At 36.7% G+C, this 144,179-nt stretch overlaps 5 protein-coding genes and 1 long non-coding RNA gene across 7 annotated transcripts; 4 read left to right on the plus strand and 2 right to left on the minus strand.

Annotated features, from left to right (window-relative positions):
- The first annotated feature begins 38,778 nt into the window (after positions 1 to 38,778).
- On the plus strand, positions 38,779 to 45,112 carry LOC145102834 (GPI-anchored adhesin-like protein). Its single transcript, XM_079040321.1, has 9 exons — positions 38,779 to 39,117; positions 39,439 to 39,526; positions 39,613 to 39,895; positions 40,007 to 40,044; positions 40,138 to 40,290; positions 42,147 to 43,563; positions 43,658 to 44,684; positions 44,763 to 44,846; positions 44,976 to 45,112. The coding sequence occupies exons 2-9, from the start codon at positions 39,468 to 39,470 to the stop codon at positions 45,038 to 45,040; spliced, it is 3,126 nt and encodes a 1,041-aa protein (XP_078896447.1). The 5' UTR covers positions 38,779 to 39,117; positions 39,439 to 39,467; the 3' UTR covers positions 45,041 to 45,112.
- Positions 45,113 to 48,833: 3,721 nt separating this feature from the next.
- LOC145102836 (ABC transporter B family member 19-like) lies at positions 48,834 to 54,933 on the plus strand. Its single transcript, XM_079040322.1, has 7 exons — positions 48,834 to 49,972; positions 50,067 to 50,121; positions 50,210 to 50,385; positions 50,526 to 50,690; positions 50,779 to 51,391; positions 52,216 to 54,335; positions 54,437 to 54,933. Exons 1-7 carry the CDS (start codon positions 49,019 to 49,021, stop codon positions 54,782 to 54,784), a joined length of 4,431 nt encoding a protein of 1,476 aa, XP_078896448.1. The 5' UTR covers positions 48,834 to 49,018; the 3' UTR covers positions 54,785 to 54,933.
- On the minus strand, positions 52,030 to 54,685 carry LOC145102837 (uncharacterized). The gene is made up of 2 exons (XR_013706281.1): positions 54,598 to 54,685; positions 52,030 to 52,779 (listed from the first exon to the last, which is right to left on the minus strand). It is a non-coding gene; the product is annotated as an uncharacterized LOC145102837 (long non-coding RNA).
- A 6,465-nt stretch (positions 54,934 to 61,398) lies between the features above and the next one.
- Positions 61,399 to 62,522, plus strand: LOC145098950 (zinc finger BED domain-containing protein RICESLEEPER 2-like). The gene is made up of 3 exons (XM_079036539.1): positions 61,399 to 61,420; positions 61,483 to 62,255; positions 62,502 to 62,522. Exons 1-3 carry the CDS (start codon positions 61,399 to 61,401, stop codon positions 62,520 to 62,522), a joined length of 816 nt encoding a protein of 271 aa, XP_078892665.1.
- Positions 62,523 to 68,916: 6,394 nt separating this feature from the next.
- LOC145102838 (3-oxoacyl-[acyl-carrier-protein] synthase II, chloroplastic-like) lies at positions 68,917 to 72,855 on the minus strand. 2 transcript variants are annotated; one of them, XM_079040324.1, is made up of 14 exons: positions 72,750 to 72,855; positions 71,908 to 72,345; positions 71,564 to 71,775; positions 71,264 to 71,467; positions 71,083 to 71,193; positions 70,902 to 70,997; positions 70,769 to 70,814; positions 70,584 to 70,663; positions 70,439 to 70,507; positions 70,283 to 70,367; positions 69,703 to 69,857; positions 69,556 to 69,636; positions 69,417 to 69,476; positions 68,917 to 69,325 (listed from the first exon to the last, which is right to left on the minus strand). In XM_079040324.1, exons 2-14 carry the CDS (start codon positions 72,308 to 72,310, stop codon positions 69,203 to 69,205), a joined length of 1,725 nt encoding a protein of 574 aa, XP_078896450.1. In that variant the 5' UTR covers positions 72,311 to 72,345; positions 72,750 to 72,855; the 3' UTR covers positions 68,917 to 69,202. The 2 variants fall into 2 exon arrangements, with proteins under 2 accessions (XP_078896450.1, XP_078896449.1); XM_079040323.1 differs by lacking the exon at positions 72,750 to 72,855 and having other exon boundaries at positions 71,908 to 72,728.
- Positions 72,856 to 132,086: 59,231 nt separating this feature from the next.
- LOC145102839 (zinc finger CCCH domain-containing protein 62-like) lies at positions 132,087 to 134,236 on the plus strand. Its single transcript, XM_079040326.1, has 8 exons — positions 132,087 to 132,380; positions 132,478 to 132,584; positions 132,681 to 132,795; positions 132,883 to 132,944; positions 133,022 to 133,073; positions 133,171 to 133,282; positions 133,357 to 133,455; positions 133,533 to 134,236. Exons 1-8 carry the CDS (start codon positions 132,232 to 132,234, stop codon positions 134,085 to 134,087), a joined length of 1,251 nt encoding a protein of 416 aa, XP_078896452.1. The 5' UTR covers positions 132,087 to 132,231; the 3' UTR covers positions 134,088 to 134,236.
- The last annotated feature ends 9,943 nt before the right edge of the window (positions 134,237 to 144,179 follow it).

Raw genomic sequence — 144,179 nt, forward strand, 5'->3', positions numbered from 1 at the left:
GTTGAAGTAGTGAGTCCTGGGTGGACTCGGTGAGTTGGTAGCCGAACTCACCCATGAAGGAACTCGATGAGTCAACGCCCTGACTCGGCGAGTTCAAGGCAATCTCCTTAGATCAAGAACAGACTCGGCGAGTTGTTCATATAACTCGGCGAGTCGCAGCATAAGTGTTCTTCGGATGAAGATGAACTCGGCGAGCTGTTCATACAACTCGGCGAGTCGCAGCATAAGTGTTCTTCGGATGAAGATGAACTCGGCGAGCTGTTCATACAACTCGGCGAGTCTGAGCATAAGTGTTCATCGGATGAAGATGAACTCGACGAGTTGTTCATACAACTCGGCGAGTAGGATGAAGGACTTGAATATCAGTTTAGAAGGAGAACTCGTCGAGTCATCGCCTAACTCGACGAGTAGGAACGGGATTCAGGACAATCGTTTGGGTAGGGACTCGGCGAGTTGGAGAGCCAACTCGGCGAGTCGGGTCAACTGAAAGTTGACTGTGACTTTGACTTAGGGCATGATCAGGGGTAAAATGGTCATTTTACCCAAAGGACAGTTAGCAGTGTTTGATTGAGTATGTTATGGGAATTACAGCCGGAGGATTTCCGGAGCAGCAGCAACCGCAGTAGACAGTCAGTTCCCGATCAGATCAGCAGCTACTTTGAGGTGAGTTACCTTCTAGTAGCGGTGGGTCTAAGGCCACAATGCCGGCCCACCAGTAGGAGACGTATGATAGATGACTGTCTCTGTGATATCATCTAGGTTTGCTACTACCTGATATGTTATATGCTATCATGATATGTTATATGTGATAGTAGTAGAGTTCGGTTGTTAGGACCGGAGGGCAGTCAGACACCCCAGATACGTCTGACAGTATGTGATGTTATGTTTATATGCTAGCATGATCTGTTATATGAGTTAGAGGTAGTAGGAGGGGAGCAGTCCCCGAGTTCGGTTGTTAGGACCGAAGGGTAGTTCAGACACCCCAGATATGTCTGATAATATGTTATGTTATGATATGTGATAGTAGTAGCAGTAGGGGGTGAAATAGTCTTCGAGGATCGGTTGTCAGGACCGGCGGGTAGTCAGCACCCCAGAATAGCTTGACACGGGTAGTCAGCACCCCAGAATGGTTTGACATGGGTAGTCAGCACCCCAGAATGGCTTGACACGGGTAGTCGGCACCCCAGAATGGTCGTACCGGGTAGTCAGGCACCCCAGAATAGCCTGGCAGTATGTATGATATGTGTTGTATGGTATGTGGTACGATGGGGGAACTCACTAAGCTTTGTGATTATGTTTCTCAGTTGTTGTTTCAGGTACCTCTTCAGCCAAGGGGAAGGAGCAGGCGCGGTAGCGGCTAATCACACACACTCCTTGATTCTGCACTTATGAGTTTACTCTGGGATTGATACTCTGATATTTCGATTGGTTGTATGATTTGGCTTTATACATGGTTTACGTTGTGATATGGTTGATCAAACAATGTTTTTAATTATTAATGTTTTCTAAAGTAATGTTTTAAAAACGAAATTTTTGGACGTGAAAATTGGGTCGTTACACCATTTTAAAGACAAGTTGTAAGTACTGATGATATAAAAGTGCTTCTCCTTTAGTGCTTAATTGTTTTAAGCACTTAAAGGCTTAATAAGTACTTTATACAAGATGAGAACTAGCATTCCAAGTGCTTTATTCTTGATGGTAGATGCATTGTAGAGAAACTCTATTCTTGAGTTTTTGCTATCTTCATCAATTCTCTAATTCCAAGTGATATCAAAGGCTTCAAAGGTTATATCTTTAACTTCCTATGGTTGTTATTATCTTTCTAGTTCATTATTTGAATCCTCTTGGTGGTTTTGTTAAAATGATCTAAAAATAAACTAGTTATTTTTAAAGTCTTACGTATCGCATTATTAAACTTGTTTTATATAAAAAAAAATCGTTTTTAGTTATCAAAACCAATTAGTGGTATCAGAGCCTCATATACATGTTTAGATTGATTTATTTAAGCGTTTGATAACCTTTGGTTTTAGAAAATATGTTTTCTATTTCTTTTGGCAAATAAATGACCAAATATATTTTCTATGACAACTTGTTTTTTATAATTGTTATTTTTATGCAACCGAGTTTTTCATGCATTTTGGTTGTTTAAAGTTCCCTTAAGAAGAAAAGAGTGTTTATTATTATATTTAATATGTTGTTGTGTATAAACAAGCCATTAGGACCTTTGTGTTGTGTTGGTTGATTATTTATTTATTCATAAGTTGTAACAGATAAATGTGTATTTTTCATTTCTTTATTTGTTGTAATAAAATAGTTGGACTAGTTGTATTAATTTTTTTTACCAAATGTAACAAGTTGAAGAAATGACCACTTTGAAGATGAATTAACCATTTGAGACTATAATCCTTACCTTGAGTTTCTACTTATGGTTTGAGGCTTAATTATACTCTTAATGGTTAAGTCCAACAACTTCTACAACACATGGAATAATGAAGTCCTTTTACAAGCACGAGTTCTTTTGGCAAGTAGGAGCTTGAAGAGTCTTTAGAAGTGTCCATTATGTCCCTTAGGAATGTCCAAATAATTCTTGTGTTGTTTCACAAAAATTATTTCTAGTTATGGTTTGGTTTTTTTACACATTTTAATGTATGTTTGTGATGTTTATTTTATATTGTTATATGTTATGTTTTATGTATGAAAAATATTTTTACATGTCAAGTAATATTTTATTATAGAATAATATCACTTGGATTTTGAGAAATAAATACTTAAAAGACAACATAAGATGTTTATAAATAACTATTTATTAAAACATTTTTAACCACTTAAAATCGAGTTTTTGTTAAAAATGGTTTTATTGTAAAACTTTGAAATAGACAACTTTAAAATACTTAAAATGGTTTAAAATGTATTTAAAATTTATCTAAACTCCATGTCTTTCATAATAAATAAGAGTTTTATTAAAAAGACTAAAAATCGGTTTATAGCGTTATAACGTCAAATTATAATACTAGTGATTATTTTTACTTTACTTAATATATGATATTAATTTTTTAAACTTAACACAACATGTTGATATTATGTTTTATGCATTCCAAATGAAATTTAAATCATAATTATCATCACCAAAGTTTTGGTTTATCAAAATATGACATTTTATCATAAAATGTATAAAATTAGTTTATTAAATAAAATGTATTCTACAAATTCATAAAGTCACAAGATTTTGATTATTAAAAGGAGATTTAAAATTTTGATTTTAAAACTCATCCAAAATTTCAAGTCTTAAGTATAAAATAAAATTTTATTAAAAGACTATAACCGGTTCTTAAAAGCGCTCTACTACTTAACTTTAAAATATCGGATTTTAGTTTATAATTGATCGCAACTAACGGTAAATAAAATGAAGTTTTATTTGGAATATAAAGAACCTTATAACAAGAGATATGATTTTTACAAAAGGGTACATGAATTATTTGATGCGTGTAATATTCATGAGACCATGCTTTTATAACTATATTTGTAAAACATATAAAAAAAACATTTTCTTAAAAATGCAAGTTATTGTTGTCCCTTTTGAAAAACACTTGCTCGTAATTTGTATCGTATTTGTGGGAGATGGGCCACCTAACCACTTGGATTTGAATTATAATGGTGATTTGTTTTTCGGATTTGTTAGTAGGTGATGGGTCACCTAACCACTAATAGAATGTCGATACCATAAGTTGTTTCATGAAGGATGACTTGATTGAGAATCTTGTGTGATAAAGGTCACCTAAACGTGAGAGACCTAATGCATAAATATGATCAAACATTACAAGTTAAAAAAAGTTTTTTAGGACCCCATTATCTTGGAGTTACATATTTTATGTTATTGGTAATGGCTACATACCGAGTTGGGTTAAGTGGATCAGATAAAGGTCACCTAACCATTTACTTGTTTCGTAACTTGAATCTTGGACTTTAATAAATTAATGTTTTAGAAACAATAAAATGTATTAATTTTTAAAGAATTAATACTGAAAATATTAAATGAAATTTTGTTAAATTTTGTAAGTAAGTATTAATATTTTACGCCTCTATAAAATCGCTCTCTCTCTCTCTCTCTTTCTCTCTCTCTCTCTCTCTCTCTCTCTCTCTCTCTTGTTAAGTTTCAAGAGATAATAACATCTGATGGTTATAATTTCTATAAATGGTATAATACCTTGAGGTTCTTCCTCAAGGATAAACATAAATTATATATACTGAAAAATCCAATTCTTGAACAACCTCTGCCAACTAGTAAGTCTTATTATGATGCTTTGATGGAAGCATTATTATGATAATGTTGATGTGTCTCACATCATACTGGAATGATTTCCGTGACCCGCATAAGGTCTTGGATAATTATGAAACATATCATATGCCTCATCAAGTAAAGCATATATTTAATCAGAATAGTAGAACGTTCTTTAAACTTGTTCAAACATTGAATAAAAGTAAGGTCTAAGAAATTGTGTACTCTAATAGACCTATAGTTCAGTTAAGGGGAATACAATATAAACCCAAGAAATAAAGAAAGGACCCAAATGACTAGTGTTGTTTCTATTGTGGAAGAAACTAGATACTAGAAGAGGAACTGCTCCTCTTATCTCACCAAGCTGAAGAAGTCTGACATGATCAACACTTCAAGTATCTATATAATAGAACTATTTATTTTTCCATCATTCTCTTAAGTATGTTATACTGCATGTGACACTAATAATTGATATTATGTGCTAATGTTTTGGAAGAAATAAACAACTGATTACATACAAATGGTATTCCATTTTGATGATATAACAAGTGTTATTATCAATACTGGTGGAACTTTAGATGACTAAATAGTTTGTATTTGAACAATAGATGTTTGTACCTATTCTTATAGGAACATGTAACAGTTGAAAATTTCTGAATAAATCTAGATTTACTTATCATTTTAATGGATGATCACATTCATGTTTAGAAACGCTATATTTTATGTTAAGAATATTTTCTAATAATGTTATTTATCAAGTAAATATATAAGTTTTTATTAAGTAGTTCTAAAGATAACACACATATAATAAAATGATATTTGATTCAAACTTATCTATTTAATTATCATCGTGACTATATAAATATGAAACATATATACCAACTTCAAAATGATGGAATTTTTAAGGCAAATGAGCTTGATTGAGTTGATATATGTGAATCCTATGTAAATGGGAAGATGATTCACAAGTGTCTTTCCCTATTAGTAGTGAAAAAAATAGGTTTGATAAATAAGGGAAAATGACACATACGTCCTCTAAACTTTCTAGGGTTTACCCTTTCAGTTTTAAGTGGCTTTATGAGGGAACAAATTTAGTTTTATCGTGTCGAATAGGTCATTTTTAACAAAACGAAGGGGTAACCCGGTTACCCCTATGCCAACTCATTCAATTGATGTAATTATTTATTTGTTTATTATAAAGGAAATTGACACCTCCCCCTCTCTCTCTCTCTCTCACACACACAAACATACAGTGATAAGAATCCTTTTTCTGGGTTGACTTCTCCTTATATCCCCAAATCAACATATGAAAATCGACTTATCCACTAATTCTATGATGAGAGCTTTGCATTTGTTTTCGTTCGTCCCAAATCACCACAAGAAAACCTATTGTAGAAGCAATTTGGTAAAGAGGTTAAACAACCTGTTCTCGCAAGCTATGATGCAAAACCGCCTCCTCCTTTGTGTGTTCATCCTCATCTCCAAGTTATGTGATCACCTTTCAATATCCAATTCAGAATTATCCCTGTTGTTTGCCTTGACCTCATTTCCATTTCCGATCACCTATTGTCGCAAGCTACGGTAAAATAGAATGAGAAAACCCCTTTGATGATGACCCAATAGTGGCATCCACCGTTGAATTAGGCTTTTCCTTCTTCCCTCTAAGCCAAATCTTTGGCACTGAAAAGCTTTCCCTATTCCTTCTTCCCAAAAAACCCTCATCCTCCCCCTACGCTGCTCCACAACCCAACGGTGGATACCCACAAGCACATGGTGGATACGAAAGCCCATTTGCAATCTTCTTCCATCAACATTTCCTCCGGGAATAGATCCGAACTTGGTGACGTGTTTCCAGGTCGCCGATTAGGATGAAAGTGCAGTAATTGATGATAATGAATTGTACAGGGCGTTGTCTTCATAAAATCAAAGTTTCAATATGTATATTGGTCACCTTCTTATGTATACCTTCACCAACACTAACGATAGAAAGATTAGTAAATCTCTCTCTCACTCTCTCTCTCACTCTCTCTAGAGTTTCACTATTATAGCATGATTAATGGAATTGGATAATGAATTTGATTCAATGAAGTTAAACAAGTTATTTTGAGTTGATTCTTATGTAGATTTTGTGATTTTTTTCTAGAAATTCGTAGGTTAAATTTTGATTAGCAACTCTAGTTGACATTTACTCATCGAAGTCAAACAAATTGCAGAGTTAACATTTTCTTCAGAAGTTCTTATCAGAAGTGTGCTTGATGAATTGTTTAGGGAATTTTTTTTACTTGTAAACCAATGAAAAAGAGGATATGGTGTGTGTGTGTGTTTATGTGTCTATTCAACAATTCTTCAACGTTGACTATGGTAGCTGACATTGTGAACTTTACAAGTCAGGTCATCATCAGTTGCTTATTTGGTAGATAGAACCGGTTATTTCAGGTTAAGGTGACCAAAAAGACAGGTCGCTTCACAATTTGTTCCCTCATAAAGCCACTTAAAAATTTAAGTGACTAAAAGGGTAAACTTTAGAAAGTTTATAGGACGTATGTGTCATTTTCCCAATAAATAATTACACAAATTGATGTATGTAATCATTTCAATCAGTGAATAGATTTGGTGATAGATACTTAGTTAATTTTGCTTACGAATTTTATTTGTTATTGTTGAAACTTTTGATTTTCTCAAATTGTTTCATAGTGAAGATTGAAATACAACTTAATGAGACAATCATTAGCTTTTTCGTTGTGATAAATAAAATGAGTTTTATAAACCAAGTCTTCCTGGGACATATTAAGAGTTATGGAATTAGTTCACAACTCATTCCGTTAAAAACACTCACTCGTCATTTGTATAGTTCTTGTGACACAAAATCACCTGGTCGCTTAGATTTGTCTTATGATGTTCAAGGTAGCTTTCATGTTCTCTAGTGGGATAGGGCCACCTGGCCACTGGCTGAATGTCTATAGTACAAGTTTTTGAAGAGGATAAATCAGACCTTACAGTCAGCTATATGATGTTTTATAGAACTATTTCCTTTATATATTTTTTATAGTTATGCTCACTACAACACACACACACACACACACACACACACATATATATATATATATATATATATATATATATATTTCCAACCAACCAAGTAGGTTAAATACTTTCATTTGACTCGGGATGAAATGTTCTATCCTTATCTAAAAGGTATAAAGTTATGGAGCTTATGTTAGACAATAAGCTTAAGTCACTCTAGCATCTCCTGATTGCATTTACGTAAACTATCCTAAATGATTGTTTAGAATGAAGTTTCTACAAGCAAGTTTGTCAAACCTACTTAACAAGGTGCCTTTATCAGCCAAATCATGAAAGTTATGTTGGTGCTACATGAGCTTGTTGTTATAAATGGATAAATTTGATTGAAATTTGGTGCTTGGATATTGGAATAGTATAAGTAACATATATTGTAATGATTTGATACATTGGATATAGTATTTTCATTAAATAATTGTGATGAGTTATTAATTAACTCTTTGATCGATTAGATCTTTGTAACAGGTATGCGATGAACGTAAAAACAGTGAACAAAACACAAGTATGAATCAAGATGTGTCGAATGATTAGATTACTCGATCCTCAGCAGAGCTCGACTAAGAACTTCCACTGTAGAGGATTATAAGGTTACAAAAACAAGAACGATAAATCTGCTGAACAATAATACTCTAATTGTTACTAATCGTCCTTTTTGTTCTAGGATACATGCAAGAATCTATATATACTAAACCCTACAAAACTCACGGATGGACAGGCCCATACCGGATATATATATATTGGACTAGCTAACGAGCCCAATAGACGCAACACAAAATACGACCCAACAATCTCCCCCTTTGCGTCAAATTGGAGCGAGACTACTTCTTCTTCTTGCTTGGGCCAGCAGCGGGAGCCTTCTTTACGGTATCAAACAGACGTGTGATAAGAGCAAGGATAGTCTGTCTGAACCGAATGTACCATTGAATAATATCATCAAAGTACTTGATATCATCCGCTGTGTTCTGCTTGCATCGATGGATGATCCCTAAAACGTGTTCCAAACATGCAGTGGTGTAGAGATGTTTGTCTGCCAAGGCGAAAAGGCATTTCTGTCCTTCGTTCCTGGTAAACATGACGGAGTTTCTCTTTGGGTCAATCTTCCCCATCTTCATCATGTTGAGATCACTAGCAGAGCCAACAGGAGATATGGTAGGCTTCTTCTTAAATACGCTCGCAATCTCCTGATCCATCAAAGCAACTTCCATGATATAGCATACAAGCATCCTCTTAAAATGGTCGATGATCGGACCATATTCAGCTTCGTTTGTAAGAAGGATGTTGTGCAAGATAATCCAATCATGGGGATTAAGGTTGGGAAGATCTGCAAGTGAGATGGCATGTTCGGCTTTGGCAGATCCCCTTAGTACCTTGAACCGAACGTTGGTGAAGTTGCCTTCCCTGTACGGCTTTAGGACCCGAACATTGACAATTTTTTCTGAGCGCTCCAAGTCTGGTATTGGGGTTGAGCGGCCTTCAGATAAAATTCGATTAAGTCCCGATCAACCTGTGGATGAGGATGAGGGAACTCTGCAATGTTGTCAAAGGCATGAAAAACAAACGCCTTTCGGGTCAGTGGCATGTCGAACTGTGAGTCGACAGTGTTAGAACGATCTAAAGAGATCACAGGTTCTAGCCACAAGATACTTGGTGTGTCAATGGCTTCTTTAATCAGCCTCTCAAGAGTCCACGGAGGAAAAAGATTTTTCCTGCTCTCAAGAAGGTCGTGGGCTTCATTCTGTCTTTTTTCGGCTTCTACAGCCTCTCTAGCCACACGAGCACTGATGTCAGCCTCTTTATCTCGACCTTGACACTTCAGAAAGTCGGCAATTATCTCTTTATCATCATCATCACTCTCCTCAGCAATATTTTTGCCTTTGTCTTTCACACCAGAACCGGAGGCTTGGCCTACTGGAGGAGGTTCGGTTGTGTGAGTTGCTGAAGTAGGAGGTGGTTGAGACACTTGTTCTTTTTCTCCCCCTTGTTTTGGAATGGACACGAAATCAAGGAGCCCCTCAATTTTGCTGAGTAGAGAAAGGGCGGGAGCGAGCTTCTCTGCAAGGGTACGACGTACTGAATAATTGATGATTGGGTCATGTGGTTCAAGGATGTTGGAGATAGCAGAGTGGACATCTGAAACACACGATTTAACCACCTCTCTTTCAGATCGAAGAGAGTCAATCTCCTGTTGACAGTTGGAGAGTTGAGTACCCTTGACCTTCAGAGCGGTAGTCTTCCTTGCGAGAGCATCCATGAGAGAGTTCTCGGCAGCTAAGTCTTCTTGAAGCTTGGAGAGACGCTCCTCAATGGTGGTTCTGAAAGTTGAGTTGTCGTCAGAGATGGTTTGACGAAGCGAAGCGAACGACTTCAGCTCAGAAGCGACTGATGTAGCCACTTGGTTGATAATGGGTTCCAGCGTAGTCTTGGTGGCTTCAACACTTTCCTGTAAAGATTTCAACAAGAAAGAAGCATCAGTGAATAGTTTATCGACTTCTCCGACCTCAATATCTCAAGGACCTCCCTCAAATGCTCCTCATGCTGCTCTCTAGATCTCGAATACACCAGAATGTCGTCGATAAATACAATCACTGACCGATCCAACATCGGCCTACATACCCTGTTCATGAGATCCATGAACACCGCCGGGGCATTGGTGAGCCCGAAAGGCATCACCACAAACTCATAATGCCCATATCGCGTCCTAAACGCTGTCTTCTGGACGTCCTCATCCCGCACTCTCACCTGATGGTACCCTGACCTCAGATCGATCTTGGAAAACCAAGATGCTCCCTGCAACTGATCGAATAAGTCATCGATCCTCGGTAACGGGTAACGGTTCTTGACCGTCAACTTGTTCAACTCCCGGTAATCAATGCACATCCGGTGTGAACCATCCTTCTTCTTGACGAACAGAATAGGTGCTCCCCACGGCGAGCTGCTCGGCCGAATGAATCCCTTCCCCAGCAACTCCTGGAGCTGCGAGGACAACTCTTGCATCTCTGGGGGTGCAAGACGATAAGGCACCTTAGCAATAGGCGCGGCCCCCGGAACCAGGTCGATACCAAACTCTACTTGCCTCACAGGAGGTACTCCCGGCAGCTCCTCGGGGAAAACATCTGGAAACTCATGCACCGCTGGGACCTCCTCAACTGACCTCGGTCTCTCGGAAACCTCCCGCGTATCCATCACATACGCCACAAAACCCTTACAGCCCTGCTGTAGACACTGCCTCGCCCTAGCGGCCGAACAAAAAGCTGATCCTGAACGGGTACCCTCGCCGTACACTGAAAGGACTCCCCCACTATGGTCTCGTATAGTCACCAGCTGACGCTCACAGTCGATGACAGCGCCGAATCGGCTCAACCAGTCCATGCCCACGATGACACAGACATCACCCATCGCAATAGGAATCAGTTCAATAGGGAAATCAACCCCGAAAATCTCTAGCACGCACCCCCGAAGAACCTCCGTGGCACAAATCACTCTCTCGTCAGCTATAGAAACTCTCAAAGGTCGACTCAACGACTCGCGACTAACGCTGATATGCTGACTAAAGGCTAAAGATACAAAGGACCTACTCGCACCTGAGTCAAATAACACTAGAGCAGGCACAGAGTTCACAAGGAAAGTACCTACGCATATAATAACATAAGCATAACATCTCGACATTAAAATAAATGCATGAATTACAACATACCTGCCACAACATCGGGCGCAGCGCGGACCTCCTCCGCAGTCAGCTGAAAGGCTCTCCCACGAGCCCTCGGGGCCTCGACCTTCACCGGTCGAGTCTCAGTAGTCCTGGCAGTAGGTGCAGATCCCTGACGAAGCTGAGGGCACTCGGCCTTCCGGTGGCCGGTCTGGTTGCAATGAAAGCAAACCATAAACCCCTTGGGACACTCCCTAGCAATGTGCCCCTCCTTGCCGCACTTGTAGCAAGCACCAGCTCGACACGCCCCATCGTGACCCTTGCCGCACTTTCCGCAAGTGCGGCCCTTCGGACCTCCCGTCCTCGAATCGGCGGACTTGGTCCGCTTGGCTGCCGGCTGAGACTGAGCCGGCCGCCGGTCCACCTGCTGAGACTCGGCCTCCTCCCTGGCCTGGGTCTCCAACTCGATCTCACGCTTCCTGGCATTCGCCTGAAGCTCAGTAAAAGTATGATAGGTGGAGTTCGACACAAACTCCCGGATATCCCTCCTCAAAACTCCCAAGTACCGGCTCATCCGAGCCTGCTCTGTGGACACCAGCTCGGGGCAGAACATCGCCCTCTCATGAAACTTCCGCGTGATTGCCGCAACCGAATCAGTACCCTGCTTGAGGGTTAAGAATTCCTGAACCAATCGTTCCCTCTCCACCGGGGGAACGTACTCATCCCTGAACATGGCAGTAAACCCCTCCCATGTCACTGCTGTAATCTCTGCCAAAGTGAAGTTCGCCGTCACGAACTTCCACCAGTCCTTCGCTCCCAGACGGAGCTGGTTCAAAGCGAACCGTACCCTCAGGTGCTCCGGGCATGAACAAGTGTAGAAGCACCCCTCTATATCCGCGATCCACCTCATCGCAGCAATCGGATCCTGCGTCCCATCGAACTCAGGTGGCTTCGTGTTGCTGAACTCCCGGAACAGCAACGAGTCACCCCCCTGTGGCCTGGCAGCGGCCACAGCTGCGGTAGCTGCAGCGGCTGCAGCTTCAGTCAATGCGGCGTACCGCTCCTCGAACGTCTCCATCAGGGTGGTCTTAATAGACCCAAACATCTCCGGGATCTCGGCCCGGATCGCCGCATCTACCTCCTCGTGAATCATCTGACGAATCTCCTCGTCACTCACACCGCTCGAACTCGCTCCGTGGCGTGGTCTAACCATGATGTCTCTAAAATACAACATAAAACTATCAGAGACCCCATCGAGTATAATCGCACTCGATAACGCAACCCTACTCAGTCTCCAATATCCAGGGATTCTTACTTGGGTCTCCCACTGACCCGGTGTCTTCGGTAGTACGGGCCCAATACTACCGACCACACCGCATCAGCATTCATCCCAAATCTTCCTCCCCAAACCCCGGATAGTGAGTACTCTACTTCTGTTATGCACTATCTACCCGCACACTAGCTAAGCATCTCATATCGGCAAACTCCCCTAGACTAAGGCATCACAAATCAGGCCACTCTAGTCCTATCATGAATACCTAGTCTTCTAACATGCATAACAATTCATATCATATAATATTGTAAGGTATTTTGGGGATCTTTACCGTTCGGGCGCTGACTGATCGTACACACTGCTTCTTTCTTGCTTACCACAAAACCATTTACAAAAGTTTATGCCTTTATTTAAAAAGTTTTCCTCAAATCCTTGGTTTGAGTTCAGTTACTCCCGAAGGTGCACCTGAATCCCTCAAACCAAGGCTCTGATACCAATTGTAACAACGCAAATTTTCAAACAAATTTTTCATTTTAAAAATGTAGTACTTTCATTCAAACAAGATGTAAATAATTTAAGTGTCATGTCAATTACAAATTGTCTAAATCCCAAGATCATAAAAACATCCTTCAGTGTGTACCGATCACGCCGGCGCCTTCCCACAGTCCTCGCTAGTACCTGAAACACATACATAACAACTGTAAGCATAAATGCTTAGTGAGTTCCCCAATATACAACTTACACACATACGCCTTTCCAGGCCCTGACCTTCCGGTCCACAACACAACGCCTTCCGGCCCATATCATAATCGCCTTCCGGCCCATCACATATTGCCTTCCGGCCCACATAACATACATAGCACATATAGCAAATAACTTACCACATATAGCATACATATCACATATCGTATCTGACCTTCCGGTCACACAGTCAGACCCTTCCGGGTACAGTATAGTGAGAAGACTCACCTCGTAAATGCTGAAAGCTAGCAATCCTGAAACCACTCGTGCACAATCCGTCGAGCTACAACCTCCCTATATCATCACATATTTCTCATTAACACTTATATCTTCTAAGTGTGACTATCCCTAAGAAGTCAGACTTAGATCAACTCTGGTCAACGGTCAACGGTCAACGGTCAACTCGACCGGACTCGGCGAGTGCCATGGCGACTCGGCGAGTCTAGACGTCCTCCAATTCTCTGAGATTCCCTTTCTACTCGTCGAGTATCCTCCTTGACCCGACGAGTTACTCCTGGAAGAATCGCGGGGCTACCCCGACTCAACTCGCCGAGTCTGAAGAACAACTCGACGAGTCCCAGTTAATCTTCAAGCTACTCGCCGAGTCTGTTCGTCGAACTCGGCGAGTCCATGCCATGCAACTGCTCAAACTGCATCCTAAGGTCAGAACCGCTCCGACCATTCCTAGGTCTGGCCTTCCTAGGCTGATCCACCACGTAAGGTCCTCATTTCAGTGCTCATGATACACCCTATGATTCATAATTCACATTTTGACCTAAGGCATAAGGATTCCAATCCAAAACCTTCATCAATTCCCGAAATGCATAGGCATGGGACATTCTGGACCTCCAAAGGTCCCAATACAGGGTTACAATCAATTAGGGGACTAGGGTAACATTCAATCTATTCACAAAAAGGGTTCCATAAACCCTAATTCCATAATCACATCAACATAGCAGAGTATACTCGAATTCTTACATGGATGATGTATTCTCTGTGTCCCCAATCCTCAAAATGTGACTCCCTTGCTGTCCCTCTAGCCAACCTCTTCTCTTCCTTGCACAACAACTCTTCTATAATCAACAGTGGCCTATAATCCTTGCTCCAGATGCACACAATCGATTTAGGGTTCTTCTCAGAAGGCTAAAATGAATAATGACGACCAATAAGTCCCTTTTATACGTCCCAAACCTGAACGGTTAGGGTTTTCGCTAAACAGCGTAGACTCGCCGAGTCCATATCTGGACTCGTCGAGTCCAGTCGCGAACCCGCGACCAAGTCTGCGATCCTACTCGGCGAGTCCAGGCTCCAACTCGCCGAGTCCCCTCTTAAATCACCCCAAAAACATAATTTAACAATACCTGAGATTCCCGGCTGTTACAGGTGGAGGTTATGGGGGGGAATAGAAATAGGAATTGTAACTGGTGGAGAAGAGATAGGAGAAGTAGAAATATGTATCTTTGGGGTAGGCGAACGTGGTGGAGTGTTGCCACGTTGAGATCCATCCGAATCAGAACCCTCGTCCTCAGATTCGCTTGAGGATGAAGCGATAATCAACTTTCGTCGCGGTTGGGTTTTTCTCCTCTTCTGCGGTGGAGACTGAGCAACCTTAGTGGGTTTCCTTTTCTTGGGAGATGGGCCTTTTGCTCCCTTTTCCACCTGTTTTCCCTTATCAGCTTTCTTGCCTCTAGGAGCAGGCTTGTCAGCGTCATGAATTGATTTCAGCATCTCTGGAGTAAGATCCCTCGGACCAGAACGTCTGAACTCCTTATACGTTTGAATGATCCGACTGTCAGCAGGAACGTCACCATACATCGTTTCCGGGATAGACCCGTTGAAGGGAAATTTTGAAGCATCCGACACAATGATCTTCGTGGTATGGAAAGTACCAATCGAAGATATTGGAGCACCAGCGACAATGGGAACGTGGTACTTGTCCATCACCCATTTCGTGACAATAGTCCAGAATCGGGCATAAGAAATCTCTGAGTGTCGAGAAGTCGAAGAGAGACTCTGAATGAGTTGTTGCCATAGGACCGACCCGTAGTCCATGTTGATGCCATTGTAGATCCCGTACATGATGGAGAGAAATAAACGACTTGCCCCATCGGATCCAGCACTTCGTTCAGATAAGCCCTTGAAGAGAACAGTGAACATTCCATTCCACTGAGGGGGCAGGCACGACTTCTTGAATTTCGTGACAGTAGTGAGCACCTCAGTGTACCCCATGTTGTAGAACATGTTAAACAGATGACCCATTGGAATGGTTTCCGGATTAACCCTCGAAGAATCAGGGGCAAACCCTAACATCGTACAGAACCTCTGTTTGGAAATCGACGCCTTGTCCTCAAAGTAATCGAAGAAAATCCTGTCGACGACCTTGTCGTAGTGAGCCGTGGCAAAGATTTGTGACAGGAACTCCATTGGAACAACTTCAGCCCTGGTAAGAGCAGGAGCGATTGGCGAGAACTTCAGGCATTCGATGATGGGAAACATGAAAGCGTCGTACGCCTGAGGAGTGAGATCAATGATCAAACTCTGCTGGGGATGAATAAGCAAGATGTGAGAGGTTGCGTGAACAGATGAAGAATCTGCCATTGTTGAGATGAAAGTGGGAGAGATGATGAACAGTAGAGGTTTAGAGGAATTTCTTGCTTTCTGAGAATTTAGGTGCAGTAAAGAGGTAAACGGTGGATCACATTACCTTTTATACTGTGGGTAAAGGAGAGAGAAAGATCTTTCCCAAATCTTCAATTGAAAAACGAAGGGTTTTTCGGAGGTGACTGACGCGTGACAGTTGGGTTTGACGATGATCACGCAGGAGAGAGAGTGTCAGTCCCTAATTACACGCCTTCCCATCAGGCGCCGTTTGGAGATGAAACGGTTCCTATTCGCACGCTTTTCCCTGTTGCGCCGTTTGAAATCAAATCGATTGGACTCCCGCCTGAGTCAACATTTCGTCATCTTATCCCTTTAGAGTGAAACGACATCTTTAAAATAAAATCGCCACGTGGATCAATATTAACCACAACTTTTGATAACAGCCAACCCAAGTAAAATTCCTTAGAATTAATGAAACCAGAATTTTGGAAAATCAAAAAGATTTTCGTGCTGAGTGTGTAAAAGAAAAAGAAATAAAGCAACACTTTTGAGGGATTATGTGATGTCAATAAAGACACGAAACAGTGGATCCCGGGCACGAATCTCTTCCTTCAAAGTCAAGAGAGACTTTAAAGTGTTTGTATGGTTTCCCGTTGAATAACGATCAAACACTTATTAAGAAGTGTTGAAAGGCTTCTTTTAATTAGGCTTATGAGGTGGCTTTCGCTTCGATTCATAATTCCTAATCTTGATATAAGATAGAAATCGAACGAAGTACTTGTGAGACCAGTGTAGTCTGTTTGAACAAGTAGGTTGGAGATAATTTAAGTGGCAAGGTAAACTAATGTATGTGAAATCTCAAAAAAAAATTAAAACTGGATCCCAAGGGAAGAAATGTTATTGGATTTAACAATTTCATAGGAATCACTCAAAAGAAAAATAGAGATTTCAGGTTGTACTCCCATGGATAAGTTCGTCAATTCATTAGTGAAAGCTAGAGCAAGTTAATTGTTCACCGTCAATGCATAGTAGGTATTGAATTGTGGGTTTCACTTAGCACGTAGTGACACGAAGCTAAGATCATGAACACAGAAATTGTGCAACCATAAACCTCAGTGGTAATGTCTGAGAGTCTCAAGGGTTACGTTTGTGAAACGAGTGAGATGGAGAAAAATGATGTAGATGGTGAAAAGAAACCCAATGTACCTCTGCTATGAAAAATAGGACTAAGCAGAAAACTCTTATCTCATGTGAGAAGAGAGTTAGGTAGCTCATGATGAGAATAAATATGAGAGCCTAATTGGGAAGACAGGGTTTGTTTGTACCAAGTCAGTAAGGCTTTTATTCAGAATCAGATGAGGCTTTGGTCACATACAGCAGCATGCTTCTAGGGACACTTAGCTAGTGAAATAAGTTAACCACAATGAAATAAATAAAATAAAATAATAATAAAATAAATAATAAAATAAAAAAAATATAAAAGTCAAAATAAAAAATATTTTTGGAGTTTTTGAATTTACGAATTTTTTTTTTTTTGGAATTTTTGATCGAAATAAATAAGACATAAAAAAAATTTATACAAAAAAACGTTGGAACTGAACCCGAGCGTTCGGTTTATTTCGGTTGAGAAAACTTTGGAACCGAACCCGAGTGTTCGGTCTATTTCGGGTGAGAAAATTTTTGTAACCGAACCCGAGCGTTTGGTCTATTTCGGTTGCCAAAGAGAAATAAGATTGAAAAAGAGAAGAACTTTGACAATAAGATAAATGAATTAAGAAAAATGATACAAAAGATTTACAACCATAGAAACTACCTTTGAGTGATAGGCGAAAAGCAGATGATACAACCGAACCCGAGCGCTCGGTCTATTTCGGCACACCAGATCAAGACCCGAACCCGAGCGCTCGGTCTATTTCGGCACACCAAATCAAGACCCGAACCCGAACGTTCGGTCTATTTCGCTTCTTACGTTTGATCTTGAGAAGTAATTTTTGGTACTGACTCCGATTCCATCAATCCAAGCCCTTGTAGAATTTTGTTGAAAGAAGCTTCAGGAAGAGTTTTGGTGAAGATGTCAGCCAGTTGATCAGTGGTTCGAACAAAATAAATTTCGACGTTCCCATCTTCCACATGATCCTTAATGAAGTGATACCTCAGTGTTATGTGCTTAGTCTTGGAGTGTTGCATTGGGTTATGACAGATCCTAATTGCACTTTCAGAGTCGCAATATAGTGGGATCTTTTTCATATTGAGTCCATAGTCCCGGAGTTGGCTTTGGATCCAAATCACTTGAGATGTATAGGAGGCAGCTGCGATGTATTCTGCTTCAGCTGTAGACAGAGATACACAAGTCTCTTTCTTTGATTGCCAGCTAACCAACTTCCCGTCAAGGAATTGGCAGCCTCCAGTAGTGCTTTTCCTATCTAGTCCACAACCTCCAAGGTCTGCATCTGAGTAGGCTTGAACGAAGAAACCTGAGTTTGATGGATACCATAAGCCGAGAGAGGTAGTTCGTTTCATATACCGGAGATTGTTCTTCACTGCAAGCATATGAGGTTCACGAGGATTCGCCTGAAATCTAGCACAGTAGCAAACAGAAAACATTATATCAGGCCTGCTAGCAGTAAGGTACATTAGAGAACCAATCATCTGGCGATATAGCGTAATATCGACTGCTGGCTTGTCCAAGGATGGAGTGAGCTTGGTGCCGAACGCCATTGGAACTTTAACCTTTGAGTCTCCCATCATGTCGAATTTAGCAAGGAGAGTCTTGGTGTAAGCTTCCTGGTTAATAAAGATGCCTTCGGGTCCCTGTCTAATATTTAAGCCAAGGAAAAAGTTAATAGGACCCATTGAGCTCATTTCAAATTCAGTCTCCATCAGCTTTCTGAATTCAGCCGTTAAGCTAGGATTCGTTGAGCCGAAGATGATATCATCGACATAAATTTGAACAATCATAAGGTGGTTACCTTCCTTCTAACGAAAAAAGGTTGGGTCAACCGAACCTTGTTTGAATTTGGACATCTTTAAAAACTTGGTTAGCGTTTCATACCAGGCTCTAGGTGCTTGTTTCAGTCCATATACCGCTTTGTCCAGAATATAGCAGTGATTGGGGTACTTTTCATTCACGAATCCCGGAGGTTGCTCCACGTACACCGTTTCTTCAAGTTCTCCATTTAGAAATGCGCACTTCACGTCCATTTAGTAGACCTCAAAGTTCTTGTGTGCAACATAGGCAAGAAATATTCGAACAGATTCCAGCCTAGCTACAGGAGAAAAAGTTTCCTCATAATCGATTCCTTCCTCCTGGCAGTATCCTTTCACAACCAAACGAGCTTTGTTTCTTATTACATTGCCTTCCTTGTCCATTTTATTCCTAAAGACCCATTTGAGACCAACAACCGAGGCATCTTGAGGAGTTGGAATGAGGCACCAAACTTTATTTCTTTCGAACTCATTAAGTTCGTCTTGCATAGCTTGAACCCAATCAGAGTGATCAAGAGCAGTATTTACTATCTTCGGTTCAACTTTTGAGACGAAAGAGTTAAACATGCAGAACTCTACTTTTGAGAATAGAGATGCTTGCTTTGCCTTCAGTTGAGATCGGGTCAGGACCTTTTCAGAGACATTTCCCACTACCTTTGAAACAGGATGATCTCTGGTCCATTTGACAAGAGGAGGGTAATTCGGATCATAGGATGGATCCAATTCATCATTTACCATCTCTTCTAATTCAGATTGACTGTCATCATCATAAAACATATCGGCATTCTCCCCCTCGACTGATGAGCTTTCAGGGGTATCTTGACTTTCTGGTGCTACAGGAGTTTCGGGAGCATTTGGGCTTTCGGTAGCAACAGTACCTTCGGGTGCAGTAGAGCTTTCGGGTGCATTTGAGCTTTCAGGAGCTACAGTACTTTCGGGTGCAGCTGGAGAAGAGTTCTCCCCCTCAACCTGTGAACTTGGCAGTTTTGATGAAGATGGATTCTCCCCCTCAACTGAAGCATCGTGCTGAGAAGATTCATTTAGAACTGATTCTCCTTCACCCAGTCGTTTGGCAGCGTCATCGACGATTTGCTTCAGATGGTCAACTTTGTTGTCTGCTGCATTGGCTTCTGAGAGAGTAGCCTTCTCCGGTTCATCGAATAACTCCACAAATTGCTCAAACAAATTTGCAATTGAGGCTGTGACTTGGCCTATTTGAGAAAAGATTTCTCCAACTGATTCTTCCGTGGCCTTCAGCTTCTTGACATAGCTGTCATCGAAAGTCACATAATATGTTTCTTCAATCTTCCTCGAACGCTTGTTTAAAACCCTGTATGCTTTCGAAGTAAGAGAGTATCCCAGAAAAATTCCTTCATTGGCTTTAACGTCGAACTTGTTACGATGATCTTTAGAATTGAAGATAAAGCATCGAGAGCCGAATACGTGGAAGAATTTGACGTTTGGCTTTCTGTTGTTGATGATCTCATAAGGAGTAAGAGTGAAACGCTTATTGAGATAGGACCTGTTCTGCGTAAAACATGCTGCAGCAATAGCATCAGCCCAGAAATATAGAGGTAAAGAAGCGAAACTTAGCATGGTTCGGGCCGCCTCACACAAAGATCGGTTTCGTCTTTCGACAATTCCGTTTTGTTGAGGGGTGTAGGGAGCTGAGAAGTTGTGACTGGTTCCTTTTCTGCTAAAAAGTCTTCAAATTCTTTATTCTTGAACTCCAGCCCATTGTCGCTTCTGATGTTGCAAACGACTTTCCTCAGCTGCACTTCAACCTGCTTGATAAACATCTTTAGCTTGAGAGTTGCCTCAGATTTGTGCTTCAGAAAGAACACCCATGTAAAGCATGAAAAGTCATCAACAATAACAAGAATATACTTGCTACCTCTAATGCTTTCGATAGAAGATGGTCTACATAAGTCAATGTGAATTAACTCAAGTGGTTCAACGACGTTAGTGTTGATTATGGATGGGTGACTTTGACGACTCTGCTTCCCCATTTCACATGCAGCACACAAATGTTCTCGATCGAACTTGAGCAATGGAAGACCCCGAACATGACCTCCCGTGACAAGTTTGTTGATATCCTTGAAATTGAGATAGGAGAGCCTTCGGTGCCACAGCCAACTTTCGTCAGAATGTGCTTTGGATAGTAGACAGATAGCTGGATTTCCTTTGATAGGTTTGAGATTGAGAGGAAACATTTCGCCTTTGCGCTCTGATTTGAGAATCACTCTTTTTGTTTTCTTCTCTATTATTTCTGAACCCTCATCATCAAATGAAACTTTAAGACCGGTACCTCCAACAAGCTGTAATACACTGATGAGGTTATGCTGTAGTCCTTCAACGTATGCAACTTTTCTAATCGTGAAGTCTCCATTTGTTATCATCCCATAACCTTTTATCGTGTCGTATGAGTTGTTCCCGAACTTGACATTCCCGCCGTTTGGAAGAGATCGGAATTCCCTCAGCTCTTCCTTCCTTCCGGTCATGTGACGTGAGCAGCCACTGTCAATATACCATTCTTCGTCGAACTGCTCGTCACTGATTACCTACAAAAATCAAGCAGATTTAGGAACCCAAAGTTTCTTGGGTCCACGTGAGCCTTTCACAGGAACAGGAATAGTAAGAAAAATGTCAACTAGATATGTTCTTTTTATTAAAGTTGTTTCATCTTTCTTCTTAATGGTGAAAACTTTAATTTTGTTGGGATTTGTTATAGTCGGTTTGGATTCAGGTTCAGGCGTTTGGGCCTTGGAATGCTTTTGATCATTCTTGACTAAGGAAACCTTCGATTTTCCTTTCAAATCTGTTGAAGATTTTGCATTTTGAGTTTGAATAGAATTAGATTTAGAATGGGGTTGAGAAGAATTAGAATGAGAGAATTTAGACTGAGAAGTTTTCTTGACTTGACGTTCTAGGTGGCCCTTTTGTTTTTGGTCATTAGTGGGACCGAACCTTGAACCTTGGCAGCTTTTGCTCTCGGAACCGAACCTATGCTTTCGGTAGCTGGTGTTCTCTGAACCGAACCTTTCCCTTCGGTTGTTATTCCTTTCTTGCGGTCTGTCTTCTCTTTTCTCTAAATTTCTGTCATGATCAGAAAAATGGGCGTTTTGAGATCGCCAGAACTGTTTCCGCTCTGAGAGATTCTTTTTGTATCTCAGATTCCTTTGCTTCTTTTGATCCTTCACTTGCTTCGGCTGTCTGTGGATGTTGGCTTTTTGCTTTTGCTTCCTGTCAGCCGGTTCACTTTGAACTGATGATGTTTCGCTTGAAGGAGTGACTTCTATAGGAACTTCTTTTGTACCACTGGTACTTGGCACATCGAAGTTGTCAGGCTTGTTTAGTGGCTCTGGCACATATCTGCCTTTGGTTTTCCAAAACGTTCGCTCTGACAGACCAACAGTTTCGTCAGCATTATCTATAGGAGTAGACCAGAAAAATTCATCACAGCCATCTGCATTATCTTCGTTTACAATGGCGGTGAGTTCGGCTGTCTGATGTTCGGTTACTCCTGTGACCTTATACACCTGATTTGGTGTTGTTCTCACCTTTTGGTACACAACTGCCTTTTCTTCTAGAATCAAGGACTTATTTTGGGACAAACGAGCAAACTCCATAGAATTTTCAGAAATAAGATTTTTGTGGTTTTCGGGTTCACTCTTGACAAACTCAGAACATTCGACTTCATCCTCTATAGAAATTTCACTCATATCATCATCCTCATTGAGCTCAGATGCGTTTTCAGCATCAATTTTATTTTCTGAGCTTAAGTTGGCATTCAATGAGTCAAACTTTTGTATGGTTTCGGTCTTTAGTTTCAGTTTATCGTTTTCATCCAAAAGGTTTTTCAACATGTCCTTATGGTCCTTGGACTTTATAAAAGATTCGATTTTGTCCAGACCATACATATACGTCGGATTCACATCATCAGACGAAACTACACTTTCACAATTATATGCTTCAGCGTCGATTTCATCTTCCTTAAATTCAAGGAAGGATAAAATCATGCGATGAATTTTCCGCCCTATTTCACAGTTCAAGTGAAGTTGAGTGATGTTAGCATAAAGACGTTTAGCAATTAAACAAAAGACATTTCTTTGTTTCAAAAGTTTTAAATTGTCTCTTTGCAAATAAATGTTTTCATCTTTGGTTTTAATCAGCTCCGACTCCTTCAGCTCTATCCACATCCTCCGTTCCTCACTCTTGGAAGACACCCTGCTTATTTGGTTAGTTAGGTTAGAATTGGTGACCCGTGTTTGAGTTAAACTGCTATCTAGATTTGAGATTCTTGAATTTAAGCTTTTTAATTCTTTTTCATATGAATTTTGTGGGACTTTAAATGAAACAAAAACGGATTGTACCTTCTTGATTAATTCATCAAGCTCATTGAACTGCACGCTGAGAGGTTTTGCTGTGAAGCATAGGTCCTCTCGCTCCTTGGTGTCCTCATTCCCACCATCCGTATTGTATCCCCTCATTTGAGATACATCTGTCACCATCAAGCACTTCCCGCCGCTTTCTTCACCTCTTGCAACGTATGCATTTCCATGAGATGGCTTCCTGACCTCATCATCCTCTGAGTCGGTTGACCAGACCTGCACGCCACCGAACTCATCATCCGCTGCCGAACCCTGCACAATTAAAGCATTCATTGAAGGGTTAGCAGTAGCTTTCTTTCTCTTGATCTCTTCCAGCTTTTTCATCAACAAGGCCTCTTCATCTTTTTCCTCATCCTTCTCTGCCATTTTCTTTAGAACGCAGTCTTTGGCATAGTGGTTCTTTCCTCCACAGTAGTAGCAATTCACACCTGAATCTCCTTCAACTTTCGCCTCTTTCTTTGGTTCTTCTGTCTTCGGTTCCTCCCTGACCTTTTCAGAACTGTAGCTTCCCTGCCAATTTCGGTTCTTATTGGTAAGGAACCTTTTCTTAATGAACCTCTTTGGATTCGATACCATCATTGCATAGTCTTCAGAAGTAAGATCATAGTCTTCTAAATTGAGATCTTCATCTTCTACCACACTTTTGCTTTTGGACAAGAGTGCCAAGGACCCTAAACTGGAAACAACATTTTTCTCTTGTAAAACAATCTTTTCTTGGGATTTCAAAATCCCCACCAGCTTTGCCAACGAATAGGATTTAAATTGCTCATGAGCTTTAACAGTGGACACAACCGCTCTCCACTCGGATCTAAGACCATTCAAAAAGGTTACTTTTTGTTCAATCAGCTTCCTTTCTATATCGTGTTTGATCATCTTGTTAAGAAGATGATTGAAGCGATCGAACGTCTGAGTAACAGTTTCATCTAAATTCTGCTTAAATTCACCAACCTCAAACAAAAGCAAGGTCTGAATAGAATGCTCCAAATCTTCATCTGTAGAATATAGCTCTCGCAGCCTATCCCATATTTCTTTAGCAGTGCTGCATGAACTCACTAGCTTGAATGTATCTGATTGCAGAGCGAATCGAATCAGTCTCAATGCTTTAATGTTGCATTGAAACTTTTCCTTTTCGTCTTGAGCAATATCCTTTACGTCCTTTAACAGATCATTGTACTCCTTCTGAGTTTTAATGATTTTTGACGTTCCAGAGTGAGCAAATGGTCCAGAAACGATTGCTTCCCAAATAAGGTATCCATTGTCTTCCGATCCGATGACATAATCTTCAAAGTGATGTGCCCAGACTTCGTAATCCTGGGTGTAAAGGATAGGAATCTTCGTCGTCGATCCAATGCTGTTAGAGATGTTGATGGGATTAGATTGTGACTCGTCCATGCTTGATCGTTTTTAACCTGTTTGAAAGATCAGACTTGTAATATTTAATATTAGGGCAAACAAATAAATGCTGAGTTACGTCAATAATGGAGTGACGGCTCAATAAATATTAGTTAATGCGGAATAACCCTAATCGCAAACTCTTTCACAGAAAAGATGTGTATGAATTACACAGCCTCCTGCTCTAATACCAATTGATGAGTTATTAATTAACTCTTTGATCGATTAGATCTTTGTAACAGGTATGCGATGAACGTAAAAACAGTGAACAAAACACAAGTATGAATCAAGATGTGTCGAATGATTAGATTACTCGATCCTCAGCAGAGCTCGACTAAGAACTTCCACTGTAGAGGATTCTAGGGTTACAAAAACAAGAACGATAAATCTGCTGAACAATAATACTCTAATCGTTACGAATCGTCCTTTCGTTCTGGGATACATGCAAGCATCTATATATACTAAACCCTACAAAACTCACGGATGGACAGGCCCATACCGGAGATATATATTGGACTAGCTAACGATCCCAATAGACGCAACACAAAATACGACCCAACAAATTGTCGTGTTCTATATTAACATGTTTAATCCTTGAATAATTTGGTTATTCTAATTATCCATAGTCGTTCATAGTTATGGGATCATCTATGAGGTAAGACTAATATGAATGGATTGGTTGGTTTTCACGGATATGAAAATAGCAAGAGCTGCTACCAACTTCATAGGTACTTGATTGGAGAACAAGTATTTGACACAACTTGCATCAAAATCACTTTATGGATCGTTGTCATAAGTGATGTTTTGGTCAATGTAGTATCTTTGTAATCTTTGACCTCAGATACATATTTGGGACTTGAGTGTAGGAATTGTTGAACTTTGACATGGTTTAATGTTGTTCCATAAAATTTAGTTATAAGGGCCACCGTTGGGTATAACTTTAACTACATGATGGTCATATGTAGTCAAGATGAGATTTGTTCGTCTTATTCATTGAGAGTTAGAAATCTAAGGCCTTACTAAAAGTTGAACAATACATGGGATTGATCGCGATCTGTATCCCATGTTCAACATGATGTCTGAGACAAAGGAATAATTGATACCATACATTTAGTAACAATTATAGTTTTGAGCTCTTGTAATTGGTTGTTTATAATATGAAACCCTTCATTTGTTTTTAGGGGCGGTAGCCTGTTGCTAGCATCATCTACTGTCTATGTCAATCTGTAATGAATCTTGTGAAAGTGGGAGATGTTTTTTTTATTATATGCTCAATAATCATTATTGAATGATATTGCTAATAACATATGATCTTATAGGGTCATACCTTTATCTAGTTGGAGAAACTAGATAAAGATTTTGTCCCTTTTCTTTCACCATGGCCGATTTTAAGAAGGCATGGGAGGTTGCTTATCAACCTCCCTCTTATGTTCCCCATGCTTTCTTTACTAGTTATTACTTTAGAGTATTATTATGTGTAGGATTTTCTTTTGCATATGAGTATTTAAAGGTGTATGATGCTTGCAAAATGATAACTTTTCTCTCTTGTTCTTCTCTTAAAACCATAACATCATCTTCTCCTCTTCTTTGCTCTCTTTTGAAGAAAAAGTTGCAAGTATTGGTGATGTAAAAGTGCTCCTTTAGTGCTTAATTGTGTTAAGCACTCAAAGGTTTAATAAGTACTTTATACAAGATGAGAACTAACATTCCAAGTGCCTTATTCTTAATGGTAGATACATTGTAGATAATACCTATTCTTGAGTTTTTTCTATTTTCATCAACTCCGCAATTCCAAGTGGGATCAAAGGCTTCAAATGTTATCTATTTAACTTCTTATGGTTGTTATTATATTTCTAGTTCATTTATTTGGATCCTCTTGGTGATTTTGTTAAAATTATCTAAAAATAAGTTGGTTATTTCTAAAGTCTTTTGTTTGTCGTTCTTAAATTTGTTTTATAAAAAAAGATTGTTTTTAATTATGAAAACTCATCACCAACTTTGTCCAATCTGGTTAATAGATGTATTGATAGTCCTTTTACCCTTTGTAAAGTGTGTGGGTTACTTGAAGAAGAAACAACCCATGTTTTTTTTTCAAATGTGAAGTTAACATATTCTATTGGATATATCGGCCAAATAAACTCTCAACTTTGTCCAATCTAGTTAACAGAGGTATTGATATTCCTTCTACTATTTGTGAAGTGTGTTGTTTACTTGAAGAAGACATGACATGTATTTTTGTCAAACGTGAAGTATCCATGATTTTTTTGGAGGTTTTTAATGAAGTTGTGTGATTTTGATAGGCCTACTTTTGTTGAGTTATTGGATGTCATACATTGGATCGACAATATCCAAGTTGCCAAAAGAAGTATCTATGAGGAGCTGATTATGTGACACAGAATAAAAGCAAAAGAATAAGAGAAATCAAAGTTATTTTTACTTCTGAAATTGAAGATGCCTCTAAAGGCTTGCAAATGACCCTTTATAAAGGGCGAGACTAAATTTGGCAGGTACAACCAAATTTGGAAAAATGAAATCAATAATAAATTCTACTAAATAATCTCCTAGATAAGAGAGAAAATTTCAAAAATGGATATTATATCATTAAAATAGTATAAAAACAAAATGGAAATTATTTCAAAATTAGGGAAAATGGGGATTTAGGGGCCTAAATAGTGAAACTTGATGGTCGACAGTTGGGCAGATCGACTTCACCTACCTATTAGTAGCCTTGGCCCATTGATATATCGCACACCTCCAAATTCCTTACGGCTCAAAAGTTATGTCTCTTTCAAGCGAAGCCTTTTTTTGGCCCAGTTTGTCTTTATCCCATCCCACTTGTCCATAAAAGCTTCTGATAGATCATCTATGTGCTTGCAACATTATGACAATGTGGTGGGTCATTTGTAAATTCAAAAATGATATTACTTTTGGTAACCACAATGTCACAAGGGATAATCTTGTTGATTTAATTGTTGATTATTCTTATTTTTGGTTTGTAAATAGGAACAAAAAGTTTAATGTTTCGTGGGTGGACTGGTTGAAAAATTCGATTATGGCCATGGGCGGTTTTTACTAGGTGCCTAGTGTGGAGTACTTACAAGTAATAAGTTGAGTTTTAGTCAGGTAACTTATTCTTTATTTTTTTGTTATTTCAATTTAATTTAAATAGCTTTATGTGTTTTATATATATATATATATATATATATATATATATATATATATATATATATATATATATAATTTTAATAGATAAGAGGGCTAGCAATATGTGAGGGGAATTCAATGTTTTGAAAACTTTGATATTACAAGAGAATACACAAAATTTTATGTACATTACTTTGCACACCAACTTCAATTAGTAGTTGTGGTTATAACAAAGAAGCATGATGGTTTTAGTGACTTTTTTGAAAAAAATTCGTTGGTGGTTAATATTGTTTGTGCCTCGTATAAAAGAAAAGACTTGCTACGGGAACAAGCAAGAGAAAGGGTTCAAAAAGGTTTGTGTAGTGGTGAACTTGAAACGAGAAAATGGTTAAATCAAGAGACTACACTAGTTCGAGCAGGAGATACAACATGAGGTTCACATTTCAACACATTTACAAGTTTGATGAAGTTGTTTGTGGATGTTCTTGTAGTTTTAGATTTTATGAAAGATGAGGGAGGGCCATTTGCAAACAGTCAACAAGCGTCCAAAATCTTATCATATTTTAAATCATATGAGTTTGTGTTTTACTTATATATGATGTATGAGATTTTACGCCTCACGGGTACATTGTCAAAGCAACTTCAAAGAAAAGATCTAGACATTCTAGAAGCGATTCCGATGGTTAGAGTGACAATGGAGGCATTGAAATCTTTAAGAAACACGGGGTTTGCTAGCATTTTACCAAAGGTATTCTCTTTTTTTGTCTAACACACAATATTGATACTTTGGATATGGAAGAGTTGTATGTTGATGCGAGACACCATAAGACCACAAAGACTAATAGATTTCATTTTGAGGTTGAAATCTTCAACACAATGGAGGATATGCAACTTACAGAATATCGGGATCGATTTAGTGAAACAACCACCCAACTACTAGAATACATGGGTGCTTTGATCCCTTGTGGTTCATTTTCACAATTTGACAAATCAAAGTTGTTAAAGTTGGGTAAGTTGTACAAGTATGACTTTGATGATTCAGATATAATAGACATTGAAAGACAACTTGAGATATTTTCTCACTCTTGCATCAAAGATAAGCGCTTCACTAGTTTGAAAGGAATTTCTGACCTTTCACGTTTAATGGTTAGTACGGGGAAACATCGGTCTTATCCTTTGGTTTTATAAGCTTTTAAAGTTGACTTTGATATTACCCGTAGCGACCACAAATGTATAAAGATGTTTTTTGAAGATGAAACTCTTGAAAACCGACTTGCACACCAAATTGGCGATGACTTTTTGAACGACGCGTCACTTTGCCATGTTGAGACCGAAGCACTTGTGAAAGTTGAAAATGAAAAAGTAGTTGACCGTTTTCAAAAGATGTCGGCACGAAGACAAATTTAAATTGCAATAGATCGTTGTTATATTTTTAACTTTTTATGTAATTGATCGTTATTTTTATTAGACATAATGAACTATTTTTCAGTTTTATATTATGTTAGGCAGGGAAAAAAAAACTTTGGCAATACTTGCTATCAATTCTTGCATCCGTCCCTGCTTATGGCTATTTCTTTGTAATTGTTTGTTAGATATATGCTAACCTTTTCCATATATAACCATTTGGCTATTAGAAACAATTAAATTAAAATAATAATTATTAATATGCAATTTTTATAAAATGAACCAATACGATAAAAGATATGTTGGCCATTTTACATGATTTAAATTCCGATTCACTTAATCTTTATTAAATTAGACATAAAATGTCAAATGGTTCTATTTAGTTTGATATCTACTAAGCGTGATAATTTTAGTTCCTTCAAATTCATTACATCTAAAAACATTGTGGGAACTAAACATCAATGTTATTGTCGTCCTAACATGGTATAAGTGATGCAAAGGGAGGTCCAAGCATAAATGTATTGAGTTAGCTGGTCGCATTGTCGCATGACTCGCATTAACATAAACGAAATTGTACATTTTTTTTTTTGAAAAAACACCTATCCATTACAATCCTCAATTCAATTAGAATCTACTACAAGGATTAACTAAATTTTTATATTTTTTTTTAACGAAGCAACAATATTATTGTCACTTGGTTATTACCGTACAAGTCTATTAGTCTATAGTTCTCAATCAAATTTTATAAGAAAGAAAAAAATTAGCCCAATACAAGATGCCAAATAATACCATATTTTTCAACATGATTATGTTATAAAACTAAAGTTTTTGAAATATTTTATGGAGTTACATTTGTTTTTTTACTTGTATTTCCGCCCTAAATCCTACTATAAATATTGGAGGGGTGGAAACATTAATGATAAAAATTGCCGCAAATTTCAATATTGCCTAACTCAAACCAAGATTTGTTGCAAGTCACAAATTTATATTCTAGTACACTTTTCAGAAGTTATTTAACTTTTATACAACCAAATATCATCAACCAAGTAATCCAATATTTGACTATATGCACAAGGGTGACGGAATCATCTAGAAATGATGAAGCCAACTTTGTAACACTTTAAAGGAGGATGCTATCACGCTAGTAAACGCCAACGTACTTTTGTCTTGAGTAGCGAATTGAAAATTATATTACATCAAACTTTGTAGACATTTTTTTGTTGATGAATTTAATAAACTTGATATTTTGGCTTTGGTAGAAAGTTAATAAACCGTAATTTTCAATTCTGTCTTTTGTGCATCTCTATATCAAACCATCTTTGTTTTTTTTTTCTTTTCATTTTTACTTAATGTATTAATCGTTTGAAAGAGAATTATCATATATATATAATACTTTTGGATATTGACTATTTAATCCAATAAAAAAGATTATGAATCTGAAGGAACTATTTTGGGGGAAAAGGGAAAACCCCACACATGATGCATCAAAGATTTGAAATCTAAGAAGGAATTAAAACACAAGATAGTGAATAGTCATTCATGGATGAAGATTGCTAGGTGGGCTTCACCTAATCACCCATGACCCAACCAGCTGTGCTAATTTGATTATGTTGGGTCTGGGTCCCACGCACCATCTCTTAATCACAAACAAATTCGCTTAACCTTAATTATATGATTTGCTGCATCACATCACACGTATTCATGCAATCAATTATTATCGTAACATAATTACATATTTGGTGAAAAAATATCAGGAATCAGGAATTATAGTTTTGTTCATAATTATCTCAATAATGTTTTAAAAAATATATACCTTGAATTATTTTGATACACATTATGTGCTTTTAGGTAGTTCTACAAAGTTTAGAGTAAGTTTTAAGAATTTGTTTGATTTGGGTTTCTAATATCAATATAAACACTTGGATAAATGCAAAGATCGTGTATTAGAAACATTTTTCAAAATCTTTGATTTTCACCCTGTTTGTCTGGCATGTCACAAATCTTGATTTTGGATAATTCAAAAAAATCAGTTTGAGGCCAAATTCAAATCTGAAAACACATAATACCGTGTTTCTTTTGTGTTATTGAGACACAACATTCAAGTCTTCTTTTCATATGAAGAAGACAACATTTATCAAGAGTGAAATGAAGGTTCTACTTAATGGACCCCGCTAGGGACGCTATCTTAAGACACCGTGAGAGGCGATGCCCCTTAAAACCCACAAGGGACGCTGCCTTCGGAACTATGTGTTTCTGATTCATCGTTAGTTATCTACTTATCTGAGTGTTCACTTCATACCACTTATCTCGAGATATATCCAAATAGAACTTCACTTGTGTTTAATAGAATCTTGATTATAGGACATATACACTAAAATCATCAAGAGAATGATCATTTGAAAAAAGGTATCTAATCTCTTGACAAAATAGTATTGTGATTATATTTCCAAATGTTAACCTTTTAATTTTTTTTTTTAATTTTTTTTTAATTTTTTAGGTATTAGATTGTCACTAACATTTGTTAAAAAACTATTATTATAAACTCACTTCTACCTAATGGTTGACCTTTTATTTTTTATTTTAAAAAAGTAGCTAATTCAAATTTACATTACTCATGATTTTTCAAAATTTAAGTTTATATTATATTTTTAAAATATAATATTAGTTGATATTAACATTTTAATAAATAAAAAACGAGTAAATACTACGACACGATAATGTTTTTTAATTATTGGTAATTGTATCATTTTGAAAAATTGACAACTACTTTTTCACATATAAATTTCTATACAATATATTCAAATCTATTTTTTTATTTGGTCAGATAGATTAAATAACAAAAAGATATCTAAATATAACTAAGATGTAAAAATAGTATGAAATGTAAGGGCTAAAATGGACAAATCACGTAAAATGATTAAAATTTACTCAATGGTTGGAGTAAGTTCAAAAGGGCTATAATCTCCGATGGTAAAAATTAAGGTTCTAAAAAGCTTGACATAATGTGGTTTGGGTTGAGGCTATACTATTTTGTGCTGTCGGCCAACAAACCCGGTGACAATCCAACCGAGAGGTTGTGGGCCAGAGTGACAATCCAATCGGAAGATTGTGGGCCAGTGGCAATCCAACAGGGAGGTTGGGGCAAGGGTAATCCAGTCGGGAGACTGTGGACCCAACATGCATTTTGTATATTGTTTGGTTGTTTGTGGTATTTGGAGGAACTCACTAAGCTTTGACTTACAATTTAAGTTTTTTGTTTCAGGTACTTCAGATGGTCGGGGCAAGGCGAAGGCTCGATCGCTCACATCCTTCAGTTTTTATGAGATTCGATTTTGGGTTACTTTGAGATGTGATTCTACACTTGGAAACTATGTTTTGTAAACATTTATGGTTTTAGGTTGTTTTTGAAAAATGAAAATTTCACCTTGATTTTTGGGATTTTACAAGTTGGTATCAGAGCTCTGGTTTGAGAGAATTTGATGATCATTCATGTGAATCTAGACTCAAACTAAGGATATGTAAGAGTTTTTAAGATGGTTTTCAAAAATTTTCTTAAAAATTGTTTTCAAAAGTAACCAAGGAATGAAGAGATGTGTACGTGTAACATCCCAAAAATCTCAACAAATTTTTACTTTTCAAAAATAACCCAAAACCATAAATGTTTACAAAACCATTGTTTCAAAAGTGTATTTTAGTAATCAGAGTATCCCAAAATCCAAATAACATAAAACCGAAGGATGTGCATGGTCACACGTTCGCCTTGCCACGGTCATCTGAAGTACCTAAAACAATAAACCTAAATTGTACGCAAAAGCTTAGTGAGTTCCCCTAAGTACCAATACACATAATATATAAGCAACATGTATCGGGTCCACAACCTCCTGGTTGGATTACCCCTGGCCCACAACCTTTCGGTTGGAATGTCCCGGCCCACAACCTTTCGGTTGGATTACCCAATACATAACGGGTCCATAACCTCCTGGTTGGATTACCCATGGCCCACAACCTTACGGTTGGATTGCCCAGTCTATTGACTGTCAGCACAAAGTAATAGTCTCAACCCTAATATAACGTGTCAACATATACATAAAAAATAACATATATCACGCAATAGATGATCATATAGCTAGTCAACAAACAAACAGGCAGATCAACAGATCACTACCGCATAGCAACATCTTATATACTGGGATACAGAATCTAGGGCCGACATTGGTGCCTTCGACCCATAAGTACAGTGAGGAAAACTCACCTAAATCAGAAGATAGCAAATCTCACTCCCAAAACAGTTCCTGAGTCATGTCATGACACAATCCGAACAAAACAGTTGTGATGGAAAGCATTCTCACGACGTGACAGGTTTGTTCCCCATGTCGTGAGCACTGCATTGGTCAGCTTTGAGCATTAAGCTCTTATTCCTTTCAGCCAATACTTGGGACTTTCAAGAGGGTCTTCCCTCACCCAAAAGATGATAAAAACCATAGCTTTTTAGTTATGCATGTCCAATGCATGACTCAAACACTTACTAGGCCAAAAGAGGGGAAAATAAGATCAAGACTCATGCTTGGTGTCTAAAACTACACCAAAACTCAGATCCAAATATAATACTATAGAGAATGCCTCAATGATCCATAAAGTTGCCAACTTTATGGATCCCATGCATGCAATACTTCACAATCATGCAAAAAGGAGCTTAAAACTTAGATCTAACATGCAATAGGTAAAAAGGCTAGAGCTTTATGACTTACAATGGTCCAAAAGCTCTGCAATAAGGTGAGTAGAAACTGGATTACCAAGAGGTTGCTCCACCAAGGCCTTCTTCCACTTCAATGAGTCAAAAACCACCAAAGAATTCTTCATTGTCACAAAAATGGCTAAGAACTTCAAGTAGGTTGAGATTAGGGTTTCGAGGAAGCAAGAGAGTGAGGGAGGCTAAGGATGGGCAATCCTAGCCCTCTCATTCCATTAAATACCCAAAATATTAGGGTTTTGGTCATCAGATCGTTCTCACGTCGTGAGTACCCAAAATCTCACGTCGTGAGACTCAAAACACGAGTTAACTGGTCAATGGTCACTCACGATGTGACCACCATGTCTCACGTCGTGACCCTTATCCAAAATCTATAAATCAATGGATAAGTACCTCCAAGGACCGGGTGTTACAATTCTCCCCCACTAGAATCAGACTTCATCCTTGAAGTCCGTTGATGCAAATAAAATCGGGATAATGATCCCTCATCTCATCCTCAGGCTCCCACGTCTATTCTGAACCCTTTCGATGCAGCCATTGCACCTTCACTAAACCTACCACCTTGTTTCATAAGGTCTTCGTCTTCCGGTCGAGGATTGCCACCGGTCTCTCAATGTAATTCAGGCGCTCATCCACCTGAATATCCCCCAATGGAACCACTGCGGAATCATCAGCCACACACTTCCGAAGTTGAGACACATGGAAGGTGTTGTAGATTTGGCAAGCTCCTCATGCTTCTCCTTGGTCTTGGAATATACCAAGATAAAATCAATGAAAACAATAACTGATTGATTGAGCATCGGCCTGTACACCCGATTCATTAAATCCATAAATGTCGCATGTGCATTAGTGAGCCCAAATGACATCACCACGAACTCGTAATGACCATAACGAGTCTGAAACACGATCCTCTCCATGTCCTCATCTCTAATCCTCACCCGATGATACCATGACCTCAAATAGATCTTGGAGAACCAAGATGCACCCTGCAACTGATCAAACATGTCATCAATCCGCGGAAGGGGATAACGGTTCTTCACCGTCAACTGGTTCAACCCTTGGTAATCAATGGACATACAGTACGAACCGTCCTTATTCTTGACGAACAATATCGGTGCTCCCCACGATAAACTGCTCGGTCTGATAAACTGCTTACCCAACAGCTCCTGAATTTGAGAGGATAACTCTTGCATCTGAGGTGGTGCTAATTAGTATGATGCTTTGTCAATCGGAGCCGCATCTGGGACTAAATCAATCTTGAACTCAACCAGCCTCTTGGGAGGCACACCGGGTAACTCCTCTGGAAACACATCAGTAAAATCTCTAACAACTGGCACATCTAAAACCGAAGCATGCCTCCCAACCCAAGTATCAACCACGTACATAGGCAAGATAACCCATACAACCATGTTGAATATACTGCCGAGTCGTGGCAGCAGAACAAAAAGCTGACCCAATCCTGGTACCCTCTCCAAAGATAACCAGTTCTCCCCCACTAGGGGTTCGAACCGCCACCCGTTGACCCTCGCAGTCTATCATAGCACCAAACTTGCTCAGCCAATCCATCCCCACTATCACAAACACATCCCCCATGGGGATTGGAATCAAATCAATCGGATAAGGCACCCCAAAAATCTCTAGGACACAACCCTGATAAACCCTCGATGCATAAACCTTGTGCTCGTTGGCGATAGAAACCTGCAAAGGACACTCAATCTCCCTAAGAGGCATATCAAATCCCATACCGGACATCTGAGATACAAAAGATCAACTCGCACCCGAGTCAAAAAGCACTAGAGCAGGCAAAAATTTCACTAAGAAGGTATCTAACAGAATCATAAACATAAGCATATCATAAAATAACTTGACATAATATAAATAGAAACATACCAGTAATGACATCTGGCACCGTACTGGCCTCCTCTGCAGTGAGCTGGAAAGCACGACCTCGAGCCCTTAGGGGCTCCGCCCTACCTTGGCATCCATCGGTGATCCTCAAAGTGGTTGGCGCTGGAGACTACGTCGTCCTAGCAACAAGCAATGGGCATTGGGTCTTCATATGGCTCACCTGATCATAATGATAACAATCCTAGAGCTCGGTACTGGGGCCTATTGACAGAAATCCTTGGCGTAATGCCCCTCCTTGCCATATTTGTAGTAACCAGATGAATATCGACAAACACTATCATGAACCTTGCCGCACTTGACACAAGTGAGGCCCCTCTATCCTCTAGACCTCGAATCAGCGGGCTTGAACCACTTTGCCGCAGGTTGTGAATGCACAGGGGCCTATGTCAGCTCCCTTTCCTGGAGCTCCATCTCAATCTCCCACCTCCTCGCGACCTCCTGTAACTCAACGAGTGTACCATAACGTTGGGTGGACACAAACTGGCGGATATTCGTCTTGATCATACTCAAGTACGGGGTCATCTGAGTTTACTCGGAAGCAGCACACTTAGGACAGAAAAGAGTCTTCTCAGTAAACATCTTGGTGGTCTCATATACCGTCTCAGTCCCCTGTCTCAGGTCCAGATACTCCTGAGCCAGTCTCTCCCAGTCAACCAACGGAACATACCGCATACAAAACGTCTTAGAGAACTGCTCCCATGTAATAGTAGCTCTCTGCTCAGAAGTGTAGGCACTAGTCACCAATCTCCACCAATCCTTCGCACCTGACCGGAGAAGGTTCAGGGTGCACTTGACCTTCTAGTCAGCAGGGCAAGATCATGTGAAGAAATAACTCTCCACATCAGACAACCACCTCATCACCATAATAGGGACCTAAACTCCATCGAACTTCGGGTGCTTCATGTTGTCGAAGTCCCGTACTGGAAGGCTCTCCCCCACCAATCCTCGTAGCAGTAATAGTTGTGGTAGCTGCAACAACGCTCAGTAAGAGCAGCGGATTGATCATCAAAGAGCTCAATCATAGCGGTCTTGATAGACCCAAATAACTCCAACATAGATCTTCGGACAGCAGCAGCCACCTCAGTGGCGATGACCTCCTGAATCTGGTCATCAGTCATCCATGACCTATCCTATCCGCTCTCTCCCAATCCGGAACCTGATCTCAGCGTGAACACCATACTGAAAGAAACTAGAATATATCAGAATTTTCACTATTCATAACATCACAACTATCTCAGACAGACGAACCCTTGGGGTTTGTGACTTCCTTACAACGCGTGCGGGTCATGTGCTTTCAGTAGTACGGGCCCATACTACCTGCCACACATATCCGTATTTGTCCCAAAGGATCATCACAACCGCCCAATACAATTACAGCAACCAGGATACACATACATCCTATCCTCACTCTGTGGATAAACATTTCTCATTTGATCGGTTGCTCACACATATACTCATCCATTAAACTTCCACCAACCTTGCTGCACTCGCGTATGCTAATCATACACAACATTGGATCCTATAGACAGTCGAATATTTGATTCGACCCTAAGCCCACAACTAGACAAGGAACATGAAATAAGGCCAAACCAAACATTCTTGGGATATAAAATCTTAGTTATGTACAATTGTGATGCATACACTAAGAAACTACAATAATGATGTTAATTCCACACAAGAAGTAACCCTAGGCTATCAGACATCATATATTAGGCAACTCTATCATGCAATTCCTAAATATCCATAACCTATCACTAGCATGTTGTTCTATCATAAACATTATATCAAATAACTGTGTGGTAACTTGGGGTATACTTTCTGGCTCCCGCTGATCGTACACATCACATCCTTCCTTGGTCACTTTTGAAAACAATTTTTGAAAATCGTTTAAAAACTTTTGCAGTTGCTTAGGTTGAGTATGGATTCACACGAATGCTCCTCTAATTCTCTCAAACCAAGGCTATGATACCAACTTGTAACATCCCAAAAATCTCAACAAATTTTAACTTTTCAAAAATAACCCAAAACCATTGTTTCAAAAGTGTATTTTAGTAATCAGAGTATCCCAAAATCCAATAACATAAAACCGAAGGATGTGCACGGTCATCTAAAGTCCCTGAAACAATAAACTAAAAGTATAAGTCAAAGCTTAGTCCCCCCCCCCCCCCCCCCCCCTAAGTACCAACACACATAACATAAAAACAATTGTTTATTCTTTTCTTGCTAACTAAACATGCCTTTGAGAAAATAACTACACTAACTAATTACCCAAAGTTTTTTTTCTTCAAAAAGTAGCTTAAAATACCAAAAATATACATGATTTTTGCCTGTGGCCACTTATGAAAACCTTATTTTTTTTTATTAAATTCGAATATTCATAACTTTTTCATGCGAACCTTACTCAAGCTTTTTTTTTTTTTTTTTTTTTTTTTTTTTTCAATTTTTCAATAAGTGATATGGATTGAAATGTTACACTTCAAATTTGGATGTGTGGAAGTTATATATTTTTAGCACCAATATATGCTAATCGGTAAAAATATTAAAAATGACCCAAATTTAACCCTTAATAACTCTTTTTGTTTGAGTTGATTTTTTTTTTTTCAATTATATTTTTGTAACAAGGCTACCTATTTGAATGCCAGGGAAGTTATACATTTTTAGTTTCAAAATACATATCACACTACCAATTTAAAAGTTTCAAAATACATATTTGTTGAAAGTCATACATCTTTAGTTTCAAAATAATGAAAAAAACTGATAACTTTTGCATACGAATTTCATAACAATAACCATACCATTTGAGTTTTTCAAATCATAACGTAACTAGCAAAAAGCTCAAAAAAAAAATCTTCACAGAAGCTGACCACGAAAACCAAAAAAACAAAGAAAATTGCAGCTATGTAGATTTTCAAAATTCACAAAGATTTTCGCAGTTGATGACTTACAAAAGTCTAAAAAAAATTACAACCCAACTGGATATTAACAAATGTTGAGCAACTTAAATTATTAGAGATTTAAAAAAAAAATTGGCTATTTTTTTAGATAGTCATAGACCATGATTTGATTGTATTTTTTCAAATTATAATGTTAGATGCATGATGCAATAAAATTGATTATGAAACCCACGAATTAGGAAGCAAGAGTCAACTATTGTTCCTTTCCATTGTCTCCGTCGACCCCAGTTATTCCATTACTGATTAAAATTATCTTTGACTCACCAACAACAAGAACACCCAAATCATTCTAACCATTTTTCTCTCTTTCTCTACTGTTTTCTCATGCCATGATTCTTAGAGGGAGAGAGAGAGAGAGAATGATAACTGTGATCCAAGAGCAGTTAAACCGAACACAATCTACTAACTTAGTATGGTTTCCGTCTTTCTTCAGTTAAACCCTGAAAGAAAGAAAAATTCAGTTTTCATTTCTTTGAATACTCAAACGGGAAACGACAATGTTGGTCCGTATTTGAAACGCAATCGAAGATCGGTTGTGGCAATTCAAGATCCCAACATTGCAATTATCAAGGTACGTTCGATTTTTTGCTCAATTTCTTGTTCTGGCATTTGAATTTTGTTAGGGTTTTTAGTTGTAATCTTTATTTTATTCATCCACTTTTCCTCCTCTTCTTCTTCTTCGTACGATTATGCCAATTCTCGCTTTACAACTGATTGATTTAGCATTTCAATACGTAGAATCGGATCCGTGTAACTTCTGAATTTCAATTCCCTTGCCTCTTTTAGTATGTGTTTGGTGAAATAGTCCACTTACGAGTTCAATTAGTAAAAATCGGTAACATCAGTTCGTTATACGACTTAATAATTCGCTGAATGGATGTGAAATTTACAGTTAATTGATCCTATGATATGATTTGAACGATGAAATCCACCACTCCTCTTGATTATGCAGCATTCCATCTCTCACCAAAACGATCAAAGTAAGCTCTTTATTGACCTATTTCATTTCAATTGGTAGCTCTAAATCCTCATTCACTTACTTTTTTTTGTTTACTTTTTCATATAGATGTGAACTATATGTGTCTAGTGGTGGAAACACCGAAAGGATTGCATCAGGTTTAGTGAAGCCATTTGTGAGTCACTTGAAGGTCGCTGAAGAACAAGTTGCATTGTCATTTCAATCTATAAAACTTGAAGTTGATAATCAAAAAAAGTTTGAAACATGGTTCACAAAAGGAACATTGGAGAGATTTGTTCGTTTTGTTAGTACACCCGAGGTTTTAGAACTAGTGAGCACCTTTGATGTTGAAATGTCTCAACTTGAAGCTGCTCGTAAAATATATTCCCAGGTATGTAATTCTTTTGTATGCGAGGAGGGAATGGAATTGAGCATTACACCGGAATGGAATGTGATTTCTGACTTTCTTTTTCTTATTGTAAGTTTTCGTAAATAATTGCAGGGATCATCAAGCTTAGGAACAGGGGCGGATGCAACAAAGTGAACAACTCTCTTCCTTCACTTTTTTTATTTTTTTTTAAATAGAAAAAAAATTGAAAAATAATTTACATTTGTTATATTGTTTTATTATAGGAAAGAACTTTTAAGGGCAATTGATGAAAGGCTGGCGACTGTAAAGCAGGATTTGGCGACGGCTTGTGGGCGGGCAGGGGCAGCTGGGTTTGACCATAAATCGGTAGTTGACCTTCAATTGTTTGCAGAGAGGTTTGGTGCCGCTCGTTTAAAGTAAGAACTCTTCACATTCCATTGCTTTTGGAAGGTTGTTAAGATACTTGCTCTGATACCATGTTAGATAGGTTGGGTCCCATCTCCCATGATTTTCTTTCAAAAAAAGATTTGAGAAGAGAGAAGAGACTCTCACATATATAAAAAGGTGAATGAGAATGTGTCTTGACACATATGTGAGACTTGACTACTCAAATTTTCAAATTTTATAATCTAAAGTGTTAATGTCATATAAAGGTAAGTAAATGGAACGTTTTGTTCATAAAATACTCATGAAGATAAGTATTTTTTAGAACAATAATGGTTTTTAACATGTGAAAGGGTTAAACAACTAACTTATAAGTTCAAAAATAAGGTTCGTTTTTTTGGGATATGAGTGGGTGGCAATAAAGTCTAACTTTAAGCTTTTGAATTAATTAATCATATTTTCTGGGCATTGCTACTTTCGCATTTTTTGCTCTAGATGCTAACAACACTTTGCTTTTTTGGGTATACGCTACAAGGTTTTCTTTTTGGAATTTTTTGAGATAAGATGATCTATTTGCTAGTTATTATTATTGTAATTAAATTTGGGTTGATATTATATTATTATTGACTTGGTTCATAAAATTCTTTGATCTTGTTTATATTAAATGTTTAACATATGATCAATTTTATCAACCTTCATATCATCGAACATCACATTTTTTGTGATAAACAACTTTTGTTTAGTTAACTTTTCTCCCTGGTTCATCTAATCAAAATATTTATTTAGATTTATTGCACTAAAGTAAACCAATAAAGATAACTACCATATTAAAAATATTTGAAAAATGATACTCCCCCAAAAAGGGTAAAATTTCCATATTGGGCTGCCTACGAAATGCATAATTTTTTTCAAAGTTCTTACTTTTTTAATCCTATTTTTGTTTTTGATCGTTAATGACTACGATTTTAAATTAATAACTCTAGTTTTGAGCTGGATTATTTTATTCTTATTAATAAATTAATAAATATTTCAGTGTAAATTTTGTTTATAAGAACCGTGAACCGGGGCATCGGATCCTTAGTTGGTGAAAACACTGGTGGGCCGTGGACCGGCCACGTGCATTATGTATGTTTCTGCATTCCGCCCCTCACGGATCATTTGTCTTCAAACCGGTTAAATATATTATTTCATTTTAATTTAATAAGATTAATCAAGGCAATTTTTAGTTTTTAGATCTTAAAATTAATTATAGGTTGTATATGTTGTCAATAACAGTCAATATCTTACCAATAAGCTTATAATAAAGATTACAGAAACTTGTATTCATTTTAAATCGCTTCCTTTGTAATATTTTTGATGTATAATCAATCATATGAGTTCTCATTTTCCCTTAAAAGAAAATATTGTTGTACCATTTTGTCGTTTCATATTAAAAAAATGTGACATAACATAATGAAGAAAGATTCTTCTTTGCGTTTGTTGTTTATCATTTCTTTTTCTTGAAAGCAAATTTTTAACACTCCTTCATTAGCAATTTGGTACTCATTCCTTTTCAAAAAAATATGCTTTTTTTATTCTTGACGCTTGAAAAGGTTGAAATTTCTCTTGTTTATCCTTAAATCATAACTAAATACAAATAAAATTCAAGACAACCAAGTCCTTTTTTCTATAGTATATTCAATAATTTTGCCTTTTACCTTTTTATTAAAAAATTCTAGCTATTTCAACTTTTTACAATATTTATTTTAATAAAAAAATATTTAATGAAAAAAAAAAAAAAACACATCACACGTAGAACTGGAAATTTTTCTGACAGCTACTGGCAGTTGCAGTGTTTTTTTCAATTCTTTTCGTCGTGAGGTTTAAATTTTTTCCAAATTTGATGCAGCGAAGCTTGTTCTCAATACATTTCACTCTACGACAGAAGGCCGGAGTTGGTCAACAATCAATCATGGAAGTCCGACGTCGGAGATCAAGCAATCCGGTCATCTTACACCTCCGACGACATGTCTCTCGAAGATGATCTACCAACCACCACCGCTGAACAACCTTCATCAACCACTCCCCAGCCACCCAAATTCCTCTCCTCCTCCGCCAGCTTTCCTTTAAGAGGTGGTGGCGCTCATGCAGAGTACGACTCTGGTTTTGTGAAAGCGGAAGAAGGTGGTGGCGCATCGGTACCTGTGCAGAGTCAGACAGCCACTCAGACGGCGTCGTCTTCTAGGCGGCTCAGCGTACAAGACCGTATTAATCTTTTCGAGAACAAACAGAAAGAGGTGGGTTCGGGTTCGGGTTCCGGTTCCGCCGCCGGAAGTGGCGTTGGCATCAAACCGGAGCTTCGTCGGCTCTCTTCTGACGTTTCACATTCTTCATCTTCTCCTTCGCCTGTTTTGAAAAGATGGAGTGGCGACAACGAGAAGAAGGAAAAGGAAGATTATAAAGATACACCGACTTCCATTAAAACTGAGGTCCCAAAAGATCAAACAAATTCCATCATCGTACAGTTGACCGTTTCTTCTTCGGTCAAATCTGAAGAATCCTTGGGGTCAACATCAAATCAGCCGATTTCCACTTTGGAAAAAACTCCGTCGTGGACATCATTAACCAAATCCGACGATGACGATTCCTTGACTAATTCCCAAATCAATTCCTTTCATGAACGATTTCACAAATCCGATCTAACAAGTAAACCCAATCCTTCATCTGAGCTAGATTCAGGAACGATGATGTTAAGTACTCATCCGAAGAAGACGCCATTAGATTCAGGATACAATACACCACCACCTTCTGGTAAATATTTCCATGGGGGATCGGGATCTGGATCGAGAAACATGAAAGGGAATCAAGAACTCAACGACGAACTTAAATTGAAAGCAAATGAACTCGAAAAGCTTTTTGCAGAGCATAAGCTTAGAGTTCCCGGAGATCAAACTAGCGCTGGTAATCGTCAAATCAGAAAGCAGGTCGCCGCAGATCCTGTTCCTGTTCCTACTCCTACCCCTGAACCCCAATTAAGATCGGAAACGGAATCCGAAATTCCGATTCCAGAGACAGAAGTTGAAATTCCTGATGATTCTAGAGGAAAGCTATACGATAGTTACATGAAGAAAAGAGACGCAAGACTAAAGGAATCATGGGATTCTAAAGAAGCTAAAATGAAAGCCATGCATGTTACGCTTGAACGTAATAACACCGAAATGAAAGCAAAACTTTCATGGTCTTCAGATAGACAGAATTCAAGCGCTCAAAAACGTGCAGAAAGGGTCAGATCATTTAACACACCTTCATCTTCAAAAAGAGACGAGGTATCAACATATCGTCATCATCATCTTCACTCTCCTTATAAATTATAATATCATCTTCTTATATTGTTTATACTTTATAAAACCTTAATGGCAGCCATTAGATTTCGGGCAACAAAGTAATAAAAAAGCATTACCTGCTTCAATTCCACGATCAGGCACCAAATTGGGGTCGAGTTCTGGGAGAAGAAGGGGACAAAGTGATAATGTTGTTGCACAATCCGTCCCTAATTTTTCTGATTTAAGGAAAGAAAATACAAAGCCTTATTATTCTGGAAAAGTGGGAGGTCGATCTCAGATGAGAAACTATACACGTAGCAGAAGTGGCAGTGCCAATGAGGAGACGCCACCTGTCAAAGAAGAGAAGCCAGCAAAGCGGTTTCTGAGAAAGAACACGGGTATAGGACCTGGTTCTGGAAGTGTTGCTGCTAAAATGAAAGCTTCAATGGTGGTGTCTCAACCTATGAATGAAGAGGTAAATGTGATTGAAACAGTTGATGTTGATGATGAAGATGAGGAGTTTGATGATAATACAATGCAAGAAAAAGAAGAAGAAATTGAGTCAAGAATGAGTGTTGAATCGGAAACATTGATTAATTCAGAATCAGAAAACGGAGATGAAATCGAAATTGAAAACAGCTCAAAAATGGAAAACATTTCTGATATAATACCAGCTGCTGCTGCTACAGTGAGTCCTCCAGATGAAAGCCCAGTGTCATGGAATTCTCGATCCAATTACCCGTTTTCTGATGTGGATTATTCGCCTGTGAGTATGAGGAGTCCAGGGTTTAATTCAAATGAAACAACAGCTGACGTGGCAAGAATGAGGAAGAAATGGGGGATTACTCAAAAACCTAGTCTTGTTGTTGTTCCCAATTCATCCGGATCTAATAAAAAGGATATGACCAAAGGATTTAAACGGTTGTTAAAATTTGGAAGGAAAAGTCAAAGTCAAAGTCAAAATAGGTATAATGAAAGTTTGCCTGATTATATCTCTGCTACAACTTCTGAGGGAGATGATGACATTGAAGACGGAAGAGATCTTGCAAATCGATCTTCAGATGATTTGAGGAAATCACGAATGGGATATGAACATGATTTGACCGATTATTATGCTGATCAAGGTAACCTACTTTTTTATTTTTTTAATTTAAAAATAAATATAAATTAAATGACATTTTTTTTTCTTTTCAAAATTTCAGTGCATACATTGCAGAGTTCGATCCCAGCACCTCCGGCAAACTTCCGGTTGAGGGAGCATCATCTGTCTGGAAGCTCCATTAAAGGTACTTTTTTTTTATGGGTCTTTTTAGTGAAGATTATAAAAATAAAAGTAATTTATAATTATTAATATGTCATTCCATTTTTTTTATTAATAATCGTAAAGAAACCATTTTCTTGGTGAAATTGAACAGCTCCTCGATCATTCTTTTCTTTGTCAACATTCCGAAGCAAGGGAAGCGAATCAAAACCAAGATGAGTTGATTGGTGGTATGATTTATGAAGGTATAAAACATTTGATCGTATTCATAGGTACATATATATATATATATATATATATATATATATATATATATATATATATATATATATATATATATATATATATATATATAGATATATATATATATATATATATATATATATATATATATATATATATATATATATATATATATATATATATATATATATATATATAAATACAAAATGGTTGATGGAGTTCATCATTTATATAAAATATCTACATCATCATTATTATGTATATCTTGGTGGATTTGAATGGGATTTTGTGGCGTATTCTATTTGATGAGCAAGAAGAAATCCAAAATTGGTGGAATTTTGTTGATTTGGATATTCTTCGTTTGCACAAGTATCATTGCATTTGCGTGTTGGATTTTTGTTAGTTTCTTTGTTTTCGAGTCATAATCATGATTGGAAAGATGAATCTTTGTTCGGTTTAGTAAAACAAATGGCTACAATACAAATACAATATTATAATCATCTTTGTTTCAATCCTTTGGATTTGGTACTTTAAAGTGTTGGATATCTTGAGTATAGTTCTATATACAATTATTATTATGTATAGCTAATTTTAAATGGTGTCTAACAAATTTAAATGAGATATAAAAATAATCTTAAAACTTAAGTTAATACATTTTCAAGATTAAAGTAATATAGGTCGCATTTTAATTTTTAATTTCTTATTTATTATACATATTAATTTCATATCAACTTCACAATTATTTAAAAAAGCAGAAAAAGTTTTATTAAGATACGTTGAGATGTTGAAGAGATAACATCCAAAAAATTGTCCATCTCTAGAAAACGCTGTGTCCATTTTAGAATATTTTTTCTTCCAAATATTTGTAATTTCTTTCGGACTTTTCAAAATTAGAGAAAAAGAAAACTTTGATTAATCATTTTTAATTGTTGACTAATATTTAAAAAAAAAATCAAGTATTTAGCGTCTGCAAGACAAGTTTGGACTCAAGGCCACATCTCTTACAACCAACACAATCCTCTGCGCTTGGAGCAGAAGCTATTTGTTTGGCTTTACATCCATTCCAAGGTATCATTTCTAATACATCTGTGGGACAGGCTCGGACACATTGCGTACACCCGATACATGTGTCATAAATCTTTACTGAATGTGACATTGGATCTATCCAATTTTGATCGTGAGAAGGTTTCAATCTAATAAATTGATAAATGAATTATATATTTAAATACTAGATGAATCGATGAGTTCCCCGAGTTTTTTTATTAATCTACTTCTGGATTGACAGTCCCAAAATATTTTTGATTTCGTATATTTGTGATAATATATATATATATATATATATATATATATATATATATATATATATATATATATATATATATATATATATAGCCCTGTACAACTGTTCACTTAATGAGTTCCCCAAAAATATCAAATATCACAATACATATGCATGCATACATCGAGTATCTAGGCTCACAACCGCTTAAGTTGCTATTGCCGCTATCTGGCTCACAATCACTTAAGTTGCTATTGCGATTATTTAGGCTCACAATCGCTTAAGTTTCCATTGTCATCAACTCACCATTAACCTTTAGCATAAAGCTAGTCCACCTGCATCTTGGCCTTCCGCACGAAGCGAGAATGCCTCAGCCCTTAACCGATCAGATACACAATTAACATTACAACCAACAGCCTAACAAGACTACACTATGGTCTCTACTCTGTTGGCTACTATATCCTAACATACATGGATATATATTGGAATACATAATATAGTGAGATGAACTCAACTTGACAATGATTTAGAAGATTAACAGTTAGCTAAGTGATTCTACTGGCGATCCAACTCACGGATAACACACCGAACGAGCAGTAATCTATAATATTTTATCTTATTAATCTCTATGACAATCTGGTAATGAAAACTAGATCTTTCACTAATCCGAATGAATACTGAGAGTTCTATAAAACGAGGATAAGCCAGCTCGGACAGTTTGGAGGCAATGACCATTTCAACGTATAGCCTTTCTGAAATCCAACAAAAAAGCCAAAATAACCATTCTAGACATCTCTATCGTGGTGGTACATCATCATGACACGTGGTGCTCTCTCGTGGTGCCACGTCATCATGCACGCCGCACACTTCGACCGTGCGATTTTCCAAATTTCCAAAATGGTGTAACTTCTTCATACGAGCTTCGTTTTTGACATTCTTTATATTGATGGAAATCTCTCGACAAGATCTACACTTTTCTTTTAGGTTCCAACAACTAATTCTCACTCTATCAAAATTTTATATTTTTGATAGGCTTAGACTGTTTAGAGATCGCTGCAGAAGTCATAACTCCTACATACGAACTTCGTTCTTGATGTTCTTTATATCGACGGACTCCTATTGATGATATCTTCTACTCTCGTTTATATTATCACAAAAACTTCAAAAAATCATATATATTCCATATGTAGTCGAATTTGGAAGTTCTCTATATGCACGCTCTCGGTTTAACGACTATTATGACTTTCATTTAGATCGCTTACGTTAAAAAGTGATTTATCAAAAATTTATTTTTTACGATACGTAGAGTCGCGTCGGTTTAACCGCGAAACTTCGAAGAAACATAACTTCTTCATACGAAATCGAATCTAAGGTTATATATATCTATGGAAATCGTATCGACGTTTCCTACATATTTATGACGATTACTTGGGCTAAAGAGTAATATATTTCTATTTTGAATTTTATAAACAATGATTTGTATTGAATCCTACGGAACGGTAAAATGATGTGTTACATGTTAACTTGAAATTGAGTAATAATTCATTAACTAAGAAATATGTTACCTCTGTTATTATTGCCAATACGAGTATTGATGAAAAAAACGAATCTCAAATGAATATAATGAAATTATTATGGATCAAATCACTTTTAAGATTTAAAATGTTTTTAACGGGAAAACCATGACTATTTAAATTAGATTATAAATATGGATTGGAGTTCAAAAGCTTTATTTTTTGTTTGATTACGAAAACAATCTAAGATGTCAAGTTAGTAAGAATCATTTTTCACATGTTAAAATTTTATAGCATCCAACAATTAAATTTTTATATGCATTTTGCCACCAAAAATTTAACATATCACAATTTCTCTTTGTTTCAAAGAAAATCAAATATTTTCTTTAGTTTGTAATGTTGAAAAACCCATCAGTAACTCCATAAATATCAACAAAAAAGATATCATGAAGTAAAACGAAAAAGTTGCTCCACACACAACTGTAAGAGTTTCTTTGAAATTAAAAAAATGTAAAAGTGTTTCTAAAATAAACATGATTTATTATTTTTTTATTTGGAAAAAAACACAAATTAAAAGTTTTTTTTTCTCTTTTTTAATACTAATCCATAAATCTAACAAGTGACCTTTACCTCAGCACTTTATAAGAATTCTGTATAGTTGTAGTTATTAATTAATCAACTAATTTAAAAATTAATAAACAATTATCAAAAACAGTAAAATTAAAAAAAAAAAAAAAAAAAAAAAAAAAAAAAAAAAAAAACAATTGTATCATATCTAAATTGTTTGAAGATATACATATTTTGTTTCCTTAAACAAAAATTACCAAATTATTGATTTAAATATGGTAGAAACTCTGATACGAAAATCCAAACGTGATCCATGATAAATATTCTGTTATTTCGTCATTTACTACTTAAATCTATTAAAATTAACTAGTACTATAGATATATAATTAGTGAAAAAACATGAGATGCGCCAAATATAAAAACAAATACATTCAACAACGTAACATTGGCAAACACAATGCACACTTGAGCTTTCTACAATGTTACAAAAAACAACTATTATCGCGGAGAAAACATAGCTTCTCTTTCATATTTTGATTAATTTTCTACTCAAAATCACTCTCACATTCTGCATGTCATCCACCTCTTTCTTCCATGGCTGAATCCTCTTTCGAGATGGACTTATCCGCCACTGACAACCGCCGCCGCCGGCCTCGCCACACAACTCCAGCTCAACCCCACCAATCACCAGCCTTCTCATTTTCCAGCTCTCACACCTCTCCACACCTTCCTGCTTCACGTAGAACCCGAGGTACACGTGTCCCACCCACCACCCCTTTCGCCTCAGACACCGACAAGTCATGGCAAGCTGAACTCTCGTGGCAGTATGAACCCACCGGCTTCCACGACAACCGCGGCAGCAACCTTGGCGCCGCCTTAACCCCCTGGGCTGAACCCACCCAGTACTCCGTCGCATCTACCCCTGGCAGCCGTGTATTTCGCCGGTCAGCAAATGACTACTTCCTTTCCCGTAACGCCGCTGCAGGCGGCGGCGCTGGCGGTGGTGGTGGTGGCAACTTTCGTAGCTTTACAAATCCGTCGTATGAACATTATTCCGGTCACAGCCGCTTGCCAGGTAGGATTGAACTCCAAAGCTATGTTGGGAAAGGTAACCCTAACAAAAACAATCCTACTCTCAGCAAGACTGCTACTTTCGCAGACATGGTTACTACTAATACAGAAAGAACAAAAGGTCGTTTAGAAAATGGGCTCAGTCCAAAACTGTCGAGTCCTAGAAAGAGTTATGGTTATGGTGAAGATAGTCAAAAGCTTTCGAGTCCTAGTAAGAGTTATATTGACGAGTTTGATGAAGATGATGATGATGAGGATGATGATGATGAAGATGAACATGTAGCACCAAAACCGATTGGGGTTTTTGGGTTGTTTAAGTATTCAACAAAACTCGATATTTTTCTTGTGATAATAGGAAGTTTGGGTGCTTTGGTCAATGGAGGATCTTTACCTTGGTATTCCTTTCTTTTTGGAAAGTTTGTCAACAAAATTGCTTTAGACGATGACAATGACCAGATGATGAAAGACGTCAAAAGGGTAATAAAATCGTTCTCTTGCATGTTATGCTAATTTATTCATATGAATTCATTATTCATCTAGCTAATTTCTGTTTTTAATCATATAACTTCAGATATGTTTATTTATGGTGGCGTTGTCTGGACTAGTGGTGATTGGAGCATACTTACGTAAGCTTTTGACATTTTATAAGCATGCATGCATATGTGATTTATAGTTTTCTTATGAAACTATTTACACACGTTTTGTGATTCATAGAGATTGCTTGTTGGCGACTAGTGGGGGAAAGATCAGCTCATAGAATAAGAACCGCATACCTAAGATCAGTTCTACGCCAAGATGTTGCATTCTTTGATACAGAAATTAGCACCAGTGAGATCATGCATGGAATCTCAAGCGATGTTGCTCAAATCCAAGAAGTTATGGGGGAGAAGGCATGTACAACTTTCAAGGATTTATCATTTTTAATTATATGTTTTTATATATAGAGTCTCCCTTCTCCTTAAGGGCTCTTTTGAAGAGAAAATCTATGACTCCACATTTCTAATAACATGTTGGTGTTTTTGAAATACAGATGGCGCATTTTATACATCACATATGTACCTTCATTTGTGGCTACACAGTTGGATTCATAAGGTCATGGAAAGTCTCTTTAGCAGTTCTTGCAGTTACTCCACTAACAATGTTTTGTGGCATGGCATATAAGGCGGTTTACGTCGGTTTAGCTACAAAAGAAGTGGTACAAACTTATAAATAAAACAACATTCATGACACACCATTTGAGTTTTAAACATTTTTCAACTATTTGTTTCATATATTTTTCACAGAACTCTTACAAGAAAGCCGGTGGCATAGCAGAACAAACCATAAGTTCAATTAGAACCGTGTTTTCTTTCGTAGCAGAACAAAACTTAACAGATAAATACAATATGTTATTGGAAGAATCTATTCCTGTTGGAAAGAAACTTGGTTTTGCAAAGGGTATAGGAATTGGTGTTATATATTTGGTTACTTATTCAACATGGGCATTGGCTTTTTGGTATGGATCAATCTTGGTTTCAAAACATGAGTTATCTGGTGGAGCAGCTATTGCTTGTTTCTTTGGTGTGAATGTTGGTGGAAGAGGTTTAGCTTTATCATTATCTTATTATGCTCAATTTGCACAAGGGACTGTAGCAGCTAGTAGAGTGTTTGAAGTTATTGATAGAATCCCAGCAATTGATCCGTATTCTAGTATGGGAAGAAGGCTTTCGGGTGGACATGGAAAGATTGAGTTCAAGAATGTTTCTTTTGCTTACCCATCTCGACCCACTCTTCCAATTCTTAATTCCCTCAATTTGGTGATTCCATCTCAAAGAACTTTGGCATTAGTTGGTGCTAGTGGTGCCGGGAAGTCAACCGTTTTCGCTCTTTTAGAGAGGTTCTATGATCCTAACGAGGGTAATTTCTCTTCTCTTACCCTCTTTAACCTTAAAGAAAAACCACATGCATGATGCATCTAAAGAACGAAAATTTTCACTATATGATAAATTGTTACGATCAAACCGACACAAAATGGAAATAAACAGTGTTCAATACAAAATTATTACAAATCACAAATTATTAATTCTTTTACCTTAGCAAATTCTTAACGGTTTTAACTATATGATAAATTGTTAAAAACCACCGGCATCAAGAGAACCAAAATTTTCACTATATTATAAATTGCTACAATCAAACTGGCATCCATCCAGAGAATGAAAGTTTTTATTATATGATAAATTGTTACGATCAAACCAACACAAAATGGAAAAAGAGAGTGTTCAATATAAAATTATTACAAACCACAAATTATTACTTCTTTTACTCTAGGGAATTCTTACCAGTTTTAACTATATGATAAATTGTTAAAAACCACATTCATCTAGAGAACGAAAGTTTTCACTATATGATAAATTGTTACAATCACACCAACACAAAATGGAAAAAGAGAGTGTTCAATATAAAATTATTACAAACCACAAATTATTACTTCTTTTACTTTAGCGAATTCTTAATGGTTTTACCTATATGATAAATTATTAAAAACCACATGCATCTAGAGAACGAAAGTTTTCACTATACGATAAATCGTTACAATCAAACGGGCATCTAGAGATCGAAAGTTTTCATTATATGATAAATTGCTACAATCAAACTGATGCAAAACAATAGAAATTTTTTGCAAACCACAAATTATTACTTCTTTTACTTTAACAAATTCATAACGGTTTAAATTTGCATAGGTGTTGTGAAGTTGGATGGTCACAATATAAGAACCTTGCAAGTGAAATGGCTAAGAAGTCAGATGAGCATGGTGGGTCAAGAGCCTGTTCTATTCGCAAACACAATTCTTGAAAACATCATGATGGGAAAAGAAAATGCCACAAAGAAAGAAGCAATCACAGCTTGTATTGCATCAAACGCACACAAATTCATAACAAATTTACCCCAAGGTTACGACACACAGGTTGGGGATAGAGGAACACAGCTCTCAGGGGGTCAAAAACAACGTATTGCATTAGCTCGAGCCATGATCCAAGACCCAAAAATCCTTCTTTTAGATGAACCCACAAGTGCACTTGACCCTGAATCCGAAACTCTTGTCCAACAAGCCATTGATAAAATTTCAAAGAATAGAACAACAATGGTGATCGCTCATAGGCTAGCAACTGTAAGAAATGCTGATAGGATTGTTGTAATGGAACATGGATCGGTAATTGAAAGCGGGAATCATCAACAACTCATGGAGAGAAAAGGAGCTTATTTTGCTCTCATCAACCTCGCATCTGAAGGTGCATCATCAAACCCTAATAATGGTGGACAAAAAAGAACGACTAGTGCTCAAGATCTTTTGAAATCGAATCATGTACAGGAGATATCAAGATCAGAGTACATGCAATCTTTGAATGAAATAGACGAAGTGGAAACAGAAAAACCAAAAGGAAAAAAATCAGGATCGTATATGATTTCAGAAGTATGGAAATTACAGAAACCGGAAGGCGGAATGTTGTTTATCGGGATTATTTTGGGGATGGTGGCAGGGGCAATTTTGTCAATCTTTCCATTGGTTTTAGGTCAAGCACTAAATGTCTATTTTGATCCCGACACTGAGAAATTGAAAAGAGATGTTGGGTATCTTTGTTTGATTTTAGTGGGGCTTGGAATCGCGATTATTCTAGCTATGACAGGTCAGCAAGGGTTTTGTGGTTGGGCGGGAACGAATCTCACTAAACGGGTCCGGAATGTGCTATTCCATTCCATTCTGAAACAGGAACCAGGGTGGTTTGATTCCGACGATAATTCAACCGGAATTCTCGTTTCCAGGCTTTCGATTGATTGTATAAGTTTCAGGTCAGTTTTAGCTGATAGATATTCAGTTTTATTCATGGGTATGAGTTCGGCTGCTGTTGGACTTGGGGTTTCTTTCTATCTTCAATGGAGGTTAGCTCTTATGGCGACTCTTCTCACTCCTTTTACACTTGGAGCTAGCTATTTTACCTTATTGGTCAACATTGGACCAAAGTTGGATAATGGATCTTATGATACAGCCACTAGAATTGCTTCAGGGGCTGTATCAAACATTCGAACAGTTGCAACTTTTGCAACTCAAGAAAAGATTGTCCAATCGTTTGAACAATCTTTATCAAACCCTAAAAGAACGTCAGTAAGGAGATCACAGATAACTGGAATGGCGTTAGGGTTTTCACAGGGTGCAATGTATGCAGCTTATACTGTGATTTTATTGTTCGGGGCTTACCTTGTGAAACGAGGTGACACTTCGTTTGGTGATGTTTACAAGATTTTCTTGATTCTTGTTTTGAGCTCGTTTTCAGTTGGTCAACTTGCGGGTCTTGCTCCGGACACGTCAGCAGCTTCCACAGCGATTCCGGCTGTTTTTGGTGTTATTAGTCGTGTTCCATTGATTCGTGGGAAAGGGAGAAAGATTGAAAGCTCGAAGATGTTTGATGTTGAGTTCAAGACGATTACTTTTTCATATCCTTCTAGGCCGAATGTGATTGTGTTGAGGGATTTTAGTTTGAAGGTGAAAGGTGGAACCATGGTGGCGGTGGTCGGAAGTAGTGGCTCCGGGAAGTCTACTTTGATTTGGTTGACTCAGAGATTTTATGATCCGATTAAAGGTAAGGTTTTAATGGCGGGAATTGATTTGAGGGAGCTCGATTTGAAATGGCTGCGATCTCAAACGGCTTTGGTGGGTCAAGAACCGGCATTGTTTGCGGGTACGATTCAAGAAAACATCGGATTTGGGAACCCTAATGCTTCATTTGCAGAAATTGAAGAAGCTGCGAAAGAAGCTTACATTCATAGTTTCATCTGTGGACTCCCTGAAGGCTACGATACTGAGGTATGTATTCGAGAAATCATCCGATTTGGGAAACCCTAATTTGTATTTTGATTATCGAGATTTTGTTTTTGGTAAATCGTAATTAGGGTTCCTCATTGTAGGTGGGTCAAAGTGGGGCTCAATTATCCGGAGGTCAAAAACAAAGATTAGCAATCGCAAGGGCGATATTAAAGAAATCAAGAATATTGTTACTAGATGAAGCAAGTAGTGCACTCGATTTGGAATCAGAGAAGAATGTTCAAGAAGCGTTTAGGAAGATTACCAAACGGACGACCACCATCGTGGTGGCGCACCGCCTCTCCACCATCAGAGACGCCAATGTGATAGCGGTGGTCCAGGAAGGGAGGCTGACGGAGTATGGAAGCCATGATAGGCTTATGACTTCACATCATGATGGTGTTTATGCTAGCCTTGTTCGTGCTGAAACAGAAGCAAATGCTTTTGCATAAGTGAAAGCAGGATATATATCTATAGATTTTGAAACCCCATCCCCTTGATGATCACAAACTATAACATTTTTACTGTAATTTTTGGTGATCAATGCATTCTTCCATTTTTGAAATTCTGGTTACATGAATAATTAATAGACTAATAGTTAATGTGCACTTCTCTTTTCTCTTCTACCAAAAAATAACCATCATTCACCAACCTCCCAATTTCAAGCTCACAACCAGGGGTGAGCATTCGGACCGACCGGATAGGTTTTTGGATCGAACTAGATTCGGAGAATCTTATAGACTGTGGATCCGACCGGATGAGGCTTATCTAGTCTAGTTTCGGGTTTTCCGGTTTTGGACCGGTTCAACTTTATATGCATACGGTATAACTTGTTAAAACGTGTTTTAGGATTTTATACAATTCATTAAAATGAATAACACAAAAATAATTAAATTATAGTCTAAAATTATGTACAAACTTTAAATTATATGTCGGAAAGAATCGTATCTCAATCTGACTTAAAATAAATGAGATATGTTTGTTTAAAGATTTAATAGAATCAAATTTGGTTGAGAGAAGTCGCAACGATCGGTTATCTTTTGTTTCTTTTTATGCAATGTACGAGAATGAGAGGTGGAGTATGAGAAAGTGTTACCATTGTTGTACAAATTATGGGAGAAAGATTGTAAGCAATGGTCAACATCAAATGAATAATTAGTAAAAAGATTTGTAAAGAAATATTTTCTTTTAATAATCCGATCCAAAATCGGTTTTTACCCGAAACAAACCGTACCGGACCGGTAAAAAAAATATTTTGATTAATTCCTAGAACTAAGAACTAGCCCGGGGGTCCAAAAAAGGGTCAGGTCTGGTCTGGTTTACGGGTCCAAATGCTCATTCCTATCCACAAACACACATGAATAATTTCTAAAGAAAATACACTCGCTCATCATTCATGATATTTATTTAATACGTAATTCAGTTTATGTCTAATATGTAAAAGATTATGGTGAAATGTATTTGGAAATTCGTTGTCTACATTAGATTATTAGATTTTAGAATATTTATGTTAACCATGAAAGTAACATATAGTCTCCGACAAAAGAGAGTTAATCCACAAGTTGGTTTTTGATATTGAATCAGGTATTACACCCCACATGTTGCTACGAAAATTCTATTTATCTACAATAGGCAAGAGATGGATTATAGTAGTATTCGTTCAATTATACAAAATAATGCCTTCTGGTATTGATATAAATAGATGGACTTTTCAAAATACATTGTTGTTGAAGGAAGAAATGAAAATATGATGCTATAATCAACTAATGAATGTATGTATATTTGTATTTCTTTAATTTAAAGCTAAACAAAACATTATAGAATGTATTGAAAAGCCTTTAGAGAAATATAACATAACCTCGTCCCTCATGGCCCGTTAGACACAATATTTCTACATTAGAAGTTCGAAAATGCCCTAAATAGACCCTCACAATCTTTTGTTTCTTATAAGGTCATTTTTAAATGTATTATTATTATTATTATTATTATTATTATTATTATTATTATTATTATTATTATTTATTTATTTATTTATTTATTTATTTATTTAATTACTAATTTATTAGATGACAATAAACTTATAAATACCATTTTATTTAATTAAAATGTTAAATATTCCTTATTTATATTTATTTAATTAATCTAATTTTATATCCCACTTTTAAACAACAAACAAAAAACGGGGCGTTACAACTCTCATCTATTTATAATAATTTCGTCCTCGAAATTGTTGATATTGACTCTTTCTTTTGACAACGATTGAGTATCCAAGCAACAAACTTTTGATGGTTCTTAGGTACATGGCAAAAACTCACCATATGCCCTTCGAAATCTTCTATTACATTTCTATAAATCTACGAGCGATTTATAGTTGGACTGAGCGGCGTACCTACATGTGATAATATTCGTCCATATTCTTCATCTAACTATTACGGTTTGACCATAACCTTCAATGCCAATTCCCCTCTCTAGCACAAGTGCAACCATTAACATTACGAAAAAAAATAAAAAAAAAATAACCCACAAAGGGAAAGAAATGTGGAAAAAGATTTCGGGCCAACTTGGACAAAACTTAAATAGTCCTATGATAAAACTCCACTAGCTCATAGAAACTCTCAATCACAGGGAGATTCCAGAATCCCCCGTAATAATGATGAATGAACCCTAGTTGGATCGACCCAATTACCATTTCCATCGACGTAGTACCCCATAACTGAACTTCACGTAAAATCAAGGCCAAACACTAAAAGCTGCCTGCGATAATCACGAAAAGCGATCGATCCAACATTGTCCAAACAATCTGGATCCATAAACCTCACATTTTCTATAAATGCACTAGTAAACCTCAAACTTCACTACTACATACCCTTATGGCCAATTCTAATGTGAAAAATGTCCTTAAAAACTTAATTAATCATACACTTATAACCTCACTCGTGCAATCGATCAACAATTGACAATTGCCCATCCCTAACCATAGATAGTGATACATACTGCGAGCTAACCAATCTCTTAATAATCGATACCCAAACTAAGTGGCCCAAACTCTTCTTGTCCTAATACTTGACGTTTCTAAAAGGAACTACTGGCAACAATGAGCTCCTTGCCAAACAACTTCCAACTGCGAGGACAACCCATGCATTCTTGAAGACATAAATTCGATGGCAACTTGCTCTGTACCCCTGATTTGACTTTTTTTTTTCAATCCCTTCAGATCCTGAAGGACTCTAGCGGATCCTTGAGAAGCGTAACGAGGAAATTTCCTAACTACAAGCACTTCATTGGTAAACCTAAACTAAAACCTTGCATACTTGAACTATAGATTCCTCTAACTCATTATACTGAAAACACAAAAAAATCAAACAGACTGACGATCAACCCAAGCAGAATACTTAATTCTCCCCCACTTAGGGTTCAAACTACCACCAACTGACGTTGCAAACAAGACGTTGCAAACAAGACCGGCTATACCAGATACATAACATCCCAGACCCTTGAAATGTATAATATAATGCAGATGATCTTCCAGATAAATACCAAACAAACTCAAAGGGATTTTGAATATCAGATGGAGACCTCGGAAATACCCCAATCATAACCGCCTCTAACATCAAGAACCTCATGCAGATGGACACGCAATAATTATGTCCATTCATAACACCGATTCTCTATCTAGGAACAAATGGACTACCATACACCTCGTCTACAAATCTCCAACCATCAATTTATCGCAATAATCATTCATAAATACAAGAGACATCATTCTCATAGTCGGGATACATGAGAGACAACAAAAGTTGTTGTTCCCTGATCACCTGAAACAATCAACTAACACCTGACATGACTATATTCAAAGAAAACAGACCCTTAATATCATTTCAAGGAAACCATACCACAAGGATCCTCTTATGTATTCCCATACTGCCATACTTGCTGCCAAAAAAAACTACAACCATCTAGCCCCATGTTGGGTCTACATCCCAACTTTGAAATCACATGTCTACTCTCTCTCTCTCTCTCTCTCCCTCTCTCTCCTCCGAACACGAAAAGCTGGAAGAACACAGCCCCCAACGTGGATAGTGACATCCTAATCCATCTGCCAATTACTCAACCTCCAGCTGCAATCCTCGAGCCGATCATCACACTCGCTTCCTTCTTGATTCCCATGACTCAACTAGCACTACCTCGAGTAAGGCCCTCGAAAACTCAAAACCAACTAACTCACCTAGTTCTACACCATTCAAACCTAAACTTACATGGCTACTAAGGCCTAAACAATCACCAGAACCATCATCAGCATGAACGACCATAGCCGATAAACTAAATACGACGGAAACACATTACAATGAATCATGGGGCAAAACCATACGATATATCCTGAATTAGCTCCTTAGAATCCCCAAAATTTTCCTCGATTTAATTACGAATCATGTGCTTTCAGTAGTACGGGCCCAATACTACCCTCCACACCTATCTGTACCTTCCTCAAGAATCGTTCCGGATCCTCTAAGTAACTAATCATGTCCACTATCGTCCGATCCAACAACATATACTCGTTCTCAAATGAGTACTCACCACTAAACAACGCACAAATTCCTCTAAGGCACTTCCTAGTAGGGCTGTAAACGAACTGAACGTTCAACGAACCGTTCGTGATACGTTCGGCGGGAAGTTCGTTTATGTTCGTTTATTTAATAAATGAACGAACACGAACAAGAATATTTGTTCATTTAGTTAAACGAACGAACATGAACATTGGTGTTGTTCGTTCATTACGTTCGTGAACGTTCGTTTATGTTCCTTCACTTACGTTCGTTTATGTTTCGGTTGGATATATATATATATATATATATATATATATATATATATATATATATATATATATATATATATATATATATATATATATATATATATATATATATATATTAAAACTGAAATTAATTAGATTTGTTCTAATTTGCCGTAAGTATATTAAAATTGAAATATAAGGCTAAAGAACCACACATTCTAAATTTATGCCGTTAATTTATATTTTTTTTTGTATTTTTGTATAATATGTATTTATGTAAATTCTCAAACTATGGATATAATCTAAAAACCTTTTAATTTCGTCTTTGGCTCTGGCTCCAAGATATTTGGCTCTAGCTCCAAGAAATTTGGCTCCAATTTACTTCCAGGAAGTGGAATATTTGGCTCCAAAGAATACATGAGAAAACCCTATATTTTTGGTGGTGTTCTTTTTTGCTCGTGTTCTCCAAACCTTCACAATTGGTTAAATCATCACAATCTGCTGAGCTACAGTTCGCATCTTCTCAATTTGTAGTCAACAATCGGTCCCCTAAGCCCTTCTACCGACTCCGTCTTCTCCAAATCCTCATAATCGGTTCGTCGTTTTCACTCTCTGCAATTTGCATTACTTCCTATTTCTCTCGAAACGACTTCTTTTGGTTAGTAGTAATATATAGCCTTTCTATATTTCTTTCATATATCTCATAAAATCAATTTTTTTATAAAGCTCTCTATTCTCTTGCTTCTTGCACAGGTATTTACACACAGGGACTCTACAGTAGGTAATAAATTTTGATTTGAAGATAAAAGATTTTCTTACTTATTTTTAACATTTTGGTGCTAAAATATATGCTTTATTGCACTGCAGATGTCTGATGTATCTTTTATTGGGCCATGTCTATTTAATGATGATCGATATATAGACTCACACTCACCATCTGATACAAGTGTAGATACTTCAAGAATGGAAAATTCCCCTGATATTATTGTTGTTGAAAGCAACGAAGGAGAAGCTAATGCAGGAGGAACCAATGCGGCTGTAGGTATTGGTTCAACACAAGTAAATAAAACAAATATCAAAGAACATACTCCATATGCTAAACGGAAAAGAAAGAAGACTTCACCAGCTTGGGGGCATTTCGAAACAATAACATTTGCAGATGGAACTGAAGGGTCTGAATGAGTTCACTGTGGTGAGAAAATTAAGAAGCTTAAGGAAGGCACGACCACACCATTGCTTAGGCATGTTAGTGATTGCCTAATATTAAATGGTGGCAAAGGTCAGTCAAAGTTAAAGGTATCACATGGAAAGACAGATTCTTCAACTACGATCCAAAATTGGAAGTTTGACAATACTAGGATGAGGGAGGTTATTTCTCACATGATTATGATTCATGAGCTACCTTTTAATTTTGTTGAATATGACTTGTTTAATGTGGTGATGAAAGAAGCTAATCCACTATTCAACAAGATCTCACGTGCTGCAACTAGACAAGATTGTGTGTCTAGTTATGAAATTGGAAAGAAAAGAATTCAAAAAATGTTAAATGTTGTCAATCGTGTGAGTATCACAACTGATATGTGGACATCATGTCAAAATATTCATTATATGGTTGTGACATGTCATTTGTTGATTCAGATTATAAGCTTCACAAATGTTTTTTGAGTTTTGTTGATGTGCCTCCACCATATTCAGGTGTTGGTATATATGATTGTTTATACAAATGTCTAAAAGATTGGAATATTGAAAGTAAGGTGGCTAGTTTGACGGTTGACAATGCTAAGACAAATGATGTGGTTGCTAGGAAGTTACTTGAAAATTTGAATCTTTAAAAGAAAGTTGTTGTTGGTGGGAAGTTATTTCATGTGCGTTGTTGTGCACATATATTAAACTTGTTAGTTCAAGATGGTTTGTCTAAAATTATAGATATAACCCACAATGTTCGTGAAAGTGTGAAACATGTAAATGCCTCGTCGGGTCGGTTACATGTCTTTAGTGATCTTTCCAAGCAATTATCCATGCCAAAGAAGCATTTAATTTTAGATGTTAGTACCCGGTGGAATGCCACATACGCTATGTTGTCTACAGCCTTGGAGTTTAAAGATGTGTTTAAGGATTATGCTGATAGAGAATGTTCATACACCACTTTGCCGAGCAACGAAGATTGGAAAAAAGTTGAAGATATTTGTTTGTTTTTAGCACTTTTCAACGAGGCTACACAAATAATTTCAGGTTCTAGTAGTTCATTTTATGTTTTTATGTATAATTTACCATATGTTTTTAGTCATTTCACCATGTTAGTAATCTGATCGTCTAATACTTTTACTAATCTTATTATTTTCTATTGATTTTGCATAGGCTCCGAGTATCCTATATCAAAACTATTTCTTCTAGAGCTATACGGAATAAAGGAATCATTAGATGAATTAGTTTTGGATGGGAATGCTTACATGAAACCGATGGCTGTTAAGATGAAAAAGAAGTTTGACAAATATTGGGGTCCTTGTAATTTGTTGATTTCCATGGCTGCTGTTTTGGACCCTAGATACAAGACAGAGTTACTTAACTTCTCTTTTAAGGCAATCTACTCTAATGACGAGGCATCTACGCATGTTAAACTTGTTATAGATACTTTGAAAGAATTGTTTGCAGAGTATGTTAAGGAGCATAGAACTACAAATGTTGTCCAATCTTCGAATGCGGCAGATGGAACTGAAAGTGGTGCATCAAAAAGAGGTCCGAGTGTTACGACTTTGAGATTTGGCAAGAGTATCAGAAGTAGTACTGCTAAATACAATCAACATATCAGAAGTGTTGATTCTATTGCTAGTGTAAAGTCGGAATTAGACACTTACCTGGAAGAAGGGGTTTATATTAGTGAGCCAGGTGCATATTTTGATGCCTTAGGGTGGTGGAAGGAGAAAAAACTTAAGTTCAAAATTCTATCTAAAATGGCTGCTGACATTTTGGCAATTCCTTTCACAACTGTTGCTTCTGAATCTGCTTTCAGTGTTGGCGGAAGGGTTATTGATCCACACCGTTCCTCTTTAGGAACTAAGATGGTAGATATGCTTATATGTGGATCTGATTGGTATCGTCAATATTACGGACTACAGAAAAAGAAAAAAAAGGTAATATTATTAGTTTTTAAATAATAATACTTGTTATTCACAATGGACTTTACTTGTTTTTCGCTTGCATTATAGGAAATTGATGATGTTATATATGTTGATCTTCCGTGAGGTGTGACCACTTGAAAAGTTATGACGTGTGATCATATTCAAGGTAAAATGGTTAGCTATTAACTTTTTACTTATCTCTTTATTAGTTATTAACTTATTATTTATCTCTTTACAGATAATGTTTGTGTGATGTAGATAAAGGGCGGAGAACTTTAATTTTGCATTTTGGAAAAGATATTTGATGTGATGAAGTTAAAGGTCAAGCTATGCAAGTTTTTTTGTAGAAGATATTTGAAAAAAAAGACAATATTTTAAGTAATTTTGGATGTTTTTAATCGTAGGATTTGTTATAATACATGTATTTATGTTTTGGTGTTAATGGTGTTTTATCTTTATTTAACTTTATGTTCATTTAGGTTTTGTTTTTTTTATATTTGTTCGTTTATGTTCATTTATAGTGGTTTACATCTATTCATTTACGTTCGTTAATATTTGTTCATTTATGTTCGTTTATCACCATAATGAACGAACATAAACGAACATGAACAAAGTAATTTCTTAAACGAACGAACATGAACAAGGAAATTCGTTTGTTTATGTGTTCGTGTTCGTTTATTTGTTCGGTTAAACTTAAACGAACGAATATGAACAACCCTCGTTCGTGTTCGTTTGGTTCGTTTACAGCCCTACTTCCTAGGCTCTCATAGGATTCCACCTCACCAGCTGCTGAAGAACCCCTACTAATATCAGCTAACTAGTTCATGAATACAGTTACATGCAACAAAACTTAAATAATCTTTTGAATAAAAGAACCAAACCTACAACAGATAGAATCAAGCAAGAGTTGTGTAATAGGGCCAATTAATCATTCTAAAACTATTTAACCTTTGCAACATGTAACTTAACATATTCATTTAATAGTTAGCTTACCTCAATATGGGTCCCACAAAGCACAAAGCAAGCAACATTCGAGCAGTAACACTCCAAGCCATAAAACAAACAAAAGGCATCCCACACTCACTTGTTACTACCATGTTAGGAACTTCTACTCTCACTTCTAGTTGCCTTATGCATGCAAATTATACACAATACAAGATCAAATAGATTGTCAAATAAAAGATTCTACCATAGGACCACAACCAGACAAGGTACATGAAATAAGGCCAAATCAATCATTCTAGGGCTATATGATCCTAACCATATACAATTTTTAAAGCATACACTTAACAATTACTATTACTAATACATATTCCCAATTATAGCATCAAATGCTTCCTAGGCTATAAGACATCACATTTCAAGCCAATCTATTTAACAATTCCTGAAAGTATTGCTAGCCTTATCCTAGCATGTAAACATTTGTATCATATATCATATCAATATGTATGGGTATTCTGGGAATCAATTAATTGAGCTCGTCTGATTGCACGCATCACATCCCTTTTTTCTTTATAAAAATCTATTCAGAAACTTATTTTATTTACACAAATCTTTTTAGAAACTTATTTTCTTTCAAACGATTACCAACTCCACAATTTGAGTTCAAACATACCCGAGAGTGTGCCCGAATCCCTCAAACCAAGACTCTATTACCAACTTGTAAAGTCCCAAAAATACCGAGTAAAAATTTCATTTATAAATAACTTAAAACCATTCATTCATTGTTCCAAAAGGCGATCAGATTCAAAGTAATTTCAAAACAAAAACATTTATTACAATTACAACTTCAAAGATCTAAATGTACCCATTGGTCTAAAACATTTATCAAATATTAGACATAAAAGTTATTAAGTGCATAAATCTCCAATAGATGCGATGCAATCAAGCCGTGCCCTTCCTTCAATATAAGAAAAACCCGAAACAATTTAAACATGAAATCGTAAGCTCGTTAGAAAAAACTATCTTAATGAAAGTTGATGTCCATGAAATTACGAATCTGTTGATATAGAGAACGTCGAGAACGGGGTTCGTATGTGAAAGATATGGAATAAACTTGGTCCCTACTCTTCAAACACGGCGAATTCGATACACATTTGTAAACTTTAGATAGAATAAGAATTAGCCGATGTAGTCTAAATGAAAGTTGTAGTACTTGTCAATACAAAGTGAGATATATAAAGAACGTCAAAAACAAAGCACATATGCAGAAGATACGAAAAAAAAAGTGGGGCCTAGTATTGGGACGCGACATACCCGCTAAAAGGCGTGACGAGCCCGCTGTTCAGATCCCTATAAATACAAGTATGATTTTGGTCATTTGTTGCTCATATTTTCTTCAAATTCTCTCTATAAATTCCCTTTCTTTCATGTTCGATTTTTCTTAGCTTTTAGAGTACTTTAACGAGGTTCTGCAACGTCAAAGAGTCAATGAAAAGAAGTTTTCAGAGTCGAAGTTCTGCCCACGAACTTTCTGAACTTCTCTCAGAAAACCCGGTAAGCTAAGTTTCACTTACTATGCTTTAAGTACAACTTATATTTATGTTCATAGTAGTTATTATGAACTTAGAAATAAGATTTATTAGTAATATCAGTCGTTATACTGATCGATCTACTTACGAGAATGATATCTAGACTGGATTTGTGAGGTGTTTAGAGTGGATATTCCAAACAATATATCTTTATATGCCAAACGAATCATATCTCTTATACGATATTACCTGGTTGTTTCTTATCAGATATAAGTCAGTATTTCTTTTGGGGTTATTGATAAATATGAGAAAAAATATTATAATGAATAAACTTTATAAATACAAATGAATACTAAGACTTAGTAATATTCATGTTTAGGTCATTTTAAAGGGAAATCTTAAGTGTCAGTCAAAGAGCTAACTTTGGCGCAAGTCTTCCACGTTTATTAGGTGAGTGCATAGTTACTTTCATGAACATGATTTTAATACAAGTATTTATTAAAAGTATTAAATACATGCTGAAAGTTTATACATGAATTAATTGCTTATTATGTGGAATATGTGTCAAACAAATATTTGATAAAGTGCATTGTTTGAACCAAATATGGTTATATACGTGTTAAGTATACATATGGTATTATTACATGATAATCTTAAGAAACGTATTATTACTTAAAAAGATTAATGCGTTTTAAATACTTGATATTTTATGTTAGATTGATACACTGAATTATGACAGTGTTGTCTAAATAGAGTTTGTATTGGAAATTGATTTCAAGGATAATCTTGTATAAGTTTAAAACTAAGATATATAAAGCATATTTAGATCCATTTAAGGTGGATAAAAGAATAGTCGCATATTGTAATGCGATAGTATAGTATAAATAGGAAAACGGTTTTGGATGTTGACTACACACATCATAGTTTTGTCTAGTGATAAAGTAAGACTTATAAAGGTATTCTTTGTTTGTAAATCAGATTGGTCCTAAAATATGATTTGATCTCTTGAAATATTCCATGAATCTACATTCGTGCGACCCTAAGAATAAAGGTTGAATTATAGATTTCAGAAATTGACTTCCAAAACATGATTCACGAGATTATCCAAGTTATTGTTATTTGTACCCTTAAAATTCTAACAAAGAATGTTGTTCCTAGTCACCCATGCTTTTGCTACATGATTCTCAATCAAGCCTCGACCTTTCGCCTCTGCATTGAAGCTTGTATCACCTCCATTTTACCCTTCATAGTAGGATTTCTATGGGGGAAGGCATGAGAAACCAAATCAACCAAAGGAATTGATGGTTTTTCTAGGTTACAAATGTTGGATTAGGTGTCTAAGCTCATAACTATAATTGGTATGTACTTGACCCAATAGTAGCATGGTCCTTTTGAGTTGCCTTCACCGGAGCAATTTGATAGGATGGATAATTGAGAAAGAGGTTATTTGTGATTTATTAATATATTATATGAATAATATATTAACTGAGAAATCATATTATTTAATTAGTATTGATCAAGAATTAATTTGGAATTAATTTAGTGATAAAAAAAGACTGATTAAATTTACAGGGACTGATTAGGTGAATCAGTAATACTTATAGTTTGGGCTAATGATCCATGTTGATTAGGGATGGGCTAAATCTATGTGAGAGTCCATGAAGAGTTAGTCCAAAGGGCCTATCATATGGATCATTGGAATACTTAAAGGTTTAAGTAAATTAGGGTCTTATGTAAGAAACCCTAAGGATTCCACACTATAAATTGAACCCCTATCCTTCTCAAAATCGGCCTATCTCTTCCAAGGTTAAACCGTAGCCGATTTTGGTGCTTCCTAACCTCTCTCGCATAAGGCTCCTCTTGCTTTTGGTGCTTGTGACTCATTTGAGGTATCACACTTGAGGTACTAAGTTCTTGGAAGACCAAGTTCTACAAGCTACAACAAAGCGGTATTCATCTAACTTGTTTTATGTTGCAAATCTCTAAATTGTATGCTAGTTTGGGTTCATGCTTTGAAAAAATGAAAATTGCATGTATAACTTGAGAAAACATAGATCCAAAACATTAGGGTTGTATGTACACCATAGGATTGTTATAGTGCTCAAAACCCATCAACAAAAACAAAAATTTACTTAGAGAAATCATAAAACTATTTTATGGGCACATGCAACCTAAAGATCTATGGTATTTTCTCATTATAGCAACATACTATGAAACTAAAGATCTAATCTAGGTATTGTCGAAAATTAAAAAGATTAGAGTACATACCTTTAAGTATTACCAAAATACTCAACCCTTGATCTTCAAGTCTTCTTTGGAAAGCTAGCACTAATAATGTGGATGTCCTTAATGGCTCACCCCCGAATATCCTAGAAACCCTAAGAAAGATTTGGAGAGCAGTGGGAGGAGGAAATCTGATTTCTCTTATGTATGTGTGTAGGATCAGATTTTTATGAGGCTTAGGGTCTTTATTTATAGTTGGTGGATCTCCAGGGTCAACCCTAATTTGAATAATTAAGTATTCAGATTTAATATATTCAAGTCCTTGTCCTTATCAGCTACCTGGAGACTTTGAGAACCCTTCTGGAACCCCTCTAAAACCATCCAACCCATGGAGGGTTCTAGCCTTCCTTGCTTAACAATAATTAAATAATTAGAATTCAACCGTTGCACCTTTTATTAGTTCTAATTAATCCAAAATTAATTTTCATCTAATTCTAATTAACTATAAATTAATTTTTAACCATTTATAATTAATTTATTAATCATATAATAAATTAACAAACAATTTCCTCATTCTCCTAAAGTTGTTCCTAGCTAATTCTAGTTATTGAGGGAAACCCAAAAAAGACTTTGCTTTTACTCCATAAAGTTATACCAATTCAATTATGACCTTAGAGACCTAACCCAACAAGAACTTCTAGATGTTCAAGTTTGGCTTTATATTCTTGGCAAGAACATCCATAAATGACACATCATAAGGTTGACCTGATTGCAGATTAATAAAATATATAAAAAAACATTGTTGAATCGAAAATAATGCCAAAAGAAAAGAAGTAAAGAATAATTACCATCCAAATCAACAAAAAAACTTCTAACATCTTTCCTTCCATCTTCCATGACATACTTAATCCATCCCTAGCAAGAACCTGTTCCTCAAATCTTCTGCAACAACAACATATTAGCTTAGCTCCTAAGAAATAGTGATATTATCTCCAAGAAGGTTATGCACTATATTCTTAACCGCCAAAGATCACGGGTACTGCCCCATAAGATTCCTTCTAATGCTTGATCGACGTTTTTAGTTCATGAACAAGTTGTCAACTTCCATTCTGACAAAAGGTTTCATAATTTTTTAGTAGTTGCATAGACACAAAAGTATTGATGGAAAACACAAATATTGGACATATGCCGTAGATAACAACATATCATCTCGAATGCTACAACTTTACAAATTGCATTTAGAACTAGATGAGGCAACAGTGGGGGGGAGGGGGTGGAGATCTTTAATTAAAAGTGATTCTTCATTTTTACAAGTGAAGATGAAGATGTATGTGTGATTTGGAAGTAAACAGACAACATTAAAAAGTAAACGAAGGAATTGTTATATTAATAGTGGTTATAAAGATCGAAGCGGATGAAGCAGGAGCTGACAAAATGAATTTATAAAGTAATGGACTTAGGAAGTAATAGAAAGTAAAAGGAACTATTTTGGTAGAAATAAAACTTAAAAAGATATAAGTCGCCAAACCACAAAAGTCAAGGACCAAATAGAAACTTGGAAGTACTGGAGTTGCCAAACAACATAAGTCAGGGATCAAAGCCAACCAATGGAAAGTAAAAGGAACTCTTTTGGTAGCAATAGAAACTTAAGAGGACATAAGTTGCCAAACCAAAATTACTAAAGAGCAAAGTCCACCGACTTGGTCTTTAGTATTAGATATAATGTGTTCGATGATGAAAATGTCGTAGTTGGATATATTCATTCGAATTAAGGAGCAATGATTTATCGCTAGATGATGCTCTTTGCTCACTCGTAATGTCCGTTTGATTGTTATGTATTGCACAAGTGAGAGAATGTAAAAATATGTGCCTATGACAAAATAAAATGATGTTGCTCTCAACGTACGCCAGTTGAACCTAAAGAGTCGCACAACTAGAATGGCTAGATTGCAACCACACACTCATACACATTATATCGGTGCGATAATCCCGAAGGGTACATTCTGTTATTTCCACTACGTATAATGTATGTTTGTCCCAATAAACCCCAACATGAAAGGAATTAGATTCCTTCCTATCTTGGAAGGAATACTAAATTCCATGAATGAAGAAATCCGAAAATTTTCAACTAAATACAATTCCATCCATTTGGCAACCAAACGTGCCATGGAATGGAATCTCTAGTTTAATCTTATATTAGCTTGTATCTCATGCAACAAGAGGTGTATATTAATTACACAAGAAACGGATCGATGTTTGCTGCAGTTACTGATCCTTGTAAGGGGCGAATACGATGGATGAATTATGTCCTCCAAAGCCGAATGAGTTGGATAGTGCCACCTTTATATTCCATTGTTCCTTCTTTGCACCAACCAACACGTTTTTATCCTAATTCCACAACAATTTCATTGCAATAAATAAAGAAAATACATGTCTTAAACATCATTTCAGTGACTGAAAAAAGAAGGTGACAACATACCACACCCACGTCTGGATTCTCCAAATTCATGTTCGGATGTAGCCATCCTGTTTGAATTGCCTACATAACAGTTTATATTAGTTTTATTTGTTTTTTTAGCATTCCAAAGTTACTTTACATATAGTTATAATTCCATTACCTTAACAGTAGCAATTGCTTCAACAGCTCCAGCAGCCCCAAGCAAGTGACCAATTATCGATTTTGTGGAGTTTATTTTCAACTATAAAATTCAGAAAGGCGGATTACAACTTATTCAAGTAAGGTATCTAAATTAAATCAACTTTACCTCAGAATTGTTCCCAAAAGAACGCATGATAGCTTCATATTCGTGTAGATCACCAGATGGCGTAGATGTAGCATGGGCATTTATGTAATTTACATCTTCTCTAGCAACCCCAGATTGAGTCAACGCCTTTTCTATGCACAAAGCTATTCCTGTCCCTAATTTCCCATAAACAAAACAAGTAAATTATCGGTTAGTTCAAGAAAAACAAGTGATCAACGAACCCATAAACTTACTATTAGTTAGATATGAAGTCCTAGATTTTCTCAACAAAAGTGCCCTTGATGAGAAAAAGGGTATATTCCCACATATGTAGAATGTCTATCAATGTGGGACTCTAAAACACCATCTAATGATACCATATGTTTGTTAGATATGTGAAGACCTAATTTTTTTCCCCTAAAGAGACCTTAAGGAGAGTGCATAGACTCCGGCATATATACAGTGACAGACTCCAACATATATACAGTGACAGTGACACTGTTTCTAGCATATATGGAACAAGTGACAGTGACAGTAGTGACAGTGACAGTGACACTGACACTGTTTCTAGCATATGTGGGACACTGACACTGACACTTACCATCAGGACGAGATTCAGTCATGTGGTAAGCATCACTAGTGAAGCTTCCGCCCAAGAATTCAGCATAAATCTTTGCACCTCTTGCCTGCGAACCCGCATTTAATTTGAGTTGCCAAATCATTTTATCAAGAAAATAGAATCAAGATAATATCTTACCTTAGCATGTTCTAGCTCTTCTAGAAGAAGAACACCAGCACCTTCTCCCATTACAAATCCATCACGACTCTGATCAACAAACATGTCGTTGCTTTAAAAAGACGAAATTAGGTTTCATGTTAATTTAATTATTCATAATTCATACCACGTCCCAAGGTCGTGACGCTCTTTTTGGATCACTATTCCTTTGTGAAAGAGAATTGCAAGCAACAAACCCTCCAAGCCCTATATAATTATCGAATCATTGCAAGATATTTTCCATACAAAATGGATCAATAGCTCCAATTGTAACAAAAAAAAAAAAAAATAGACATGTATATTGTATAATACCTATAGGAATGATGGCTGAATCTGAACCACCACATAACATCATATCCTGCAAGTTTTCAACTACTAAGTCCATGGTCTATAATGAAACAAGTAGAAGATTTTTTTTTTTTTTTTTTTTTTTTTTGATGCTTACACTTTCACCTCTGGTAATATGATTAGCTGCATTTAGTATACAAAAGTTACTCGTAGCACAAGCTGTAGAAATCGAATAATTTGGTCCCATCCACCCCTACAAATCAACCAAACATAAGTCCACAACTTCCTATTCCTTCATGAGCATGACACTTTTTTTTTTTTTTTTTTTTAATGATTACCAAATCCATTGCAAGAATTGCGGATCCCATGTTAGTTGTTGCAAATGGTACACAAAATGGATTCATCTTCTTGTATGAAACCATCAATGCTTCAATTCCATCTTGAAATATCTGTGTAAATAGTAGTCGATTAAGACTAGTCATTCAGACACTTTATTGGGTCCAACAAAGAAACTGTCACCTTCATGCCTCCAAGAGCAGAACCAATGATTACACCACATTTTGTGACATCTAAATCTTTCATGACATCTTTAGTAACACCACCATCTTCCAATGCCTTCTTGCCAGCTGTCAGCAAGTATAGCATAAACTTATCTGCCCGTTTTGAAAGTTTTGGTGCAACCCATCCGTCGGCTGAAAATGACTTGATTTCTCCCGCAATTTTCTAATCAAGTCGAAATCAATTAATAAATGCCACTTAATTGCAACAACAAAAAAAATGGCTAAAAACTTAAAAACCTAAAATTTACTATATACTTACAGTGGGAAACTGATCGCAATTGAAAGCTTCGATCTCACTTATGCCACTAATACCCTCGAGTAAGTTTTCATAGAAGACATCGGCAACATCACCCACCGGAGATACCACACCAAGTCCGGTGACGACAACTCTTCTGTTCTTGGTGATGGGTTTCTTCTTTGTTGTTGCTTCTTTTGAAGGTTGTGTAGCAATCGCCATGGTTTTACTTTTACCTACGAAAAAGAAGAATCCATTGGTAAACTCGAAGATATTCGCATCGTATCTTGTGGATTCTATCAAAGATTTTAACTTTTTGATAACCCAATTCAGTATGAACCTTAACTAAATCATGGGAATTAAATTACCGGTTTGGGCAGTTCGGTGAATTCGTTTTTGAGTGCGATTCATGGAGGAGGGAGGAGAATTCTTCAAACCGAAAATGAAGAAGGAATTTTCAGAACCCAATATAGAGAAAGAAGAAGACAGCGGTTTAGATTTGTAATACTCCTCACAGGGCTCCAATGATGTCATCAGGTTTGTAATACTAGACCCGCATAACGATGACATCAATCCACCGCCACCACCGGAGAAATTCTTGCAATCTGTCACCGCCGGCAGCTTTCTTCTGGCTGACCGACTGAGTCTTTTTGAGGAAGAAAACATCGCCGGCGATGAGCTGGGACGGTGGTTGGTTTTCTCGCCGGAAACGGAGATGTAAGCTGCCACTAACCATGTACAGAGTGGGGAAGCGACGGCGGAGGCCACCATTGAAGAAATCAAGAGAAAACCCAGATGATGAAACTCTGTAAATTCAAAACCCAAGAAAGATTTTCGATGAAGAAAGTCTCATTAAAGCGAAGACGATCGATGATCGATGAATACTGAATTACTGATCCTCTGTTCCTAAAAGTACTGCTAAATTGACAAATTATCCAAAAAAACATGAACTTTTTCAAAAAATTGAAAATGGGTGGCCGGGAAGAATCGTAATGTGATTTCTTGATAGAGACTTGAACTCATCGACATCGGAAAATCAACTAAAATTCCCAAAAATATCCCGTCCAGATGATATTTATGATTTGAAAAAAAAAAAAACAAAACAAAAGGTTATTGAGTTCAATCTTCTCAATCTTTGCATTCAATCGAAAAAGACATTAAATCGTTACACATAGTAGGAATTTTCCGAGAGTAAAAATCAAAGACTCACATAATGAGTTGAGAAATGTGGCACCAGAAAAAGGGGAGGGAAGGAGAGTTGTGTTCTCTTCTTGACCATGGAATTTAATGTCAAACTCCTTATAACTATGAAATATGAACTAACATGTTTTTGTTTTTATTTAATTATTTTATGTTGGAGAGAAAGACCTAAATCAGATATGCTCAGTATCAAATTATCTCATGTTTAATATTTAAATAAATAAATAAATGATCACTTTTTTGTCTTTGTTTGACAAAGCTTTTAATAAGTTGGCACTGGCAATGAAAAAGTTAATGATTATTAAATATATAATCCAAAAATTACCGACTTCATTGGCACAATGTTCTTAGATGTCAATAGTATAATATTGTGTACAATCTTGACTCGGTGAAAAATGTATGTATTGGTATTATTTATTATTTGTTACGAGGAAGAATAAAATTGTACGGTAATATTAGTAATTAGTTGATAGATTTTAAAAAATAGTTAAGTTATTGTAATGTGAACTTTTTGAGATTCCATGATATAAATAAGTAAATACACTTAGTTAAGTTATTGTAATGTGAACTTTTTGAGATTCCATCAATCATGGATATAATTATGAAAATGCACTTTCACATTTAGAACATGTAACCCAATTTGGCTCACTCTAGGTAATTGGGTTGAGTCAAAATTGCAAATATCACTTATGATTTAGAGTGAGTCGAGTCGTTTGAAGTATAAAACTCAATAATAAATAGGACTTGTGGTATTATGGAATTGATACTAATCGAATGTCTGTTAATCGTAATTTCAAGTTTTAAATTCTCGGTAAATGTGATTTTATTCATTATGTTTTAGGTAACAAGCTAAAGTGGTGCTTGTGGGAAGCGATGTCTTCCTTCTATTTCATTGGTTTCTTTACTTCATTCTTTTCCAACTCGCATGTGATGTGAAACGTGTGAAGAAACAAGTCTAAATGGTTAATCTCATATCGCCTAGTAAAGAAACAAAGATAATAGTTTTTCTTTGTAAATGCAAAGGAACATTATATACATACATAAAATAATTTCTTGGGTATTTTTATCAATGTTTAACTAGAAATGAGTTTGAAGTTTTTTTTAAATGTATAACCGCTATTGGAATCGATTTTCATTAATTTTTTACCGATTCCAAGATCCAAAAAACCATTATCATTTATGGTTCAGGAACCATCAGTTTTGGTTTCAAGACCACTTTTGTGAAATTGAGTTGGGTGTCAACAGCACTCCGGTATTAATTTGATGATCTTATGAGTTGATTTTGATGAGATAAAAATATACCGTTATTTTAAGAAGTGTAAAACGTTTGAAAAGATGATTCAGATGGATAAACTTTGGAAAATATAATCATCGGAACAAGTAGAATATAATTAAAAAGAGAAAATTCAGTAAATGACCAGAACTGAGGGGTTCTTTGAAAAAAATAACCACAAAAATGAGGAATTCGGAATATGACCAAAGGTTCCGCAGAGGGGGTTCTACGGAACCATAAACACCTCTGCAGATTCTTTATTGCCCCGAGGATCAGGGGCATTACGGTAAAATTATCCTTTCCTCCTTACTCGAACGCGGAAGGAAGCTAGGGCAGTCGATTCGCGGAAGGAAGTTGCGGACGTCAGACTGTGATCGGAACAGACACAAAAATGTTGTGGCGAGCTCGATTCGTGGAGCAACTGCACTCGGATGTGTTATCCAATGGATATGGAACTCAAGTAATATTTCAATTTTTTTTTCCTAATCTTTGTATAAACTCAAAAGTAGAACTTAATTATATGAATTGGAAATTGATAGGTTAAATATTATATATAAACATGTATCTTTGTTAGGGTGTAAGGACTAGAGTTTGTAAAATAAGAAATCGATTTATCCTATTCTTTTCATCATGAACAGATCCGTAGAGGTCATCTGCTCAAGAACAGGTCCGCAGAGAAGCCCTTTGCAGAACAATATATGCCTCTGCGAAAATGTATTTTTTTTTTTTTGGATTTTCTATGATTATTATCTCTTAAAATGGACCATTGAATATTGAGATCATTTTATGTTGATTATATGTAAAATATTATTAAAATAGATTTCCAATTATTTCTGTAATTTAAAAAAAACATTGAAATTTTCTATAATTATTATTAAAATGGACCATTTATGTAAATTTTATAATATATATGGGACCATTTCTGTAAAATTTTGTAAATTTGTTATAAAAAATAGACATTTTATTTTGAAAGATAATTATTCACGTAGACCATTGTATAAAAAGTTATAGAATAAAAACATTATTTTTGTTGCATAAAATTGTTAAAAAACAATATATAAGTACAATGCTATAAAAATAAAAGTACAATGTTATTTAAAGTTACTTTTCAGTATTATTTTTTTAATTTTGGCATAAATGTTTAATCTTTTACAACATAGTTTGCGTGAATAGCCTGCAGAATGTACTTTTAAAGGGGCGTTGGGGACTATGTTGAAAAAGTACACTACAAAACTAAATAGTAGGCAAGTTGAATTATTTCGAGAGACGACTTTTGGGATCTTCATTGGTATGCCCACCCCGAATGGTGACCCGATGCTCTGTCATTTGACAACGTTGCATGAGGTTCGTGATGTAGAGGTAGCCAGGGCTGGGAAGTTTCGGTTCGAGTTACAAGGCAGGGTGGTTGAATATGGTGAAATGGAATTTTGTTTGATTAGCGGTTTGAAATTTGGACCATATGTTGATATAATAAATACAAAAGTCAGCACAAGTTCAACATTAAGGAATCGGTTGTTACCTAACGTGAGAGATGAAGATTTACGGCTGAAAGATTTAGAAGACTACATAAAAGGGCCAACATTCTCGACGTATAGCGATGAGGATACGGTAATGGTTATGCAAATGATGTTTTTGTTGAGGGGTCTCATAGGACGAGACGACAATACGTGCATTTCGTCGACAGTATATGAGCTAGCCGATAGTCAATACAATTGGAACAGGTATTAAATTTATTATTTGTTATTTATTTATAAATACTTGATGATTTATATTAATTATAATGAGTACTATAGGTTTGTGTGGGGTACGTATTCGTGGAGGTATAGTAAAACACAATTACGATTTTGGTTTGGTAAAATCTATAGATATTTACGAGATAATGAGAGTGTGGGTTACGCGGAGATGATGAAGTATACAGTGACTGATTTTCAGCTTCCGTTTAAGTTTAGTTTTAGGTGCAATTACTTATATTTTTTAAGTGCTTATAAGTTTGGACAAAGCATAATTTTTTTTCGTAATACTAGGTATGGATTTTGGAGACATTTCCAAAAGCTTTGAGGTTTGCGCATCACGCAAAAAATGAAATTCCAAGAATGAGGACATGGAGAATAAAAACACAATTATCTGTCGAGCAATGTTTATGTATATTAGACGTTTCAGTGGTATAGTTATACATTCCTTATATTAATTATATATAATTAAAAATTACAACAATTTTATATACTTAAATTTAATTTTTTAATTTTGCAGGAAAATAACATCCCACGTGTTTTTGAACCAACGCCTATTGAGATCCATTTGCCATTCTTTGTGCATTATATAAATTGGACTCTAGACAAAGTGTAGTCGCCACCGCAACAACAGAGTCCTCCTAAGGAGCGGTCTCCATCACCGCAACAACAGAGTCCTCCTAAGCAACGGTCTCCATCACCTCACCCGTCTCAGTTTCAGGGAGCAGACTACACCTCAGGCTCTCATTTTCGGGGAGCATATTACACCTCAGCCTATTATTTTCAAGAAATATACCACATACCTCCAGAAGACAGTAAAATAGACAACTTATTGGGCGTTATTACTCAATTGAAAACCACAATCGAGCACTTTGGGAAGAGAATGGATAATTGGGAAAAAGATAAACAATTTGGTGTGAACGATATGGAAAATGTGGATGCGGGTGAAGCATTTTTTTCGTGGTTTGGATACCGAGTCAGGCCATACGTATGTGCAGATGCCACTGCCTATTGTTGTAAATAAGGATAACACGGTTATACCGTTAAAAGGGCAAGTAAAAATGACATCAAAATTTTGTAGGGAGCCTTATACACAGGTATAAAATTTAGTAATTTCTTTTTATATAGTATATAATCGTTCCAAATTAATTAACATATTGATTTTGTAGGTTCCGTCGACGGAACCATTGAAGAACAGAAAAGGGAAAAAACCGCAGAAGTCCAATAATGTAGAAAAAAGACCATTACTATTGGAAGGTTATGCAGATAGTGATGATGAATTTTGGAAATTGTGGGGAAAGAACATGGGAGCGGTATTTTTAGAGCATAGACTTTTAAGAGGTATTGAGATGAATTGGGAATTTTGGTCAAGTTTACTCGGTATTGGCTCTGGATAGTTGCTCTATGAGGTAACACACATCCCTTATTTTATATTACAAAAAGTGTTAGATGGTTAATTGTACAATATGAATTTTTTTTTTCTAACACGCAACATTTAGTTATCTGGACGTCCCTGCTCAAGGAAATAAATCCGTCGACTGGTAGGTGGACGATTATTAATCTTGAAGGAACGACTTTGGAACCTGGAAAAAAACATTATTTGAGGCGTGTAGCAGCCGGGATGGTTGATGGACCACATTGGAAGGATATTGATCGGGTTAGTATATATATATATATATATATATATATATATATATATATATATATATACATACTAACCTGATCAATATCCTTCCAATGTGGTCCATCAACCATCCCGACTGCTACATAGAGTTAAGATCAAATAAGAAAGAAAATTTTGGTAGGAAGATAAAAAGTTTTTTTTTTCTACATATTTTTTTAGCGAACAAACAAAATGAATCATCACATGATTCATTAATAAGATGATTTACAAGAAAAAATTATCAAAAAAACATGTTAATGATTCATTTACACAATGATTTTGTTGTTATTCACTAAAATTGTCATAAAAATGAATATTTTCTTAATTTACTTAAAAATGAATCATGAAGATGTTTTTTTTGAAAAAAATTTCTTATGAATCATCTTACAAATGAATCATCTAGTGATTCATTTATTTTGTTCATCAAAAAAATATGTACAAAAGAAACTTCTTACCTTCCTACAAAAAAAATTTCTTACCGGATCTATATATATATATATATATATATATATATATATATATATATATATATATATATATATATATATATAATTAAAATATATATATATCTAATAACTTATCATTTTTTTGAAGGTTTTAATTCCCATCAGCATACCGCACATGCATTGGTATTTGACTAATTTGGATCTCCTTACATGGAAAGTGAGCATATATGATTATGCCAAATGGTGTGGTTTCTTTAAAAGATATGCGGGTGACGGTAGTTTCAAATCGTTGGGAGATAGTATATTAAGTGAACTAGACCACATATCATATTGGGCCCATTTTCCCTATAGACAGAAACCTACTAAGGTGGAATTCATTAAAGCTAAACATGTCCCGCAACAGGAAAAAGTAGAAGACGGAGAAAGAGGAGATTGTGGAGTTTTTGTGTGCATATTCATGGAAATTCTTGCATCGGGTGTACCAGTGGAGACACGTCAGTCACCTAAAGATATGAGATTTAGTTACCGTAATAGGATGGTAGAAATTATTTGGAATAGTAGACTTTGATTGTATTATGATTATTGTTTTAAGAATATTTTCTTATGTTTTGATTATGTTTGGGAATACGCCTCTACGGATCAGTGTACACCTCTGCGGATCAGTTATAGAATTGTTTTTTGCGGATCAGTGTACACTTCTACATAACTGTTAAGGAATACGCAGAACTGTTTTCTGCGGATTAGTTATAGAAATTATAGACGTATTTAAGTGGTTTTTTGTGAGATTGTGAGTTTCAATTACCAGTAGAATTTGTTTTTTCATTGTGTTTGTGGAGAGTGATTTGTAAAATGAGTTTTATTATTTTGTGTACGGGAGGGTCGTGGCAGTTAGTTAATGGAGATGAGGTTTACGTTAGAAATAATGTGAAAACCTATGGTTTAAATCTTCCTCCTAACATTGACCATGAAATATTATTACAAATGGTTAGAAGTAAGGCAGATGTGTTAAATAGCCATATATGTTTGTCTTTTAAACACCTGGAGTTAGGGTATGTCATAGAGCTTGGAGATGAAATTGATGTATTTCAATTTAGACATGTAATGTCTGAATCAAAGAAGACGTTGCATTTGTATTTAATGGTGGTAGGTGAAGAAGTTGAAGAACAAGCAGTGGTTAACAACCAGTTTAATCTAGCAAAAACTAATAGAGGTCATAGAGAAAGCCAATGTGATGGAAACCGTTCAAGGGGAAAAGGAAATGAAGTGCCAGTGGGTTATGAAAAAAATGTTTCGGTTACTAATAAATTTGTATCTGATAATGATACTTTTGTATCAAGTAATGATAAAGAAGCAAAAGTGGGCATGACTGAATTACAACGTCAAAATTTGTTCGAGTTTGGAGAAGTTCCTGAAATTGATGATCAAATATATGAGGAAAAATCAAATGAAGGGTGGTCGGATGATGAGTACACGCAACAAAAAACTGCTTTTAAGCCATGGTATTGTGTTTCGTCTATTTCTGATTGTCCAGAACCTATTCTTGAACCTGGACCATTTCACAGTTTAGGTCTGAATGATAAATTAATTGTCAAACAAACCTATAACACCAAAAAAGACCTAGCATTTGCTGTTAAATTCAAAGCCATTAGTGAAAAGTTTAAGATAAAGGTTGAAAAATCTTCAAAAATCTCGGTACCAGGCTGTTTGTATGCAAGAAAACTGTCATTGGCGTTTATACGCATCTCTCATTATAGGAACATAAATGTTTGAAATTATGACGTTTAATGACGAGCATACATGTTCTTCATTGCTTATACACCCAAATCATAGGCAAGCAAATAGAGAAGTTGTGGGAACCATAATACATGACATTATGGGTCAAGGAAGTTTGAGAGTTTGGAAGCCTAATGATATAATTAGATATATGAATGCTTTGCTACAAATAAATATGAGTTATTCACAAGCGTGGCATGCTAGAGAATTTGCTTTGGGATTGATGATGGGGACCCCCGAAGAAAGTTTCTCCAAACTTCCAGTTTATTTTCACAATCTGAAGAAACATAATCCTGGTACTGTGGCGTATATAAAAATTGATTCGAAGGATCGTTTTGAGTATTGCTTTTTCGTTATTGGATACGTGGTAATATATTTTTAAATATATTTGTTATTTTCTTAAATGTTTATAAACAAATTATATTGTTGATATATTAATGGTTTTTATATTGTTGTTGCAGATACATGCTTTAGAGAGTGTTGTAGAAAAGTTATTATTATAGATGGTGCTCATTTGAAGGGAAAGTACAAAGGCCCCATTGTAACATCCCAAAAATACGGTCCAAAAATTTCATTTTAAACCATTTAATAAACCATAGTTATCAAAAACTTCATCAAATATAAGTCAAAGTATTTCAAAACATTATCAGAGTATCATATCAAAACATCAGAGTAAACATCCCAAGCTAAATCATCATAGTTTGTGCAATGTAGTCATCCCGAGCCCTTCCCTATGCTACTAGAAGTACCTGAAACCAAAACTGAAAAATATAAGCACGAAGCTTAGTGAGTCTCCCCAAACTACCACATACCATACACATAATCACATAACCACATACATGGGGCCTAGCCCGCTATATCAGGCCCCGCCTGGCATTGGACAAACCCGACATCAGGCCTCACCTGGCATCGAGCCCCGCTAGGTATATAGATCTGTTTCTACAAGGCCCCGCCTGTCTCTAGGCCCCGTCCGCTATACACATATAATCATGCTAGTACATAACAGTCAAACACTACACTATAACTGCTACCTATCTTGGGCCCCGCCCCTACTCTGCTAATAATGAGATATGGAACCCCTTCCACACTCAACTAGTGATGAGATACGGGCCCCCGCCCACACTCACCTCCCTACCAGGAACATATAAGTATCACAAAGACAACAAGTATAACTAAACATGCATTCCTTCCTCGGGTACCACCTGGCATCGAACCGTAGTTCGGAAACATACATATTAGCCTTCCTCGGGCCTCGCCTGGCATCGAACCGAAATCCGGAAACGTAGAAACTACACCGAGCTATCCCCGACATAGGATCTAATCTGGCATATACTAACATACATAAACGGGCCGACATTAGTGCCTTATACCCATTCCTATTGGAGAAAATTCACCTCACAAGTTGCCTACTGAAACCTACGAATAATCCTCTTGCTGCTAGCTGGAAGATCCCCGAACTGCTAATCTCTCGACTCCCCGAGCTATCATTACCAACATAATCCTTAGTCAAAAAATGATTCTTCTTCTTAGGGTAAAATGACCATTTTACCCCTGGTCAAAGTCAATGTTTAGTCAAATTCAGAGTCAACACCCCGAGTTGACTCGACTCGCTGAGTTGCTCCATCAACTCGTTGAGTTCTATAAATCAGAATCTTCGAATCGCGATCCAACTCGTCGAGTCACCCCCTGACTCACCGAGTTCCCTGGCTACTCATAGTCGTGATTTGGCGAATCAACTCGTCGAGTCATCCTCAAACTCGTCGAGTCCCTCTCTGGACTCGGCGAGTCCCTCTGTCTGATTGGGCTATCTTAATGGGTTAAGCTCTTATTCTTTAGATCCAAGCTTCATGCTTCAACTACATAATAGAAATGCCCTTTTGAGGGTAAAGTTTCCAACAGTACCCACTAATAGTCCTTCTTAATGGGTTTAGCTAAAACCCTAGTTCTTTATGTAACAGCCCGGATTCCTAGGTATTATTCATTTATTTATTTTTGGTGAATTGTGAGGAGACTCGGCGAGTAGGATTGCGGATTTGGACACGGTTTCGCGTCCGGACTCGGCGAGTCCAAGAGTGGACTCGGCGAGTCCACGCTGTTTAATGAAACCCTAATTTCCCAGCCCTGAGCCCTATTTAAAGGGCCTTATAAGCCTTCATTGCGGCTACCTTCGACCTTGAGAACACCAGAGCACCTGTGAGTCCTTGTGAGTGAGAAAAGAGGCCATTATTCTTCATCTTTGTGTGTGTTAGCAAGAAGGGAAGAGGAAGGCTAACTTGGAGGGTTAAGGAGCTTGGATCTACTTCCTTTTGGACAGAGGAAGCTATTTGAGGTATTATTCAGAGCTTATTCTCGTATTTTTATGTATATGGTCAAATCTAGGGTTTCTTCATGCCTTGTATGCCTTGTAATTTGAGTGTGAGAGGTCCCTTTGAGAATTGGTACCTAGATCTGGATCTTAGTAGGTCCAGAGAGTCCCAAATGCCCTGCTTTATGCATATCCTTTTGAGTTGGGGACTTAGGTTACCATTTTAGAGGTCATTTCACCAAAAGAAGCCTTGTAAGCGTTGCATGGTAGCCAAGATTGTACCTTTACGTGATAAATGTGCTTGGAAGGACTGGATCTATGAGTTACTGGAGCAGATCTGGCCTCAGGAGTGAGTTTGAGTTCATGCATGGCTTAGACTCGCCGAGTCCGAAGAACAGACTCGGCGAGTAGCTTGAAGATTGCCTTTAACCACTCAGCGAGTGGTTCTTACCGAGTTATGGGTTGACTCAGTGAGTCAGGGAGAGTCAGAGAGGGTTGACAGGTGGACTGAGTCAAGCTGGAACTCGCCGAGTTGTTCTTGAGACTCGGCGAGTTGAGTCGTGGTGGCCCCGCGATTCATGCCAGGTGGAACTCGTCGAGTCAGGGAAGTACTCGACGTGTCAAGAGAGGATCCTAGGGAGTCAGTGAACACGTATAGACTCGCCGAGTCGCTTTAGTGCACCCGCCGAGTCCGGTCAAAGTTGACCGTTGACCGTTGACCAGTGTTGACTTGATAGGGGTAGTCAACTTTAGTTGTGAAAGTGTTAATTAGAGGTATATGATGTTATAGGAGGATTATAGCTCGGAGGATCGAGCGCGAGTGATTTCCAGGATTCGCGAGTAATCGAGATACACGAGGTGAGTCTTCTCACTATACTTCACCTTGAGTAGGTAACCAGAGTTATGTGACAAAGTATTTGTATGATATACGTATGTTATGTGTTGTACTGCATTATTTCTATGTGATTTATGTTGTGCATGCTTATAGAGTTGGAACCGGAAGGTTCCCAAAGTTAGAACCAGTGGGTTCACAGAGTAGGGTCTACGGACCCACAGAGTTATAGCCTCGAGTGGCTAATATGTGTTATGTGCGGTATTTTGGGGAACTCACTAAGCTTTGTTCTTACAGTGTTGGTGTTTATTGTTTCAGGTACTAGTGATGACCGTGGGAAGGCGCTGGCTTGATCAGTACACACACATGGGATTTTTATGATATGTGATCTTGGGATTTATTGTATGACATTGATTGGAGTTTCAAACACTGATGTTTTATGAAAAATTAAATGAATATGTTTTTATAATATGCGAAAAATTATTTTGAAATTCACGGTGTTACACTTTAGGACATAACTCCTTGTACAGAAACCATAATACTCCACACCAAAGCATGCAAACTGAGATCTAGGCCTTGGACACCCAATGAATGTGTAAAGTCTCAGGCTTTCCTTCCATGCATGGACTTTTGGGGCTTAAAAGGCCATAAAAACATCTTAAAGCTTGCATGGGGCTTCCATGGCCATAAATTTTGCACCATTATGCCATCAAACCCCTTCTAAACCTCAGATTTGAAAGGTAAGTCACTTGGGACGTCTATTCCCCAAGGACTAAGCTTCTTGGACCAAAACCCTCGTAAAGTGAGCATAATGAGATCTAAGAGACTACTAGGAAAGTTAGATGATTTATTACCAGAAAAGGATGATGATAATATGTTGTTTCTGGATCTATAATCTCTTATTGGATTACTCTAGCTTCTTCTTCTTCTACAAGCTTCAAATTACACAAGGTTCACTAAAAAATGGCTCACAAGCATTAGGGTTTCGAGATCTAAGGTTTGGACAATGGAGGCTGGAAATGAGGCCCTGAAGTGAAGATTAAGATGCTTAAATAAGGTGCAAAACCCTGAATCTAGGGTTTCCTAAACCCATACCAACTCGTCGAGTAGGTCTCTCTACCCACGTCCAAAACAAGTTCCTACTCGTCGAGTTATTCCCCAAGGACTCAACGAGTAGACCTCCAATTTGCTTATTATCTTTCCTTAATTAACCTTCTAGTTTATGGGTGTTATAACCATCTTGCATGCAATAGCCATGGATGGCAACAATCAGATCTTGCCTATTGGGTATGGAATTTGCCCAAAAGAGACTATGGATTCTTGGACATGGTTTCTTGAAAAACTACATGAATGCATTGGTGATGTGGAAGGTCTTACAATGGTCATAGATAGGGCACCCACAATTGCTGTAAGTATTAAAAATGTTTTTCCAAATGCTCAACATGGATTGTGTGGTTTTCATCTAATAGGAAACATAGTCCACACCTTTGGAAAAAACAAACAAAAAACAACAATTTTGTTTTGGAATCTGGTAAGAGCTTACAAAATCACTGAGTTTCAATTCTATTAAGGGAGACTTCGTAATATAAGAGATGATGTAGCGACATATCTTAGTCAAATTCCATGTGAGAAATGGACCATAGCGTATTGCCCTACCATGAGGTATGATTATATGACCTCAAATAGTGTGGAGTCAATGAATGTTGTATCAAATAAAGCAAGGAAGTTGCCTATATTACCACTTCTTGATTTCTTTCGTGCACTTATGAAGAAATGGTTTTACAAACGGCTGATGGTTGCATGTATGATTATGTTTAATTTTAAATTATATGATAAATGTCATATATATAATAATATATGTTTGTTTTAACATAAAAAAGTACAACAATACTTACGAAGTGGGCCGAAGATATGGTTAAAAAAATAAAGAGGGGATTCAAGGATGGTCGGTATCCGGTGTTGAAAATACAACATATCAAGTGCATGACTTCAAAAGTGGCGGTCTAGTGAATTTGAGGGAAAAGACTTATTCTTGCAAATATTGGCAACTAACTGGTTTGCCATGTGGTCATGTGATAATGGTTTTAACGCACTTGAAAAATGACCACTATGGGCATATGGCTATAGATGCTTATAAAATTGAAACATATCGAAGAATGTACGAGCAGGTCATATACCCTCTTTCAAAACTTAATGATTGGGAGGTTCTGGATGACCTTATGATTGTTAACCTTCCTGTGATGGAAATACATCAAGCCAATAGACCAAAAAACACCAATCATATTCCCTCTCAAGGTGAGGAACCAAAAATAAGAAGGTGTAGTAGATGCCATAACACAACTCATAATGCAAGGACATGTAAGAAAATCATTCCAAAGAACCAAAGTAAAAGTAAAAAACGTATTGGGGCTTCAGGAAGTGGGACAAAAGCGACAGAAGAGTAACCGACGCAAGAAACCGAAAACCAATGGCAGCATGAGCCAGAGAACCAATGGACGCAACATACCAAACAACAATGGCAGCAACAACTAGACAACCAATGGACACAGCATACCGGACATCAATGGCAGTAACAGCCAGACAACCAATGGATACAACAGACCGAACATCGATGATTCAATGGCAGCAGGAGCCACAGAACCAATGGACGCAAGGGACCAAATACCAACTGTAGGAAGAGTCACATAACCAATGGAAGGGTTGCATCGAGTACCAATGGCAGCAAGAGACAGATAACCAATGGACGCAAGAGACAGTAAACCTAAGGACACAAGCAATAGAAAACCCATGGATGAAATACGAAAACAGATCAAAGTTTCTATGGTTCGGTTTGAATGAATGAAGTTTATTTCAAAGTATGTTTATTATGAAGGTTGTATGTTTATGTTTTCTAAAGTATGTTTTGTAACCTACTTAAAGTAAGTTTATTATTCAGAATATCGGTGTGTGTAATTTTATAAAAAACATGGAATATTTGTATAATTTTTATTAAACACACAACTTTTTTAAACGGATAATTAAATAAGAAAAAGGACTAACAAACAGCTCTGCAGATTACCAAACAACTCTGCGGATCCCGTAACAGTCATGAGGATTCCCAAATAGTTATGCGGAATAAGTAATATAAAATCACTTTACCATGCATATCCTTTCATCGATTCTATACCATTTCTTCTTCATTTCATTTTTTGAAAAATTAACCCTCATATTTTCCCTCGTAATGGCTTCCATACCATGGAGTGCTAAGGATAACCTGCGTCTAACTCATGCATATATTAATTTCCACGAGACCACCAGGGTGAATGATCCAAGTTATTGGACCCGTTTAACTTATGCCTTCAACGCTGACCCTCAAACTGCCCCAGAAAACTACCACAACACCGTTGACATCACAGCAAAATGGTATGAATTAAAAAAATAGAAGTCTTGGTTTTCAACAATAATTATACCAAAATTGATGACACATGTTCGAATGAAGATGAGGAAGTCATCCTGGACACGGCGAAAGCGGAATACATATCCATTAGTGACGGGTAAGAATTCGAGTTTGAAGGCCCTTGGAATCTCTTAAAAGATCTCTCGTCTTTTTAATTTGTATTGCATTTGTAGAAGGATATTTTAATGTAGTTTGTTTTTATTAGTTTATTTATATGCACCGATTTGTATTACGTTATTTATATGTATTTGTTTTGTATTAGGTTATTTACGAAACCAGTTAAGTTAACTTTTACTTTATTCCATAGAACATAAAATACAAAATAGTACAAATACATGGAAAACATACATCAGTAGCAAACATATTACATAAAACATTTCACATAAAAAACCGTTCTACATGAAATACTAGTGGTTCTTAACCAGATTCCAAGCGTCCACATACTCGAAGTCTTTTCCCTTATGCTCGAAAATGTAATGATCTAAAATCATTTCTACAAGAGCTTCCTCATTTGAGTAATAATAATTACTACTCTTTTTAAGATGATGATACCATCAATTGAACCATGCGATTTCATTCTTTAACTCCATCCACTTACTAAGAATATCTACATGTACCCGAAATTCTCCTTGTCTAAATGAGAGGTTGAACATACATGTTATGCGGGTCCATTAATCACCTCCAAGGTAATCAGGGGTAACCATTATTGTTACACCTTCAAAAAATTTCAACCAACATCGTATTATAACCATCACCTCTCTTGTCGTCTGTCACAACTGGCATTTTGCTAAGGAATTCTATTCCCATGTAAGAATCATCCATTGTAAAAGCCTATACTCTATTCTCGTTCAAATACATCTCATATGTTCAACTAAGGGTTGGAAACCTTAGAAATTACGGTTCAAGTTTGTTATGGACTAGGATCCCCTTATTGGGCCTAATGGACCACATTCATAAAACTTTAACATTTTGGGCCATGTAGGCCTAAAATAATCCATTTTGATCTCTAATGGGCCTTATTGGGCCATAACTAATCCAATTAATCCTAATAGGTTATAAATCCACTCTTTTATGTTAAATTGGGTCGTAAATACACTTAAGGGCCCAATAGGCCGAAACATATTTATTGGGCTTCATAAAAATTCGATCAAGCCAAGAGTTTGGGCCCAACACCATTTTCTTCATCTCACTAGCCCATTTTCGGCCCATATATATATATATATATATATATATATATATATATATATATATATATATATATATATATATATATATATATAACTAGGGGGACAAATGAGAGTAAGCCACCTCATTTTTGTCTAATGGTTGTCCAAGCTTATTACACATCAAATAACAAGGCATGAACTCATGTTTCCATGCATGCTTTCTTTCCCCTCTTCCTTTTTCTTCTTGGCCGAGCATCACAAACACCCACACACACACTTCATTTGAAATCCTTTCCAACACTCTCAAGAAAACTACTCTCTTTTCCTCTCAAAATTTTCAGGAATTAGAAGCTTTTCAAGGAAGTTCTTCCATAAGATCATCATCCTTGGTAAGATCTCGCAACCTAAATTGATTTGCTACATCTTTAAACTCAAATCACTCCTCTTACCACCTCAAATTCGTGACCATGCTCCCTAGAACTCATCAAGATTCGAAGATCACTTCAAGAAGCTAGCTAGAGTCATAACTTACACCACCTTCTTGTTATCTTCATCAAAACCGAAATCCAAACCCCAAGGTGAGTTCATACCCCCTTGTTTTTTGTTTTTACTTGTTTTTTGTTTTTACTTGTTTTTGGGGGAGAATACAAGTTAATTTGTGTAGATCTATGTGTATATGCATGACTATGTATGTTTTCCATGAATTATTTGGTGATTATGTGTTGATTTCTTCATTAATCTAAAAATATGTTAAGAACTTGAAGTTTATCACTTGGATCTTCATAAGAACCTTGAGAAAAGTATGTTTTATCACATATAATACATTTAAACTAGTATATCTGAGATTTATACACTTTAAGTAGCAAAAATGAGTGTTGTGTTCTAAGATCTATAAATTAAACTCATAAAACAGCCCTTGACAGGAAAGTTTTGGTCCAATCTCGGACTGTTTTGACCCTCTTAATGGAAGTATTTTTCAAAACTGTTTTACATGGATAAATTTCAGATTTATACCTTTAAAATGACTACTCTCACGTTTTCATACAAATTTTCTACAATTTTTGGCAAATTTTATAAAACTGCCTATCAGATTTCAAATAATTTCGGACCAGCCTGTGAAGGTGAGAAATTTCACACTTATTAGAAGCCATTAAAAATTATGAGAAAAATTGTGAACAAAGTAGAAAAATTTTACAAACTTCCGGAATTTACTGATCCAAATTTCGACTTACGATGATTTTTCTACAAATTTTACAAAAACTAGGTTGGAAAAGCCCAAAACCAGGAAAATGTGTATTTCCACAAAAATCAAGCCAAAAATGATATTTTGACAAAAATTGGTTTAAAATGTTATTTTTACCACAAACTAGTCATCAACACAAGTTTTGAACAAAATGGAGACTAAAGTGTTATTCTTACAAAAATTGGGCCTTAATTGTAAATTTTTGGGTTATTGGGCCATGAACGTCATTTTTACAAAAAAAAAGTGGGCTTTTTATATCAACTTTGTAAATAATCAAGCTAAAATAAACAAAACAATAGCAAAACGGGTTAAAAACGATATTCATATCCTTATCGGGTCTGGAAATAATATACATGTTTAGTGGGCCTTCGTGTCCTTTTACATGTATATTGGGATTAAAATAGACATTCATATTCCTTTGAGCCTGGAAATAATAGACACGTATAGCGGGCCTTAGTGGTCCACTTACATGTTTATTGGGACTAGAATGAGTTTTATATGTGTTCTTCTTTCTTTTGCTATTTTAGTAAATACTTGAACCAAAACCAACGATAATTAACAAACAGATTATTTTGATCAATTTCTATATTATTGGGCCTTAGTGGCCCATTTTTATGTGTGATAGGTTCTGTATACTATTTATATGTTTATTGGGCCTTATTGACCCATTAACATGTGCGACGTACCTTGGATACTATTTGTGTGCTATTTGGGCCTGTAAATACCTTACATGTGAAATGGACCTTAGTTGTCCTTTCATATATATATATATATATATATATATATATATATATATATATATATATATATATATATATATATATTTCGGGCCCATGTTATATAATTTCGTTCCAATTGGTCCTTGAAATGATTTACATGTTTAGCGATGCCTTAGTGGTTCACTTACATGGTTCATTAGGTCTGGAATGAGTTTATACTTTTCCTCGTGTAAATTCGATTAAGGATCTAGTGAGTTTTGTCGGTTGGCACCTATTAAGTGTACAATTGTAGCCTATAGTTATAACTAGAGTCTGTTGGAGGGAGAGCGGGGATTTGTGTATAGATCTATACGGGGATGACACCCCACACCTGAGTTGTTCGCTACAGTTAGACTAACTCAGTCTAGGGTGACGAAAACCTTATAATCAATAATCAAAACCGGCGTCCAACAACGCCAAGACAGGAGAAATTGTCATTATTTAGTATGGTTATGACGGCTCACTTAGAGGAATTAACGTTATGAAGTTTACGGAAGACCCTTCTCTTTTCTTTTGGATTACTCGGAAACATTCTCGTACTGGTACTCAACCTTGGGGGTTGGTATGACAGCTTTCTCTTTTACAGACAACATCAGGTTGTCTAGGAACATTCTCTTTACATGCTATTTACATTCTCTCTACATTCTCTTTACCCTTTTAGTCAAATAAACAAAAACATACATGCATTAATACAAGATCTGACACAAACATACTAAATAGTTTGTAGAAAATATCGGATTTTCTGGTGGTTTCAAAGTTATACAAATCATTTTCACAAACATGCTTATGAACTCACCAACATTTTTATGTTGATCGTTTTTCAAAATAACTTGTATTCTCAGGAAATCGTTGAAGCGGGATGAACGAAACAAACTAATGGATATTCTGTTATATTTTGTTTCATCATACTCTTACTATTTTGGCATGTAATATTCAAATAAAATACTCGATGTAAACAATGAATGTTGTTATATTACATGTGTGATGATGATGATGTTATGTTTCATTTATATTCACTGTAATGATATTTCAAGATGAAGTCACGCACAAGCCCCCGGACGTTTCCGCCGTCTGGTTCGGGGGTGTGACATCGTCCATGGACGTGGAGTATCAGACGACGGTGTTGCATTCGTAGAAGTTGGTGCATTGGAGGCCATTTATATATTTTCCAATACTGGGGTGAGTTGATACAATATTTAACCGGTATGACAATTTATACACTGATTCGTAGAGGTGTACACTGATCCGCAGAGGTGTACACTGATCCGCTGATAATAGTTATGTGGATTCCCAAACAGTTTTGTGGACTGATATTAAACATAAGTTCATTATTGTTAACCTTTTTTGTCAAATTTTTTACATAATAATCACATAAGGTATTAGTGTATTAAAAAAAACATAATATTAATAAACAAAAACAAAAATATTAAACAACGAAATAACGAAAAAAATTAAAAATCCTAAGATCTGAAGAGGTGTTTCGTTTCCTCAGAGGGCTTACTCCATCCGCAAAGGATGCTCTGCGGATCCTATGGTCAGATTCTGAAATCAGTTTTTTTATGGTTATTCTTTTCAAATGACCCCTCTTTTTTGGTCATTTACCGAATTTTCCCAATTAAAAATTTAAATATATTTTCTTGAAGTGTTAGATTATAAAGAAATAAAACCTTATGGAAATAGGACGGTATAGATTGAGAAATAAAAGTTAATGATTTCGATTAAGGAATTTAGTTGAGAGAGGGTTTAAAGAAAGTGTAGAATACAAAGGAAATATATTTTGTTCAATTTGATGTTTTTTATTTTAAGAAAAATGTAAAATTTTAAATGTAACATCCATCTAGTTAGGGTTGACTTTGACCATTGACTTTTTGACCATTGTTGACTTTGGTCAACTTAAGGGTTTTAGGGTTTTTAGGGTGTAGGTTGAGAGGGTACTCATATATTGTGTTTAGGTGTCCCATAGTATAAGTCTCCTCTATTCGAGAGTTGTTGTGTTAGCGTGTTGTTTGTTAGGTGAGTCTTTTCACTATATTACCTATGTCATAGTAGGGTGCATGTTAGACTAGTTGAGTCTTATTTGCTAATTGTTGTTATATATGTTTATTGAGTTGTTGATAACTCTAGGACTGGTGATAGTCCACATGGTTGTTGATAACCCATAGGGCTGGTGTAAGCCCATAGGACCGTTGATAGTCTCAAGGTTGCTGATAACCTACAAGTCTTTATTATGATGTGATGTATTGATATTTTTGGAAACTCACTAAGCTTCGCGCTTACAGTTGTGTGGATTTCAATGTGATTCAGGTACTTCATATGATCGTGGGAAGGCGAAGACTTGATTGTACACTCTCATCAGTAGTTTTCATGATTCTGCATTTTGTGATACTCTGATTTCTGGAATGACTGTATTTTGATACTTAAGGTTTCTTCACTTGGTTTTTCTTGGAAACAATGTTTTTACTTAATTTAAAAATGAAAAATTTGGTCGTGATTTTTGGGATGTTACATTAAATTAAGATGAAGATGATGAACTAAATTAAATAAAGTCAAATAAGACTAAACCTTTTCAAGTACATAATGCATTTTTTAAAATCTATACAAACACGATAATGAATTGTATCGACGAGAGCTTATACAAGTAGTCTATATTAGTAAATTTTGAGTTTGAATACAAAACTAAGTTATAATACGATCTGTATGGATGAGATGTCTCAATAGATTCAAGGGTGGTGGCATGGTGTATAATTTTTCTCAAAAAAAAACATTATGTTGTGTAGTGTCCCAAAAATAGTGATAAAAATTTTCATTTTAAAATCATCAAATCCATACATCAGGTGTCTCAAAATCAATCATAATACAATGTATCAAATTATCAGAGTAAAATAATCATCAATGCGGAATCATGAGGAGGATGTTGTGCGATCACGTCGAACCCTTCCCTTTCGAACTGGAAGTACCTGAAAATATTAAACCACAAAACCGTAAGCACAAAGCTTAGTGAGTTTCCCCAAAATACCACATACCATACATACATTGCCAGGGGATACCCCTATGGTCTTGCATACAAGTGTCATGGGCTACCCTCATGGTATTTCATGCCATTACCATGGGTTACCCCCATGGTCTTCCCTTGTAGTGCGTTGGCTACCCCAAGGTCTTACACACAAGTGACATGGACTACCCCCATGGTATTTCATACAAGTGTCACGGGCTACCCCCGGGGTTGTGACATCCCCAATTTCACAGCCAAAAAAGACCGATTTGTTTATGCTTGTTTTTAAAGCAGAGTAATATTTTAAAGAAAACAGTTGCGGAATTTGTTCCCAAAATATGATAAAGATTTATCAAAGCATTTCTTTAAAGAAATGTATTTTTATTATATAACAAAATCTCGGGATGTCATGTTCCGATACAGACACATAAGCATAAACAGAACTTACATTATTTACACTAAAGATTTACATCTCCTTTAATCTCTCAGTGCGAAGCAGCTTCATATAGATACCTGTGATACAATTAAACTGAGTGGGTTAGGCTTGGGAGCCTAGTGAGCATATAGGGTTTTCGACCACTATAATATAATTATTATATTCAACCATTAAACAATCAACCCAATTACCCATCACCATTATCTTCTTTATTTCTTAAGGTTTTACCCTATTAATCAACTATCCTTCCTTCATTCATTCCTAAGGATTGACCTAAGGAATTAGCACAAACTTCCATTTCTACATAAGGCGCATCTGCCAATATTATCCTTTAAGCGCCTCTGCCAGGATTACGTCATACACTATGAGGCGCGACTGCCAGGTTTATGACATTCTCTTTTAGGCGCATCTGCCGACATTATCTTATAAGCGCATCTACTATTGTTACGACAATCTCTATTTGGCGCGTCTGCCAAGATCACGACATTTACTACTTGGTGCATCTACCGATATTATTTTCAAGCGCATCTGCTAGTTTTATGACATTCCTTAATTGGTGCATCTACCAATATCATTCTTAGTCATCTTTCATACCTCATCATTTTATCACATACCAACTATCTCATCTACCCATGTTCTAACCAACATATTTGTAGATATAAAATACATATACAGTTGAACTCATTTAAAAACTATATAAAACATTCATTCCATACTCATCTCAAATAAACAACAATATATAAACACATAGCACGTATTTTATAACAAATACTTCATATTTATGTTTTAGAAGAAAGTAACCACACACTCTCCCAAACATATACTTAATACATTCAAACAATACTTGTATTATACCCGTGTTTATGAAAGGGACTATACACCCACACGTATAAACAACTTTATATTATACACATAGCACGTATTTTATAGAAAATACTTAATATTTATGTGTTAGAAGAAAGTAACTACACACTCACTTGATCAGAAGATGATCGGACAACACTACGGCTTGTAGAAGTAGTATCTCTCCGCAGATCTGGAAGATCTTCACAAAAATCGAACTTCTCGCGGGCAGAGCTTCTGCTCGGGAATCACGCTCTTCGGGATTCTCGGGGCTTCTGATCTTGCTTCGGGACTCGGGAATGATATCGGGGCTTCGGGGTGCTTCTGGCATGCAAATCGAGGTAAAACGGGAGAGAGAAGAGAGAAAATAGCAACCTTAAACATCTGGCCCTTCAAATCTATTTATAGGGCAAATTTGGCCCTTTCCACGTCGTGGCAACCTTTTTCCACGTCGTGGGCTTGGTCATCACTGCATGCGTCATCCCAAGTTGCATCTGGGGGCCTCCCGGAGGTGTCAGGAGACTTGCCACGTCATGGCACTGCTTGCCACGTCGTGGTCTCTGACAGTTTTGGGGTTTCGCGCCCCGAACTTCAGAAATTCATAACTTTCGCATACGAACTCCGTTTTCGACGTTCTTTATATCGACGCGAAGGTGAGATTATGCTCTACAACTATCGTTTAGACTCCATTGGCTAATTTTGACTTTATTTTTAATATATTATAAGTATATTACTTATATATTATCTTTAGTAGGCCGGGACAGGAAAACTCCGTTATAAACTCATAACTCCTTCATCTGAACTCCGTTTTCGTCTGTCTTTTTATCGTTGGACTACTATCGAAGAAATCTTCGACTCTCGTTTAGATCACTAAGGATAGATATCTATCTGCCTTAAATTCACTATTTACGTCGCGCTGGGTCGCGCTAGGTCGTGCCAGTTCTGTCGCGAAACTTCGACAGGTCATAACTTCTTCGTTATAACTCGGATTTCGGCGTTCTTTATATGCACGGAAACCTTGTGACATATACTACAACTTGGTTAAGATTAATCCTTCTAAATAATCTTCCATCAAAAAGTCATTTTTGATGTTTATCGTCTCTAAATTGACTAGCCCTAATCTACGGGCGTTATAAGGGTCTTCCATACAAGTATCACAATGACAACTAGCATCCTACATAATACAATCTAGTAGGCCGATATTGGTGCCTTTGACCCACAAGTACAGTGAGAAGACTCACCTCTCAGACGATAATCAACTACTACTACTCTCACTGCCGAAAATATTGATGCTATACACCACCTATATAGTCACACAAGGTAAACCCTTAGCCCACATTCCAAAACTATGAGTTTAACCAAAAGTAAACTTAAGTCAAAAACTGTAAAGACCCAAAAATCAAGGGTAAAAATTTCATTTTCATCATAGCTAAAACATTGATACCATTTATTTCAAACATTCCAAATCATCCTTAAGCAAAACATTTATCATAGTTTATCCCAAAATCATTCATTGCGGAAACCATAGCTGTGTGAACTGCGATTAATCTGAGCCCTTCCTTTCCAAAACGATGATACCTGAAACTGTGAACAAACCTGTAAGCACGAAGCTTAGTGAGTTTCCCAGAGCATACCACACACACAATCCACATTTCACATAACCTGTTAGCTATAAAATCTACCTATATCACATAAGCCATGCATATATAAACCTGTAAGGATGTCATGGGCTATCCCACATGGTCTTTACCTAGGAATGCCATGGGCTACCCCTCATGGTCTTACATCCAACGTGCCATGGGCTACCCTACATGGTCTTTACCTAGGAATGTCATGGGCTACCCCACATGGTCTTACATCCAATGCCATGGGCTACCCCGCATGGTCTTTACCTAGGAATTCCATGGGCTACCCCACATGGTCTTACATCCAATGCCACGGCCTCCCCCCAGGGTCTTCCATGCAATAACACATAATCACATAGAATATCAAATCACAGAAATGACTAACACATAAACAATAATCACATAATGGGCCGACCTTGGTGCCTTAGACCCATGAGTATGGTGAAAAGACTCACCTCGCACTGCAGACGCTTCCCGCATGAATTCCTTAGTTGCTGCCCCGCCAGCTTCCCGAGCTGCCACTACCGATCAATATACCCAATTAGCAATTGGGTCCCATACCATAATCCCTAATCCATGCATGGGGTAAAATGACCATTCTAACCTTGGCCCAGTATAACCCAAAACTAAGGCCCAATCCCAAAACAAAAATCCAACACTATAATGTCCATAAGTCCTTTAATGGCGCAATTTTCAAATTGGGCTCAAAACCATAATGGGCCTCCACAAATAAATATCAACCCCAAAACCTGATGGCCCAACAGGGCCCCAAAACACAAATTCCAAAACCATAAAATCCATAAAGGCCCATGCATGGCCTAATTTGCTAAATTGGGCCCAATCCCTCTAATGGATCTTACCCTAAGCCCAAACATATTCTTGGCCCAAAACATTTAACTTTTGAGGGCCCACTAAAGCCTAAAGACCCAAAGTCCATTGCTTGGCCCAAACCGAGGCCCAAAGCACACCAAGCCCATAACTGATGAGGACGTGGGTCGTACTCTTTTGTATGCTAAGCATACTTGTTGAATGGAGTGTACGATGCGCGTACCTGCATGTACGCCCAACATACCCCTCTATTAAGCCACTTTTCCATTAAGTGCTTAATACTCTACTCCAGAAGCTACAATTAAGGATCCAAGTCCTCTTCAACGTCTTAAACCATAAAGTTGCTTACTTGATGGCTTTACATGGCCTACATAAGCTCTAACTCCAAAAATCATAATCTACTTCCATGGAAATGGTCTTAACTCATGCATGAAACCATTAAGACCTCCAAGATGGCAACTTTCTGCCTTAGGGACTCATTTAACACTGAGAGTGGCAACTCTAAGCCTAAGAATTAGATTTCAACCATAAAGTTCCATCCTTGGGACCAAAATGAACTAAAACTCACAATGGTAGATCTAAGAGATGACTGATCAAGATCCAAGCTTTATACCTTCATCAAGCTGAGAATGAGTCCTAAAAGCCAGATCCACAGGCTCCTCCTTGATTCCCATATTTGCAACAAGTTCCATCTTCTTGAAATGCACCAGAATGCACCCACAAAGCTCACAACACTCTTGGATGAAGCTACCACTCGAAATTAGGGTTTAAGGCTATGAGAATGAAAGGGAGGCGCACCCCCTTAGACTTTAGGTGCTTTAAATAGTGAGCCAACACGAAAAATTAGGGTTTTGAAGATCCTGGACGTACGTTAGGCGTAATCCCCGTACGTTGGGCATATGTCTTTAGCACCCGTGATTCCTTTTCCAACACTACATTGGGCGTACTCACCTGGATGCCACCTTGCATGCATGGGCTGAAATGCAAGGTTTTCCATTTAGGGACCAATTCTGCCAACAACTTCAAAGTACTATAACTTCTTCGCTCTAAGTCCGTTTCCAATGAACTTTATATCCACGAAAAGGTGGCATGAAGCCCTACGCTCCTAGCTACACCCAAAGCCTTAAAACCTTTCGATGAAAACTCGAGAACCATAAAAGACCGAATCGTCAGATTATGCTTATACTCTTGGCCTGCAAAGACACAATCGAACACTTTCAAAACCGGGTGGTACAAAAAATCAACAGTTAAAGTTGACTTTAGTCAAATGCCATATGGTGGAAATCCTTGACCACGTCGTGGCCCACAAACAAAAAAACAAACGTTGATTCCCCAGTCGTCACGCCGTGGCAGCCTAGGGTCACGTCGTGGGCAATGGGTTCTTAACATCATAATGGGTTAAGCTATTTCCTTCGATTCCAAGAGCTCCAAAGCTCAGATATGGTCCTTTCTATGGTCTAAATAGATAAAGTTTACAACTTTATCCCTCAAGAGTCTCCAAGAGATCAAGATATCAAACCCTAGGTCCAATGGAGGCAAATCATGACATGAACTTAATCATTAAGCACTTAGTCTTGAAAGTTCTTAGTACGTCAACTCCAGAAGAGTTTCCAACACCAAAACTAACCTAAAAGTTGGTGCTTTATAGACATGCATGTCCAATGTATGTCTTGAGTTCATATTAGGCAAAAATGAGAATTATTACCAAAATCCCATGCATGGTTCAAAAACCAACCATACTTCATATCCAAACCATCAACTACTCCAAATGACCCAGAGATTCATAAAGTTGCAACCTTTATGAGATCTTACTATCCCAACTAACAAAAATAAGAAGGAAATAGGAAAAAACTAAAGATCTAACAACCTAACAACATAAAGGTGGAGTCTCGGACACTTACAACGGTTCAGAAACGTGCTAGGAAGGGGAATGGGAACCTGTTTGTTGATTCTTGGCTCACTCTTTCTTTCTTCTTCCTTTAAAATCTTCCAAAAGCACCAACGTAATCTTAAATACTTGAAGAAAATGAATTAGGGTTTCTTCAAAGTTAAGGAGGGTGGTGGAGGCTGATGATGAGCAAACTCTAGCCTCCTCATTCCTTTAAATAGGGTACAAAACCCTAAAAGTTAGGGTTTAGGCCTCCAACAGCGCCCACGCTGTGGCCTATACCTACCACGTTGTGGCGGGTCAAAAGAAGTTTGTGACCAAAAATGTCTCGCCACGTCGTGGTAATCCTTCACCATGCTGTGGCAACTCAAAAAAATCCAAACTTTAATAAATTAAAATGTACCTCAAGATTCAGATGTTACATGTTGGTGGTAGAGACTATGACTAGGCTAGATACAAGTTTGGCCATTTGGAGGACGAAGACAAAAATGAAAGTGTTACATATCAACATTGTTAAAAATAAAATATTTAAGCATGAAATTATATCATAGATCATAACAATGGAGTATATGATCAAGTGATTCTTCTAAAACAGAATTTTAAGTACTTAGATGAAAGATCTAGTATGCTCAAGAGTCATATTAAAGTGATATTGCTAAATAACATATGATACTAATGGGTCACACTAACAACAACTTGATACAATTGATTATTTATTAGAAATTGATTTTAATAAATATTCAATAAAACTCTTATAATTAAAATGGAAATTATTTATTTCTAGGAAATAATAATTTTCATTAGCAAGTAACATAATATATCATATGGTATGATTTATAAGTCATGAACAAACTTTTGGACTAGTTGAATCATTTTGTCTTTTTCCTTAAAGACAAAGTTTATATTTTATAAACTTTGAGTTTATAAAATTTAAACATAATCTTTTCTTTTTCCTCACCATGGCCGAAAGTTGAAGGCTAGAGGAGGTGTATGGGTTTTTGACTTGTTTAATCATGCTTTAGAAGCATGCATGAACATTATTATGACATGGAGACAATTTTGTCTGAAGTTGAAGGAACTAATGGTTAATAACTTCACTTTATGCATATAAATAAGAAGGCTTTCACTTAGCTAGTTTCTCATTCCTTCCTTGAGGCATATGGCCGAAACCTCTTCTCTCCCTCTCTTTCTCTCTAGTTTTGGTTAGAAAACTTGAAGAACACTTGCATCTTCAAGCCTTCTTTAAGTTCATATTGGTTATGAACTTAAAGCTTAAGGGTTTAAGAGTTTTGGACTAACATCTATATTCATTTAAAAGAGCACTATATATATATATATATATATATATATATATATATATATATATATATATATATATATATATATATATATATATATATATATAATCGGCATTCTCTTGAAACTCAAGTAACAAAGTATAATACATTTGTCCTTTATAAATAATTGTAAAAAACATAAATCAAACCAGAAATTTATATTACATTATAAAAAAGAAAAACTTTGATTTGCTTCTAATAAAAAATCAGAAATTACAAATTTACCTTCTAAATTTAGATACTTCAAAAAAAAAATCTGAAATCAAAAACCTTTTAAATTTAAACATGGATTGAAAATCAACATATTGTTGCTTCAATGCTTATGAATCCTAGAAAATAGGAATAATAAGGAATGAAAAGTTTTGTTTTCTTCTAAACAATATCGGAAATATGCAATAGATAAAAAAAATGTGTAATAGCTTCTGATTTTGACACATCAAGACAAATTGAAATAAAAAACATCTAAACCTTAAAGCTAGATTGAAAGTGGACAGATTATTGCTTCAATATTATGGATTCGAGAAAATATGAATCATAAATAATAATAATAAAACTTATTTACTTCTAAAAAACGTCATAAGTGAATCAGATAGATAAAACCTAAATAATACATTTTGAGTTTTGTCCTTAGACCCGATCCAAAATTTTGATTTTGGCAACCTCTCTTCCTGTTACAACCACAAAAAAAAAAATTACCAGATTTTTTTAACTTTTCAAAACCAATCCGGGTAATAAAATTATTCAAACACCAACATAGTTCACAAATTGTTTTCAAAACAGTTTCATATCAGAGTTCCCAGAAATCCCAAATCATAAAATGTGAGGATGACGTCACACCGTCGCCTTGCCATGGTCACATGAAGTACCTGAAACAATATTCAATAAATGTAAGCTCGAAGGCTTAGTGAGTTACCCCCAAAATACCAACATATACAATCCAACAGAATAATAACAAACAATATGTATAATGAGCCTTCAGCATGACTGGACCGCCTAGCAGGGCCTACAGCCTATCTGGACCGCTCCCGAGCCTTCGGCATGACTGGACCGCCTCGCAGGGCCTACAACCTATCCGAACCGCTCGTCTGGCCTTCGGCATGGCTGGACCGCCTTGTAGGGCCTAAAGCCTACCCGGACCGCCCCAGGTATGTTGGCCTATAGTACAAAGCAGGACCGCCTCAACCCAACCATCAGACAAACAATCATGTGCACATAAATAACATATGCTAACATATAGATATCTCAATCGACCGCTCCAATAAATTAATTAGCATAGTAACATCCTATAACCGGTATACTACACATAATAGGCCTCTAAGCATACCATCAACCTAACTACCAGAGTGCTAATCAATAAGCATAGCACGCAATAAACCTGAATACAATCCGAACGGCTGGCATTGGTGCCTTAAACCCTGTTCATATAGTGAGAGTAACTCACTTATCAAGTAGTGTAGAACTAAACTGAGAGTCTCCAACCGCTATCTCACCGACCACCTCGACTGCCTTAAATGACGAATACTAAATTAATAAGTGGGATCTCAAAAATGCCAAAGGTTCCATATTTTCCATTTCCCTAATTTATGCCCAAGACCCAATATCAATCCACTACCCAAAGTCCATATACATAAGCTCATCAATGGCCCAATTTTTCCAATTGGGCCTAACTTCCTAATTGGGCCTTACCATAGGACCCCATATCAAAACTGACCCAACTTCAAATATTCAGGGCCCAACAAGTCCCAAGTCCATATAGTCTAAAAGCAGCCCAAACCCGAAGACCAAATGCCATAGCCCAACAGAGGACGTACGCGGGGCGTACCCCTCTGGTACGCTAGGCGTACTCCTGCTCTATGTTGACTGCCATCGGGGTGGTTGACCATGTATGTTGGGCGTACACAGGGTTTCACAAAAACCCTAATAAGTGCTTAATGGCTTAAGCACTTAAGCCCAAACTCCATATCCATCGACCAAATGTGCAAAGAACTATAAAATCTCGAACTTTATCACTTTGAACGTCCAGAAAGTTCTTAACACATGGTCTTAATCCATTAAGACATTCCTACTTCATGCATGAGACAAATATATCTATTGGGACACCATTTTTATCACTTAGGACCTCGTCCAAGGTCTGGAAGGACAACCCATTTCGTCCAAATCATCACATGCACCATTTTGGGACTTTTGGGACAAGAATGCTTCCATAAAGCCAAAATGACTAGATCTATATCACACATGTATAATGTTCCAAGCTTTTTACCTTCTAGAGCTTCTAGGGCACAAAAAAACTTCAGATCTATAGTCTTGTTCTCCTTCTCTAACTCACACACAAAACTAGGTTCAAAATACATACCAACTCACACTCACACACAAAACTAGGGTTTGGAACGCTTTCTGGGATATGGAGGCTGAGGATAATCAAAGGAAATGAGCTATAAGGGTGTTTATATAGTCCCCAACCCTAAATATTAGGATTTTCACCTAACCTGAGTATGCCCAGCGTACATGAGTGTATGCCCATCGTACTAGGGCGCGCCTAGAACGCTCAGCATACCCTTATGTACGCTCAGCGTACTCCTTCCTAACCCAAAGTTGCAACTTTAGCCCTTATACTTCTCAAGGCCCAACTCAACCAAATCTAAGGCCTACAAATGGCAAATAATAAAAAAATGGAGAGATTTAAAATAGACCTGCAAATTTCGGGATGTTACAACTCTCCCCTACTTGACCTAGACTTCGTCCCCGAAATCTGCTGTAGCGAATAGATCCGGGTAGTGCTCCCGTATTTCGGACTGTGGCTCCCAAGTCCACTCAGATCCCTTCCGATGCCGCCACTGCACTTTTACCAGAGGTATTTCCTTGTTACACAGAATCTTTACCTTCGTTTCCAAAATAGTCACCGGATGCTCCACATAGTTCAGGCGCTCGTCGACCTAAACTTCATTCAATGACACTACCGCATCCTCATCCAATATGCACTTCCGCAACTGGGAAACGTGAAAAGTATTGTGTATCTGACCGAGCTCCTCTAGAAGATCCAGTCTATAAGCAACCTTGCCAACCATGGAAATAAATCGAAATGGTCTAATATATCAGGGACCCAATTTTCCCCTCTTCCTGAAGCGGATCACTCCCTTCCAGGGTGAGACCTTCAGGAGCACCATATCACCAACCTGAAACTCCAACTCAAATGGGCGCCGGTCAGCGTAGCTCTTCTGCCGACTCTGAGTGGTCTGTAGGCGTTGTTTGAACTGCTGAATCCTCTCAGTAGTTTGCAGAACTACCTCGGTCCGACTCATCACCCTGTAACCCACCTCACCCCAGCAGACTGGGGTGCGACATCTCCTCCCATACAATACCTCATAAGGCGGGGCGCCAATGCTGGAATGAAAGTTGTTATTGTATGATAGGGGTGGCAATTGACGACACAACACGACAAAAATACACGAAACGAAACAAAATTAAGACGAAATTGAAATTCGAATTTGTGTTCGTGTCAGGTGTAAAAAACATGACGTCGTGTCGTGTTCGTGTTCAAAATTTGACACGAAATTGACACGATTTAAAATTTTTTGTCGTGTTTTTCGTGTTTGTCGTGTTTTTCATGTTATGTATGAATAAATATTAATTAAATACATTAATTTTTATTTCATGTCATCTTTGTCGTGTCGTGTCGTGTTTGTCGTTTTTTAATCGGTTCGTTTTCATGTTAGTTAAAAAAAACACGAGATCGTGTCGTGTCGTGTTCGTGTTACATAAAACTTTGCCGTGTCGTGTCGTGTCAGACAAAAACACGACACGATGGCCCGATTTGCCACCCCTATTGTATGAGAATTCTGCGAGGGGTAGGTAGGAGTCCTAGCTCCCACCGAAGTCAATAACACAGGCTCTCAACATGTCCTCAAGAGTCTGTATGGTCCGCTCACTCTGACCGTCCATATATGGATGATAAGTTGTACTGAAGTGCAGTCGTGTGCTCAGTTCCTCGTGGAACTTCTGCCAGAATCAGGAGGTGAACTGAACATCACGGTCTAAGACGATAGATACCGGAACCCCATGTCGTGCGACAATCTCGCGGATGTATACCTCGGCCAACTTCTCGTCCGATGAGCTCTCCCGAATGGCCAGAAAATGAGGACTCTTGGTCAGTTCGATCCACGATGACCCATATGGCGTCGAAACCCTTTGTCGTCTTCGGCAGCTTGGTGATAAAATCCATCGTGATCTGCTCCCATTTCCACATGGGAACCTCTAGAGGCTGCAACTTTCCATGCGGCTTCTGGTGCTCAACGTTGACCATCCTATAGGTCAGGCACCTCTTGTGACAACCATCAAATTCAAGTCAAAGTCAAAGTCAAAGTCAACAAGTCAAACCGGTCAAACTTAACTACTACTTCTATGATAAGAGTTATTCTATGTATAAAAATGTGCATTTGTATGTCAAGAATTCAAGTGTCTCGGTGAATCTATGTGTTTATCAATGTGAAACCCTAAGAAGGGAGTTAAACGCATCGAAACACAACTATGGACCCTTTTGGGGACTTAAAATAATCATAAACGACGCATAACGGGGTTCACGAACCTTGCATTCCAAGACTATACAATAATAATGGCTAAAAATAAATCTCTCCCAAATCTCTCCCAAACCTCTCCCAAATCTCTCTTAACTTCTTATAGTCATCCGGGTCATCCCGACCCTTAACTTGGCCAAAAATCACTCAAAATGGGAAGTTTACTTGAAAAACAGCCCTTTAGGACCAAAATCCTTCTTAAGGACCTAACCTCTTGGAAGCAAAACCTTTAGAAGTGAAACACCTTGAGAGGACCGAAGCTTCTCAGAACCGAACTCATCTCTTCAGGACCAAAGGTCCCCTTCAGAACCGAACTGAAGTCAGCTAGGACCGAAAACTCTCACAGCCGAAATGAACCGAACCCACTTTCGCTTCTGTCACCTTCGGGCCCAAGCCTTCCCTTCGCTTCCTTCTCACTCTCGGTCCTCAACACCTAGAACCGAACCCTCGCAGGTTCGCTCCTAATGTCTGGTTTTTGACTACTTTCGCCTCTTAAGCTCGTTTTTTACGGGGATTTTTCACCAAATTCATATATTTAGTAATTTAAACTCCCTAAACTGATATTTTATTCATATATCAAGGATTTATTAATTATAAATCATTATTTTCCATTAAAGAAAATAGCTTAAAATATTTTATGCTACAAGTGGGTCAAGTGTGTCCACTTGAACCTATGTGTCACTTTCTCATTGGTCCAACCTTATACACATCACACACATCAATGTAAACATCCCTTCACCCTAGCCACTTGCTCCAACAATCCTTCATATAAATAAATACCTGGGGACTTCTTGATCATTTTCTTCACCATCAAACACTTACACACTTCTTAACCATCAAGAGAGCCTCTTTTTCTCTCAACTTCCAGCCACACTTTTGAAGTGTTCTTGAGTTATTTATTCACTTATTGGTAAGTATTTACTTCGAACTCACGTGATATTACATGTTTTCATAACACTCTTGAATCATCTACACACATATTAACACAAAATCATTCATAGGATCATCCAAAAACTTTGTGTGTTCATCAAGTGTTCTTGACTTGAAACCCATCTTCTTCAACCTTCGATCCTTCAACAAATCACATAAGGTGAGTTCATACCCCTACATTTTCCAGTTTTATTTAGTTTTTAGGGGGAGGAATACAAGTTAAATCATCAAAACATATTTAAAACTTAACTTGACAGCTTACAACAGAAAAGTTGTGACCTGTTCACGAACTGTTTTACCCAACTTACACTTAATATTTTTCAAAACTGTTTAACTTGAAAATAGTTCAGGTTTATACCTTTAAAATGAATACTTGCACATCTCCATACGATTTTTCTACAATTTATGGTGATTTTTACAAAACTGTCTATCGCTGCAGCAATGAATTCGGACCAGTCTGTGAAAATGAACATTTTTCAATTTGGTTTGAGACCACCAAAAATTATAAGAAAATTTATGAATATAGTAGATTCCTTTTCCAAACTCTCAAAGTTTACGGATTTAGTTTTTTACTTATGATGATTTTTCTATGAATATTCTAAAACAAGGATAGTAGAGAGTAAAACTGTCAAAAACAAGCTTAAGATTTATTCACACTTTGTAACATGTCGAGCAAAGTACGTAATACTAGGGTCAAGTATACTTCGTATTTTTATGCCATTTTATTTCTCTAAGGAATAAAACCATATTTATAATGGTTTTACATCATTACAAAACATTCATGTTAAACTATAATAGGTATAGTTTGTTAGTCATATTCACCTACATAAAAAGGAAAACACATACTTTTACAAACAAAAAGGGATTTTGGTTGCTTAATACGTAAACTTGTTACTGAATAAATTTGTGAGGCATCGCCTTCAGGGTACTCTTAAGTACCACAGAAAATTCATGTAGTTATAATCAGAATCTCTTGTAGGGAGAGCGTGATAGTTGTGTATAGATCTATATTGGGTCTGACATACCCGCACCTAAGCTGCCTGCAGCAGCTAGACCGGCAGGTCTGTGGTGACAAATGTCATAATATTTCGACGCCTGAAGAAAGTCGAGTACGAGGTCTTCAAGTTTTTAGCATGGTTATAACAACTCACATGGGGTATTAACAAAACATAAAGTTTACGGAGACTTAAGAACCACACACACACACCAAAAAGGAATCTTATGCACATATAAAACTACGTATACTATTTTAAGTATGGGAATTTACTTACAAAAATGGAGTCTTAATACATTAAAGGCTACAAGCCATATTTTTTAAAACACAAAATCCACCAAGTTAAACGTCATCATTGGCAAAGTGAGGACATCTTCAAAGTAGTTTTCTTAATAGCAAAACTACACATTTGTAAACTAAGTATGGTATTTATACTTACATATTTTGGCCTTGGTTCAATTAAGGCTATAACACACTTTACGGAAAATATAGGATTTTTTGGAAACATTAGAGACTTAAGACCACCCAAAAAGGGGTTTTATGCACATACAAAAGTACATATGCTATTTTAAGTATGGAGATTTACTTACGAAAATAGTGTCTTAGTAAATACGTAGTGGATCCGTTCGATCTAAAAACTTTACTAACATGTACACACCAAGAAATCGCACTAGGAACATATTTTGTTTACTAGTCTTTCGAATTTTGAAACGTTCTTTAAAAACATGAGAAACACATATATATTTTGGTCATAACACCAAAGGCAACATTCCATTTTTCCAAAGAACAAAAGGACGTACCCATTTTACAACAAAAATGCTTATGAACTCACCAGCTTTAATGTTGATACTCTTTCAAACTACTTGTATTCTCAGGAAATTAGTAAGTCAAGTATGCATACAGGTTTCGAGAAGACGGAGCATCATAGTACCAAGTCTTAGTTTTGTTGTTTACTTTTGGATGTTAAACCTATGTAAATCAATTACAATGTAAACTATATGTTATCAATGAAATGGTTGTTGTTGCTTTGATTACTATTATACAATTGTTGTGATACTATGTATGACATCCTCCGCCCCCGAACGTTTCCATCATTCCGGTTGAGGGGTGTGACACCTCTCCGCGTACCAAGCAATCTCTCGCTTCATACACGGCCACCAGTAACTGAAACACAAATCCCACTACATCTTGGTGGCCCTCGGGTGAATAGAGAAGCGAGACTTATGAGCCTCCTCCAAAATAATTTTTCGGACCCCACCATACATCGGAACCCAGATCCGACCACAACAGGCCAACAATCCCTGACTATCCTACACAAACCGGGTGTTCCCACCCTTAATCCTCTCCAGTTTCTAGTTATCCCGATGCATACCCTCTGCCTGAGCTTCCATGATGAAGCTCACAAGTGGGGAATCCACTGATATCCTCATGCATGTTACTGAAATAGAAGGTCCGGCTGACATGCAGCTCAGGGCTTCCACAACCACATTTCCTTTACAGGGGTGGTAAAGGATCTCACATTCGTAGTCCTTGACTACATCCAGCCACCTGCGCTGCCTCATATTCAGGTTCGGCTGATCCATAATGTACCTCAAGCTCTTGTGGTCCGTGTAGATGGTAGAGCGGACCCCATAGAGGTAATGTCTCCAAATCTTGAGAGCGAATACCACTGCTCCCAACTCCAGATCATGTGGGGGTATCTCGTCCCGTGCGACTTCATCTGTCGTGATGTGTAGGCTATCACTCGTCCTCTCTGCAATAGGACTGCTCCTAGACCTGTGATGGATGCATCACAGTATACAACAAAATCCTCCACTCCCTCAGGGAGAGTCAAGACTGGGGCCTCACATAATTGTTGTCTGAGGATCTCAAACGCCCTCTGCTGCTCAGGTCCCCTTCGAAAATCCACCCCCATCCTTGTCAGACGAGTGAGGGGTACTACAATCTTGGAAAAATCTTGTATGAACCTCCGGTAGTACCCTGCCAAACCCAAAAAGCTCCTGATGTCTGAGGGAGATCTCGGAACCTCCCACCGCATAACCGCCTCGATTTTAGCCGGATCGACCAAAATCCCATCCTGGTTAACGAGATGTCCCAGGAACTGGACCTCTCGTAACCAAAACTCGCACATCGAGAACTTGACATAAAGTCGTTCTCGCCTCAAAACCCCTAATAACTCCCGCATATGCTCCTCGTGCTACTCTTGGGTCTTGGAATACACCAAGATATCGTCAATGAACACTATTACCGAGCGATCGAGCATCGGTCTGCAGACCCGATTCATTAGGTCCATAAATATCGTTGGTGCATTGGTGAGCCCAAACGGCATTACCACAAACTCGTAATGTCCATACCGAGTCCTGAATGTGGTCTTCTCCACGTCCTCCTCCCTCACCCTGACCTGATGGTACCCGGATCTCAAATCAATCTTGGAGAACCACGATGCTCCATGCAACTAATCAAATAGGTCGTCTATCCTTGGGAGTGGGTAACGGTTCTTCACCGTTAACTTATTCAACTCACTGTAGTCAATGCACATCCGGTGTGACCCATCCTTCTTCTTCACGAAGAGTATCGGTGCTCCCCACAAAGAACTGCTCAGACGAATGAACTGCTTGCTCAGCAGTTCCTGCAGTTGTGACGACAGCTCCTGCATCTCCGGTGGTGCCAACCGGTACGACGCCTTGGCGACAGGGGCCGCACCAGACACTAGGTCGATCCTAAACTCGACCTGTCTCTCCGGAGGTACTCCGGGTAACTCCTCTAGAAACACATCAACGAACTCCATGACTACTAGGAACTCTAAAACTGAAGGTTGATCCCTGAACCATGTATCCACCACATTCGCTAGATAACCCGCACACCCGTGTTGAATGTACTGCCGAGCCCTGGCAGCTGAACAAAACCCGGAACCCGATCTGGTACCTTCAGCATAAATCAGTAGTTCTCCCTCACTTGGGGTTCAAACTACAACCCACTGACACTCGCAGTCGATCATGGCACCGAACCAACTCAACCAATCCATACCCACTATCACGCTGACATCCCCCATGGGGGATAGGAATCATGTCAATCGGGAAGGGCACCCCGAATATCTCTAATGTGCAACCTCGGTAGACTGAAGAAGCAGAAACCCCGAGTTCGTTGGTGATAGAGACTAGCAACAGACACTCAAGCCCCCCGACCAACAAACTGAACTCCCTACTGAAAGTCTGAGAGACGAACGGCCGACTCGCACCTGAGTCGAATAATACCAAAGCAGGTAAGGAGTTCAGTAAAAACGTACCTAATACAGAAATACACATATATAAGCATAAGACAGATATAATCAACAAGAAAAGAGGATAGAAACATACCATCCACCACATTTGGTGCTGCCCTGGCCTCCTCGGCTGTGAGCTGGAAGGCGCATTCCCGAGCTTTCTGGGGCTCTGCTCTGCCCTGCCTTCCATCAGTGATCCTCAATGTAGTCGGCGTTAGAGCCTACGCCGGCCTGGCAGCTAGCTGCGAACAGTTGGTCTTCACATGACCAACCTGATGACAGTGAAAGCAAATCCTCATATCCGGGGTAGGGGCGGGCTAGCGGCACTCTCGCGCATAGTGCCCCTTCTTGCCACATTTGTGGCATCCAATACTCGATCGACATGCTCCAGTATGAACCTTCCCACACTTTCCACAAGTGCGGGCACATTGCCCTCCCGTACTGGAATTAACGGCATTGAACCACTTCGGCACCGGTTGCGCCTGCCCTAGGGACTGTCTCAACTCTCGTAACTGTAACTCAATCTCCAGCTCACGTCGCCTCGCGGCCTCCTGAAGCTCCAACAAGGTATCATATCTCTGTGTCGCAACAAACTGTCTGATATCAGTCTTGAGCATGCTCAGATAACGAGTCATCTGAGCCTGCTTATAAGCAAATTCCGAGCAGAACATTGCCCTATCAGTAAACAACCTGCTGATCTCCGTCACCTACTATGTGCCCTGACGCAGATCTAAAAACTCCTGTGCTAGCCTCTCCCTCTCCACCTGTGGAACATAACGGGTACTAAACATGCCCCTGAACTGATCCCAAGTAACCGCAACCCGTTGCTCATCAGTGTATGATCCGGTAACCAATCTCTACCAATCCTTAGCCACAGACCGTAATAGGTTCAGAGCACACCTCACCCTCTGATCAGCAGGGCATGAACACGTGAAGAAACATCCCTCCACGTCAGACAACCATCTCATAGCGATGATCGGATCCTGAACCCCGTCAAAAGTAGGGGCTTCGTGTTGTCGAAGTCCCGGTACTGAAATGTCCGGATGGCTCCTCCCCCTGCCGTCGTTATAGCCGATGTTGTTGCAGCGGCAGTCGTCTCAACAAGGGATGCATAGCGCTCGTCAAAGTACTCAACCATGGCGGTCTTAATAGACCCAAACATATCCAGTAACTACGCCCGGAACAGAGTAGCAACCTCATCATGCAGGATCTCACAAATCCTGACATCCAACTTATTCGTCCCCATCTGACCGATGACCTCGGGCGGTACTGATCCATCCTGACCGCCAGCTCCTGATCCTGATCCCGATCTGGATCCATCCCCAAAGCGTCTCGTAACCACCATATTGAAAAATACCAAGAAAGATATCAGATAATCCGCATAATAACTGGGAACCAACTCCCAACTAACCCTAAGGATTGTGACTTCCTTGACACGCGTATGGGTCCTGTGCTTTCAGTAGTACCCATACTACCTTCCACACCTACCCATATTTGTCTCAAGTATCATCATAACACCCTAATATACACATTCATGGTGATTGCTCAACCTCGCTTCTAGCGAAGGGCTAACTATTTTATAACTGGCCTACCGATCTCATACAACTCACCCATGAAACTTCCACCAACCTTGCAACACTCATGTATGCTAACCATGCATAACGCTGGACCCTATAGACTTTTGAATACTTGATCCTACCCTAAGCCTTTCATCAGACAAGAACAGGAAATAAGGCCAAACCAAACATTCTCAGGCTATAAGATCTTTATGATGTACAACTATGATGCATAAACTAAGCGACTACAGTAATGATGTCAATTTCATATAAGGAAAACCCTAGGCTATCAGGCATCATACAATCATGCAATTTTACCATGTAATTCTTGAAGATCCTTAGCCTAGTACTAGCATGTTATTCTAACATATCAAGATATCAAATACTTGTATGGAATTTTGGGGTTTACTTACTGGCTCCGGCTAACAATACACATCACATCCCCTTTACTTATTTTGAAATTCATTTGAAAATCATTTTGAAAATCTTTTCCTTGATTTGAGACTGGATTCACACGAGTGTTCCTCCAATTCACTCAAACAAAGGCTATGATACCAACTTCTTACTACCACAAAAAAAAATTACCAATTTTTTTTAAACTTTTCAAAAATAATTCGGGTAAATAAAATTATTCAAACACCAACATAGTTTACAAATTGTTTTCAAAACAGTTTCATATCACAGTTCCTAGAAATCCCAAATCATAAAATGTAAGGATGTGTACGTCACGCCTTCGCCTTGCCTTGGTCACCTGAAGTACCTAAAACAATAATCAATAAATGTAAGCTCGAAGGCTTAGTGAGTTACCTCCAAAATACCAACATATACAACCCAACAAAATAATAACAAACAGTATGCATAATGAGCCTTTAGCATGACTGGACCGCCTCGCAGGGCCTACAGCCTATCTGGACCGCTCCCGAGCCTTCAGCATGACTGGACCGCCTCGCAGGGCCTACAGCCTATCCGGACCGCTCGTCGGGCCTTCAGCATGACTGGACCGCCTCGCAGGGCCTAAAGCCTACCCGGACCGCCCGAGTATGTTAGCCTATAGTACAAAGCAGGACCGCCTCAACCTAACCACCAGACAACCAATCATGTGCACATAAATAACATATGGTAACATATAGATATCTCAATCGACCGCTCCAATAAATCAATTGGCATATCAACATCCTATAACCTGGATACTAACATAACAGGCCTCTAAGCATACCATCAACCTAACTACCAGAGTGCTAATCAATAAGCATAGCATGCAATAAACCCGAATACAATCCGAAGGGTTGGCATTGGTGCCTTAAACCCTGTTCATATAGTGAGAGTAACTCACTTATCAAGTAGTGTAGAACTAAACTGAGAGTCTCCAACCGCTATCTCACAAACCACCTCGACTGCCTAAAATGACGAATACTAAATTAATAAGTGGGATCTCAAAAATGCCAAAGGTTCCATATTGTCCATTTCCCTAATTTAGGCCCAAGGCCCAATATCAATCCACTACCCAAAGTCATAATACACAAGCCCATCAATGGCCCAATTTTCCCAATTGGGCATAACTTCCTAATTGGGCCTTACCATAGGACCCCTTATCAAAACTGACCCAACTTCAAATATTCAGGGCCCAACAAGGCCCATGTCCAAATAGTATAAAAGCGGCCAAAACCTGAAGCCCAAATGTCATAGCCCAATAGAGGACGTACATGGGGTGTACCCCTCCGGTACGCTAGGTGTACTCCTGCTCTATGTTGACCGCCATCGGGTTGGTTGACCACGTACGCTGGGCGTACGCGGGGTTTCACCAAAACCCTAATAAGTGCTTAATGGCTTAAGCACTTAAGCCTAAACTCCAGATCCATCGACCAAATGTGCCATAGAACTATAAAGTCTCGAACTTTATCGCTCAGCGTACTCCTTCCTGACCCAAAGTTGCAACTTTAGCCCTTATACTTCTCAAGGCCCAACTCAACCAACTCCAGGGACTACAAATGGAAAATAATAAAAAGAGGAGAGATTCGAAATAGACCTGCAAAGTTCGGGACGTTACACTTTCGATTTCACTTTGCTTCAGAATTTGAAAGCCTAACTCTCGATTCAAATTATCTTGTTTATTTAAGATCTATGATGAAAGAATTTAGAAGGAAGAAGTATGAATTGAAAGCTTCCGATTGAGTTATTTAAGATCGTTTGCTACTAGCCATTGTTGGCTAGTTCTCGTCTTCCCAATGCTTAAATCGAAATCACTATTAGCAAGAACCAATGTGCCTTTTTCATTTGATTCTGATTCCCGCTGCTGCTTGTGTCATTTTTTTCTCTCCTATACATCATTAACCTATTTTGGCCAAAAAAAAAAAAACCAAATATAGTCTGATATAAAATCTAGGAAAAAATAGGCCCTAGATTGAATGGCCCATGTTCATATGCACACTTTGAACTCCCTTGCCAAAGGTTTATGGATGACATTACCACTATATAAATATGATAAAATTAAAGTGGAAGGCGGAAATAGGAGTGTTATGAGACATAAAAGGTTGTTGAAACTATGAGAAATTTTACAGGGTTGTACTTAGGCCAATTATGTTGATAAAATCGAAATTTTGGTCAAATAAGAAGAATCGTGAGATGAAGATGGAAGCAACAAAATAAGAATGTTTGTGGTGCACATATGATAGATTTTTTTTAGATAGAATAAAAATGTAGTAATCAGAAATATATTAGTACGAGTAGCTTAATGTTATGGTTTGTTCTTGTGACATCCCCAAACTCACGGCCAGAAAAGACCGTTTTAATTTATGCTTTTAAAATAATTTCAGAGTAAATCCATTGATTTAAAAGAGTTGCGAAATTTGTTCCCAAAACAAAATATGATAAAATAAAGTTTATCAAAGCATTTCATCAAGAGATGCATTTTTATTATATAACGATATTCGGGATGTCATGTTCCGATACAGACGAAAAAGCATAAACGACATATTACAAGCCATACAACAGTTATACACATATACAGGCTCATAAACAAAACAACTTGATGATTCATCCATCTTATGCCCTCGCGCCACTTCCTGTAATACAAATAAGACTGAGTGGGTCAGGCTTGGAAGCCTGGTGAGCATATAGGGTTTTCAACCCACAATAAATAATTATATTTAATTTCACCAACCAACAATAACCCGATTACCCATTCTCGTTATCCTCACTTTACGTCCCTAAAACAACATCTATCTCAAGGGACCTAATCTAGGATTTTCATCGGGACGGACATTACTGCTAAGGGGTTTCCTCAACAATAGATATCCTAAAGGCAACCATGAGGGGGATAGAGTACACCGGTGAACACATCGTTCACAACACCTACAGGTTATGAACCTGCTAGCGTTCCACAGGACTGTCTAGAAAGAGTCTGTGGTCGTTATCCATACTCTACTGAATAACTAGATCAACAACAACAACATCGAGGCCTCTCATCTGTTTATCACACATCAACTATCTACCCATGTTCTACCCAACATATTAGTAGATAAAAATATATATTTTTATACATAGTTTAAAACATTTATAGCATTCTCATTCAATACATATTCCAATCAACAGGTGAGACACATACACATAACACGTATTTCATAGAGAATAAATCATATCTATGAGATAAAAGAAAGTGAATATACATTCACACATATAACAACAAAATATACACATAACACGTATTTCGTATAAAATACTTCATAATTATGCGTTAGAAGAAGGTAACTACACACTCACCTGATCAAAAGATGATCGGACAGCACTACGGCTCTAAGAGTAGTATTCTTCGGTAGATCTGGAAGATCTTCACAAAAATCGGGCTCCTCGCGGGCAGAGCTTCGGCTCGGGAACTCTTTTCTTCTCGGGATCTTCGGGCTTCGGGACTCGCTTTGGGTATAGGGATGATACCGGGGCTTCGGGGGGGGGGGGGGGGGGGGAGGGTTAAAATAGGGCTTAGAAAGGGTATCGGGAGCGGGAGAGAAGAGATGGAGCAACCAAAATCGGCTGCCCCTTGAATTCTATTTATAGGGCAAACATTTCGGGCTCACCTCGTGAGTTTTGCAATTCTCACCTCGTGAGTTTTGCAATTCTCACCTCGTGAGCTCGATCCGTCATTGCGTTTGTCATGGCCACTTGCCCTGGAAGACGTCCGTCATCTACTCACCTCGTGAGCCACTTAATGTTCACCTCGTGAGCTCGACACAACCTTGGGGTTCATGCCCCGAACTTCAGAAATTCATAACTTTCGCATACGAGCTCCGTTTTTGACGTTATTTATATCCACGCGTAGGTGAGATTATGCTCTACAACTCTCGTTTAGACTCCATTGGCTAATTCTGACTTTAATTTTAATATATTATTAATATATTATTTTTAATAGGCCGGGACAAGAAAACTCCGTTAGAAAATCATAACTTCTTCATCCGACGTCCGTTTTCGCCTATCTTTTTATCATTTCACTACTATCGATGAGATCTTCGATTCTCATTTAGATTGTTTCAGCTAAAAATCACTCGATCTCAATTCGAGGATTCGGGCTGCATACTGTTAAGTCGAAATTTCGGAAAAATCATAACTTCCTCATACGAAGTCAGATTTGGGCGTTCTTTTTATGCACGCTCTCGATTTAACGAACTCTACAACTTCCGTTTAGATCACCAAGGCTAAATATCACTCTATCTTAAATTCATATTTTACGTCATTCAGCGTCGTGTCGGTTCTGTCGTGAAACTTCGACAGGTCATAACTTCTTCGTCATAAATCGGATTTCGGTGTTCTTTATATCCCCGGAATCCTTGTTTCGACTACTACAACTTTATGTAAAGATATCAGGCTTATCTCACACTTTAATTTTGACGCTTATTTTTATCCTTTATTAATTATATCTTTATAATTAAGTAATAAGCACACAAATACACATAATTCACATAATACTCAAATATTTCATCATTAATACTTCAAAAATAGTTACAAGGGTTAAACTAGACTATTACATCAACGAAAATGCCTAGCCTGGAAACGCGGGCGTTACAATTCTCTCCCCCTTAGGATGATTCCGTCCCCGGAATCACACATCGACAAACAAATGCAGATAGCGACTCAACATGTCACTCTCTGTCTCCCATGTGAGATTTGACCCATTCGTATGTTTCCAAAGGACAAGCACTAATTCGACCATCTTGTGTCGAAGCTTCTTAGTCTTTCGGTCAACAATTTCCTCAGGTTCTTCAATCAACCTTTTGTTTTCATCCAATCTTAACTCATAGATTGGAATAATGCCGGGAACTTCTCCCGTGAACTTCCTCAAATAACACACATGAAAAGTGTTATAAATACCATTTAGTTCTTCTGGTAATTTGAGCTTGTAAGCTTGGTTCCCAATTCTCTGAAGAACTTTAAACGGTCCAATAAACCTTGGACTCAACTTTCCCCTTTTACCAAATCTTATAAGTCCCTTCCACGGAGAGACTTTAAGCAAAACCGAATCCCCAACTTCAAAAGTCATCGGTCTTTGCTTTTTGTCAGCATAGCTCTTTTGACGATCTTGAGCGGCTAACATTCTTTCCCTGATTATTTTTAGCTTTTCAGCGGTTTGATGAACCATCTCGGGTCCCATAAACTGCTTCTCCCCAGCCTCAAGCCATCAAGACGGCGTACGACACTTCTGTCCGTACAAAGCTTGATAAGGTGCCATCTTTATGCTCGAGTGGAAACTATTATTGTAGGAAAATTCTACCAAAGGTAAATGTTCATCCCAGTTACCTAGGAATTCCAGGGTACACGCTCTCAGCATATCTTCAAGTCTTTGTATTGTTCTTTCACTCTGACCATTAGTCTATGGATGGTAAGTTGTACTTAAACACAACTTGGTACCCATTTCCTCTTGTAGACTTTTCCAAAACCTCGAGGTGAAACGACTGTCACGATCTGATACAATCGTTAACGGAACACCGTGAAGCGTCACAATTTCCTTCACGTAAGAATTCACAAGCTTATCCATAGACCATTTCTCCTTGGCTGCTATGAAATACGCACTCTTAGTGAATCGATCAACGACCACCCAAATCATGTCGTGACCATTCTTTGTTCTGGGTAGTTTAGTGACAAAATCCATAGCAATGTCTTCCCATTTACCCATGGGCACAGGTAAAGGTTCTAAACTCCCGTATGGTTTCTGATGTTGTGTCTTGACTCTCGCACAAGTCACACACTCGGCCACATACTTTGCAATATCAAGCTTCATCGTCGGCCACCAGTAATAGGGTTTCAGGTCCCTATACATCTTAGTGCTGCCGGGATGAATTGAGTACATGGTTTTGTGAGCTTCTTCCATCAGAATTTTTCTGACTCCTCCTGTCCTAGGTATCCAAATCCGATCTTGGAACACCTTCAGTCCAAGACTTTTTACACCGAACACTAACGTTTTGCCCAAACGTTCTCCCTTTCAGTCATTCTTCTCAGAAGCTTCCTCTTGAGCTTTCTTTATACTTTCCACAATGGTCGAGACAACTTTAATTCTCAACGCTCTTGGCCTTTTTCTCTCAACATTGACTTTCCGACTGAGAGCATCAACAACAACATTAGCTTTACCGGGGTGGTAAAGTATCTCACAATCGTAGTCCTTGAGTAATTCTAACTAGCGTCGTTGCCTCATATTTAACTCTTTCTGATTAAAGAGATATTGGAGACTCTTATGATCAGTGAAAAGTTTGCACTTCGTGCCATAGAGGTAATGCCTCCATATCTTCAGAGCGAAAACTACCGCTGCCAACTCCAAATCATGAGTCGGGTAGTTCTTTTCATGCTCTTTCAACTGTCGAGACGCATATGCGATCACCTTATATCTTTGGGTCAAAACACAACCCAACCCAACACCTGACGCATCACTATAAACAGCGAAGTCTTCAACTCCATCGGGTAGAGAAAGTATCGGTGCCTCGCATAGTTTCTTCTTTAGCTTCTCGAATTCTTCTTTATGCTTATCATTCCAATCATAAGTAGTTCCTTTGTGGGTCAAAGATGTTGATGGAGTAGCAATCGAAGAAAAGCCTTGGATAAACCTTCGGGAATATCCGACTAATCCCAAAAAGCTTCGGATCTCCGTGGGACTTTTCGGTTGTTCCCACTTCATTACAGCTTCAATCTTTGCTGGATCAACCATTATCCCTTCTTAGTTGACCACGTGACCCAAGAATTGGACTTCTCGAATCCAAAAATCACATTTGGAGAACTTAGCATACAGCTTCTCCTTCTTCAAGACTTCTAACACTTCTCGCAAGTGTCTTCCATGCTCCTCTTGGATTTTCGAATAAATCAGAATGTCATCTATGAACATTATCACAGATTTATCTAGGAACGGATTACAAACCCGATTCATTAAATCCATGAATGTTGCTGGAGCATTGGTTAGTCCAAATGACATACCCAAAACTCGTAGTGTTCATATCATGTTATGAATGCAGTCTTCTCTATATCCTGCTCTCTTACTTTCAGCTGATGATATCCTGACCTAAGATCGATCTTCGAGAAATAGCTCGAACCTTGTAGTTGATCAAACAGGTCATCAATCCTCGGCAACGGATATCTATTCTTTATTGTTGCCTTGTTCAACTCTCTGTAATCGATGCACATTCTCATACTTCCATCTTTCTTCTTCATGAATAACACCGGAGCTCCCCAGGGTGATGAACTAGGTCTTATGAAACCTTTGTCCAATAACTCCTGAAGTTGCATCATCAGCTCCTTCATCTCCGTCGGTGCTAATCGATAAGATGCTTTTGCTATTGGCGTCGTCCCCGGTAACAAGTCTATTCTAAACTCCATTTGTCTATCAGGCGGTAATCTGGGAAGATCTTCGGGAAATACTTCCGGATATTCACATATGACAGGAATGCTCTGCATCGCCTTTTTCTCCTTCTTAACATCTATCACAAATGCTAGATACAACGTACATCCTTTGTCCAAACAATTTATGGCTTTCATCAATGAAATGATTCCAGAATTTACTCTGCATTTATCTTCATACACCATAAACGACTCTTTCCCAGGCGGGTTTACTTTGACTATCTTCTTCTTGCACAATATATCGGCGTCATTGGCGCTAAGCCAATCCATTCCAAGCACGATGTCGAAACGGTTAAGTTTGATAGGCAATAATTTCTCGTGAAACTTATTCCCATTCAAATCAATTAAGATGTTTTTCATACGATGGCTAACAGGTACAAACTTGCCACTAGCAACTTCGACTAATAAAGCATTATCTAGTCTATCGACAGGCAAAGCTAGTTTTCTACCAAATTCATGCGAAATAAAGGAGTAGTTGGCTCCAGGATCAAATAAAATGTGGGCAGGCAATTTGTTAACGAGAAAGGTACCTGAAGCGACATCAGCTTCATCTTTAGCAGCTTCCAGTGTCATCTGGAATGCTCTCGCCTTTAGCTTTGGCGGAATGTTGGGTCTTGCTGCCTCCTTTTCCGGGCAGTCCCTAGACATGTGTCCCTCCTCACCATAACCATAGCAAACTTTCTTAGTGAGGGTGCATTCATTGGCATAGTGCACTGTCTTTCCACATTTAAAACATGTGTCCACTACCTCACATTTTCCATGATGCTTCTTCTTACATTTGTCGCACCATTTCGCTTCGCCTCCTCCTCCTCTCGAACTAGACTTCGAGAACTTGTTTTTCTTGTTGGACCCTGAAGGTCCATCGAACTTCCGTTTCTCACCAACATCTATCCTTTCCAGACCCTTTTCCTTCTGCTGGGCCTCCACATTCTTAGCCGCTCGAACAGCTGTTTTCAGAGTGGTTGCCATCTTGACTGTCGGGCCAAAGTCGGCAGGCAGTCCATTAGCGAACCTCTCAATCTTGGAGAGTTCCGTTGGCACTAGGTACGGAAATAACTTCACTTTTTTAAGTGAATGCAGTAGCATAGTCATCTATGCTCATCCTCCTCATCTTCAAGTTTTGGAACTCATTGTTCAGATCAATCAGATCTATCCCTGAACAATACTGCACCCTTAGTTGTTCCAAGAACTCCTCTCATGACATTTTCAGGGCTTTTCCTCGTGGCATAGTATCTGCTAACAACTTCCACCAACTCAAGACTCCAGTCTTCAGTTGTCTAACTGCAAAGACAGTCTTCTGTTTGTTTCTACAGTCGCAACTTTCAAATATCATGTCCATTTCGGAGATCCAATCCATAATCTCAACAGGCTTCGGGCTTCCAGAAAGGCTTGGCGGCTTGGCGCCCAAGAAATTCTTGTACATTCGCCTATCCTTGTTGTTTCTCCTTTCCGGGTCGTTCCTTCGTTCTCCTTGAGTCCCAACTTGACTCACCATGCGACTATTGTTCCCTTCCTCCGATTGCTCGGGAATTAGTTCGGGTTCCTCAATAGGTATGATTGGTTCGTCCCTATTTTCATGTAACATCCGTCGCATTTCTTCCCTTTGTTCGGCTAACATAGCCCGGACCATGGCTTGCACCCAAACCATTGTTATTGGTTTTGGTGCTGCTGCTACAACAGGTGCTTGCTCAATCACTGGTGGTTGATTCCTATTTTCATCTGCGTTTCCAACGCCACTTCTGGTTCTTACCATTTTTGATCTACACACCAAATAAGGTGAAATTAGATCCTCATCCATGATACATAATTAAATCATCCTTATCACTCTGAAACATTTACATGTTAGTTCTAATACCGTAGACGTACACTTAGAATCCTACACACATAAGGTTTCCAGATCCGGTCGGCAACAGACCATAGATCCGAACAAATAATATCATATATGGCAACATATAACATTTAGCACATAAAAGCATTTTAGGCAACTTCCTAAAATATACTAGTGCTTGTGTCTATATTATAACAGACACACATCTCAGAATCTCCACTTAGCATTCTAAGTTTAAGTCTAGAAATCCTACAAATTCCTAGTTCGCTTAAACTAATGCTCTGATACCAACTGTGACATCCCCAAAATCACTGCCAAAAAAGACCGTTTTAATTTATGCTTTTAAAATAATTTCAGAGTAAATCCATTGATTTAAAAGAGTTGTGGAATTTGTTTCCAAAACAAAATATGATAAAATAAAGTTTATCAAAGCATTTCATCAAGAGATGCATTTTTATTATATAACGATATTCGGGATGTCATGTTCCGATACAGACTTAAAAGCATAAACGACATATTACAAGCCATACAACAGTTATACACATATACAGGCTCATAAATAAAACAACTTGATGATTCATCCATCTTATGCCCTCGCGCCACTTCCTGTAATACAAATAAGACTGAGTGGGTCAGGCTTGGAAGCCTGGTGAGCATATAGGGTTTTCAACCCACAATAAATAATTATATTTAATTTCACCAACCAACAATAACCCGATTACCCATTCTCGTTATCCTCACTTTACGTCCCTAAAACAACATCTATCTCAAGGGACCTAATCTAGGATTTTCATCGGGACGGACATTACTGCTAAGGGGTTTCTTCAACAATAGATATCCTAAAGGCAACCATGAGGGGATAGAGTACACCGGTGAACACATCGTTCACAACACCTACAGGTTATGAACCTGCTAGCGTTCCACAGGACTGTCTAGAAAGAGTCTGTGGTCGTTATCCATACTCCGCTGAATAACTAGATCAACAACAACAACATCGAGGCCTCTCATCTGTTTATTACACATCAACTATCTACCCATGTTCTACCCAACATATTAGTAGATAAAAATATATATTTTTACTAGTTTATAACCCGTGGGAACCACGGTTATAAAAATAATTAAACTTTTATAATAAAAATAATAATTATTAATCAATTATTTTAAATAAATTACTAATTAAGAGATATTTTTATTAGTTATGTGAAATTATAATCGTTGATTCAAATAAATATATAAAAATAATTTTTAATATATATTAGACTTTTTTGTGAATTAATGAAAACAATAATATAAAATTTAAATTTAAATTTAAAATGGAGAATAAATACATTGAAAATAGCATCACATTAATGAGGAGGTTTAATAAATTTAAAATGGAGAACTAATAGATTGACAAGGGGCAACACATTAATTAAGAGGTCTAATATAGTGACACATGGCAAAAGAACTACTCTTTTATTAGTATAGGGAGATACATAGTTTAAAACCTGTATAGAATCCTCATTCAATACATATTCCAATCAACAGATGAGACACATACACATAACACGTATTTCATAGAGAATAAATCATATCTATGAGATAAAAGAAAGTGAATATACATTCACACATATAACAACAAAATATACATATAACACGTATTTCGTATAAAATACTTCAGAATTATGCGTTAGAAGAAGGTAACTACACACTCACCTGATCAGAAGATGATCGGACAGCACTACGGCTCTAAGAGTAGTATTCTTCGGTAGATCTGGAAGATCTTCACAAAAATCGGGCTCCTCGCGGGCAGAGCTTCGGCTCGGGAACTCTTTTCTTCTCGGGATCTTCAGGCTTCGAGACTCGCTTCGGGTCTCGGGATGATACCGGGGCTTCGGGGGGTTAAAATAGGGCTTAGAGAGGGTATCGGGAGTGGGAGAGAAGAGATGGAGCAACCAAAATCGGCTGCCCCTTGAATTCTATTTATAGTGCAAAAATTTCGGGCTCACCTCGTGAATTTTGCAATTCTCACCTCTTGAGCTCGATCCGTCATTGCGTTTGTCATGGCTACTTGCCCTGGAAGACGTCCGTCATCTGCTCACCTCGTGAGCCACTTAATGTTCACCTCGTGAGCTCGACACAACCTTGGGGTTCACGCCCCGAACTTCAGAAATTCATAACTTTCGCATACGAGCTCCGTTTTTGACGTTCTTTATATCCACGCGTAGGTGAGATTATGCTCTACAACTCTCGTTTAGACTCCATTGGCTAATTTTGACTTTAATTTTAATATATTATTAATATATTATTTTTAATAGGCCGGGACAAGAAAACTCCGTTAGAAAATCATAACTTCTTCATCCGACATCCGTTTTCGCCTATCTTTTTATCGTTTCACTACTATCGATGAGATCTTCGATTCTCATTTAGATTGTTTCGGCTAAAAATCACTCGATCGCAAATCGAGGATTCGGGCTGCATATTGCTAAGTCGAAACTTCGGAAAAATCATAACTTCCTCATACGAAGTCAGATTTGGGCGTTCTTTTTATGCACGCTCTAGGTTTAACGAACTCTACAACTTCCGTTTAGATCACTAAGGCTAAATATCACTCTATCTTAAATTCATATTTTACGTCATTCAACGTCGTGTCGGTTCTGTCGCAAAACTTCGACAGGTCATAACTTCTTCGTTATAACTCGGATTTCGGCGTTCTTTATATCCCTGGAATCCTAGTTTCGACCACTACAACTTTATGTAAAGATATCGGGCTTATCTCACACTTTAATTTTGATGCTTATTTTTATCCTTTATTAATTATATCTTTATAATTAAGTAATAAGCACACAAATGCACATAATTCACATAATACTCAAATATTTCATCATTAATACTTCAAAAAGAGTTACAAGGGTTAACCTAGACTATTACATCAACGAAAATGCCTAGCCTGGAAACGCGGGCGTTACAGTTCTATCCTCGTCTTTGTTGTTATCTTTTTGTCTATGTTTTTATGGTTTAGGCCTCTTTACTTTTGTTGTAGGAAACATTTGTTTATAGATGGGGAATCTACTATACGATATTGTAGGGATGAACGGTTGGACCGAAAACCCGAAGCAAAAGCGAAACCCAAACCGACCTGAACCGAATTACGGTCGAATAAGTTATACGGGTTAGTTCTCGGGTATGTATTTTAGGCATATTCAGTTCTTGGGTTATTCGATCCAGGTTACTCGACTAACGGTTTAATCAGACCAAAAGGACTGACCGACCGACCCGGAGATTAAATAGTCACTTGATCGATCACCTCTTGGCTCTTGCTTTTGTTAGTTGTGTATTGCCATACCCACCCAATACCTATTGAATTTAAAAAAAAAAAAAAAAAAAATCTACTGAAATTGAACTCCATCGTCGCCCTAGCAGTTCATAATCGATCTCGTAGATACCTACTTGCAGTGGCGGAGTTAGTACCAGGGCTACGGGATGCCCAGCCACCCCCAACATTTTTTAGTTATAGTATACTACCATCAAAACATTAAATAAATGATATTTAAGTCCATGTCATATTTATAGTTGTAGCCCACCGTCCCTCATATGCTTTAATTAACTTATTTATTACTTAAATTACTCCCACTCTAATTCCCAAACTGAAAAAGACGGCTTTTTGTGCTACTTACCTACCGTGCTACAATATAATCTCTATTTAAGAACAATGTGTGTTTTTAATTATTCATAACCTCGCGTGTTGCGCAAGAATGCATTTAAGTGGTTAAAATAATTATGGGAAAAATAAAAATATATTGAAATTTACATTTTTAGTCATGTTTTGGGCATTAACCGAGTTATCAAATAACATAAAAATCCATCATTTTATATTTTGATACTATCTAATATAGTCCATACCTTATAAGCTTCACTTTACTTTTATAATATCCAATATATATTATAAGTTTTTGTATTACATTAATATAATATACACTATTTATATTACACCAAAACATCCAAGGTTTCATATATGAACTTTCAAATATTAAACATTGAAATTAAGATTGAAGTCATACAAAATATATCATTATACATAAATGTCATCAAAAGTTTTAAAATAAGTCGATTAGTAAATATGATATTTAATTTTAATTACATATTTTGCAAGGCGTACGTTTGACTTTATGTTGGTGCGCCGAGAATCCTCTTCCTTAATTTGTACCTAAAAAATTAAAATGAACAGGAATATAAAATAGATATTATTAAGCATTAATATAAATAAATAAAAAGGGTATGTGGATCTCCTACCACCGGTTAAAGCCAATATACCTCTCTAGTGATATCGATTCTTATGTGAAATTGAAGTAGTCATTCTATGAACACCTTGTTTTCTAATTACATAAACAAATATGAGTAACCAAACATAGAAATATTATCTTTATATAGGAAAAATATTTTAGTTAACTAACAAATTAAATAATATAAGTTTAAGAGTTAGTTGTTTCAAAACATTAATATTTTTATTAATCAATCAATTAAGTAACACATGTTGAAATTTTTACAATCATTATTAAAAGCATTTGAAATATTAGATTTTAAATGAATTTTGGTTGAAGTGTTTTGACCTATATATATATATATATATATATATATATATATATATATATATATATATATATATATATAGAGAGAGAGAGAGAGAGAGAGAGATGGAAAGTATAACATATGTATAAGTTTTAATTAATTATATTTTTGAAACGGTACAATTACAAAAAAAAAAAAAAAAAAAAAAAAAAAAAAACATTTTTAAAATATTTAATTAAATATTTTTGATATCACCCTATATAACATATGATCAATATACTAACGATTAAACTATAATATACAATAACTGTATTACAATAATCCAAAAACGAAGAAAATATAAAAATGAATTAGTATAACAAACATACAAATTAAAAGCTCTAATATGATAGCATATCTCCAAAAGTGGTCATAAGACCTCAACCCAACATAAAAACCTTTAAGTTTGTTTTCCTTCTGAAATTTGTATATGATTTGTATGCATGTCTTCCCAAAGATTGGTCTTTTTATAGTAAATTTTTGACTAAATGCTAATTAAACATAATATAAATTATAAAACTTTTGAGTGTTAAATCATAATTAAGAAAACTTTAGTTAAAAATAGGGTTTCAAATGAATGTGGGTTGAGGAAATTAAAAAAGTGGTTTTCAAATGTATGAGATTCAAGAAAAAATGTTAGCTTTATAAGTATATATATGATAATTTTTAGCTTGTCATTAATTATATTGTTATAAATGGTATTTTGTTTCTTATAATTATAATGATGGATTATATCACTGAGTATAATTCAATTAATAAAACATATGGATCTATAATTAATATAATTTTTTAATATTAGCATGTTAATGGATGACTATAAATCAATGTTTACTGTTGGTTGAAAACTTTTGGAAATTTGTTCTTGATACGATTGATATAACTTTTGTTTAAAAGAATTTTTTATTGTCAGATTATCTTTCAAGATTGTAGACTCTATTATGTTATTTTGATATAAAATATATTTGAATACATTTTTACGTTGTCAGTCCCCCTTATTTTTAAATCCTAGCTCTGCCCCTGCCTACTTGGATTGATTGATTCATGGTCGGCCTTGCTATACACACACACAAAAAAAAAACCTCCTATTAATATAATATGTTCATTTCGGTTTATTTGGGTTATTCGGGTTATTTCGGTTTAAAAGCATAGTGTACATGTTATTTCGGTTCTTTCGAGTTAATAACCGAACCGAAACCTGCATTATCTAAACCGAACCGGTCTTGTATTTGTATAATTTGTCCGGTTTCGGTTCCAACTTTGCATCCAATTCGAGTTTCAGGTTATTTGAGAATCAAATCTTATTTGGGTTCGATCTGATTCGGATGGGTTTCGGCCCGAAGCACATATTTGTGATATTGTATTAACTAGATTATGACCCGCATTAAACGCGGGGAACGCATAAAGAAAATATAATTGTATATAGATATTGCAAAATAATTATAAGAAAATCAAAGTTATTGGTATTATTGAAATGTGTAGAAAATATACTGAGGTTGGTAAATATATATATAGTCGTTGAAGGACCTCTTCATAGACAATATTTTTTGTTTTATTAGTTGAACGACATTGCTCATCACAAAGTACCTTCAAACTTTTTTTACCTGTGACATGGGAAACAACTATATATAGCTAACTATGCGCAAAAATGGGTCTACGCATGTATAATCTAACATTGACAATGTACTTTCAAAATACATTGTTATTTCATGTTTATATTGCAAAATAGAATTGTTTATTTCAAAAAATAGCAACTTATTTATGTTTATTTGAAAGGAACCACATAAGCCCCCCACAATATTAAATTAAAGAAACTCTACCAAATAAATATAAAAACAATTATGTTTGCTCGATTTAGATATTGCCCGTGACTCATTGAAAATGTCAGAATACATAATTTGCACACAACTTACTTGTTATTATGAGACGAATTAAACAATTTAAACTTGTGATGATATCTTTTTTTATTTTATGATAATGATAAAATAATAGAAAAATAAATGCTTACTTCAAGACGTATGCGAATGTTTGAGTAAGGTCGATGGTCTTAACTGCTGAGTATTTATATCTTTTATATATAGCTATTAAATGGTTATACAAGATGAATTAAAAATTCATTGTCATTTCTTACCAATTTAGAAGTATATTTCGATCATTTTTGTATCAGATAAAAAACATATAGGTTCTTTTAGTATTACTACAATCCTACTTTCATATAAAATTACTTTTTTCACATGGGACCAAACTCGGTGTTCTTCTAGCATTATTATCATCATATATTATACATTCTTGATAGTTTTGAAAAGTTCGTGCAATTTCTCATTTCCTTTTGAAATCGTTGTTATTTCTTGTTGCTTTTAGACATAAGTTTTAGACTACTTTTTTGTATCAGACCAAATTTGAAGGTTATTTTTGCATTATTACTATCGTATATGTTCCATTTCATTTTTACTATTTGAATATAGTTTTTGTAGTTCAAAAACGATATGAATATAAAAATACTAACTATATATTAACCGACTATCTATAATGTATAATTAAAAATCATGACACCATAATCATAATTTATTGATGTTAGATAAAATGTAATTTATTTGGGAATGAGGTTAGTTTTTGGTTATTTATTTCGGAAATATAATATGTATTCTGCATTAAAAGTGTTTATCTATTAAATCAAGATTTAACACCTTGCACCTTTACTACTTTCTTACTTGGATTCATTAAATCAAGATTTAACATTTTTTTTTAAAAAAACATAGACAAAAAACTATTGAGTTACTATTAAACTCAATGGATATGCTAAAAGATACACGAGACTTGCTTTTTTGTGAGATCAATAATACCAAATTGGACAACTTTCTGCAAAATAATTTAAGAACCGAAGAAAACCTGATTGCCCAAATATATAATATCATTATTTAAGTCATAACCTGTTATATGCCGACAAAATTGAAAATTTTAGCCAAAACTATGTTACATGTCATCAAAGATGAAAAAAGATCATTTAAAGTTAGATGAGGGTATTAATTTAAAAAATCGTCTTTCATTTTTTGTTGGATGTATTTTTTGATGATAGGAACAATTATCAGTCCAAACATAATCTGTAAAAACCATCATAGCCAAATTATAGATCACTTAATCAAGAAAATAGAATACCACAGTAGTAGATGGTAAGCCAGTTAGAACATTTTTTTCTAAAAGATCAAGAAATTGATAATTTATTAGAATCTTATCACGCTGATAAATTCATAACAAAGTGCAATAAATTGAATCGATAGTTTACAATAATAATAATAATAATAATAATAATAATAATAATAATAATAATAATAATAAAATGAAGGCCTAATAATAATAATAATAATAATAATAATAATAATAATAATAATAAAATGAAGGCCTATCAGATATAGAAAACCCTAAGGACAAGACAAAAAAAACAGGTAACACTACAAAGTTGCAAACATAAAAAACACATGATGCTAAAAATTTAGAAAAAAGAAAAAAAAATTATACCTAGTTGTGAGGTGAGCATAGAGAACTTGTGTCAGATTCTTTAACACATTTTGTCAAACACCTAAGGTGCATGTTCTAATAACCTATCTTTTGAATGTAACATGACAAAAAAAAAATCCAATGTTATAGGAAAGTATATGAAATGAACTAAATTAACATGTATTTAAATTATGCAAATTATTTTGAACAATGTTCCTTCAAAAATATACTTATTGTTGTTTCATACCTACATACAAAATTTAATAAAAATAAAGTTAATTGTAGTTATGCAATTTGATTCTAACATATAAAAATGATCACATAGACAATTTAAGAATCAAATAAATTTTTTTCTATAATACCATAAATCTTATATTTAAGGAAATAAGATCATTCTTAATTTAGAAGCTAACGTCTTAGCCTACTTTTGATATAGTTCATGTATTAATATGTAGGCAAGAATGTTGACATTAAGTGTTGTATATTGTTGTTGCCAATAACAAACTATGTTGTAGTTTAAATTAACAGCTCTTTTTTCATGGTAAGTATGTTGCTATAATTTGTAAAAAAAATAACAGTTATTGTAGTTTATAGAGGATGTTGAGGATCGAGTACAAGTTATTAGGTTAAGTATTTAATATGAAAAGTTATACATTGTTGTTTTTTTGACTTAATGATGTAATATGTTAAGCCAAAAAAACCTTATGCGATGTTTTATGAGATTTCAAAAATAGAAACATAATTTTCATAGTCATAGAAAACCATCTTTGAAAAGTTGTATTTACTATACGATAACATATAATTATAATAATTATAGTTTAACCCTTTCTGGATTTGTTTATAAAATTCATCACCTTAACAGTGAATAAAAAATAAATTGAAAGACATTTACAACACGAAAAAATCACAACATGTTATTGTTAAAAATATTGTTATAACAATGTACTTTACACTTACATTCCTAAAAATGGTTTAATATGAAGTTATTATATTCGACATTAAAGTCAGAAATAGTAACCAACTTCAGATAGTCAAACAAAAAGAAATAGTAACAACCAGTTTGATCTATTTTTAAATTAAATTATCGATTTACCCTTCTAATGAACATAGTTCATGCTAAATTAATGATTTAGCCTCCGAATACAAAATGGAAGTATCATGCTAAAAAATCATTTTAGTATACGTGTCATATCAATATCTATTGTTGAATTTCTTTTTCGGCCCAATGTTTTTCTAGTTTCCTAAGTTGAATTACTTTTTTACCCTTATGTTTCCTTACTTCAAGGTTTCATGCATCTCATTTGTAATCAAATTAAAATAAATCACATAAATTTAGGAGTTTATTGATAGCTTCAAAAGGTAAATTTGAATCTTCCTTCTTTATTCTATCACAAAAAAAATTACCTTTTTGCCCTAAACCTTAAAATCATACTTAACATTTAAAAAAAAAATCATCTAATAATATCAATAACCTTTAGTTATGATTTCAATTTAAAGTTAGAAATGTTGTAATGCAACCATCATATTATGATATTAATTTACATTCAAACATTAAAAAAATATCACTTTAATCCTATTATACGCTTATCCTCCATTTTCTATTCAGTATTACCATATATTTATCTTAACAAATTATTTAACTTCTATATCAAGATTGCAATCCCTGTAATTCAGCCAATAATTTAATATATTATATAAAATCAAAAACAGTAACCAGGTTGAGATAATCAAACAAACATAAATAGTAGCGGCTCACGATTTGATCACTTTAAATTAAATTAGTGATTTACACTTCTGATGAACATTATATATACTAAATTAATGATTTACCCTTCGGATAAAAAACGGAAGTATCATGCTAAACGAATATACAAAAAAATTTGATTACCATGCATAGGAAAATGGGTAGGGTGCATTTGTTATTCTATCAAAGTACTTTGCTATATTATATTTTAACTGATTTCCATCAAAGTACATTAGTTTTTTCTAGATTAAAGGTACGTAATAGTTTTTCCTATTTATTTGAAAAGTTTCAGAAAAGTTGTTAATCGATTTCATGTAAATTGTGATAAAGAAAATCGAAATATATGAATACATATATTTGATACAGGAACAAAAAAATAATAAAAAAAATATAAAATGTGAAAGAAGGTATCGACGTTCTAGTACACAACAACGAAGGTTGGAAGCAGAGAATGATGATCAAAGTTATAAGCAATAAGAATGATGTTGTAGGAGAAGGTTTGAAGAAAAACAATGATTGAAAATAAGTGTGAGTCGCGGATTCAAGGATGCATCGTATATGTATGTGATAATTTGATTCTGATTTATGGTATTAATGGTTTCCTAATAAAAATGGATTTTATATTGATGATTTGCTAATATAAATAGATTTGTATTAATGGTTGATATTTAATGCCTTAATTGAAATGGTTTTTAGTAATATGTTTTTAAAGTTGACCATTTTAAAATCTTTATAACTGGAAATTCAAGATTTAAAATATGGGAAGTTTTTATTAAAATTAAATACATTCCATTTCAATGGATTTAAGTTAATTTTGTTTGATAATTGGAAAGCTTTTATTGGAATTAAATACATTCCATTTGGAAAGATGATGTCAGCAATTTGATCTAAGGGTGAAAAACATAGGATTGATATACAATCATTGGCCCAAATTGTTTAAGATGGTGTCAAAAGATTTTTGTTATAATATATATATATATATATATATATATATATATATATATATATATATATATATATATATATATATATATATATATATTAAAGATAACATAATTATTGATATGCTTATTTAATGATCTTTTTAAAAAGAAAAAAACTAAACATGTTTGAATTTTGAAGCCAAAACTATAAATAAGGGAGTTAAACTATGAACAATATTAATTAGGGTTAATGATGACATATATTTTCAAAAAATGTCTTGAAGGAGATGCTTGCTTTATTTTGTAGAGATTTGTTTGAAGCCAAAACAAAGGTGTGATAAGGAAGAGGCAACACACAAATTCTAAGAATACATGAGCAAAAAGGAATCACCATATAGTGCTACATTCTGTTATGAACACACAAAACATCAATTGAAGCACAACCATTGACATGAGGATGAAGAGGATTAGGGAATTCTGATTTAAGAGAAAAAAAATAAAGAAGAAAAATGGGCGGCTATTCTTGTTTCTGGCCAGATTTATGGAGAAACTGATACTTCATATATAAATAGAATGATATGCTACAATTGATAACATAATTGCTGATTTTAAAGATTTTATAATTAAATGTAATTATGCTCGAATTGTGAAATATATTTTAAAAAGTATGAATAGATTCTACAATTAAATATAATTGTGTTTAAAATATAATTACTAAATTTAAAGATTCTCTAATTAAATGTTTGAATTTTATTTGGAGAAGATGATGTCATCAATTTGATCTAAAGGTGGAAATCATATGATTGAGATATAATCAAAGGCCCTGATTACTTCATCGGTGAATTAAAGATTCTCTTTTAATAATATTTAGAGATTTTCTTAGAGGTGCTACCTTTCTTTATTAAAAAAAAAAAATTTAGTGATGTCTGATCACTAAAATATTACGATACTACCCCTAGGCTTTTATACGACGTGCACACTGTGATATCGAATCGATACGGACCTCTCTACCCGTGGGCTTCAGCCCAGCTGTTCCAATTTCCTAAAAAATTCAAACGTTGCGTTTTAGAACGTTTGAATTATTTAAACCCTACTAAAAAACCAATTCAAAAATCATTCCCACAAAACCCCAATTCCACAACAATTCTCAAAAACTATTCACACAATGATTCCAGAAATTTATGTTGAAGACGTTGATTCACAACCAGAGATGTGTGATTCCGATGATTCTCAAGATGACCCAAGCTTCGACATCTTAGAAGAGACTCAATCTAGACTTTCTAATCTCTCCATCAAGAACAAATCCAAATCTCGGTGATTCTTCATTACCTCTTCCTTTAAGTGTACTGTTACTTCTAATTCCAATATGTTATATACTAAATCTAGACTTTCTAATCGTTTTTTTTTTCAGTATTCCCGTGAAAGTTGTCGATGATGTTGATTGTATAGAGATTGTGGAGCCAGTGTTGGATGCAAACGACCAAAAAACTTATGAGATCGTTCAAAAGACCATTGAAGGTTAATGTTAAACTAGGTTTAGATTCTTGAAAAAAGACGAAGACAAAGTGTTTGTTGAAATGCCTTTTCTTGAATGCTTATGTTTTTTATGCGCAGTTGGTCAGGTGGAGAAACTGAAAGTGGAACAATGTAAGCTGTATCTAAGGAAACACGGCTTGAGATTAACAGGCAAGAAAGATATCCTCATTGATCGTATCAAGGAGCACATTAGGTACACTTTATCATTCCAAAAACTCAATTCTCTTTGTGCATTTGATTCAATACTCTTCTTGATGATACTGGATTCGGTTTATCTCAGTATTATGAATGGTGAAGGAGAACATAAATACCCTGCTTCAAGTTTTGTTATGAACTGTAAAGGTAAATCTTTATAGAATGAAGTTTGATATTCAATATTATTTTTTCAATGCTTCTAAGGAGTAATTCAACCATTACAGGTGATGCATGCACAGGAGACATTGTTATGTTTGAACAAAATGTTTATGAAATGTAAGGATCCGTTCATTCATTCATTATTATTATTACAGCTTTTATAAAATTTAAAATCTTGATAGCTAATGTTTGTTTATGTTATGATCTATATTAGGTTTAGTATTGTATCAAGGAGTGCTAATGGTCCTCCTTGTGGAACAAGAATTGTAGCAGGAAGAATTGTAAAAGAAAGCTATGGTGCTGCTAAACAACAACATACATTTACAGTGAGCTACATTTTTTAATCTTTTTTTTTTTAACTCCTAATTAATTGTAAAGTTTATGTTTGTATAAATGTTAGGTTGAGGTTTTATGGAGCAAAGGGGTGAAACCACTTCCTCCACTTCATCCTTTACTCATCAAAGGGAGAAATCTTTATAGGTTAAAGACAATGAGACAGGTTTGTATTTGCTTTTCTCAAACATTTATTTATTTATTTATTTATAAGGGCTGAAAGTTATTATTATTTAATCGTAGAGATGGGAAGATGAAAGTGAAAGGCAGAAAATTTTGTCTGAAAAACATGCGAGAGGTAATGCAGCAAGAACTAATAGGGAAACACGAATTCAAGAAAAGGAAAAGAAGAAAGCATTAAGGGAAAACAAGTCATCAAAAGGGAACATTCAGAATTCAAGGAATTCCATAAATTTGCATAATAAATCTATTCAACATGAAGCTAAAATTTTGTGTGTGGGATTGATTGATAATAATAATCACCATGGAGGATCATATAAAGAAAATGTCAACTGTAATACTTTAAGGAATCCGGTTAGAAGGGATTGTAATATGGAGTTTTATCATCATCATCCTTTAAGACAATTTGAAAGGCGTGAGTATGATGATATGAGAGAAAGTATGGGCCCACAAAGCTATATTTTTCAAGGAGGTGGCAACAATGGATATAAACCAATGGGCCACAATCAAGTACAAAGGGGGCAGTTTTGCAAATATCAAGAGAAGAGGGGGCAGTTTTGCAAATACTATGCACAAGGAAGGTGCACATATGGAACTAATTGCAAATTTCTGCATTGAACATGCAAATATCAATTGCAAATTTTATAATAAATCTATTATTATGCATCTGGCTATGATGCTGTTTTTTTTAGATGGCATTTTAACATTCAAGGGTTGTGTTTGTGACGTTTTGAGTGTTCCATTCCATGTCCTACAACGGGGATTAATGATTTTTTTTGTCACTTATTATAGGAACGTGTGAGTTTAATTAAAAACGTTGAAGTAACCAAGTAGCTCTCAAGATAAAAAAATATATATATATGGTAAACCGTTACATTTGAGCAGCCCATCAGGCGGACAATATTTTAGATGTACCAAAGTTTGATGAACCCGACTTTCAGTAGGAAAGCATGTCTAAAAATTCGAATAATGAACGGATCCTTATATTTTATAGCCATTTGGTTCAAACATAATATAACAATGTCTCGTGACAACCTTTCCATAAAACTTAAGTGTAAGGAAAAAACTGAAAATTGAAAAACGATTCCTAAACTCAACAAATGACACATCTTATTGCTAATCTATGTTGATCACAAAAATGAAAAATAAAGTATTTTATGAGCTTCCGCGGATTATATCACAGTCATCGGATCTTGGTTGTCTCTATTTTATTTTCAACAAAAGTTTATAAATTATAGGGATAATAACTTAAGAGGGAACGGACTTTTAATTTTGTTCACGTAGTTACCGAATTTTTTTCATGCTTGATTTACCTTTGAATTATTTAAAATTGTTCATATACCCTTATGACTGATTATATAACCCATCATAAGGGTAAAATGTGAATAATTTCAAATAATTTAGGGGTAAATCAAACAAAAAAAAGTTTAATGACTAAATGTGAATAAAATTGAAAGTTTGTTACTCTTTTAAGTCATTCTCCTGTAAATGGTTCTAAATGTTATTAAGAAAGCGCACAAGTTGAATATGAAGGTCACAAAAGTGAGGATGTAATCACATAGAAATTGAAGAAACAAATATTATGGTGGTTTCAGACATATACTTAGGAGATATGTAACGGTTTTCACTCCAGATGGTCAGGGGCGGAACACGAACATTATCACCGGAGGGGCCGAAACCAAAATACTAAGAAAAAGTCACAAAACAATATAAAAACGTTTAATTTGTTTCGAAGTTATTATAAACTTATAATAGCTACTATTACCATATAACAGCTACTATTACCATATAACAAGGTTAACCATTAATATAATAAATATAGCAAAATAACTTTTAAACAAACATAGTTATTCAAAATACTTATTTGTAAGTTTTTGACTCTATAAGATTTTTAACAAAGTTATCTATATAAGATTTTTAACAAAAACGGACAGGAAGGTCATATATAGTATATGATTGGTATTTTGACTTATAATTATATATTAAAAACATTTGTTCTATAAAATTTTATGGTATTCTTTTGTTTAGTTAAATAACAATTTAAAATTAAAGCATTCTCCCTTTTTACAGCGTTGTAGTACTTTGACAGCTAATAACCTGATGTGTCATTTAATTTTTATCATATCTAAGTTCTATTAATCTAGTAATAGAAAGAGGGAGAAAAAAAGAATAATGAGAAAAAGAGAAAGAATTTACAGATCTAGCGGGGATGACAGACGAAGAACTCACAGCCAAGGAGATTGCTGGTCGGAGTTGCAGATCGGCGAACAACGATTAGGAGAGATAAAAAGCGCATCGACGATGGAGGTCATTGGTCGGTGTTCCAATTCATTGAACGGCAGAGAGAAGAGGCCAAGAGAGCGGAAAGGTCACCGAAGACGGAGAGAAGAAAGGGATCGGTTGGCACTCCGGAAGCAGCCACCATATTTTCTGATGAAAAGTGTGATGGACGTGTACACATCTTAGCGGGGGGGTTTTTTTTTTTTTGCTTCCAAACAATAAGTTTTACATTTGAATACTTTTTGGTTTTCTTATAGAGCTTTTGTTTCCTTAATCAACCTTAATCCTAATTTTTCTAGGATTTGTTTGAGTTTTCAGTAATTTTTGGAGCTTTGGTTAACTACTTATTTATTTTCCTTACCTATCATTCCAATATCTAACGAGATAATGATATAAAATTGATTTTCAAGCTTTTTTGAAGTTAATTACTAAATAATATAAAATAAATAGTTTTCTTGAGTTGCATATAAAAAGATGTATCATGAATTTGGAGAGGCCGAGTAGTTATGAAAAAATAAACTTGCATCTATACACATATATTTTAGGTATAAGAACATCAAAAAATCAGGTGGGCCATGGTCCTCATTACGTTCCGCCCCTGCAAATGGTGGAGACGGTCGTTGCAAATCATGCGAGGAAGAGAGAACATATGATAAAGGAGCATGAAGATAATGCAGTGTTACATTTAAATGAGGTTTTTCTATTTACAAGGACACGAGCTTTGATTAGTCTAGGTGCTAGTTGTCTTTACATTGTTTGTGTATTTTGCCTAGTTTTCACTATTTTTTTACTTCCAACTTGTTTTGTCGATACTTTTCTTCCTAGTTGTTACTTGTATCTCACCATGCTCCTTTTGATTTTATATTTTTCGTTTTATTCCTCGTATATGTAATATGTGTCTTTTTGCCTTTCTGAAACTCTACTGATTATTTCTTCTTTGTGGGTTGACGTTTCACTACAACATGGTTATGTGATACACATTTCTATTCTATAATACTCTTTACAAGCACAACACAAAATAAATCATAGTGACTGAAAGCAAGATTATTAAGGATTATATATATATATATATATATATATATATATATATATATATATATATATATATATATATATATATATATATATATGTAAGGCCCTTGATGGAAGGATCTATACCAATCATCAATCAAACAATTGAAATAACAAGAAGATGAGTAGAAGAATGATTAAAATTGAGCTTGCATACGATTAGATCTGGAAATCGTCTAATACAACTCAATGGATCGAAAACACAGTTAACCCCCTGACAAATGATGTCTGACAACCTATTTATACCACATACATTTGACCGAAAACACAAAACATACCAAAAGACTCCTAACAACACTTACAAATGCCCTAACTCATCTATACATGAAATGCCCAGCCCAAACCATATACTATGACCTTTCAATCTCCCCCTTGGTTTGCGGCTAGCATGAGTTATTCCTTATCTACTAGCATCACATCGGTCCCCTCCATCGATCCACTCCACATTCCCTTTTGAATAATTTCTGCCACCGTCGAAGTGAACACCTTTGCAGCATGCTCAAAAATCTCCTTAGCGGCTTTAATTGGAAACAGAGACAAGTGATGGATATCCCACTTTCCAAACTGAAGAAGGTCATTTTTGTCATAGGGACGAATACTGTCATTTGGAAGTTTGATGATAGCGGTAGCTGTTAATTCAGCATAAATCCAGTAGATTATTTTTTCAAGTGACCTATCTCTGAAGTTTTGCAGCACAGGAACTTGCCTCACTTGGTTAGTGGGAGGCCACATCACAGTTCTGAAAGGTTTGTCTGTCTTTGGATTGATAACTTGTGGGTATAGCTTGATGATAGAATTTGCAGTCTTCATAGTAGGAAAGCCCTTCTTTGTCTGATTTTCCAGAAACAACCTGAATTGAGTTGCTTGAGGATTGCCTGACGGATTCGCAAACGGAGCGTTAACAAGTTCAGTGAGATCAACTCTTGTCCAAGATTCGAAATCATGAACATTCTTGTAGTATTCAACATTATTACTCTTCCTTCTTACTACCCACATGTTCAAACGGTCGTGGAATCCCCATGATCTGATTCCAGAACGGTCACCATAACAGTGAACAAATTTCTTCTTTTCAAGGTCAGTACGAGTGATTTTTGGTTCACCTGGAGGCGAGTTGTCATCTGAACTTTTCTTGAACATGATTTGTGATTTCTTGGAGGATTCTTTCAGCTTTTCTTTCTTGATGGCTATTATATGTGGAGCTTGGACAGGTTCTGTGGGAAATTTATCATAGATCATAGTTTTCTTGGATGAGGAGGAATCACCAGGATGGGTTCCAGATGGAGGGTCGACTGAAAGGATTTCCACTGAGGACCTGAATTTGTCACCAAGTTCCTCTGTCAGTTTTTGTTTCATGTCAAAGTAGCATGCTGACAAAGCTCCAAGGTGAGTTTCAAGAGATGAAAGTTTCTCAGTTTTCAGTGACTTGTTTGCCTCAAGATCATCGATACGACTAGTGAGTTGCGCATTGGTGGCCTCAAGATCAGCAATTCGGGACGAATGTTGACTGATCACAAGGTCCTTCTTGATAAGCTTTTGGTTCAACACGCCAATCTCTTTTCTCAGCTCAGGCACGGAGGAATCATCATCTCCAGACAAACATTCCTCAAAAGATATACCTTTTCCGCGAGAGGAATGAGTTGGACTCAAGTTCTGGGCCAGATGCATAGCTAGCCTCTCAGAGGCAGCATCATGATCTGACCTTGAAGGGGATGATCCCTGGACAGCAGACGAACCACCAGCTTCATGGATTGAGCTGGGACCTTCTTGAGTGGGTACAAATGAGGATGGGGCAAAAGTTGTAGATGGAGGAGTCACGGTAGTTTGAGTCAGGTCAGGAAAAAGTACTCCCATCCTTGGATCATTTATGCGTCTCTTCAAAGGAGGCTGATAGGTCAGAGTTGTCTGGGAATCACTTAAAATGGGCTCGAATGTCGGAACAACATTGTCAAGGGGAGGAATCCCTGATGATGTGTCCATAGGAATTGATGAATCAACCATCTGAATGGTAGACGGAGGCACAGTCTCTTGAGCATCATCTTCCTCTCTTATCTCCGGTGTTTGATTAGCACCGTCATGGATACAGTCAAACAAGTCATCAAGGTCTTCGTTTGACAAAAGATTTTCATTCACACTACAATTCACAGCAACATCATCTCTGTCATAACCAGATAAGTCAAGATCCTCATAATCATCATCTTCTCTTCCTTCACTGAAATCATTTTGAACTGCCACATTCTCAAGATCATGCTCTTCAGCAACAATTGTAGACGGAGCAACATCTTCAGTCTCATGGTCTGAAACGGTGATGACATCATCATTTAAGTTTGCATGATCTGACGATGCTTGATCTGTAGACTCCTGTTCTGGGGACCCATTAGATTCTGACGAGTCGGCCAGTTCCATAAACTTTCCAAATTTTACAAGTGGATACTTTCCCTGAAACATGATGTTCCCTTTTCGATTTTGCTTGATAAGACTTATAGTGTTGGGACCAAATTCTTTCATGTCTAGTATCTCTCCTGTCTTGACCAACTCAGGGTACTGCTTGTTGATAAAGATTTGAATGAATCTTTGATATAGTAGAAATTGATCTTTTGATTTTGTGTTGGCATTTGTAACCATTTCCTCCAAAATGAATCTTGAAAAATTAAAGTCAATCTCCACAGCCAGAGCAACAATTTCCTGAGTATTTCTTGAAGATGTCTCATCTAAGCCACCCTTCCTTCCAGAAATGCAGTTAACAAACACGTGAGCTAGAAACCTCCAGTAAGGAGGTAACAACTTTTTCAAAGTGGGTGGGAAGTCACCTTCATATCCCATTTTCTCAAGATACGATTCAACTTGTTCCAAATTGATATCAGTTGGGTAAGTTACTTGATCATCAATCATTAAAACATCCCTAATAAATTGCTCAGTGATAACAACTTTACACTCTTTGACAATAGCTTCAATGATCACTGAGCCATCTTCTTCTTTCTTGACATTTGCAGATCTCCAGAACTCATTGATTAGGTTTAGATAGATGATTGGGTTCCAGGTGAGTGCAGTGAAGATGCAGCATTCCCTTAATCCAAACATCATTGACTTGAATTCATTGTGTGCCACTAGGGGATCATCTAGGAGAATTTACACGTTATGACTTTCAGCAACCTTGAGACTTGCCATTTCTACCAGCATAAACCTAGCCAAGTGAGAAAAACTTTTGATTTTTAACAATTAAAATAGTTTTCTCAAATAAATCAATTTAATTGGCCATTTGATTAACAAAAATTAGGTTTTTGGTTAACAGATTCAAGACCGAAAGCTCCAAGACCGAAAGCTGATGGTCTTGAAGCCGTTGGAGTTTTGAGCCGTTGGACCGAATACGGCTCGACCGAAAGCCGGTTAGCCGATGGACCGAAAGCTCAGGACCGAGAACTATTTGACCGAAAGCCTGCCGACAGTTCCTTTTTAACGATTATGCCTCGATTTTGTGGTCGATTCACTGCGATAATGGTGTATTCATGGTCGAAAACATCATACCTGTGAAGATTTTGGATCAATTTCAAGGAATTAGCACAAAACATTTTCGAGGGTAGAGAGAGAAACGAGAGGTTTTCGGGCCGGGAGAAGAACAGTGAAGGGAAAGAGGAGTTCGGTTGATCTATTCTCTTAAATACCTGATCCAAACCTGGATCCATAACCCGGTGGGCTGCATCCATTTAAAAGTTATAAAGCCCAATACCCAAAACAAATTTTTTTTTAAAACAAAACTTTATTAAAAAAAAATTAAAATTAAAATTAAAAAAATATTTTTCTAAGATTTACCAATCCTAAACAAAATAAAAATAATAAAAAAATAATAAATAAAATTAAAAATTAAAAATAAAACTAAAATTTGAAATTTAACCTAAATTATACCTCTAACTAAAATTGATAACCTTTTGAGATGTGGGATCAAAGTTGTTGGACAATCATTTTCCATTTGTCAGTACCTCTCCTTTCATGAATAGATTTGGTCGATCGCCGGTATTGTGGTCCACTTAAGCACGAAAATTGTGATACATTTTGGACATGCTATAAGTGACTAGACAAGTTGATCCTATGTTCCTAGATAAAACTTCCTAAGGACCATTCATCTGACGACGACCAAGGATATTGTTGTCCACCTAAGTTGAGCAGCAAGATCTACAGATAATCTATAATTGTTCATTTTTAATTGCACTAAACTGTGTTTCCCGCTTCCTGATATACCCCAATAATCAAGAACTTCTGAGATACTCCTTATTTTAGGTGAGCAGACAATTATTGGGAGAGAGAAGTGATTTAGAATGCATATGTTGTACACCCAGGTCGGATCTCTTCCAATCACGCAGAGGGTGAAACATATGACTTAACTAGAATTTCATAGGGATTAAGAAGTAGAAGGTTGCATATGCTGTGTACCAGGTCCGATTATTAATCATGCAAAGGAGACAACATATGGCTAACAGATAGAAAGAATATCATAGATAGAAGATGCAGAGAGACAGATTTGCATATGTTGCAGTCTAGGTCGGATCTTTCGATCACATAGAGGAGGCAACATATGACTAACACTAGGAAAGAAAGAAAATAACTTTTTACAGACCTAATTTATCGGAATTCCCCAGTCGCTCCATCAATACCGGAATTAAGGACAAAATCCGTACACCAAGGAAAAGTTAATCCACAGTTCTAGATACGGGTTTCTTTAATGTAACAGGAGGATTCTCATGTATATCTCCCTGCTCAACCTACCCAAGCGTCATATTGTCAGGCTAAACGAAACTATCCATGTCAAGATTGATCAAGTCTCTAGATTCCTTAAGTTCATCTGTACCTAGTCAAGTCCATTAAACTTTTCGTGCCTACCAACGCATCGAACACAGAGCCTAGACAATTTAGCTTTTGTACCTTACACGGATTCAGATTGTCTGTTATCACATGCTAATATCACTTCCCAACACATCACCTACAAACAAGACTATCAGCAACATCTTTTTGATTTTCTGATTTTTTATTGCATTTGGATTTTTGAAAAAATTTTAATTTTTGTTTGGTTTTTGTTTATTTCTCCCCCTAAATTTGTGCATGGATGAGAATGAAATCACTAAAATGCGCAAATTTAAACTAACCTAAAAAAAATTAATCCTCAAAACGAATCATTTTCAAAAAGTTTACCAACATATCAAATCGAGATTTATTAAACGGCTTTGTGAACAAATCCGCCACATTATTAGAAGTGGGAACCTGTTCTAACCGAATGAGCAAGCGCTCATCACAATCTCTGATAAAATGATTTTGATGTCGATGTTCTTGGTTTTTTAGTGCTAGACCGGGTTTTTAGCAATTTGGATCGCAACCTTATTATCACAAAATATAGGGGTTTCTTGAAAATTCAAACTGTAATCCAACAGCTGATGTTGGATCCATATGACTTGAGAACAACAAGCAGATGCAGCCACGTATTCCGCTTTTGCTGTTGAGGTTGAGACAGTGTTATGTTTCTTGCACTGCCAGGACACCAGCCGATCACCTAGAAATTGACATCCGCCTGAGGTCGATTTCCTGTCAAGCTCGCAACCTCCATAATTGATGTCAACAAACGCATACAAATCAAATTCAGAATTTTTCGGATACCAAAGACCCAGTTTTGGGCTGCCTTTGAGATTGTAAGGCCCTTGATGGAAGGATCTATACCAATGATCAAACAAGCAATTGAAATAACAAGAAGATGAGTAGAAGAATGATTAAAATTGAGCTTGCATACGATTAGATCTGGAAATCGTCTAATACAACTCAATGGACCGAAAACACAGTTAACCCCATGACAAATGATGTCTGACAACCTATTTATACCACATAAATTTGACTGAAAACCTTTCTTTACCGAAAACACAAAACATACCAAAAGACTCCTAACAACAATCACAAATGCCCTAACTCATCTATACATGAAATGCCTACCCCAAACCATATACTATGACCTTTCATATATATATATATATATATATATATATATATATATATATATATATATATATATGTTTAGGTTTTATAGAAAACAAAAAACCTTAAAAAACCCTAAAAATCATAAAAATGCATAAAAAAAATATTTAGAGATCGCAAAGACGCTTTTCTGTCACTTGTACCTTCGCAGATCAACTTTCAGTTTTTCCAGCCGTACAACAGATGATGCACAAACACACTTTAAACATTTGTACCTTCGCAGATCAACACTCAAAATCGCAGATGGCTCTAATCCATCTACGATTTTGATGGCTATTTTTGTAATGTTAGGTTTTTTTGGCTATTTTTGCAAGGAGATTAAGGAAAATGGCTAAATTTGTAAATTTCTCTATAATTTTTGTAATTGTAATGTCTCAATTACCAGGTATTTTACCTTTTGACCCTTGGTATGAGAAATGTTTGGAAAATTGGTCCCTTGTAGCGTTTTGGAGAAACACGTTTTTTATAGCGTACGTTAGGTGTACGTGGCCTGGACCAAAACCCTAATGTTTAGGGGTTGTGAACTATTTAAACACCTTTATAGCCTCAATACCCTTTCTTTCATCAGCATCCATCTGCCAACACGACCCTAGCTAACCCTAATCTCTTATGTGGCCATTTTTGACCTCGAGTGTGTATTTTGGTGACCTTAAAGGAGGAAGAAGGAGGAGGAGACCATCTTAGAAGAGTGGAGCACTTTGGATCCAGAAACACATCATCATTTGGCACCACTTGGAGGTAAAAAGCTCTTATCTTGATGAAGTTTTCCTTTAGATTAGAGTATGGGTTACTCTAAATCACATGAGCTGTCCTTTCAGACGTTTTGGAGTGTTTTGGGTCAGAAAAATGGAGTCTTGATTGTGCATATCCCCCCATGCATGCTCTTTAGTGGTTTAGACCATGTATTAAGTTAGGGTTTTGGTATTAAGAACTTAATAGCCATGCTTAATCATAAAGTTGGAAACTTTATGATTAAGGACATCATTTGAGGACTAGATCTGGATTTTGGAAGAAAAGAGCTTAAGGGATTAAGCTCTTAATAGAAGGAAAAGGTGGAAGACATGTATGTTAGGCGTACGCTATGGTACGATGCGTGTACGAGATCAACACCCCGCTTGTTGGTCAAGACCTTAGTATGTTGTGCACACAAGCAAAGTATGTTGGGCGTAGTCAGCTAAGTTGACTCGGTTGACTTCTTTGACTTTAGACTTTAACTAGGATTTGACCAAGCTTGACCTATGGGTATTTTTGTTATTTTGAGTTGTAGTTGATATTGGTCACTATTTGATGTATAGGCGACTGGTAGAGCTGATATTCAGAGTAGTGTTCTATTCGGCTAATTGTTCATAC

This window comes from Lactuca serriola, chromosome 4 (assembly GCF_051521515.1).
Source record: "Lactuca serriola cultivar US96UC23 chromosome 4, Lser_US96UC23_V15, whole genome shotgun sequence".
NCBI classification, from domain to species: domain Eukaryota; kingdom Viridiplantae; phylum Streptophyta; class Magnoliopsida; order Asterales; family Asteraceae; genus Lactuca; species Lactuca serriola.

Excerpts from the sequence above, each read along its gene's own strand:
- LOC145102834 (XM_079040321.1), top strand. The coding sequence starts at position 39,468 with ATGAAATCCACCACTCCTCTTGATTATGCAGCATTCCATCTCTCACCA. Across the intron at positions 40,291-42,146 it reads TTTGGTGCCGCTCGTTTAAA|CGAAGCTTGTTCTCAATACA; the intron begins GTAAGAACTCTT and ends AATTTGATGCAG. Across the intron at positions 43,564-43,657 it reads CATCTTCAAAAAGAGACGAG|CCATTAGATTTCGGGCAACA; the intron begins GTATCAACATAT and ends CCTTAATGGCAG.
- LOC145098950 (XM_079036539.1), top strand. The coding sequence starts at position 61,399 with ATGTTTTTAGTCATTTCACCAT. Across the intron at positions 61,421-61,482 it reads GTTTTTAGTCATTTCACCAT|GCTCCGAGTATCCTATATCA; the intron begins GTTAGTAATCTG and ends GATTTTGCATAG. Across the intron at positions 62,256-62,501 it reads TACAGAAAAAGAAAAAAAAG|ATAAAGGGCGGAGAACTTTA; the intron begins GTAATATTATTA and ends TGTGTGATGTAG.
- LOC145102839 (XM_079040326.1), top strand. The coding sequence starts at position 132,232 with ATGATTCCAGAAATTTATGTTGAAGACGTTGATTCACAACCAGAGATG. Across the intron at positions 132,945-133,021 it reads TTTTGTTATGAACTGTAAAG|GTGATGCATGCACAGGAGAC; the intron begins GTAAATCTTTAT and ends CAACCATTACAG. Across the intron at positions 133,074-133,170 it reads GAACAAAATGTTTATGAAAT|GTTTAGTATTGTATCAAGGA; the intron begins GTAAGGATCCGT and ends GATCTATATTAG.
- LOC145102836 (XM_079040322.1), top strand. The coding sequence starts at position 49,019 with ATGGCTGAATCCTCTTTCGAGATGGACTTATCCGCCACTGACAACCGC. Across the intron at positions 51,392-52,215 it reads GTTCTATGATCCTAACGAGG|GTGTTGTGAAGTTGGATGGT; the intron begins GTAATTTCTCTT and ends AAATTTGCATAG. Across the intron at positions 54,336-54,436 it reads CTGAAGGCTACGATACTGAG|GTGGGTCAAAGTGGGGCTCA; the intron begins GTATGTATTCGA and ends TCCTCATTGTAG.
- LOC145102838 (XM_079040324.1), bottom strand. The coding sequence starts at position 72,310 with ATGGTGGCCTCCGCCGTCGCTTCCCCACTCTGTACATGGTTAGTGGCA. Across the intron at positions 71,194-71,263 it reads CTGCTCTTGGAGGCATGAAG|ATATTTCAAGATGGAATTGA; the intron begins GTGACAGTTTCT and ends CTATTTACACAG. Across the intron at positions 70,664-70,768 it reads TTCAGCCATCATTCCTATAG|GGCTTGGAGGGTTTGTTGCT; the intron begins GTATTATACAAT and ends ATAATTATATAG.